Genomic DNA, 144,179 nt, shown 5'->3' on the forward strand with positions numbered 1-144,179 from the left:
GTCTGGTGGCAGCTCCAACGGCTCCTGCTGGGCCACAACACTTTATCAGTTTTTCATTTGTTCCCTATAAGTATCTTATCCAATTCTGAACTTCCCAGATTAAAACCGCACTCTCTAGCATACTTTTTTCATATCAATTGTATTTGCATTTGTTGTAAACCAGCGTAGCAATCCTTTGTTCTTCTACTACTGTTTTTTTAGTTCTCCCCTTTCTATATCTTTGTAATCTAATAGTGTTTCTCATGCTACTTAATATTTGGATATGTCAAAGCTTCCTATTGTTGAAAGCCACAGTGGTATTCCAGTGTTTTCCTTCCACTTTTCCCTATTCTGTAATAAACCATTTTCTTACATAATGGTTCTGGAAAATAACCATGCATCCTATTTTTCTCATACCATAACAAAAATGCGTCCCAGCCCAGTTGCATATTATGTCCCTCCAAAGACAATAACCTTATATTTCTCAGTAAAATCCACCCTTTATCCAAGTTAATGCTGCCACTTGGTAATATAACTTCCAATTCGGTAGTCCAACCACCGCTAATTCTTGAATCTTGTAACATTTTTAAATTAATTCTTGTTTTTTTTTTTCCTTGCCAAATAATTTTAACATTATTTTATTCAATTTTTCAAAGTACTTTTCTCAAGTTTTATTAGTATTGTTTCAAATAGAAATAAAATTATTGGTAATATATTCATCTTAATTACCGCTATCCTTCCCATTAATGATAACTGCAAGTTCTTCCATTTCTCCATTCTCTATTTTAATCTGATTTCTCAGTTTATAATAATTATCTTCCTTGATAGGTACGCATTTGGAAGTCAGCTGTATACCCAAATATTTCACTTTCTTCACTATTTGGATTTCACCCTTATTTTCCCTTTTCTGTTTTTCTGTTATATTTTTCACTAAGATTTTTGTTTTTATCTTTATTTTCAATCCTGTTACTTCTCCATATTCTTCTATTTGTTCAAGAACTCAGACTGTGCCAAAATAGACAGGTTAACGATAAAAGTTAAGGATGAAGAGGAAACAGAGTACTATTTAACTTGGGACCTATTTTAGAAATGTTAGAACATAGAAGCAGAAGTTAATGTATAATAAGGATGATTAATATAAATGTGATAAATGCAATTATATATATATGCAATAATGCCATAAGTATATTACCACTGGATATATTTGATGATAGATTATATTGGTATAGGGCATTATAAGGGAGATTATATTTTAAGTATTATGTCTATAATTAATGATGTATATAAAATTTGTGTATTCAAAGAGATTTGATACAGACAGCAATTGCCCTTGTACTGGAAACGTTATGTGTAACAAAGAAAAAATGTATAATAAAATATAATTTAAAAAAAACTCTTTTATTCAGTCACATTATTTTGATTTCAATGTGGATCCTAGAATGATGGTCATTCACTTTTATATTTCAGCAATTAATTAATATTGGATGCAATTAGATGGATTACTTCTATAGAATCATGTACTGCTATACTTTTATAAATATTATTTATTTAAACTAATTCTTATTTTTAAGGTGGCAGCCTTCTCCAAGCATCATTGTCACAGGTGCTTGTAAACTTGATACCCCTCCTCCATATTTTTTTAAAAAAATGTTTTATAAAAAAAACCTTGTCTAATGTGAAGAGCTGATTATGAGTTTGAGCATTAGAAAACTGTACTCGGGTTGGGGGAAGGATTTTCTTCTTTCTTCACAGATGTGGCCTTGTGCCTTAGGCTTGCTTTTTTTTTTTAGATCAAGGTGTTAAGAGGTGAGGTCAACACGGACCGTCTCAGTGAGCGAAGGAATGGAGGTACTTATGTCCTTTTGACAATTAGATCAATCACTAATTTAATTGGAAGCAAAAATTCTCCACTCTTTCATGATTCCCCGGACATTATGACACGAAGCAACCTGGGTAAATCCTATCAGCGGCACTATAAATGACAACTGGTCTTTTGTAACGCCCCCAACTGGTCTGTCATCTGCTTCTCTTTCTTCCCTTCCTCCCAGAAAGGCCAAGGGCCGGGCTTCCTCCACACGGCCAAGAGGTAGTAGCCCCCACCTCGCCTCAGGAACCGCCAAGTGCCCGAACTCCGGGGCTGTGCCTCGGCTGGCCTAATTAACTTCTCGCACGCACGTGGGATCTTGTTTCAGGCGCTCCCTGAAGCACCTCCGCTTCTCGGCAACCGTTTCCTCTCGGACGGTTTGAGAGGCAACCCGCATAGATAAATTAAGGTGAGAAAGCGGGGCGGCCTGAGACCATTCCATTCTCACGCCCTCCTGACATGACGAATCAGATCAACGGCGTTTCTCGGGGGGGGGGGGCGACAAGGGGAGAAACCGAGGTTCCATTCTCGTATGCTATCGCCAAGGTCCAGATGCTCGGTAAGCTGGAATACGAATGCTTGCATCCCAGAAGAGTTTTTGCACCTCAGAAAAGCGAACTCAGGGAGAACTTGTGAACTACATGACTGTACTGACGGGGAGGCCTCCACAATTCTATTTCCGCGCTCTCGTAGGAAGCCGCAGGCCGCACAGCCAACAGTTAGGGAGGAGGCGTGGCCGACAACACGTAAGGGTGTTCGCAGCCAACAGGAGCCGACTTTATACATGAGTGATCGAACACACATGGCCAGTAAGCGGAGGTTTGTTGCGGAGTGGCCGCGCGTACCCGAGAAGCCTATAAAAGGAGGCCAGGCGGGAGCGTGCTTTCGCCCCACGGATAGCTGTGCGCCGTCGTGTCCGTTTGTCTGTCAGGAACTGCGCGGGAGGGGAGGAGCCACTGGTCGCCGCTGACGACATCGGCAGAGACCGGCAGGCTCGCGACTAAGCTTTAAGGACCGGATTCCGGTTCCTCCTGGGAAAGGCGAGCCGAGCGGCGTTTTAAACGTGAGTCTCGGGAACCCGAGGCGGGGATGGGGGGGGGGGGCGGCGGCGCTTGGTTTAGCGGCTTCGCGTGGCGAGGCCGAGTGGAGCGCGCGCTCCTTCCTTCCTTCCGTGCGTCTGGAGGCGCCATCTCTCTTTTTTTCCCTCCCTTCGCAGGCCTCGCTGAGGGGAGAGAACTTCCGTTGTTGTCGCTTTACGCAGATTCGAGGCAGCGGCGCACTCTTTCTGGGCTAGGGAATCATGGCCGAGGTGGAGCACCAGTTTGGCGCCACCCAAAACGGGCACGAAGCGGCGGCGGCGGCAGCGGCGGCGGCGGCCGAGGAATCCGTGAGTGGCGGGCGACGAGGAGCTGTTGCAGCCGGAGCAGCAGCTTGAAGAGGAGGAGGAAGAAGAAGAGGTGGTGGCGGCGGCGGTGGTGGTGGCAGAGGCCGGAGAGGAGGAGGAGGAGGGGGACGGCGAAGGAGAAAGCGAGGAGGCAGGGCAATCGGTAGCTTCTGCAGAAGTTAGTGGCAGCCAGAATGGAGCCGAAGGCGATCAGATAAATGCAAGCAAGAACGAGGAGGATGCGGGGTAAGGTTGGCGGGCCTCGTTGGCTTGCCCCCGCCCACATTCTGTGGTTTCCGGCGCCATGCACGGCGACAACCTGCTCGGAGGAGTGACAGGCCCGAACCCGCTGCTTTGGCTCGGCTCCAATCCCGTCCTTAACGCTTTTTCTTGCCTTGCCTGAGATCTCTCTCTTTTTTGCCGAGGGTGATTGGCGCGCGGGTCCTTCCTTTTCTGGCCTTGCTTTTGCCGTTGAAATAGACAATGAGCCGAAACCGGGCTGCAGCAGTCGGTCCTCCTTTGTTCTTGAAGCTGCCTTTTGTTGGCGCCATGTGGTGGTGGGGGGGAAGGAGGGGCGATTAAGGCTCCTGGTTTCCTGAAATGGCAGTAGTCTAGGCCTCCCCCCCTTTTTTTTCTTTGTGTGCCATTTGAGGACAGCTTGCTGCCCTTGCTTCTGTACTAAAAGTTGAAAAGGTAAATGACCCCTTCTCCCTAAAATATTGTGCTAGTTGGAAGGGAGTCAGAAGTAGCTGCTTAAGAACTTTGAACATATGTTTCTGAAATTATTTGCTGGCAGTGTAACTTAACTAGCAATTGCAGATCGATTAGCATGTATGCAGTTTAGTTTCTTTAGGTGATTAGGTAACTCCAGCATAATCTTTATATAAGTGCTGAGTTGTTTACTATATTTTATCTCCCATTTTGTATGTTTTTTCCTGTCCCATTAATTTTTTTAGGGAAAGTCTGGACTTTTAAGTGGACTCCCACAAAAAACATCCTTTTACATAATTATGTACAGCCAAACTGAAATGCCAGGAGTCTTCAATGTATCTAAAGTTTGTAATAGAGCCAACTTATTATAATATAAAATCAAACTGGTAATCATTTAAACACAAAGTTTGAGTTTTGATGAAGGCTGTACACTCAAAACTTGAGTTAGAATCATTAATTTTTATAACTTGTGTTAGTAAAATACTTTGGTTTGCTTAGCTTTTATTGTATCTCAGGGCCTGAAATTGAAGGCAATTGAACCACAGATATAACTATGTAAACTTGTTTTATGAAATGCTATGTACATCACAAATTACAGAAGTTCAGTTATACTGAGACATGATGAAATGCAGGTGGTCTTCAACTTATGGTTGCAACTGAGCCCCACATTTCCATTAGTAAATAAGGCGATTGAGTTTTGCCCCATTTTGCAGCCTTTTTAGCTATAGTTAAATGAATCACTGCTGCTGTTAAGTGGATTCATTAAGTGAATCCAACTTTATCCTTTGATTTTGCTTATTAGAAGCTATCTGGGAAGATTATAAATGGTGATCAAAAAATGCTTGAATTTTGATCATGTAGCTGTGGGGATACTGCAATGGTCTTAAATGTGAAAAATGGTAATAAGTTACTTTTTTCAGTAACTGAACTGTCACTAAACCAGTGGTAGTAAATTGAGGACTACTTGTATTGCTATGGTAACAGTGATCATTTCTCAGTGTGTCTTACTTGCCTTGTTGCAGGAAAATGTTTGTTGGTGGTCTTAGTTGGGATACAAGCAAAAAAGACTTAAAAGACTACTTTACTAAATTTGGTGAAGTAACTGATTGCACAATAAAGATGGATCCTAATACAGGCAGATCAAGAGGTTTGGATTCATTCTCTTCAAAGAAGCAGGAAGTGTTGATAAGGTGAGTGATAGACTGAGATATATTACTTAGACTACTGTTAATGTTATAAATGTTCTGTCATCCTGATTTGTTGAACTGCTTTGTAGGTTTTGGAGCAAAAAGAACACAAATTAGATGGAAGAGTGATTGATCCTAAGAAAGCAATGGCAATGAAAAAGGATCCTGTGAAGAAAATATTTGTTGGTGGACTTAACCCAGAGGCAACAGAAGACAAAATCAGGGAATATTTTGGAGAGTTTGGAGAGGTATATAATCTGATGCAAGTTTAGATAGACAGGCTAGCTTTAACTTGAAAATAGTGAAGCAAATTGTTTCAATCCACAGTAATTGTAGGTAAAATATGGGGTATATTATCCAGATATTGATTATAATAACAGGTGTGCAATACACATACATATTCAATTAAATTAGAATTGGTTACATCATGGCATTTCTTTAAATGGTTGACAAATGTATCATAAATCTATTTTATTGCTTTCTGTACTTGTGTTTCCTTGTGGCATAGTATATAGTAAATTCTAATAGGCCTTAATTGTTTAGAGCAGCAAATTGTCATCCTTAGATGAAATCTGCAAATTATGAAAGCAATATTGCAGAGCAATAATAGTTTGCATTTGTTACATTATTTTATCAATGTAGCTTTATCTACTAAGTTCCTAGTGCTTAATAAGTTGCAGTTTTTAACACAAGACTGTTGTACTCTGAAGAAATAAGAGATAGAGATTGACCAGAATTGCTGTAATAATATAGTACATAATTTCAATAAACTTGAATATTATGTTTCTTTAGATTGAAGCGATTGAACTTCCAATGGATCCAAAGACCAATAAAAGAAGAGGGTTTGTATCATCACATTTAAGGAAGAAGAACCAGTGAAGAAAATATTAGAGAAAAAAATTCCACAATGTCAGTGGTAGTAAGGTAGGCATTCTGCTATAGTGGATTGAAATCTATTCACTCTATATCTTGCACATGGTTGGAAGGTGAAAAGAAAAAGAATTACACAAAGTTTATTTTGAATGTGAAAACTATATAGGAAACAGACTAAACGAGTACAGTATATTGTATAATATTTAGCCACGAGATCTGTTTTTTGCACTACAGAATTAGAAATATCCAGTTTAATATAATTTCCTTTGCATAATCAAAGATTTGAACAGCAATTGTAGATGGTATTACAATGTACATGTCTTTTTTCACAAGAAGTGAGGGCTAACTGTTTCTAGACAATATTAAATTTATATGCTGCCTATTTACTTTTAAAGTAATTCATAATAATTTCATTACATTATCCCAAACAAGTTTTAGTTAATAGCTAAATATTTGAGAAATATGTAGTGCCTATCATTAAATATGATTTAACATACTTTAGCAAATTACTGAAAAACAGGGATAGTTTGTATGAAAGTAGTATATTAGTTATTTACAGTTTCATGAAAACAGCCAGTGACATCTCAGACTTAGAAACTATAGATTATTATTCCCTCAAAAATAATAATATGTGGATCACATTTGTTGATGGGGCTTGGAAATAATGTAAGCCGGAAGGGTGGAATCCGTAGACACTAAGTTGTATTTATAAGCTGGTATACTACTGTTATTTGAATATCACAGCCAGGGTCAGTTAAGTAACCAACAATATAACAGGCCTTTATCACCCCTTTTACAGCTTCTAGAGCCTGTGACATGGCGCTTGATTTTTAGTTTTGCTTTCTTTTTCTTCATAAACCATAACTGCAAACTAGGTCAAAATATTGATCTTAACAATGCGATATCATTGGAAATAATCCCCATTGCCCTCAAAGTCACTCTTTAAAATGCAACCACTTTCAAAAGGAAGTATCTTTCTTTTGTTACTTTCTCTATAGTTGTTTCCCTGAACTAGGATTATAGCTAGAAGGATAAAGGTTTCTTAAACAATGGACTTAAAGAAGCATTTTGTTAATTTTTATTAATTGCTTAGATCCTGTGAATAGTAAGGAAATAAACTTTTTTGAAAATCAGTTGAATAAGAAGACATGAAAACATTAATATAACACTAGGTAACTTAGCCAAAAATAGGAAGTTGCTTGATTAGAATATTGACTGCTTGAAGCAGAAGGATATAAAGCAAAATACAAATAGTGGTAGAATGTGGAAGCATATTTTAAGAGCAGAACTTATAGTGGGGGAGCTAGAATGCTGGAACTTTGGATGTTGCCAAACTTCAACTGCCAATAATTCCAGTAATCATGAAAACGATGAGGGATAATGGATGTAATTCAACAATATTTGGAAGGCACATGTTGCCCTGTTTTGGGTTATAGTCAGTGTCTAATAGTTTAAAACTCATGTGCTTGGCATTCATAGAATTATCAGATGAAAAATATGTGTACACTGGTAATCCTTGACTTAAGACCACAATTGGGGCTAGAATTTCTATTGCTAAGCAATGTGTTTGTTAAGTGAGTTGTGCCAGATTTTATGACCTTTTTTTTCAATGATTGTTAAATGAATCAGATGTTCATTAAGTGAATGCATCTTCCTCTCATTGACTATGCTTCACATGACCCCAAGATAGTTCAGCTATCATGAATACATGTGTGTTGCCAAGTTCCTGAGTTTTGATCATGTGACTGAGGATACTGTGATTGTCATAAGTGTGAGGACTATTCCTAATTTACTTTTTTCAGTACCATTGTAACTTCAAATGGTTGCTAAATGAATGATGGTTAAGTCAAGGACTATGTGCACTTTTGGCTATATTCATGTGATATATTTAGCCATAGTTAACCATATTTTGCTTAACCTGTTTCTTGGTTTCAGACACCTTATGGAAATTTAATCATGTAAACTGGGTTTATGCAGTTTGAGAGTTTGAAAGAGTACTGAGTTTATAGATTATATCTTATAAATTCTAGTACAGTGTTAACTTCTGTGCAGCAGAAGTGTTCGCTAGAATATTTGCCCTCAGATTTCATTATTTGAAAAGTATTTTTGTAATCCAGATATTTGAACATTTATAACTTGTGGTATGTATATGTAGTATTGAATGTTAAGAACATCTGTTTTACATTACGATCTTTTCAGTGTGAAATTAAGGTAGCACAGCCAAAAGAAGTATATCAGCAGCAACAGTTTGGTTCTGGGGGCGGCCGAGGAAGAGGTGGAAGAAGAGGTACGTATTGCATTCAATACTCTAGAATGGACAGATTATAAAATACAGGGTTTTCCAGGTGATTTTCCTTCTATAGAAGAGTTTTTGAATATAGGATGTAGCTGTCAAGACTACAACTATTCAGTGTATGTATATTTTGGATGGGACCTGGCTAGATACCTGCAGGCATGACTAAATACTAATTTAATGCATTTGATTGCTTACTTATAGGTCAAGGCAGTTCAAATTATGGGAAGGCTCCAAGACGTGGTCATCAGAATAACTACAAGCCATATTGATCAAAAGTATTCAGGTATGCAGTGGCATGCTCTAATGCACAAAACTACTGCATATGTTTTGTACTTAATGCTGTAGATGGACATTACAATTATGTACCAAAATTAACTTTACAATACATTTCTATGGCCTGTTATGTGTATCTGAAGACTTCCCTGGAAATGTCTTTGTTTAATATTTACAGATAATAGTTGTCTAGAGAGTGTGGTGTGTAAATTTCAGCCTTGCTGAAGATTAATGATTTTATTGATAGGTTAAATTGAAATGATTTTGAGGGGTCTGCTTAAAGCTGCAGTTCTGCCCGTTGGAGTTAACCACGTTATTCCAGTTGTACAGAATGAGATGCATCTTAGGGAACCAGTATCACTTTCCACCTTTTTATTTTGTATTGGTTTTGTGTCATACATTTCCTGTAATGGAAGTGTTAATTTTACTGTACTTTTTGGTACCTTTTTGGAATCTAATGTATTGTAAGGTATTTTACATGTGTTCTGATTCACCATGACATGGATATTGATGCTATTCTAGCTTTTGAATAAAAAAGCATAATACAGTATCCTGTGCCATTATTCCAGCTATCCTTTTGTAGCTCAGAGAAAAGAAGCCTTAGAATTTCATTAGAAGCACTGGTGGCTGGTTGGATGCGTAAATTTAGAAGTTGGGTTTAGAGCATGTTTTAACCCTAAAATTGATGAAAGACCAGCAAAGCTTAATTGTTTAATCACAAATTCAAAGTATTGTTGAGGTAGGAAAAACCAAGAAGCAGAACAAGTATTATATTTCAGGCAAATTTTAGGATTAAGAATAGTGTATTATTGCCTTGCGTAGGAATAAAGGTCATAGGAATTTAGGAGTAAATTTATAGAATTAAATACCTAAAATACTGAAGGGCTCAAGGCTGTATTTACACACACAAGAAAATATTAGACATGCTTACACTATAGTCTGCTTTTTTGTATATGCAAGTTCAATTTAACTGCTTTCAAAATCTGAAAACATGCTCAATAACATATGTACAAAACTCCTGGATGCTTATGTAGTACACTCATTATATTTGAACCTTCCCTAGGTTAATTGATCATACTTAAATCTGTCAATCTGACTGGCTTTTGTACTCTTATGTGTTTTATTAGTATTTAGAAATTAAACATTTCATGCTAAAATTATTAAGCAAATATTAAAGCTCGTAAACATTGGATTTTCAGTACTGTTTCCAAGTTTTTTTCAACTATTCTATAGCTTCTTCCAAGCTTATTCTGAGCTATTGTAGTCATGTTACTATTTTCATTAGATAATAGGTGATAGCAGTTCTACTGTCAAATATGGGTAAAGATCTTTAATGCACTATAAGTACATTAAATTCTACATTTAAAGTTTCTAAAAATATAGCTTGCCTCAGCTGGGTATAAGCTCAGAAGAATATCATGCATTTTTATTTAGAATAATAATTTCTTGCTTAAATCAAAGATATTACAATGACAGCTCTGTGTTAATGGAAGTTTTAATTGCATGTGTAACAGCCATGGTTAAAACTAGGTTTGGAAGAGGAAGTTGTCTCTGGAGAGACAATACAGTCACTTATCCATGGGATAAATAATATGTTATGAACATAGATTTTAATTGTATAATAATAGATATTAACCCCAAATTAGAACTCATTGTTTAAGCTCATTTAACAATAGCTATGGACTGGCTCCAGTTATTTAATTTTTGACCATTTTTATATGGTAATCTGCATGGTTTGCTTGTCTCAGGGTATTTGAAACAAATTCAAACAAATAAGGTTTGAAAATGAGTTTTGATTTTGACAGTCATGCTGAACTGTGTCCTGTGAGAAATTAAAAGGCTACTGAAATATACCTAAATACTTACAAAAAAGTTGTCCACAATGATACAAGAACATTTTAAGACTTATTTGCTAGAATGTCAAATCCTATTCACTGAAAGTGAATTAAATATAGTTCTTCTGAAGGTGAAACTAATAACTACTACACTCCAGAACATATGAGCTAGAGTGGTAGAAGTAGGTAATACTATATCTGAGTTACTTCTGATCAAGAACTGCTAATTCAATTAGACATAAAATGACTATTATGCAATTTTCTGACCATCAAATCAGCTATTATAATCAATTGGATATCCAGCAGGAGTTTCCTGAAAGGACATGTATGTTCACATTTACACTAAAATTACAATTATCTGTCTTGTCTCTGGCTATGAACTTAAAAGATCGCATTCTTGTTCTCCGTAATGTATGTGACAGTGGACTTTCCAACCTTACTTCCTTTTGAATATTTTAATATTGTTTTCATCTTGTTTTTTGTGCCCCAAAGAATGGAAGTTTTATGCTGCTCCAAGTGTAGATAGTTTTAATACTAGTGCTATATTTTGCATGTTTTGATATGTAAGACTTTTTATTAATGTGCAGCATAAAGAATACTGAAGTTCTATTAAGCACATTTTACCATTTTTTAAAAAAATGTTTTCATTTGCTTTAAGTCACAGGTCTTAGGAATTGAAACATCAGAGCCTGACATAACAATGTGAACAGGATTTTACATTATAAAATGTATTTTTCTAGTGAAATCAGAAAATTAGCTGTAGCTGAAAGAGGAAAGAAACTGCTTATGGAGAAATAAGAGGTACAATTTGATACTGTTATGACTGAAAGACATAGCAGAACTATCTTTAGTGATGGAATGCCATCTCAATAGTACAGAAAAATAGGTAACATGTTTGAAGATAGTTGTTAAACACTGTCCTTAGAAAATGGGGTTGCTTTTCATGGTTACAACATTTGGTATAAATACTTTTTGATCTGTCAGCTTCTTAAAATAAGCATTCCCCCTTTATTTCTGAATTACTGTAATGGGAGAGCTATGCTTTCCAAATAAAAATAGGTTGTCAGCATTGGCAACAATACTTTTGTAATAAACACTTTCTATGGGATGCTACAAATCTTACAAAAACAATTCCCATGAGTCTAATGTTTGCATGTTTATTAAATAATGGGTGCCTACCAATTTGTTAATGTTACAAAGAAAACTGACTTATTAGATCAAGGTGCCAATTGTTGAAATATAGGTAAAATAAGAATATACATATATATTGTCCTGCAACCTGTATAACACAAGGATGACAAGCTATATTTTCTGGATAAATTATGTTTTCCTCTCTACTATATTAATAGTTGCATTAGTAGAGATAATAGCAATACAGCAATCACAAGCTGTATTGCTAAAAATAATGTCAGCAATACAATAAAACTACGTAGACTCTATTAAGAAAGCTCAAAGAAGGCAGAATTTTATTATTGTAATTTTAAGTGTAGAAAAACTGGTAGAATTCTGCACCATGTATCCTGTAAAAAAAGGGATGAAATAATTCAGTATTCACATGGAAAAGCCAGCGAGTTAAATTTTTTATAATTTATGCTTGACACGCTGTTGTTGGCAATATATTGTTGGAATATGATTTGAAATTCAGGATAATGAAATTAATGGTTTCTGCATAAAAAATATGCTTTTTGCATATAATAATAGTACATGAATGCTTACCTCTTATAGCCATGGAAATCATCATCTTTAGGTTTTTTTCCTCTCCAATTCTGCAAAATAATCAATTAGAACATGATTGTTGTCTGCCCGTTATTCATGGGCCAATATTACTATTTACATGTAATTGGGAATGAAAATCTGTCATTCCTGTGGCACAAAAATATTCCTAGTGGTTTTTTGATTCAGACTCTTTATTCTCATATCCTCCCTCCCCAAAAAGCTAAAATGAAAAATAGAATCTATTAAAGGTGACTATCATAAAGTTAAAAACTTTTTTTTCCATTTAGACCCAGGCTTGTTTTTCCATTACATGATGTCTACTTATGGAGAAAAAAATTAATTGGTGCTAATTGGTGCATTCTCATAAAGAGTTTAGTAGGAAAGTCATTCAGTAAAGAAGAGCTTCTATGTAATTTTGCATATATAAACTGTACACATAGAACAAAATAGATACAGTAATTTTAGTTCCTTAACTGCCTCTTTCTGGGGAGAAATAGCTGAGAAAGAGTACTGGCAAACTGACTGATGTTCTTAGAACAAGCTTTCAGACTGCAAAATCTTTGAACATTATTGCTTAAGTATAAAATGCTTTATTTCTTAAGACAGCTTAGCTCAATCTATAGCATGCCTGACAGGCAATGTAGCTTCAAACATGTGTTATATAAACCAATTTTAAAGAGCTTTCCTCTACTTACCTGTTAATATTGTATCAAGTTTATCAACAACTAACTCTGCATCCTTTGTATTGAAACACAGTGGTGGCTTGAACTTAAGCACATTTCTGCTGGCCCATCTGTGCTCAGCATAATGAATTCTTCCTTTAATCTAGAGAACCAGAAAAAATGGCTGATTTTAGTAGGAGCAGCATAGGTTATTTACTTGGATTAGTATAATCATATAAATCACATTTACAATGATATATGAGCTTTATTCATTGTTGGGCACAATGGGGGTTATGACTTTTGGCAGGATGTGGCATTTTTCTTAAACCTGTAGGCTTTAAGACCTGTCTGTAGCATGCACTTTATAGTGGCATTGAGACTCTGCATGACCAAGAAGCTACATGTTCCTAAATACTTTAAGCTGAGAGATGGAAAAATCATAAGGTCCCCTTTAAATTTGCCTGCCTCATTATGCAAGCATGATGGCTTTCAACATACATCATGGCTTCCAATACTGGAATGACAGAATCAATCTGAAAGGATTAATTACTCTTTACAAGAAGCTAGAGTCAAGCATTTACTTTTTGCCCTTTGGGAAGAAGCCTCCTTCAGCCTTGGCTCTGTCTCCTTGAGACAAGGTGGATCTTATTCCTTTTATCAGCTTTAATCACTGAGCTAATGATAGGGCAGTGATGTGTAGAGAGAGAAAGAAAATAGGCCAAATCTCAGAAAATTTTCATTGCTCCTCCCTCCCTCTCAAAAACCTACTAGTAAGTTGGCTGAGGAATAGGGTGCACGCTTCAATAGTCTTGGGGAAATGATTCTTATTTCAGCATAATCAGTAAATTCAAGATACTGAAGAGTGGGACCTGGACTGCAAGACCAAGTTCCATGATGTGGTCTGGTGTTAGTTAAAACACAGATGTGGATCACCTATCCAAGGTCAGGTCACATACAAGCCCTTCCTGAAATGACGATTGTTTTGTAAATTGCTCACACAAATGTTGATAAAAAAACAAGTACAAAATGTAATTGCCATAGCCCTAAGAAATACCAGATTACAGAGGAAATCCATATCCAATTGTTATAGTAAAGATTCAGCAGTACCTTTTCACCCCCTGAAAATAGCTTATTGGCCCTGCAGCTTACCATCACTATGACAAACCCTCTAAACCCACCAGCGGTGAAAAGCCCAGCGGAAAAGATACTACCTAATAAATACTTTGATATGTATACGATTCTATACATATAAGATCAAGCTGGAATATGCTGTAGGATTGAAGAAAAAAATTTCTAACATGTCCAGGTATACAAAAGGATGTTCTGAGCCACCAAGAATTGGCAAAAACATCAGAACCATAAAGTACCATCAAAGTAACTCCTGCCAGGATTTTTCCCCATTTTATTCAGTGTTCCCAAAAGGAATTGAAAATAGAGAATGGTGTTGAACTTTTAAGGGTCAGAATGAAGCCATCAGGTTATGAAGGTTTAAAAATGGAAGCAGATTACAGCACGCGGTACCCTGTAGTTGATTTGCTTAAGTGAAGCAACAGCAAAAAGGATCAATGCAAAATTCCTGCTTCCAAGGCAACACTGACACACACACAGCAGCAGGGAAGCAACTGATCTGGAAACCCTCTTCACCTGTTGAAACTAAATGAATGGACCCAGTAGTTGCCACTCTCTTTCCCTCAAGATGCCCAACTATTGTCAGAATCTACCAAATGGGCTGGAAAGCCTTCCAGAATTGATGTAAGAAACAAAATGTCATCAAGCAGCTCAGAAGGTTTCCTAGGAGGACTGAATAGGGATTGGCAGAGTCTACTGTTACAAACATATTACTTCATCCTCCTAGAGCAGGGCTGTCAACACACGGCCTGCATCATGGGCTGGCCATGCCATGTTGGGTTAGCAAAGGGGGAAAAAAAGTCCCAATATGTCACATGACGACGTGAGTTTGACACCCCTGTCCTACAGGATCGGAAAACCTTATCTTCTAGCTAGCAGAGGGGTGCAGGCCTTTAGAGCAAATGGGAAGCCCTTAAAGCATCAGCTGGGTAACACTAATAGTGAAGGGAGTGGAGTTTTCATTTGGGGAAGCATAATAACATGTTCATGGTTGATAGCTTGATTGTAATGGTTCAACACAATTTTTGAAAAATTGGTCACAATTTTTCTCACAATATGAGATCACTATGATTGAATACAGTTCTTAGATTGGAAAAAGTGGTTTCCTGAGGGATATAGGAAGACTGTTTTTATTTTCTTATCTAAAGAGATGTTAACACCTTAATTTAAGATCCATGTCCAAAGACCAAAAGACACTAAACAATAAATCCATTTTATTCAATAATTCATCTCTCCCATTCCTTTCTTATATACCTCAGATCATTATCTATTCTTTGAGAGTATATTATAGCTATCCTTAACACTTGGAAAACTATCAAAGTGTTTGTTCTTTCCATAGTAGTGGAAGGATTTAAACATGTAACAATTCTGAGTTAGTATATATATAATCAAACTAGCTGTTCTGATATTGTTAAATCTGTATGCATATCTGAAAATATACCTAGGGTGCCCAGGGAGGAAATAGGGGAATCCATTCTAGTGTTGCCTAATGTACACCAGGCCATCTGTTCCAGAGGTACCTTATAAATTGCTAGAAGCAATATAATTCTCCTTTGAGATCAGATCATGTCTTAACTAATGACCATTTTCTATTCAAGATTACAAACTACTATCGGTAGTTTGCATTAGTAACTACATTGCTATATACCAGTGATGGCTAACCTTTTTCTTAAGGTGTGCCAAACTCTGTGTTTGCGTGCTATCATGCACATGCCCATCCACCTGCGCATGCACAAGTGATCCACCATGCATGTGTGGGAGGGGGGGATTTTCGCCTTCCCCAGGCTCCAGAGGCTTTCCCAAAGCTTGGGAAGGGCAAAAAACAGGCCCAACAGCCCAACTGGAAGTTCGTGAATGAACTTCCGGTTGGGCCTCTTTTTTGCCCCCTCTAGGCTCCGGAGGCTTCCTGAAGCCAGGGGAGGGCAAAAATGGCCGCCTCCGGAAGGCCCAAAATCTGGAGCTGAGGACTGCCGTGCTGGCAAATATGGCACCGCATGCCACCTGTGGCACATAGGTTCGCCATCGGTATAATTACAATAAGTTACTATGATTCCATAGATTTTGCTTTCCTCTTGGGATGTATCAATCTGGCAGCTACTATTCGAGCAAGATTGATACATCCCAAGAGAAAAGCAGAATCTATGGAATCATAGTAATTTATTGTACATGGCATGTACAATTCTGCATACATAATGGAAAAGAGGTGTGCAAACTGCTAATTTCTCTATCTAATTCACTTGTGAAACATGGAGATACTGCTCACAGATTATTTCAGGAGATAGAAATAAGTACTGATCTCTTTTCCACTACCAATAAATTAAATTGTTCAAGCAAATAAAACATCTCAGAATACCTTTACCTTGTTATGATAAATTCTGCTTCTTTGCTAGCAGGTGATCTTTTCTCTTGGTCTTGTACTAAATCTACACCTATAAATAGTCCAACACCCCTGTAAAAAACAAAGTAAAACGTGAAGTGTACAGTTAGTTACAATAAACAAATGTGCAATTTGGGACTGCTAAAATCATGCTAACAAACTATGTGGCAAGTATATACTGCTTATATTTAAATAATTGGTAAATGTTTTAAAATTGATACCTGATATCTCCAATTAGAGGATGTTTAGCTTTTTGTTGATTGAGTAGTTCCATAAAGAAGTTTCCCACATGAAGAGCGTGGGTTTGAAGCTCTTCTTTCTCAATAATATCCAGGACTGTTAGGCCTATTGCACAGGACACAGGATTTCCTCCAAACTATGAATGGGAGGGAGAAATAAATTTTCTACACAAATTGTTTGCCAAAAGCAAGTATCATATGCCAGTAAGAATTGCATATAATGTAGTAGGAATCTAGTAAATACCTTATGCAAGTATTTGAATAAATGTAACACTCAAATTACACTGAGATGCATTTTAAATGAAAATGTGGGTGACTGCTTACTGTGTTAAAATATTCTACTCCTGTTGCTGAAAATGCCTCTGCAATTTCCTTTGTTGTTGCCACACAAGCCACAGGATGTCCATTCCCTATTGGCTTTCCCATAGTTACAATATCAGGAATAAAATCCTCTCCTTGAAGTTGAAATGCCCAAAAATGTTTGCCAACTCTTCCAAAGCCAACCTGAATTTCATCAGCAATAAATACACCTCCTGCTTTGTGTATATGCCTATTAAAAGAACAAGAAATATATTTATGCAGAAATGGAACATATCTTATTAAATCAATACTTCTGAACAATTTATTTAGGGTTAAAAAATATCTCCAACAATTCACTTTTTCCAAAATTAAGCAACAACCAAAAACAAAATCCCACCAAGAAAAAGTAAATATTTGTAAAGTTAAATCATTTCAGTTTTAATTACTGCAAATCTTTGGGAATTAAAACTGGATCTTGCAGAAGTTAAACACCTTAAAAGTCCTTAACTTGGAAGTTTACTCTAAACAGAAAATATATGAATACTGTTTAGAATAAATTGAAACAGAAGAAAAGTATTAATACTTACTCTGCAACCTTTTGGAAATAACCAGATGGTGGAATGATTTGTCCAGCAACACTGGGCAATGATTCTACAAAAAGTGCAGCAAACTGAAAGTGTATATAATGTAATTAGTAGACGCATACATAATACATCTGCATGTATCTGTCTTTTGGATATATTAAAGCTTCTAATTTAGAATCTTAGGTACTACAATTGAGTACTACTAACAACTACTACAACATATAAGAAACCTTAACTAGCTAAACAACAGTATACATTTGAAACTTTTTTCTTGCCGAGAACTATGAGTTATAGCCAACAATGTGTTTATTTTTCTCGAAGATGATGTTTCACCACTTAGATTCTTTAGGATGCAAGAACATTACTCAATTTTGCTTACACAATTATCTGGAGCAAAATGTATTATAATGAAGCTGCAGCTGAATACACCTTTTTTTCAAAATTTCTTGTACTTGCTACAAATAAGACAGAAGAAAAAATTCTTATAACTGACTAAATCCATGTTAAAAGAAATCCAAAATGATAAATACAGAAACTTCAAAGACATTTTTACCTTTCTGTTTTCTTGGTGTGCTTTGTCAATAAGTTTTTTCACTTCATCTGCATATGCTGTGGCTGGATCCTTATGATTTTCTCTATATAATCCTCTGTATGTATCTGGAAGAGGAGCCTATTCAAAAAAAGTTTAATAGTGATTAGACCTCTTGGTTTTAGGTGAATTGGAAATTAACAAGAAAAGTGTTAATATAGTCTCTTATGCCTACCACATGGACCCATTCCTTTTGGCCATCTAGATTTCTGAATTTGTATGGACTTATATCAATCAAAGATGTCAGATGTCCATGATAAGCGCTTAAAACAAAACACAATAATCCACAGAAATACATAAATTCTACCTTGGTTTAATATTAGTACCAGAAAATTGTACACATCCAGACTGCCAAACTGAAGCACCTGCTTTCTAATTTATAATATTTTCATATATCTTAGCTGATGTTCTAGAAAACAAACAGTTCTCATAAAGATACATTTTCAAAATTCTATGTATGTACATTTAAATGCAAGTTGTAATTCAAAATCCGGGCTTTGCGATCACATACACCTTGAAACTAAATGGATGTACCTAGATTAGGAATTCAGTTTGTTTGATCTTGGCTTCTTGGGAGAATAGGAAGATGTAGGTTGAAAAAAATTAGCTTAATAAACTTACAATACTGATAACTTAAATACTTCTTAGTATGAAATATAGGTTATATTTAGGTATTTAAAAATTCACTTCAGAACCACTAGAGTTTGTGACTCCAATTACTATTGAAAGAAAATAAAATTTCTTGAGCCAAACTAACTTCTGATAATTATAAAAGTATGTTTATAGTTTTCTAGGGAACAATGTGGAAATGATTAATATCCTCTTTGTCATACTTTTTAAAAGGCTTCCTACACTAACATATCCCTCAGATTCCTGGCAGCATTTTCTTGTTCAAGTTCTGGAAATGATCCCGTTCAGGTTTTTCTAAATTCAATTAAGGTTGAGTAGGTACTGCTAGTTGAATTGGACATAGTAATGTAATGGTATTTAAAACATTGTATATACTTACTGGTCAATAACAATAACGTCTTTATGCTTTGTATATTGCCGTGCTAGTCTCAGAGCAAGATCATTAGCCTCTGATCTGTAATGGAAAATTCTGAGGTTTTCTCATTGTTTATATTCAGTCATCTATAAACCTAGTAGTTTCATATGTATCAAATGGGGGCATACTGGTATGGAAATATTACCAGTGTTAGATGTATGTAATTTTTAATAAACTTTAGTTGAATGGTTAAAAGAAAAAAATACAGATACAATAAACATAATTTTAAAAGAGAATTTTACATTTATTTATATGTAGTGTTTCATTACAGTTGCTAATGAAATGTTCGATGAAAAGCCTTTTGATTATAGAAAATAAGGGAAAATATGAATGCTTTTTTCTTCTTTGTACAAATAAAAAATATATTTTCATTCATTCTGACTAAAGAAACAAATACTGAAGTACTATAAATGCCAAAGAAGCAAAGATGTGATTATCCTAACAAACAGGTCCGTGAGGTGATAACAAATTAAGTTTTCTTGTTCTGCAAAGAAGATATAAGATACCTGTATGATCTATTGATTAATAAATAAATAAATCCTACCCAGAATTCAAAAATAGAAGGCACACAACTTCTCCGGCAATGTTTTAGAAGTCTCTGTGCATAATCCACCAAATTGTCATGCAGATAACGAGAGTTTGTATTTAGCAGTAGATTCTGCTGATGAGCTGCTTTGACCACTTCAGGATGACAGTGCCCCACTAAAAAATAAGATGGGAAACTAGTAATTTCAGTGACCATGCAGTTCTATACATATAATTCTTCACTTATTTTATTTCCAGCCTAATCTTGGGAAATCAAAGGCAGAATTTCATGATGTCACTTCAGTTACCGGATATACTTGGTGGGGTGCACTTCCATAGAAAAGTAGAATGACCTATGTTGTCTTGGTCGCCCAAATTTTTAAATATCAACTATAGCCTTTATTTTTCTAAATAATTCTGAATCATTGTTAGCATATTTATTCTTATTCTGCAGGGTTTTGAATTAAGTGAATGAATGGTGCAAATACTGTCTATGAGAGCAAACACAGGCCACATAAAGCTGCCACTGCGGATGATGATATGGACAAGTTAAATCATGGAAAGGAAAGAATCAAACACAAATATTTTGACAGTTTAGAAAGGGCTGGACTTAAATTTACCTGACTACACAGGTTAGAGTTTACTAAAGAGAACATAATTTCACACTTGCCATGAGCAACATTATTGATGCAGTCAAGGTACTGCTTTCCATTTTCATCATACATATATTGGCCCTTTGCCTGGATAATCTTCACCGGATCTTCTGGGAAAAAAAGCTTGCAGGATGACCTTTAATGAAGTATTAAAAAATAAACTTAATTGGAACAGATTAATTTTTTGCAATCAATGTATTGCAGATTTGAGGTAATAAAAAAATTGGTTTAATTAGCTACAATGATACAATAATCCATTTTAATCAAATTCTAAGGAAGATGTTTTTGAACTGAGTTTAGTCATGCTGGGTTGCAAGTAATTTGAGCAGCTAAAAGTCAATTTCTTCAAGAATTTTTAGCACAATTGTATCTGAATACAATCATATATAAATCAAATTGATCTGTGGAAGTCTTAACAAAAGCGCAAAGTCGAATTTGTTGAGGTGATATTTGTAATGCATATTTGTAGGAGATATGACTGAGTAATACAAAATTTGGGGAATCAATTGTGGTTTTAAGTCGAGAACTATCTACTGAAAATATTACTTGTTCTAAGAAAATAAATATAGTTGTGCTGGATCAGGGCAAACCCTTTCTTGAAGCATTTTGTTTCTTACAGTGACTAAATGCCTCTGGGGTATTCCCAATGCATTAGAGGCATACCTCTCCCCTGCAGAATCCACAAGCAACTGGTATTTGGGGCAAGCCAACACAATATTTGTCTTTAGGACTGCTGGCCTTGATGGACTTACGTACTGGTGTGGCCTTAGGTATGGAAGTCAGCTATCTGTTTGAGCCCTCTTGATGAGTGCATTTAACATATTACATACTTCTAAACAAGATTTGTATTAACGTGAGCTGGGGTGTGTGTTGTAAGGCAGTTATAGCTACCGTATTTTTCAGAATATAAGACGCACCTTTCCTCCTCCCAAAAGAGGGTGAAAATTTGGGTGCATCTTATACATTGAATGTAGCCGCACCCACCTCCATCAGAGGCCAAAAACGTGAGGCATGGAGACAGCGATTGGGGGTATTCTGGCAGCCCAATCACCCCGCCAATCAGCTGTGCTGAATCAGGCTGCAATAAGTGCTGAAGCTGCCCTGGCTGGTCAGAGTTTGAAGCAGCAATCACATTCAGAAAGCACAGTAACTGATTCAGCAGTATTCAAAATAATAATATACAATACATTTCCAAGAGCAGGTTTTCCAAGAAAGCAGTAAATACAAGCAAAACACAAGCAGTTTCACTTTCAGTTTTTGGCTAAGCCAGGCTCCTTCCTGTCTCCTTGTTGTTCACATGGCAAATTTTAGAGTCCAAATAGCCTCATTGGCTGATTTAGTTGCTATGCCTATTCATTGGCTAATCTTGTTACCATGTGTCAGCTGAATACCATGGATTCTGGTAGGCAGAGGCAGGTTTTTTTTCTTATTTTCCTCCCCAAAAACTAAGGTGCGTCTTACAATCTGAAAAATACATTATATTGGATCCTGAGACAATGTTTCACAAGAGACTTCTCAGGAAATCAAGTCACAGGCTTGGTGGATGCAATGAGTACAATATGGGTAGATGTGGGATTCCCTGATGGGGAACCTATGGCCCTCTCTGCTGGCACACGCGCCATTGCCCCAAGTCAGATCTCTGGCATTTCTTTTGTGAGCTTGTTTCCCTGCCTTGCAAATGACAAAACAGAAGCTCACGAAAGAAAAAGATCTTACCTCTTGCTGCGTTGCCAATGTTGGGATGCTCTTTCTCCTGCCCACCAGCTGGTCCTTGGATCTCTGTTGCACATGTGCACGTTTGCGGATGTGCATAAGCATGGTTGTACAGGTGTACGCTTGCGCACATGCACACCTTTCAGTTTGGGCATGTGCTTGTGCGCAGTTTGGGCACTCGGTGTCTAAAAGGTTCGCCATCACTGCCCTATTGTGTAACCTCGGTATACAAACCTTTTGGCTTCCCTAGGGCAGTTTTAGCTTGCCTAGGCCAGTGTTTCTCAACCTTGGCCACTTGAAGATGTCCAGGACTTCAACTCCCAGAATTCCCCAGCCAGCATAGCTGGCTGGGGAATTCTGGGAGTTGAAGTCCGGACATCTTCAAGTGACCAAGGTTGAGAAACACTGGCCTAGGCCACTGTGAGTGAATTGGAATTGTCTTTTGCCGCACATCAGATAGATCAGATAGTTAATGTATGTAAATCATATACATTAATAGCTGTCCAGTGCCACATGCAGCCCGTGGGTCATGTTTTGGAGATGCCTGATCTGTAGTGGTTTTCAAGCTCCTGTGAGCATGCTTCACTGTGTCATTAGTAATGAAAGGAGTTGTGCAACTTTCAAGCGAAGCCAGCAGTGCAGGTTGGCTTTTAGTGTGCATGCTCCTACTACAAACATTCCGATTACAGTCATTATGCCTTAACAACACTTCTTGGTGCCTCCAAGAGCAAGAGATTTACAGAGATGTACCTTGAACTGTCCTTGTACATAGAAAAAGAAAACGAAGTTTACTTGTGTTAACCCACAGGTATCTAAACAAACCAACCACTGGGTTTTCAAATTAGATACACACTCAATTATACAATTATAATTATTACAAATTTAAGAAATTGTCTGTTCGTCCCCCGGGGAAGAATCACCGCCGCCTAGACGCTAGACCATTTTGTATCGCTGACTCGAGCATTCCGGAAAATCCTCGAGTCAGAGATAGAAATAAATCCGGGCAGCGCGGGGCAGTCGAGTTGATCTCACGGGTAAACATCTCGATGGGGCCAATAGGGGATCTACGTAGCTGCCACCTTTAGCTGTCGCTCTTGCGGGACGAGCCGAAACAGCAAGACCCCCCTGAGAGGAAGGCGCCGCGCCAACCGCAAGCAGCAGAAGCGCAGCGCGCGTGTATTGCAGCGGCTCCCCCTTTACTGCGGAATGAGTGGGTGGGCGTCTCGCACTTTACGACACAGGATGGTCTTTTCATCCGCTGCCGAGGCACCTACCCGATGAACTGCTTCCGTAAAGCCAGAGTCTGCTGACGGTTGCGAGGCTCGGAGCTCATGGCTGTCTGGGAGAGGCACCGTAGAGATAGAAAAGGTTAGCATAGGAGGAAATCCACGGGCAAACCCGCTCTCTTGTGCCTTTTGCCGCTCTCTCTAGGTAATCGCTTTAAAGCGACGCCAAAGCGCCGCGTTCTCTCCGCCGGTCAGCATTCGGAGCGGGGTGCGTGGGTGGGTGAGGTCGCCGCGGAGGACTCCAGATGCGTGTTTTAACGATCTACCTAGGCTGAGTTTGTAAATAGAGTGAACATTTTCTCAAAGCTTGAGCCAAACTGAATCTGCTGAAAGTTGTTCCGACTTCCTCCAAAGTGAAGAGCCTTGAACTGCCTTGAAAAGCATGTTTTTCTCTTTTAAAAAGAGGCACTTAGTCTACATTTATGTGGCCGGAAGCGAGCGGAGCGCTTCGGTCGTTTATATTTGGAGTAAACAACCACGCGGGACGAGGGGGGGAGGCGTTTTAAACTATTGACAACTCTTGCGGATAGAGGTTTCAAGGCCGTATCGATGAGAAACAGTCAAGCGGGCGAGAGTTTTCCCTTGTTAAAATTGCCGTTGAGGGCTGCATTAAAGGCGCCACATCTTTGCAAGAGGCAGCAAAGTAACCTTTTCCGGAGTTGTGCCTCTTCCCACCAGTAAAGCGGAAAATAAAGAGAAAACACGCTTGCCCAGCCCTGGCAAATGTCTGACGTGATTCCCTCGTAATCCTTGCGGCCGCCCTATATGGTTATAAGGATTGCGTTCCCTAACCGACGACTTGGAGCGCAGATCCCATAATAGTCAGACCCCATGACCAGTAGGCATTTTACATAAATTGTACGGCCATGCGTTTAGCAAGCGCCAACTTGGGCAAGTATCGAGTAATTTTTTTTTATATTGCAGGTACTAGAACTAAATAATAATAATCTGCCTCGGCAATTTGGCAGGCGTTTTGTGAATAGATAATATTGTTCTTTTTCATTAACTCAAGCTGCAATTCTCAGTGCGCTTACCTGGAAATAAATATTACAGAACGAGGCGACTTACTTTTGAGTAGATCTGTACAGAGCTGCACTGCCTGTTTCTTTGCTGGGCTGGCTGTGCAAAATGGCAGTTGCCGAAATGTTCCAGGCTGGCAAAAAGCTGACGAAGATTTTTTTTTTTTTTAAAGAAAGTAGGACGGGATTAAACAAAGTATATCTGGAGCTGTAAAACTCCCACAGTAAAACTCTTCCAGCTTTTCTGCAGGAAATATAAGATGCGGGTGTGTGAGATATACCCGGGATTGATAAAAAGTCAAGTGTAGCTCATTACAATTGTTACCACTAAGATGATTTTTTTTTTTAAAGTAGAATTTCTTTCCCATATTTGGTACTTGGAAACAACCCAGCATGTTGGTGATTTATTTTCTTTGAGATGTATCCACAAGAATGCTTGACAAATATACATAAAAACTGTGTGTATCTAAAGATAAGCGAACTGATGCCTTGTCACAATTCAGAATATGAATTTGCAGAGAGGAACATTTCATCTTTCTTGCACCACAACTCGGGATTTTTTTTCTATCAAAAATTGATTTCTCAATAATACTGCAGTCTATCCTGGTACTTGTGGCCTTACCTAACATTTGCTTGTGTTAATACTGTACTTGCTTTTGGGGGGGCAAATTTATTGATATATTTTCTTCATATAATTTTGACTTAAGTCAAGAGCAAAGCAAAACATCAAGCATTTTCTGGGCCAGTGACTTAGAAAACTGGAAAACATGAAAACCATTTATCTCTTGTTTTAGGGTCTTGTTTTATGTACAATTTAAAATAAAATGGGAGACAACATTTAAAACAGGTCCTATTTGATCCCGTCTCACCCAACTGGCCCAAAATTATAGTGTTGAAATTTGTTACTACTGTGGGATGGTTCTGGAATTTTGGGAGAGGTGAAGTTTCAGAGCAGGAGTTTGTTCCAAGGGTAGAAATGAGAGCCATTTGCCTAACAAAACTGGTCTGTTCTTGTACCCAAATATTGCATTTTTGGAAGAATCAAAAGGAAATTTCATGACCCTATTTTGACAATTTTTTCCTAGATTTGGAAGAAAGAATTTTCGAATACTGTGCCTTGCCTACCTTTGTATAAAACAGTTTAAAGTTTAGTATGTTGTAGAAATATACCCAATTGCTCCTTATTCAACATAGGAGAAACCAGTGTCATATAATTGAGGTGCGGTTACAGGACATTAAGGCTGAAGTCCATCCTTAAAACAATAAAAGATTACTAGTGAACTTTGAATCAATCAAAGTCTTTTGGTCTATCTACTTCTCAAGATTATTATGAGTAAAATTAAAAGGATAAAATATTACAGTGTCCAAGAATTATGCACGCTTTAACATAACTCCTCTGAAATTCATTAAAGCACAGATTTTTGTTTGTATGTGCAAGCTTGATAAAATATGTTTCTGCTATAATGAATCATATCAATATAACACTGTCTTTAAGGCAACTCTTAAACCATCTGCATTTGTCTTCCAGAATTCCGCAGAAAACCATTGCTGCTTCATTGAGTAAGAGACATGCTATAGGATTTATATGCCGTCCAGAGCACTTCTGGATGACTTTTGAAATGCAATTATTTTGAACCCCTGGATAAAATGGTGTAATGTACATGTAATAAATAGCAAATAAATCTAAATAAAATGTATTGTAGCATATTGTGTGAACAGTCCCATTATATATCTGCCAGGTTACTAGAGGCTGTCTATTTCACCGGTAAACTGCTCTCTAAAAATGGGAGCAGTGTATTGTGATTTTGGTTTGAATTTGTAGAACAGAAGCAGAGTTTATACTGTGTAAGAATTTTATTTAAAATCATGAATTCGTGAGTAGGGATATAGTGTGGATACAGTGACAATCCCAGCTATGCTAATGTTCTCCATTGTTTTCTGTGGGTAACAATTTTCTTTTCTGGATTAAATTAGTTTTCTTCCATGATGCTGTTGTTTGTCCTGGTTTATGTTTTTTCCCCTATGGGTAATCAAATCAGATCAAATCAAATAATCTTTATTATAGTCTTTCACCAACCTTTACAATAAAATGAGTACAATAGATGAAAGAAATACCACAATAATTCGTTTTTTGGGGAAGAGAAAAATAATAGGAAAATAAAACAATGTATCTAATTAAAAGTTTTGCAGTTGTATAAGGTGATGAAGATATTGGGCTGCTTGATGTTAGAGTGGAGGGGTTAGCATTCCTTAAAAATAATAAATATAAAATTGACTATGTTCCCCTTGTATTTGAAGTGACTGGGGTGATCAGAGTACACCTTAGGCACCATATGAGAAGATGAGTAAAAGTTCTGTTGCCCTGGATGTACAAAAGCAAACTCTCTGTAAATAAGGAGTCCTATGAAATCTTCCCGCCAGTAGAGTTAATGAGAGGGCAACAAAGCGAGATGTGGAAACAACCTAGACATAATAGTTTAGATTGTCTAGTTACCCCGCTCATGTTTAACATTTGGCGATAGAATTCAGCAGTACTGGTGATGTCATTTTAACAATCAATGCCCCTGATACTCTCTCTTACTATTGATTTGGCCTTTTCCAGGGTTAATTGACCAAATATTCAGGGGAGAGACCAAGACTGCAAAGTTCTGTTATACACATGCAGTGCCAATGATAGATTCAGATTATTAAATCTTGACAGCAGCAGAGGCCTTAGGCCTGTAACATGATCCTGAGATTAGAATCCTAGTGTAGCTTACTCGAAAGATATGAAAGAGTGGGACAATAATAGAGAGTTGATGGCAATAGATAATATCCTTTGGGGGACAAATGATAAATTGATAAAGAAGATTTACAAATTTTTATTGGAATATAAGATGGAAGAAGATCAGGTTAAGGAAACAATGGTAGCAAGGGCGATAAACTTTAGCTATAATATAAATCTGGAAAAATGGCAAGAGCTATGGGAAAGGAATAGGAAAATAACATTGGCAATACCCAATAAAGAAAACTTACGTAAAATGTTTTATAGGTGGCATCTCCCACCTGCGAGAATAGCCAAAATGTTAAGAAATTTAGCGCCAAATTGTTGGAAATGTGATTATGAATCAGGCATGTACTACCATATGCCAAAAAACAAAAGAATATTGACGGAAAATTCAAAGGTGGCTGATAAGAGATAATCAAAGAGGAAATAGAATTCAAACCAGAACTATTTCTTGGGAATCATAAATGATAAACATAACAACGGGAGAATTACTTAATAATACATATTGCGGCAGCAAGAATGGTCTTTGCCTAAAACTGGAAAAACAGAAATTCCACAAGAAGAGAAAGCAATTAGGAAAATTCTGATTTGTGCTGAAATGGATAAATTGACATGGGAATTGAAGAAAAAAGACAAATCAGAATATTATAAGATCTGGGATAAATTTTATCAATAGTTGGAACAAAAAAGGAAATATCCAAAATAAGCAATGACTAAGATTTATACAATGGAGATTAGAATTATGTATGAAATCATAACACTGAAAATGTATGACGAGCAAAACAACATGGATAGAAAAATGATATCTTTATATTTGTAAATAATAGACCAATTGTAAATAAGCACGGTGGTTATAATATTTAACTTTAGAGAGGCCTGAAAGGCCTATGAAGCGGTATATAAGTCTACTGCTATTTATATTCTAGTATGTATGACAAAGACATTGCCAGGACGGTTACACTGTGTCCAATGTTTTAATGTGTGTTTAATAAAAAAAAACTTAAAAAAAAGAATCCTAGTGTAGGATTCTGGCTCACATTGCCAAGAGTTCGATTCCTTCAATCCTGATGACTCAGCATTCCATCCTTTTGAGGTCAGTAAAATGAGGACCCAGTTCGTTGGGGGGGGCAATATACGGACTCTGTAAACCAGTGATGGGCAACCTTTTTGGCGTGGTGTGTCAAAAATCGGCAAAAAATCGAGCATAACTCGCGTTGTGTGTCACTTCGACAAAAACATAATTTTGCGCAATTTATAGTTTAAACTACTTCCCTGCTGTGGTGCGGTCGTAACCGACAGTCCCAGGAGTAGACTCTCTGTGCCGGCCTGACTGGAGAGAGGCGCGCACTGTTCCCGCGCTCCTCTCCTGCGGGTCCTCCCTCGCCACGCTGATGACGTGTGTGCGCACGGCACGCACACCTTACCAGCAGCCCCTGTGCTCAGAAAGGGGTGGCGGCGATACAGTAAGTGAGTGTGGGCGGGGGAGATCACACGTCCCGCCCCCCCCCCGTTCCTCCAGCACAGATTCTTTCATCCTCGGCGGCCGTGCAGGAGCCGAGGATGAATCGCATGAAATCCTGTGCGTGTCACCCCAAATGGCTACGCGTGTCAGCACTGACACGCGTGTCATAGGTTCGCCATCACTGCTGTAAACCATGTAGAGTGCTGTGAAGCAGTATTTAAATCTAAATGCTGTTGTTATCTGTAAGCAATGAATGTGCTGTCCCTGCTTTAGGTACTCCCCCTCCCCCACTTGCCCCATCTTTCTTATTCCCTCCCCTCTAACAATCTGTATAGCATTGGATAATATGCCCCTTAAATTGTGCTCTGCTGTACTGAAAGAGTTTTTGGTTAAATGCAAACCTCAAAGATAATCCAAGCCTCCTGTCCCTATCGTTCTCCTTGGAGAATCGTTGGTGCTGTTTGGCTGGATAACCTTAATTATTACTATATAAGATTATTATTATCTAATGTTTGTAAATGAAATAATCTTCAAGTAACTATTTCAGAAATACAGGCCTGGTTAATATAATACTCATTTTGGATTGAAAAAATTAATGTAACACTTATTTTTACTTGAAATATTTGCTTGAGATATAATCATAGTTACAAATGCTGCAGAATAGAATAATCATAGAAAACAATCGGTTCAAGAAGCAGTTTATTTTAAAACTGTTCAAGTATCAACTCTTACTACAGATTAAAACAAAACAATGGATACACTGCCAGATAATGCAGTGATTGTTGTAAAATTTACAAAACAAGCAGTACAATTAATTATTAACGAGTATTACTGTATTAATGCCTTCATTTATTGTTCCCCTATATTACAGCTAAATATACTGCTTCTTTTGGCATGTACACATTAGAAATTATACAAGGAAATCAGTAACAGTGAGATTTGACTGTTGTATAAAATATTACCCTCTTTGTTTTGAAACAAAGCTTTACATTTGATTGAATCTCAGAAGAGGGTTTCCAATATAAACATGAACTACATTCACAGTTATGTTTGCCTTGTATCTGTGTCTAATTTATTTAATGTCTTGAGATTATGCACGACAATAAAATGTAGATGGTCAGTTTAAACAATTAGATACCACGTTTATATTATACCTATTCAGGTTAAGCTGAAATGAAGGAAGTTTGAATTAATGCATCTTACCCTGACACAGTTTAGATATTGTATCCACCAGCCATGACCGAATTTATCTTCCTGCAATTCTCAAATCTACTTGAGAGATTTAGGAAGTGAAGGAAAGAGACACTCCAGATTATATTTGGAGAATGTGGTGGAGGAGGACAGAGGTAACTTCCCTTGCATGCATTGCTGGTAATGAGTTAGATATAGCCAACACATTCTCAAATCTGTACTAGAAGCCAGTCCTCTGACTGTTACTACCTGAAAATCTGGGTCAGCCAACAGAGAGGAATAGACAATGGCATCTGGAAGAGCATGATTCAGTAACAAGTAACAGATGCTATCCATCTATCCATCCATTCACCCTTCTTATTTTCAAGAGAGTCACCAGATCCTCAGGTGATTCAAGTAACTCTTGTTGGATCTGCATGCCAGGACAAGACCTGATTCACCAAGTCGGTCTTAATTCCTATTAGTTTTAGCTAGTTATGGATGCTGTAGACAGAAGTTATAGTCCAACAGCCTCTGCTTTTAGGCAGTGCATAGTGCTGATGAGTTAATAACACCAGTAAATTCTCACACCTGCCGGGCTAAGCTATCATTTTATATTGAGGTTTCCTTAGAAATCTAAAGGGCAAATAAGTGGGATTTAAATCTAACTTCAGCTGAACTATAAAAGGGACAAAAGGCAGAACAATTATTTTTGTAATTGCAACAATGTACGTGTGGAATAAATGCAAAAGGCTTGCAAAACATCACGAATAAATTGATTGTGAAACATTCCCTCTCCATGTTAGTCCTACATTTATTAATAAGTACTGTAGTTGAAGTTTAGATCAAATTTAGAATTGGTTCAAAAGATTTTTAACACATCATTTTGGGTTAAAGCTAATCATGGCTTAATACTGTATTGAGAAAATAGACATGATAGAACCCAAATTAAATGCTATCAAGTCAGTAGACTCTTCAGTGTAGAATCTCAATGATATATATTATGCTTCACCAATTCTATTTCTTCAATAATAAGGCTTCATTGGGGATTCATTTGCACTAGTTATGAATAGATAATATACTTAATTCATTCAGAGCTACAGTACAGTCAAGCTTGACGTAGTAACAGAGCCCACAATTTTGGTCGTAAAGGTCATAAAGCAGATCACCACATAACTTGACCAAATTTTATAATTTTTTTGTGACGGTTGTTAATTATATTGTTCACTTTAAGGTGTTTTTGTTGAAAATTGGAAATAAATACCAATTTCTGGCAAAAACATAATAAATTACAGTCATATAACCACATAGCTTGAAATATAAGCCAGCTGCTAAGCGTCCAGCATGCAGCATGGGGGAGGGACATTGGACCTTCAAACCTGGGTTGTAAGTCCTGTTTTCAGATCCATCATAACTTTGACTGGTTGCAAGTCAAGGACTTCCATCTGTATATGTTTTACAACTCACTTGTGTAGTAAAGAAAGATCAAGAGTTATATGTGGGTAAGTTTTTATTTATATAGCTGCATACCATTCCAAATTAATTTAGTCAATAAATGTCAGTTACTGAGTGTGTTCTGTACTACCAGAAGATAATAATGAATAAGTATATAATTATTCTATTACAATATTAATAACTCCACAGGACATTAAAATTGAAGACTTTTGAGTGACTAATTCAATATCATTTTTAGATGAGAGTTACTACACTATAATGTGTATATTATATAAAGGATAGTTGGATTAAGCTGATACGTTCAAAGATTACAAACGATAAATATTTTGTCTGGGTGTTAGTTAACATTTCTTATTCTCCAAGATAATGCTACTTGTTCATCATCTTCAATTCTGCCAACATCTAGTGGTGATTTGCCAACTTAACTATCCTTACATAGAATAGATAGGATTTCTATTCATCTTATTATTTTCAAGACTAAAGATCATTTCACTTCCATAATTATCTGCAATAAAACATATAGTACTGCTAAATAAATGTGTACTCAGGAAGGAGCTAAAAAATGTCAAGATGATAGTCACAATGAACCAATCAAAATCCCTTTTTATATGTCTCTTGTATATTCATTATTTTAATCATTTTGATTCCCCAAGCCAGACACTCATCCTGATAAATATTTTTAAAAGAATATCCAAAGAATCATTTTTTCCATAACATTTTTGCTTGTGCTTTATTGGTAGTCTTCTTTACTTTGTTTTTTTTGTATCTTTACTCTGATGCAATTTCCTTAAAAAATATTAAATGCTAAACCAAAAACTAATCTCATTAACTGAAATGAGAGTATTCTAGGAGAAAAATGCCTGCTAACGTTTTATTATTTTCAGCACTTTAGTTTCCCCACAATTATCCATACCACAAAATGTGACACGAATAAATATTTTGAAAAGAATATGCAAAGAATCTCACTAGCTACAATGAAATTAAACTAATTTCAGAATTATCCAGCAAAAAATAATAATAATCCACATATTTTCTTTCATAAATCTTTTGCTTAGGATGAAATTTAAAACTGATACTGTGATACATTTTGTTAAATTATTAACATATTACTACAATTTCTATGTAATAGGTGCAAGATATGAATCTGTGAGAAAATATTCTGGAAGATATAGGACACTATGGACTTTCATACCATAAATGTTGAGGGAGGGCCATCTGGCAAAGTTTTTTTGTACCAGAACTTTCTAATAGCAATAAGTAGGGTGTGTTGTTCAAGGACATGTGAGAAGTGGCTTTGTTTTCTGTCAAATTAGTCTGCAACTGCCAGTTTCTTCCCGCTTATCCTAGTTGGAGTTCTTGGCTAGAATAAGCCTCAGGACCTCTCAACCAGTACTATTTAAGATTATTTAAAATAAATACATTTTTTTTCCAAATCCTGACATTGGTATAGAAAGAAAAGATTTCTTTTAACTGGGAAAATATCAAAGAGGCATTGAGTTTTTAACGACATATTTTTCTGAGAGTTGGAAAATTACAATTAATGAATGATATCCCCATCTTGACAATTCCCTAGTTCTATGCTGAAAACATGGGCCTGAAGTTAATTCCCTCATACCTTCTGTGTACTTTCCCTAGATTATTATGTGCTCTATTTTTGTTAAGAAGGATAGCAGATATACAGTATTAAAATAAGAATGAATGAAATATCTTGCCACATGGTAAGAGAGGAAGAGAAAGACTAGGAAGTCATAATATTTAACTTCTCTTTCTTAATTCAGTTATATCTTCATTTAATTAAACTGATGTTTAATGCTATACAAAACTAAAACTGAAGGCCTCAAAAAACCCATAAACTTTGACAATCAAATGAATTAACACAGTGAAGCAATGTTAATTTTAATCTCAAATTTTAAAAAACTTATGCATCTTCTCCCGTGAAGACTTGTACAGTAAAGTATTGATTGAAGTTTGTCTAGAGTACTTTAAAAACATTTACAACAGAAAGAACAGACATTCCTGCCAAAGATTCAAAGAATAGGGCCCTGTCTATACAAATGGGGAGCCATTGCGTCATCCTTACTGAAATAAATTTGAATCAGTAATGCCAACCAGTATTTTTGAACATCCTTAAATTTATTTTTGGGAATGTGGGCTAAAGCTGAGAATTAGTATAAAACCAATTAGTACTAAGATAAAATGAAAAGGGAAGTACATGCTTTCTAAGTATGGTTAAAACCATACATTATGATGCCTCTTCATTTCTATATCATGTGAATGCTAATTGTAGCATTGTAATTAAACTGATTTTTGCTGGTGCTTGAGGATTTCAAACAATATTCTAATCTTTCTAGGCAAAAAATATGTAATTATTCCTCAAATTCATTTTGGAGTTTATGAAACTTTGTGTTAAAGTGACCTTGGAAAACAAGCATCTTTTAAGATTGTTGGCTCTTCAGCATTTATACTATGAATAAAATATTGAATAATCAAAACTTGTAATTTGAAACCTATGCCAGGTTACATTATTTGGTTGGATCCCAGAAGTTTTTTTATGAAAGGGAGAGTTACTGTCTGTGAAAGACTACTGATATAACTATTCAATATTTTATTTGAAATTCTGGTTTAATGGGCTAATTCTGGTGAAAGGAAGAGGCAACACTTGCTATTTCTCCAAAAGCTTAAGGTGCCCTCTGGGTCTTGAGGATACAGAAAGGTCAAATGCCAAAAATCCCTGCTCCCTTTGTAAAAGTAAGATGACCGTTTTGCAGGCTGCCAGTCAAAGAACAGTGCTGGCTAATGCTTTGTCTGATAGAGAGAACACTGACCATGTAGATGTTCTCCTAAGCAAGAACACTACTTTCTTCCAATGATATTAGACTGTGGGAAACTAGAAATCTCTGCTTGTTATAAGCAGAATCTCCAGACCATTGTGAACAAGGTGAATTTTTTTTGAATGAGTAACTGAATTATATGAGAATGGATCTCATATTGAACAATGTCATCATCCATGTGCACAATTACATAGATGCAGTCTCAAGACTGAAATAATACAATGTTGTATATAGAGATATTTGGCTTTTGGGGCAATATAATTTGCATAAAATGTGGAGCTCAGCTTTTTTCCTTCTAAAAAGAGCCATTTCTATCACCAGGTTAATTACAAATGCTTTAACAATAGGTTATTTCACGTTGCTCTTATAATCTTATATATTACAATAGAAACATTCATATTAAATGGGTGTGATGAAACACTGGTGGATTGGTAGGAATACTATTTTTTGTATTTATTGAGTTCTGTGATTCCAGAAGAATAAGCAGCATAATGAGTATCTTGTCCAAGTTTGCAAAAGAGAGCAATCATGATGGGATTTTGGTTTTTAAAGCAAAAATTATTATTTTTCAAATCTGTACATTGAGATGAATATTATAGAGTATCCTTCATTTCATTAAAATAAAAAAAGATGTGACAGTTGAGATGTTCCATGTTTTTGAATTTCTGCACTAAAATAAAGTTCCGCAGAGGAATCTTTCAAACTTTAGTCACAGACTGAAGATGTGGAGTGGGTTTTTTCCCAGAGATGATGCTTTCTTCTGGAGGAGAAGCAGCCACGGCTCATGAAACGGATCAGAGTGACCCAGGATGAAACTAGTTTCTTCAAGGTTGAAGCAAGTAGCAACAAGTGTGGTTATAGTTGTGTTACCTTTCCAGATTGGAAATTCTTCCTACGTTCATCCACAAGGTTTGTTCAATTTCTAGGGCTGAATCTTTTTTTTCTTTTTCGTTTTCTCTCCCTTTTCTGCCTGTGTCTATGTGCAACAGAGTTAGAAAGTTGAAAGCTAAAAAGGTTGTCCAGGGATGTTCTTTCTCCATGCAATAAAACAAGTATTTCAGTATGGTTAATCCACACATCAGCATTAGCAGCAAGTGACATCCATTCCTGACTGTTTTAGAATGTTGACTCCTTCTGTGTTTCTGCATGTGTGTATGTGTGTGTGGTCTGTCTTGTGGCTCTCAGGAATGTTCATATTTTTAAAAATCCATATATGACAAATCCAGTATTAAAAAGATCAATATATTACTGTTGAAAACATTGTTTTTGTGACTTTTTCCTCTTTTTGTATAAAAAAATAATAAAAATAAACATTTATCTCACTATTATTTACATAGTCCATGCGTGTAGAATCACTGCAAAACAAAAGAAAGCAATGCATGTTTTAAAACAGGCAGGCAGGCATTTGCGTCACAGACAGTTTCATTAAAATTCAGTTTTTAAAAATATGTCCTTAAAGAGCAGTAAACAAGGCATTTTTGAAGTGCTGTTAGGAGACACGTAGACAAACCTTGAAACATAAAGAATCTGTATTTTCAGTGTTCACAGCAGATGTATGAAGACATAAAGAGAAAAGCATATTTCCTATTTCTCTTTCAAAGACAAATTGCAAAGTATATTTTAGAAGTAAGAATATGTCATTTACATATGTTTGATAAGAGTTGGGGGAGATAGCAAAGAAACAAAGGAGTTCATGAAAGTCATCCTATTATCTGTGTTTTGCTGCTGGATACTAAAACTAATGCAAAGTAGCAAAATGGCTCTTGTTATTTTGACAGTGAACAATTGTGCTTTTCAACCTCAAGGCAATTAGAAGGCCTCTTTTACTTATGAAGATCAATGTATGTGAATTAAAATGTGGGTAAAGAAAGTTTTTATGTTAAAGAGGAAAGTTGTTGCTTCTCTGCCAGAAACACTCCTTCCAGTCACCTGAGCCAAGTTCATGGGCTTGCTTAAAACAAATGGTTAAAAGCACATTAAAAATAAATATAAAAGCAACTGAAAAGGAAGATGCAAAATCATATTGAAACTGAAGTAAAGCCAGATTTTTATGCATTCCATATATTTGCTATTGTTAACTATGATTTGAAATTTGACATACATAGGAAGTATTTGCTTGTCTCTGACTTAGTCATTTTTTATATTGGTATTATAATACACAGCCATAAGACCTGTTCAGCTGTTATGAAAATGAGAAATTCAACTTGTGTTCAAGGCTTGAGTGTATTAGCCTTACTTTCTCTATGAGGAAGGTAAACACCTGCAGTGGAGAGACTCTTCCATCCAATGAATAGCTCCTCCTTAGAGGTTTCTGAAAATCAGAATAATCACATGAAGAGCCTCTCCATTCTACACATGGGACGCAATACAAATGGGTCATCCCAGGGCAAATCAACCGGGCTATGAAAGCATAAAGATCCAGATTTACTTCAGCTTATTTAGTTGCTTACAACTGAATATACTATGCTGTTGTTCTTGCTTAACAACAATCCAAATTCAGGACAAGAAAAATGTAAAATATATTTATAATACCTTGTGCCAACATCCTGGTACCGGTAATCCATCTGGACCCTGTAACGAAATGAAGAATCATTTTGTATTATTGGTAAACAGCTAAGAAACAAATGCCACTTCGTTCATGATGACTCTGGAAAGTCTACAGCAGCTACTATGAAGAGCAGCTAATGTGAAGACCCATGCAGAAATCATGTGTCGGTTTGAAAAAAAAGCAGTATATCGGAACAATGTTCCATTAGTTAATAACCATTAAAACAATCAAATATCTGGGTTCTCCCACACATTAATCTTCTCAAGGTTTTTTGATTTATGGAATAACATGAATCTTTGAGGTAGGAAAAGCTATAGTGTAGCTAAATCCACCTGTGCAGTCTGTAGGAAGTACCATTGAATTTAACTCCACAGCAGGTTCTGACAGAAGTTTACAAAGGCTATATCCTTAAAATGAGAGTGGGAGCAATGATTAGAAAAGTCCTAGCATTTTTTTTTATTCTTCATGTCCATGTTTTCAGTTTACAACTATCAATTGGAGGGACATACTTGATACACTAGCTATATAAACATTAGAACAGCTATGTACAACATGCTCAAAAGCCCCTCAACCAATTTTGCACAAACAAGATGTACTTCATAAAGCTTGTGGCATCTAGATAAAAAAAGTCTGGAATAAAATACAATGTGAAACTATTCATGGAATTTGACATCAGATTTTAGAGTTTGCAATTTTCTCCTAAGCATCTGATGGAGTAATTTAATGGCAACCACTAAAGCTGATGCATCACTGATTACAAAATCTGACTGATGAATCGGAGCAGACCCAAGTTTAAAAAAAGAACAACTAAAGTCAACCATGATATTCATAGATGGTGGAGACTAGAAGACGACCCACAAAGCATATCCTCCCAAACCATAATTTTGTTGAGATTTTCAGAGTTTATCCTGAGCATCTGCATGTAGCATTAGCTGTTTTATATAGTTCAACCAATACAACCTTAATAATTCAATGAACTAAGTAAGATATGTATTGTTCAAAGGGACAATGGTGGGATCAAACAAAATTTAAAAATATCTTATGAAACAAATAGGAAGTAAAAGAATGATTTGAAATGGTCCAGTTTTAGGTTTAAAAAGAAATGTCATGGTGCTTTGAATCATCTCCATTTCCCACTAATTATTAAGATGTTGTGACAGCTCCTTTCTCAGGGGCAAAGCATAGATAGAGAAGAAAGGAAAAGCAACTACCACAGAAATCAAGGAACCCTTAATATTAACACAAAAATAGCCATACATTATGAACATTTGGCTGGATATTATTGCTAAAACACAGATCTGTATACTTGTATCACTGCAGCAACATATAATATGTCAATTAAATGTCTTTGACAACATCCTGTGTGAAATCACAAGTGAACTTGTTCAGATGTTCTTTATGGTCTAGCAGATTCTGCTTTTAAAACATTTTAAACTCACTCACACAGAACAAATAACTTGCCTTTGTGACTGGCTGTGTTACAGAATTTTGTTTCCTATACTCAAAGTAGTAGGATGCTGAGCCAAACATTGACTTTTAAGACGGAGTACAGAAATCCCAAATGGAAGATTTTGAGAAAGGTGGGGAGCAAAAATTATACACAATGGCTAGATCTTGGGAATGTATGGAATCTGTGTGAGGCTCCTAATTTGGCATAGTTTTCTAAATTCTATGATTCAGATTTCTGCTTCTTGGTACTTTTTTAAATGGAGAAACCACAGACTCAAACTGAACCCTGTACCATACCTAGCTTTTGTATGGAATGCCAGGGAAGCTGGGTCAAGCTGCTTCCAGAGCATGCATTGGGAGAAATGTTGCTTGAGAACCTACATTTATCCCTTTAATCCTATGTCTTTCAGTGGTACCAGATGCTACAAAATATATACTCAGGCTGGGAGGAAGGGAGAAAATGGGAATATGCAAGCAGAAAAAATCATGCAGGAGGAGGAAGGAAGAGAAAGATACTGTACCAAAGGACAGAGCATTTCCACACCATCCAGTTCTGGTAAACCTGGTTCCCCTTTAAAAATGAACTGTTAATTGAAAATGGAGAGAAGGTTAATAGGAAAGGAAGAAGGAACAGAAATGAAGAAAAATTCAGAGGTTGACTGAAACCTTATAGCTGAAGTGGTCAACCTCCCAAGAAGAAGCCGCCTAGTGATAGTGCTGTGACCTAGTGGAGCTGCCCAATTTCTTTCAAACCTAACCTTGTTTTGTTTTGTTTTAAAGGGAGGGAACAGGAGCAGAAGGAAGGCCAATAATCAGAAGTATTAGCATTCACATAGACACTTCGTTCCAAACAGCCTCTCTCTCCAAAATGTTTTGAAATAGTTTGCTTCTTATACTAAAGTTTTCAAACACATCAAGAATATCCCTCCCCGTCCCCAATAATAAAATCATACCACTGGGCAAGGCTGATCTAATCCAGGAGGGCCTGGTTCTCCTTTTTGTCCCTTTGCTCCTTTTCTGCCCGGCAATCCTCTTTCTCCCTATTGACATTAAAATAAAAAGATAAACAAACAATAATGGCCAAATGCCCAAAATTTCACAAAATCAGCATACACATATTCTTGACTGTAGTCTTATAGTAGAATTGGTAATTCTAGGAGATTATGACTTCTGAAAACATTTTATTTAAATCTGGGTACCGTAGGTAGCTTAGATGCTGTTCTGCCAAGCCTAAATTTGATCTATAACTTGCAATGAAGTGTTTACAATGTGGTAAAATAAAAATGTTGGCTTAACAGAACTATGAATTACATTATGACTTATATTCATTCTTAAACATTTTCCTATACAAAATTAACATATCAAGGAAGAGGATTTAACTTTATACTGTATGTTTTTGGTAAGACAAATTCCTAGAACCAAGATGTTTTATGAAGGTATGGGAATAAAATAAAAAAGCACTAACATGTGTATATGTGTATTAAAAATATAAATTTTCCAGTACAAAATGTGCAACCACATATGGTTTTAATTATGTGAATTGTTTGAATTTAATATGTTGAGTTGGTCATTAAGGTAAAGGGTAATATTTGTACAAAATACTGTGCTAATAGATTCTGCCTTGTTAGAATATAATATGATAAATTATTTATCTATGCTTAATCCCATTTAGATTATATGGGAGAAGAAAGGTGCAGAGATAGCTTTTTTGAAGAACTGAAAACAAGATAAGAACTTATTCAGAGAATTAGAAATGATAACTACCTTTTCTCCTCTTTCACTTTTTTCTCCTTTTTCTCCTCGGAGGCCAGGGAAACCCTAGAAAAATAGGATGGCAACATTTAGAGTCAAATACATAAGAATAGTATTAATCATAAAGCAAAAGACAACACATTGCTTTCTTTCAAATAAGTATAGCCAAGAATCACTCAGAGGAAAGAATAAACATTTTTTGTGTTGATGTGTGTATGCATAAGGTTGCACACCCACAGAGACATGCATACGTGCACACATACACAACAAACACAGTCATACAGAATTATACACTTAATAGGGGTTCTGAAGTGTATAATATCCAAATCTGTTAAGAAACCACTAGATGGCACAGAACTCAAACTCAATAAACAAAACAAGAGCACTGTATTATGACATGGTAGGGGCCATATGAGGAAGGCTGATATCTATGATTCAAAACAATGTGTAGTTTAGAGTTCAGTTTTTAATTTACCCAGAAATTATGACTGATAGCCACTGTAATCTAGCAAACAGAAAACCTGGAAGACTTAATCCCAGGCATCCTGCTATCTTTCCGTTTATGTCTTTTATTTATAAAACAGAAGTGAATGAGCTACTTTAGGACTGCTCTTTTTTTTTTCAAATATTCAGCTGAAGGAAAAAGTTTATTGTAAATACTACAGATATCTTGCCTAACAACTTTAATTGGGACCAGCAACGTTGTTGCTAATCTAAGTGGTTGCTAAAATGGGAAATTAGGTAACCTTAATTGTGCTTTCTGGCTGGAAAGAGACAAGACCACTCAGTTTCACACTTCACTTTTGTTCGCTTCCTAAACACTGTCCTGCCTTGGCAGTGCTCGAGTGCCTGCTTACTATCTTATACACACTGAAAGCAAAGCAAATGTGCCAGAGCCTAGGCTGGGAGCCATGGGTGCACTACCAAAACAGCTTGCAATAGTTTCTTCCTCTCCATTCTCTTTGTTCTACGGGGAAGGAGAAAGCAAGCAATTTCTGTAGAAAAATTGTTTTGCTTGACCCTTCCTCCCATCCCCACTCACAAAGTGGAGAGATTGTAGAGGGATTTCAAGAGAGCAAGATGCACATCAACAGCAATGTGATTAGAGTTGTGGATGCACTACGAGGGAGGGTGGGGGAGAGAAAGCAGTTTCTGTAGACAATCTCCTTTGACTGACTCCTTCCCGGTGTTGGTGGCATCATCACATTGCTTTTGGGGTATAGAACAGCAAACAGCTTGCTCTTTTGTAATTCCTTCCTCTACAATCTGCTTTGCAGATTGGTGAAAAATTCAGCTAAGGCACACGATAGTGTTTACTGACTATAATGGTAATCATGTGCGTAGGAAAGGCTGTGAAAATCAGAAATGATTGGAAATTGGTTGTAAACTATTTCTTTTAGCACTGTCATAATATATTCCCAATGAATTCCCAAGGAGGCATAAAATTATATATATAATTTTATATATTTTATTATAAACAAAGCTACATGAGACAAAAGGACAAAAAGCAGAAGAGGATAATTAGAACTAAATTAGCAGAATTAAAACTCTAACCTTTTTGCATGTTATTAAAAAGTATATAGGAGAGTCATAAGTGACTCATTCTTCATGAACATTTCTACAACTCCACAAGTGGTAGGCCCATATTAAAATGCCTATGTAGTAATCACAATCCAAATTTCTTGATAAACCAAAGCAGGATTAAACAAGGTTGAAATATTGGGCAGAACATGGGTTCTGGAATTATTTTTAATCTCTTAATAGTAGCTTCATTTTGGGTTGCATGGCCAGAAAGGAAGCTCAGAATAGAGCCATCAAGACTTCTGAACCACCATCCACTTTCCTTCCATTGGAGCAGAACAGGGTATTAAATGGGTGTTGGCCAGATCCAATCTATGTTTGAATGTGATCACCTTCCACAAGAGTCAGTATCATCCTCCAGGGATTCTTGGGACTATCCATTATTGCTATTATATCCATAACAATGTGAAATCACAGCTGCCAATTTAGCTGTCATTGGCCTTCATACTCATCAAATTCTTCCCAATAATTTAGGAAGTTGTAATGTATTGGCGTAGTTAGTATAGTTGCAGATCCAAGCAATATGACCTTTTGTAATTGTTAGATGAAAATTTTGTCAATGTACAGGTTTTCTAAGTGCTGTCCAAGATTTTTTTGGTATGGCACCCAGCGTGCTGATAACCACCACAGCTGGATTATGCCATAATCTTTCAATTTCAATTTTCAAATCTTGATATTTTGTGATCTCCAATTCTTTGTCTTCCTCTACTATTCCCTAATATTACCATATCAATTGACCATACTTTTTCCTTTTCAACTTCAGTTCAATCTGGTGTGTTATGAGCCAAAATTATATCAGTTTGTATTAAGAAATCCCACAATATTATAACCTGCTCATTTTTGATCACTTTTTAAAATACCAGTTTTTCATTACAGGCAGATAGTATTTTACAGATGTTCCAGTGAATCATTTTGACAAGTATATTACATCATTGTTTCTAATCAGTTTGCGTGATCTTGCATGAGCTGAGTATATGATGTACTGTTTCTTCCGCTTCTTTGCACAATCTGTACTTTGAATCATTTATAATATAAAATACAAAAGAAAATACTAGAAAAGATAGGGGAGAGAAAAGGGAAAGGAGAGCTGTAGAAAGTGAGGGGAAAAAGAAAGAAAAGGCATTGACTTCTACTCCCTGTGGTGCAATAGAACAAACTAGTAACATCAAACCTCAACTTTTTACTTTTACATAGTAGCATAAACTAGTCATTTCTATAATAACATGATTCTGGTCTTGACTGCATTATAGGAATTCCTCAACTTACGACCATAATGACGCCTGCCCATTATTGTCATATGTTACAATGGCCATAAAACAGGTCAGTCATGTGACCAACCCAATTTTACGAGCTTTTTTGCAGTGGTCCTTAAGCAAATCTGCAATCATTAAGCAAACACCACAGTTGTTAACCAAACCAATGGTTATGTAAATCAGGGGTCCCTAACTTCTGGGCTATTTGCAACCGGGCCACAGAAACAGTGGGCCAGCATAATGCATCCTCATTTGCACAAACAGTGGGCACGTTGTGCATGCGCACTCCATTTGCATGAATGGTGTATGCGTGTGTGTACACCATTGCGTAAATGGAGCTGCACACATGTGCACTTGTTAGCCACTCATGCATAATCATACCCTCTCCACCCTCCCCACTGGTCCATACTAAAGACACTGTGTAGGTAAATTACTGATTACTTACATCTAATCCTGGTTCCCCTGGCTTTCCCTGCATTATTAAAAAGGAGAAATAGAGAACATTGATAAGATGACAGTGGAATGGAACATTAACTGGGTTACGTTAAGCCTATCATTTATATTTTAAAAAATAACAAATCCAGGGGTATTAGTAGATTTAGCTTCAATGAGAGAATTAAGCAATATTCTATCTATCTCCTACTAATATTCATGTACTGTATTAGGACAATGCAAACCCTTATTCAGAATAAGTTTAGGTTCATCGGTCATTTTGGCAGGGCAAAAACAAAGCAAACATAATAAAAGGTTTTTAATTATTTTTGTAGATTCTTTTTTAAAATTATAAACCCAGATAGCAGATTTCCTCTTATATTTGATTTAGGCAACCTGGCTAAAATGCATCCCTGAATTTAAACTTAAGAAAATCGGTGTTGTCCCTTCTACAACTGTTTGCTTCCCTGAGAGAGAGAGAGCAGCCTTCTTTCTAAAAATGTAGATCCTGCTGGTATATACAAGAATTTGGACAGAATCAAATGCCCAATGCTCTTTCATGACCGAAGGATTTAATCTGTTATGGTATGCTAAATATATCCAAAATTTAAGTGACTTTATAGTACATTAAAAACGAGCAATGCGTTTTAATGATCTTTTTTTTAAAAAAATGTTCAGTTCTTACCTTCTCTCCTTTGGTACCTGGTAAACCAATAAGTCCAGGAGTGCCAGGAGGGCCCTAGAGAAAATGAAAATTATCAGGAAGGTTTGGGAATATCTCCTCTGCTCTACTGGGCGGGTTTCATAAGGCTCTCTTACTCACATGTGGTCCAGGGGGTCCTTTTTCACCTTTGTGGCCACTTTCACCTTTTGCACCCTTTGAGCCATCTGAGCCCTTAAAGGAAAACAAGTATTTTGATTAGACTTTCAAATAATCACACGCTATTTAATAACCTGTTTTACGTCTGCTTCATAAATCAGTTGCGTTTGCACAGAGTTCCATGGCACCCACTTTTCTCAAGGGAAATGTAAGATAGTATAGTCTTTAAGAAACATGTTTCATGTTATAACAATGTACCTTGAAAAAATTACTATTGAAACTAATTCATGCCAATTAATATTTTGTCCTCACTTAAACTAAAAACACCTCCCCCCAATAAAAAAGCAACAAAAATAATCTCCATATAGTCAGTAGAGAAAGTCCTGTATAAATCAATGTGTTTCTGTTCAACCGACACCTGAGAAAGTCATTCCACAATGTTTGTTAGCATTTCCAACATTTAGTACATTTCAAGATTGTTTAGTAGGAAATAAGCAAATGTAAGGTGTGCTCCCTAGCAGTGTAGAACTGAAAGCCTTCTTTAGAGAAAAACATTAGAATTTGCTGACCAAAGACTCCTTTGTAAATATGTACAATGAGATGTGCCTAATGCTTGCTTTCAAAACAGTAGGCTAAATATACAGTGATTTTGAGGTATCTGCATCGGAACAGGTTGAAATTAGATTTTTATGGGATGTATTTCCCCCAGTTTGATTCCTCCTGATTCAGGTGAATGTTTCCATAGACTTCTTGAACAATGTCTTTGAAAACTTATTGCAAAAGTTGTTTTATCAAAGAAATAAACTGCTATAGATTCCACTTTCTAAATCCATAACCAGAATTGATCATCTGAATAAAATATTTTATACTTGTATAGCCTGCCTACTTTTTCTTCAAATCAATGTTCTGTTGTCAATTAACTTCTCAATGCCTATCGTTTTCTTTCATCCAAGATCTACTTTACAATTATAAAATATATAAGACAACATATGATCTGTTATGTCTTTGTTTGTCAATATAGAGGTAGAAAGATTGACTATGAGCAGGCAAAAAAGGAGTGAGAATGACTTCCAACTTCTTGCTGTCTTCTCCAGTGACTTTGCTGATGGGAAGCTGCCAGGGAGTATAAAAAATAAATAAATCACAATTTCGTGATTGAAGCTGCTGGTGGCACTGCTGCGATGGAGGCAAAGTATTTGCTCTGTGATGCACTGTTTCAACTCATTGAAGGTTACAAACAGAAAAAACAGAACAGTTTTTAGCAATAACAGATTAAAACTTTTTATGACACACCTTTTGTCCTTGACTTCCTTGAGGGCCCTGTAAGATAACAATAGAACGTTTCAAAATAAGGCCTTTTTAAAGCTATAGGTTTATAGCTAATAAAAATCTTCAGATTTTTATATTAGTAATCCACTTGTGTCCCCTCTTATTGAAGGCGATTCAGTGCAGTAGAAGATTACGTGGAATGAAAAGATGTTTTTTCATTGTTCTTTGGAACAGCCTCACTGTTGAGATAATACTTTCCCACACTTTGATTCATTTTCAGAAGAGACTAAAAATTGAACTATTCCAAATAGGTTTTGTAGACCATCTGGGTTTGAAAGCTAGAAATGAGTTTTGAAGTCATGTTATTAGATAATCTATAACACTGCTCCAGGATAGGATGCAGAGCTTGGTCATAAAAACTGGATCCCTAGGTGGCCTGCAGAGTTTAGCGCCATGTACTGCTATTGATACATACATATACAGGGTCTCCAAGTAGCAACTTTAAAGGGTGTTCTTGATGGAGAGAATGGAGTGTGACCTATGTGCAGAAATTATAGACTCATAGAAAGGATGATGAAAGGAAAATATCTCAGCAAGTTATATTCCTTTGGGAATTTTATAAATAAATAAAATGAAGTAATAATGGCTATTAACGTGACACATATTAGTGGAAATATATGTACTATTGTCCCAGGTTTAACAATTAAGGACTCACCTTATGTCCTTGTATTCCTTGAGGACCCTAGAGACAACAAGTATTCATTTGTAAAACATTCTAAAATAATATTGGAGGTTTGAAACATTTGTACTCAAAATGTCAGCATTACAAAGCCGAATTTCCCCAACCAATTCCAGACATTTTCAAGATAACCTATACTCGCTGGGAACAGAGTAGTTGTATATCAACATTTGTGGGGCCCTATTACTCATTCCTGTTAATATTAATGTTATTATCAATACCGAATATGAAAAACGCAGTTCTAAATGTTTGTTACTTTGGTATGCAGGAATATGTTACCTTGTAATCAAAACTATTCCATTTTATTTATTTATTTATTTATTTATTTATTTATTTATTTATTTATTTATTTATTTATTTATTTATTTATTTATTTATTTATAACTTTTGTATGCCGCCCAATCCCAAAGGACTCTGGGCGGCTTACAAACAAAATATAAAAAAAACCATAAAAACAATACAATTTAAAACAACAATCATCCATCAAATTCATTCTAGTCGGGGCCGGACCTCAATAATGAGGTCAACAGCCCCAGGCCTGCCGGAACAGCCAAGTTTTTATGGCTTTCCTGAAGGCCATCAGAGTGGGTATGGTCCGGATTTAATCTCTCCCTTAATTTTATCTCTCAGATACATGGAAAACTGCTAATAAATATTTAGTTATATTTCTAAGCCAAGGCATGAGTCTATGGTTTAGCTTCATAATCACACAAACAAACAAACAAACAAGCACATGTTAAAGGTGGGTTTGGGTCCCAAATGTTGAGGGTATCATTCTACATTTGCCCAATAGTCAAGAAAATAAATAGGCATTTTATTCAGGAAAGTCTTTAAACACTACATAAGTAATCCTTGGGTTATGACTTTAATTGGGACTAGAATTTCCATTAGTAAGTGAAGCAGTAGTTAAGCTCATGTCAGAAGTTGCAAGGCCTTGCAGGAAGAAGGCTGGGCTGAGCAAACAGAGGGTCTGTGTGTATGCTCTGTTGACACTGAGATTGCCATCACCCCTTCCTGAAGTCTACAGGCCAGTTTCCTAAGAAGGATCTGAGGAGTGCGTGCTGTGCCTCTGTGAAGCCCTCATCCCACTACTTCTTTCAGTTCCATCATCACACAAAAAGCATCTCCTGAACAACTGCCATCTTTGCCCAGGGAACTGCTGCTGCCTCTTTGGCCCATTGCACTGTCCTCTTCATGGTCTATGGGTAATTGCTCCTTGAAGCAGAAGACGGGGCAGCTCTGCCCGCTGTCATGCTCTGCCAGTTATGTCTTGCTGCATCCTCCCTGGCTGGACCTGGTGAGCTCTCTTTGACAGATGAAGCACCACTGTGGCACTCACTGTGTGTATCCTGAGGATGCATCCTTGTCCAGCCCCTGGAACTTAGATCAGCAGTGGGGGAAGAAGATGACGAAGGTCAGCAGGAGGCAGCGACAGAGGAGGAGGGTGGCAAAGGTAGCCAAGCCAAGCAGGGTGGCCTAAAAGTCAGATATGGCGAGAGATAGGCAGGTGGGGGGACTTGAAGTAGAAGCAGTTCACACAGGGCAGGAGAAAGTGACCATGGGATCCTGCAACCTGCTGTAAATGTGGGCTGGTTGCTAAGTGCTCCAAAATTGATCACATGACCGCATTGCACTGGCCAGAATTTGAGGGCCAGTTGTAACTATCATTCATCTAGCAATGTCATAACTTTGAAGGGTTGCTGAATGAATGGACGTAACTCGAGTACTATCTGTAAATGTTTGCAATGCTCATCAAAGATTTTTTCCCCCCAAAATTCAAAGAGATCTGCATGATTGGTGTGTGTGTGTGTGTGTGTGTGTGTGTCACATAAACTGCAGAGTTGCAATAGCCCAGCCAAGCTACTTCTGCATGAAAAGGATTCTGGTAACACTTACCATAGGACCTGGTAGACCCGGTAGACCTGGCACACCAGGAGGCCCTGGTTCAGGTATGATCTGCACATGTAAATGACATTACAAATCTGAACTGTAAAACCACACATGAAGAAATTCAAAATGAAAAGTGGGATGTCATTATTGGAAAAAGCACAGCAATTAATAGATGGGGAAAATATTTTAAAATTATTCTTCTAAAGAGTGAGTCTGGCTACAGTATAGTGTTTTCTGCAAACCATGTATCCCCGTGATGCATCACATTTTTACAGGTTTAAGGGTATCCGTCTCTTCTCCTAGAATTGCAATTTTACTATAATATCATGCACTGTTTCTGGGTACATTTTTCCTGAAATACTCAATAGGTGCAAGTTCTACTACTCAGCAATAAAGGCTTCCAGAAAACAGCAGAAATGTAGGATCATTGCAAACAGCAATCCAGACAGGAGTTTCATATATGTGAAGCAATTGTGCATCAGAGATGGGCAACTTCTGGTGTTTTACCTTCATGTGGGTCTTGAAGTACTTTCTAACCAAGACTGTTGAAGATTTATCACATGCAATCACTTGCTATTTGGGAGTAAGTAACATATACTGCTTCCTACCTTAAAGCTATATTGCAGTTTAAAACATCTACCACCTTGTGGAAAATACCGGAATATATGGCTCCTTAGCCTCTCTGTATCTGGTAACTACAGCCATAAGGATTGTAATCGTACAAGCTCTGGAGAGGTGGTTATCTTCAGCTTTATGTTATGATCTTAAACTATTTTTCAAATGTAAGCAGCCTTGCCATCCAACTTAAATGAACAATTTCCATATAAATGACTTGATTCCAGATATGAAAATACCCTTAAATGCCCTGAAGACTCAGTGAATAGCAATAGCAGTTAGACTTATATACCGCTTCATAGGGCTTTCAGCCCTCTCTAAGCGGTTTACAGAGTCACCATATTGCCCCCACAGTCTGGGTCCTCATTTTACCCACCTCGGAAGGATGGAAGGCTGAGTCAACCCTGAGCGGGTGAGATTTGAACCGCCGAGCTGCAGTTAGCAGTCAGCTGAAGTGGCCTGCAGTGCTGCACTCTAACCACTGTGCCACCTCGGCTCTTGTGAAACCAATGAGTGATCATTTTAATAATTCTACATGAATTTTAATTACATTTTAACTGTATATTTTACTTTTTTAGAGCTACCTTATTGATCACATGCTCAGAAAAAGCATAAAAATTATGTTTATTATAGAAAATTAGATTACTGCTTTTATAACAAGACACTAATTTTGCATCTTGGCATATTTTGGTAGTAACTTGATATTTGGCAAGTATATAGTCAGTTGCTGACAACTTACAAGGTTTTGCTCGCAGGGTGTCCCAGGTTCTCCTTTAGGGCCATCAATTCCCTAAACAGTAATAAGAAATAATAATGTTATCTGAGAATAGTTCTAGATAAAGATAAAGGTAAAGATAAAGCTTCCCCCTGTCTGACTCTAGGGGGCAGTTCTCATCTCTGTTTCTTAGCCGAGGGAGCCAATGTTGACATTTCTATAGTCATATGACACCTGGAATGCTGTTAGCTTCCTACCGAAGTGTACCTATTTATCTATTCGCATTTGCATTCTTTCAAACTGCTAGTTGGGCAGGAGCTAAAACAAGTAATAGGAGCTCACCCTGTTGTATGGTGCTCAGGTTTTAAACCTGGGCTGACAGCTTTCCTGCTGACAAGCTCAGTTTCTTTAACTGCTGAGCCATTTCCCTCTAATTCTAGATAAAGGAAGACAAGTCACTTTGCTTTCGCTGGAAGTGTTATTTGAGCTGATTTTCCAATTAGACTTAGCAGAAGTTTTTTTTTGAAAGATTGCTTTCCTCTTGACTCTCATATCCATAACCAGATAATTATATAGTTTGAGAAAACCTCTCTAACATATACTGTTATCAGCAAGGGAGTCATGTCTCCACAGTGAATGGCAAAGATGGTCTGATGATAAGGAGTAATCAAATGGTTTCTTTGGCCAACTAGAACCAACACTGGGGTGGGCCAAACCCCATAGCTGCATAGCTATTTCACTCATCTTAAGGCATATGGCTCTCTAGGGTAGAAGATTTATTATCATTTACAAATACATTGACATATTTATATAAACTTTAACATAGTTCCTCTTTGTAGTGGCTTTTATCAAAACATTAACATATGAAGAGTGGAAAACTGAAGTAGTCAGTATAAAATGTACTGACGTAATATCTAACAAGAGGTTTCACTGAAAACTGATTTATTAGAAAGAAAATACTATATGTGATGCCAATACAGTTAGTATTACCTACATCCCAGTGGTGGGATTCAATTTTTTTTTACTATCAGTTCTGTAGACATGGCTTGGTGGGCGTGGCATGACTTGGTGGGCGTGGCAGGGGAAGGATCCTGTAAAATCTCCATTCCCTCCCCACTCCAGGGGAAGGTTACTGCAAAATCTCCATTCTTTCCCAATCAGCTGAGACTCAGGAGGCAGCGAATAGATGGGGGTGGGGCCAGTCAGAGGTGGTATTTATCAGTTCTCCGAACTATTCAAAATTCCCGCTACCGGTTCTCCAGAACTGGTCAGAACCTGCTGAATACCACCTCTGGTACATCCAAATCCAATATGCATGTGTATTTCCATAACGTTTTCAAGTAAAAAAAATATTAAATATAAATATAAATGGATGTGAGTGAATCCATTTCTTGTTTGTGCAAACTGGGAGGATTGTTGGTGTTCATGTAATATGTAGGTTACTTGCTTGACTGCTATATATGTTATTTATAATTTTATTTATTGTTTTAATGGTTAGCTGCCTTGGTTCACGTACTTGTGATGGGCAGTCACATACAGTACATTAAACAAATAAATGAAGTAAACAAATATATGTCTGACATTTATACATTTTTAAGCCACAAAAATTTCAAAACATCTCCTGTATTGAGGAATGTTCCTTTTATGGTTGTGGCTTGATTCCAAATTTTACATTGATCACTTCTACTACCAAATCTGGCCTTATTTTATAATTGGAACAGAAAAGAGAAAGAAAACGTGGATTCTAATTCAATTGTGTGCCAAGATCAATTTATAAGAAATATAGATGACTTAAAACAAAAAAAAAGAATGGCATTAAAGGGAGGATTGTATAAATTCTGGAAGTTTCATCATAATAGTAGAACAGAATTATTGTTGTGTATTAAGTAGTTCATCTGAAAAGCTTCAAACTAAAGCCTCAGTTATAAATGGACAACCTATGTGTTTCAGATGATATTTAGCCTTAGGATTACTACCTATGTTTTTTACCTAATCCAAAGTTATGTTTAGGATTTTGTGCCACTAATGTCAGTGAGAAATACACCATACAGTATTTATGGCCTCATCCTTCCTCCAATCAAGCTTTGAGAAGTATAGTGTAGGCGATGACCAGACTGAGCTTGAGGAAGGGTCAAACACATCATCAGTTTAGTCCAGTGGTGGGTTGTGGGTGGTACACCCCAGTACAGGCATACCGGAGCTTGCCCGGAGCACCGGATACCTTTCCACCTGCCCACCCGAGCTCCTTACCTGTCTTTTAAGGCTTCCGCACTTCCGCGCACGTGTATGGTGCGTACAGTGTCTGTGCGGCGCTCTGCAGAGCAGTTGGAGTGCCGCGGAAGCTTGCAGAGGTGCTAAGACGCATGCACACGCTGTGCGCATGCGCTGCATGCATCCACGTAGATGCCGCCGGGCCCGTTCCAACCGTATTGGTTGGAACAGGATCTGGAACCCACCACTGGTTCAGTCCCTTTGCGCCCACAAGAGATCTAAGTCCAGCCCACCTTGAATTCCATTGACTCTTATCTACTGCCAAATTGCTTGGTCCATTAGTAGTTCAGATTCTTCTAGAGAGCTAAAGTTTGCAATAAATGTTTGTACCCATTGAAATGCCTGGATCTTCTGACTTCCCAGGCACTTGTCATATAGCTAGGAGGAAAGGGAAATATGGTAAGCTTCCCTTAGTCCAAAAAGCAAAAATTGTTCAGGGGGAGTCTCACATATTTCCCCTTCTTCTACAACCCTTCTTAAAATGGCTGGCAAGGGGGGGGGGAGCTGATTGGATAGTGCCTGAATATGTTGAATATGTGAGTCAGAAAAAGAAACAGAGAGAGGTGTAATATAATTAAGAGGAACATCTTGAAAAGATGGCTGTCCTAGCAGTCTGTATAACTATGGTAATAGTTTCTCAGGGTGGTTTCCTTAGCAAAAGTTCAAAAGCTCCTGATCTATAGAATTCATCAGTAAAAAAAAAGGCTTGTTCTACTACAGATTACTATAATAAGCAGCCATATATTAGCTACTCTTTGACAAAAAACCCAAGTTGTTATTGAAGTCAGACCATACCGATGGACCAGATAATCCCATTTCTCCTCTCTCTCCTTTCTGTCCCATTACTCCAGGGTTTCCTTGCTCTCCTTTCAATCCTTTGGGGCCCTGTAAGTTATGAAACAAAAGTATGACACACTATTAATTGACCAAACAGTTTATCTCACCACCATTCATTTCCCTCTGAGATGTTCTAAGTCCCTCCCTGAAAAAGACTGGGGGGATTAGCTGGAGAGATTTTGAAGAGGAAATATCAAGCAATATATTACATACATATATCTGGAAGATAACCTTTAAAAAGTTCCTTTAAACTGGAATAAATTACTAATGCAGCCTAATACAAAGTATTCTCCAGCTATTCAAAAAAGAACCTGTATCTACCACTGCCATTTTTTTCCAGAATCCCATTATATATATACATATATTTGATGGGCCACAGGGATACAATAGTGTGCTCAAATTATATTGCAGATTTGCAAAAAGAAAAGTTTTTGTATCAAATCAATCAATCAATCTCAGGAATTTGGATTGAGAAAGGGGAAAATGAGAGGGGGAAATGAGACTGTAATGTATGCTTCTTACAAAATAATTTTTGGAACTCCTCCAGATGGTATTGACTTTATTAGGAGTGGAATAAAAAAAAACCTGAGTACCAAAACAGAGCCTTAAGAATAAAATACATGAAATGCAAAAATTCCTGCTCTTAAACTGAGAATAGCAGCAGCTGCTGTCTCTCTATAAGAGAAAAATACTGAAAACTGAAGGAGCCTTGGTCACTCAAAATCCCTGCCTCTGTTGTCTAAAAACTTCAATGAGGAGATTCTACCACTTGGTGCTAAACAAAAAGCCCCTCCCCCCAAAAAAGAGAGGCAAAAATCTGCCATTGCAATAATTTATCAAAATCACAGTATAGGTAATTCTCATTTACTGACCACAATAAGGCCCAGCATTGTTAAGCAGCATGATTGTTCAGCATGGTGTCATGTGTCTACAGTGACTTTACAACATCAGTTCTGTCAGTACCAGCTATAGTTATTAAACAAATCATCATGGGTGATTAAACGCAACCTCAGATGACCGTGACTTGCCACTTCCTGCTGGCTTCCCCTCTGACTTTGCTTGTTGGACTATGAAGCTTGCAAATGGCAATCTCATGTATACAGAATGTTGTGAGATCGAAAATGTGGTCCAGTTGCCAACACCCAAATCATAAACATGACTCTGGGGGTGCTAGGTCAACTGCAACTTTGAGGAACAGTTGTGAATTTCTTTTTTCAGTGCTGTTGTAACTTCAAACAGTCACTGAAGGAATGATCAGTGAGTGAGGAATATCCATACTTTAGTGGCACAATTGTGGGCTAACATTGGATTTTAGGATTGTTTTAATGATGAGAATGAGATCACTTTGCTTCCATGCATATTTCCCGCCCTAAAATCCCAAATCCGACAGAGATAGAAATTCTTTGTCCCATCCCCCTCTAGGGATGTCCCTCAATGATATGGAGTGATTAGAGAAGTGTTTCTCAACCTTAGCAACTTTGAGATGCTGGACTTCAGCTTCCGGATTTCCCCAGCCAGTATCCTGGCTGGAGAATTCCGGAAGTTGAAGTCCAGGCATCTTAAAGTTGTCAAAGTTGAAAAATGCTGTGTTAGAGGTTGTCAACTAAGTTGAATGAAAAAAATTAGATACAGACGTACAGGTAAACCAATCATGCCCACTTCGCCAATCTCTCCCTTCGGTCCTTCTAGTCCAGCGCTTCCTTGATCTCCTTTTGACCCTTTCAATCCCTATCATAAAAAGCAAAAGTAGACAGGGTTTAGTTCAAAGGATTTGTTTTCAGAACTTCTCAGAGAGACATTAAATCCTGCTTACAGAAGAAAGCCCTGTTTACGATCAAATGCTAATGATAAAGAGTAGAACAAAATTTCTCAGAGTGGAAAATATTTCTTCAAGATTCTGTTATCACACACTTTCCTACACAAAATTAATTATCAAATTTGTAATCTGAGACCATAACTGTGGAATGGCTTAATAAAGAGCCAGATAGGCAGCTAAACCAGATGTTGTTACTACATTGTTGTGCTGAGCAATAATGGTTGGGGAGGGGATATTAATTTTCAGTGGATTACTTACTCTGGGAGAAGATGAACTGCACTTCTCAGCAAGGTTGCAGAGAAATATTTGCTTTGCTATTTGTCCTTTGCTCTGTAGGGTTCTTGTTTCTCTACTACAAGCCTACAGCATATAAGCCACTTTTTCCCATGAGACCAATGAATGATATAACCTGTTGGTAGAACTTTCAGTATTTACTTCTTGGATGATATAGCCAGTTAGTGAAACTCCCATTATTTACTTCTGCAAGATGTCTTCAAAGACATCTTAATGGCATGGTGATACATTCAATTCTGCAATGGTTTAACTCTATGGTAGCTTACTGTATATATCAAACCTCTAAATAGCTCAGGAAATGTAAGGGCTCTGCATTCTGAAGTGCTATGCAAATCCTTTGCTTCTGCACAATATAAAGTGTCTCTCTTCAAATTACCAAAACAACCACATCTGTTTTTCACAGCTTGCTGCTTTGTAAAGAGCACCAAGCTGTCTCCAGAAAGCCTTCTTTTGGAGACTTTGCACAACTCTATTAAAATGATTTTGAATATCTGATTCTAATAGGATAAATGTGTATACAGATAAAGCTTGCCTGATTCAGTCAGCCCCAAATATGTGTAGGGATAATAATGACACCTTCTATTTAAGAAGGCTTGTCTTTTGATTTCTACCTTTAACTTCCAGTGTTTCTTCCTTTGTTTTATTTTCTTTTAAAAAAAATGTAAATTACATCTGATTGCTGGGCCTCACAAAATGAGAGAGAAGTTTGACAAGTAAAAATGTTGCTCCTTTTGTTTATTTCTGTCAGTAGTGTTTGTTCAAAATAGAAATAAACAGGCCTATATTAATAAAGTTTATTTCCTAATAAACCCTTGAAGATTCTGACTGTTTCAATAGCTTTGACAATTACAGTGCAATCTCTTAGCTAACTACTTAATTCACTGCACTTACAGCTAATCAACTATAGAACTGTAGCCATAATAATAATAATTTTCTATTTCAAAATAAATTCAGCCAAACACTTTCATAGTGAACGTATTAATCCTGAAACATACCCTCTCTCCATCAATTCCAGGTGGACCAGGCAAGCCAAGCTCCCCCTAAAGTATTAAAGAAAAGGAATAAATTAGGACAAAGGGGATATTCTAAATAAAATATCAGTTCAAATTAAGTTCTACAAAATAACTTTTATTTTCCTGGACTAAGTATAATAGCGATTCTTAAAGCCTGAAGAGCTGTCAATAAAGCTGGATATTATAGTTAAAGCACCGAGTTTCTTCAGATTGCAATTCCATGTCCTTTCCCATCCCTCTGGAAACAGACAATTGATCACAAGCTGGGCTCCTACGGGCTCTCACCATTATTCTTAATGTCCCTAGGCTTTGAGCAAGCAAAGCAAGTAGTAATTAATAGAATGAGGGACATGGAGTTCCCCGAAGAACTAAATAGGTTGCCTCTCCACAGTAGGGACAGAATTAAACAGGGTGAATCGGCAAGATATCTAAATGACCTGATCTCCCCAAAACAAAGAATAGCTTTCTTCAGAGCCAGATTTAACATTCTTCCTTCAGCACTCCTCCAGGGCAGGTATAAGAGAACACCTATAGCAGAACACATTTGTATATGTGGTAAAGGAGAAGTGGAAGATAATTCACATGTTCTATTACCCTGCGAGCTATACAGAGCTTGTAGGTCTACACATATTCTCCCCTTATTAGAGAGATTGCCAGGGAGGGCAGACCATTTTTATCTAGGCTTTCTCCTCCAGGACACTAACCCGGTTACCACGTATGCAGTGGCGAAGTTCTGTGCTGCTGCAATGTCCATAAGAAAAAAATTGGCTACAGAAGTATAGTACCATCTTGTACCAATTATCTGGACATATCTCTAGCAATCTTTGGACCATTATGTTATTATCCACTTTTAATGTCAATACTTTTTAATTATATTTTAATGTTAGTATTTTTTTAATATAGTGTAAAAACTAATGTGTATTGCTGGTCTTTGACCGTAATAAAGATTTTACTTACTTACTTACAATTCCATGTCCACTTACCTGAATTTATGACTTTGTATTTCAGAATTAAATTTAGTTCAATTTAAATATCTTCCATCTCTAACTTCTAAACAAAGGTAATCTTTCAAGGTCCAAGGGAGCAAAAAAACACCCCCAAACTACAAAGATCTTGGTGGGCATAAAGTAACATTTGCTAGACTTCGGTTATGTTGTTGTTGCTATCTTTCAGGTAAGTTGTTAGATCTTCAATAAACAGCTATTAAGAGCCTCTATCAGCAACTGTTGTTAAAATCCAAGTAACATATAGAGAAACCTAATGCATATTACCTTATAAATTAAAATATATAAATGAACCCAAAAGTTTCTGATGCCTGCTACATGTTAATCTTCAAAACTCATCACTGAACTGATCTCAAAGGAATTATGTCATTAATAGAATAACCCATATGAATCAATAATGTGCTGCTGAATGGCCATTAGGTAGAAGAGGGGTGTCCAACCTTGGCAACTTTAAGACTTGTGGACTTCAACTCCCAGAATTCCCCAGTTAGCAAAGTTAGCACCCTTGCTGTAGACCAACATATTTTGTTTTAAAGGAACTGAGACCCAACCTTTGGTCCTGGAGCGCCTTGAGGCCCTGGTTCCCCTTGAGGCCCCGGTGGCCCCTAAAACAAAGAATAAGAAGGATTCAGTTGCTGTTGCTAATGGTTAATATTTAAGAAATAAAGCATTTATACATAATCATGTACTGAATAACTTTTAGAAAACAAGCAACAGTTATTTTAAGCAACAATGATAATACACAGAAATGTCTTTGGAGTAGGCTATCAAATATTTAACTGAAAGGAATTTATTCCACAATGCAAGGAAGCTTACACATAATTTCTGTTCACTGAGTCTTGCATTACGTGTATTATGAGGTGATAAGAGCCCATTTATCTTATAACAATAATGACACATCTCCAAGTTGTCATTTCATGGAAATCTTGTTTTCCTTCTTTTTTCAATCTCTTCAACTAGCAACAGATACAAATATATAAACTCAACTAGGACACTGCTGACTTAAGCCAGTCTTTGCACTTATGTGTTCCAGGGGTATGTGATTACCATTTGTGACCTTCCCAGCTGGACATTCAACAGACAAGCTCATTGGAAGTGAGAACTGTGATGATTTGCTTAATGATTACAACAAAAGAGGCTCATATGATTGGGCACAATTTGCTTAGTGATGCAAGTATTTATTTATTAATTAATTTTAAGCCTGCCCATCTATCTTCCACAGGAACTTTGGGTGTTGTATAAATAAAATATTAAAATTTGAAATATATAAAAATAAAAATTTAAAAGAGACAAGTGACAGTCCCAATTTTCATCATAAGTTAAGGATTACCTGTAGTTCCCAAAATGAATTGTTTCCGTGTACTAAATATGATTATTGTCTTTTACTTTTTAATATAAAATATCTATTTTCAGAAAAACTAAATGCTATCCTTTCAAAATAAAATTCCCTAATTTTAATTTATCATATATTGTGGCTGAAGTGTTGGGAATTGAATTTATCAATTCAGTAACATATATGCAACATTTGTGTAGGAAGCACTGAATAAAAGCACTAAGTATGAACAGATTTCATTTTGTTCACTATGAATATACATGCAGGTGACAAGTTCTTGTAGTTTATTAAGAAATGTGAATTAGCTTTCCTCATGAAGAATTCACTCTGAAGACTGCCCTCTATTGGATAAATACACCTTCCATTGATAAAAGGAAACTTTTGGATTTAATCCAAACAATTATACACCTTTTGACATATTACACTGAATATGCAATGCCTGAAAACTTCCAGTACAAATTAATTCAGGGAACAAATTAAGTATGGGAGTAATGTGCATTTTAAAAAGTCTTGTATAAAACCAAATCAATGTATCACGCTTGCATGATCAGGACTGAAGTGGCACCGGAGTCTCTGCTGCCTCATAACTCAAACGCACAGAAGTCTACCTATGAACTAATGGTGGGTTCCTACTGGTTTGGATCAGTTCGGCCGAACCGGTAGTGGTTTGGCAGCCTGGGTTGCTGGAACCAACAGCGACCCAGGCCTGTCACGCTCCAAACTGGTTCTCGTGGCGGGCACTGTAGGCACCACCATCTTGTTTTTGGCTTCTGCGTATACGGAGAAGCATTTTTATAGTACTGTGCATGCACGCGCAAACATGAGCAAACTAGCAGTAGCGGCTGCTGGAACCCACCCCTGTTATGAACAGTTGTTTGCCCAAAGGCTTTCACACAACTGGATTTCCATCATATGGAAGCCCATGTGTGAGTAATTGCTGGCATGTAGGTTTTGCCACTACAGAAAAAAATTACAAGGCCATTGCAGTCTCATTCCTGATAACAGCTGTGAATGTGTGATTCATGCATGAAATAGGCTATAGATGTGCAAACTAATAATCACATGATAATCTGATTATTCATGTAAAATACAGTAGAACCTTTGGTCACGACCATAGTTCATTCCATAACTTTGGAACTTCCACAATTTGGTCATGACCTGAACCTAATTTTGGAAATTTGGCACTTTTAAAAAAAAGTTGTAAAAGGAAAAATTGGCCACAGGAAAAAAAAATTGTAAATTGTTTGGTCGGAACCCGATTTGGTCATGGTCAGAAGCGTTCATGACTAGCAGTTCTACTGTTGTCTGAAACTAGGTTACCTAAATCATAATGCCTTTTGTCTCTGAGGTCTGGTCATGGGAAATTCTTGGATTTTTTGGTGAGAAGGATAGTGGAAAACAGAATTTAGTTATTCAAGCATTTATTTTTTTTCCGCACAGTAAGGGTAACACATAGTTACCCTTATTGAAAACAAAAATACAAGTCAGAGTGAGTATGTTCTAATAATCAGATTTTCACTATCAACTGAAATGTAAATTGGGAATATTTTATCTAATTGCCATCTTTGGTATGGTGGAATCTAAAGTCGTTTTGGGCCTTTGACTAAAACAAAGTCAAGTTTCCTGATCTAAAATGATAAAAACTAAGCAGTGTTAACTGGTGTTTTAGCTTTCCCCAATATGATGCCTCCAAGTGTTTAGTACTTGAATTATGTTGGTGGCTGTTAATGGGAGTTGACTGTATCAAGAGATCAGAATGCTGTACTGGATTAATGTAATGGCAGGCGTTGGTCAAGCCAAAACTAAGTAGTAATATTAATTTCATGAGTAATGAGTAAAAAGCTTTCTCATATTAAGCACTGCCAATTACTTGAGTATCAAAATGACTGTAGGATCAGTCACTAAACTTCAGTAAGCTAGAGAAATACAAACCAAAGTAAACAATCCCTTCAGATTTGGATCTGTTTTATTAACCAAATGTTTAGCAGAAGTTTTGTTAATGATCACAATCCAGAAATCCAAGGCAAAAAAGCCACATGCTGGGCCATTCCAACAAACCAATCCAAGTGAACATCTGGCACGCCACAATTACCGTCAATTTGGGTTTCCCCACAGCCTGTTATAAAAGAATTAGGATGGTTTTCAAATGTATTCGACACAGCTAAAACAGTAGTTTCAAAGGCTGGCCTTCTCCCAATAGAAAATAGTATAATCTGTGCAAACTTGTTATCAGAAATGTTACTGCATTGCTTTTATCTATTGATCTGAAAGGGAAAAAATGTAAACTCTATTCCTGTAACTACTAAACTGCAATCTATTATGTAAACAAACACCTGTTAATATTACTTGTGTATTCGTCATCCTGAGGAAATGTAGGTTCCTCACTCCCAGAACAGAACTGAATTTTTCTGTAATTGTGCTTAGGAACAACTATATTCTATCTGGGAAGCAATGCAGCTGCTATTCCAAATTCAGAAACAACAATGAGACAGCAAGCAGCACAACACTAGAAGGAAAGTATTAAGATTTTTATCAGACTGGTACAAGCTGTGAATACGTAGTAGAGAAGGGCCTGGTGTGCCCCAACTCATCAGACTAGAGAACCAATGTGTATTACATTAGCATAGGTAATGGTCTATGGATGCAACTAAAAATATATGCTTGAAGATGTGCAAGTGCAGATGTGAGACAATTGGGATCTAGTTCTCTTTGGTACGATGAGGTTTCACTTCCATTACATGTAGCCCTCGGGAGGAGGGGATATTGTTACCTTTGTTGTAAGCATTGATTAATGGAATATTTGTGCACTTTCAGAGTTATCTTACTAAATCTTATACAGAATATAGCTTGTGTTCATATTTTGATTACAGTTTTTCTAAAGATGCCTGACTAGTCAATGAGAGAAGCAGGGCACAACATTATATGGGTTTATGATCTTACACGCATACGATGTATCTGACAACATTGCTACAGTTTTTAACTTATTTCATCCAGTGTGACTATCAATCATGGAATATCTGGAAAGCACCAATTGTGGAACATCTGTCTGTCTGCCTGTCTATTCATCTATCTATCTATCTATCTATCTATCTATCTATCTATCTATCTATCTATCTATCTATCTATCTATCTATCTATCTAATCTTTTATCTATCCATCTATCTGGGTATCATCTAGCAATAGCAATACCACTTAGACTTATATACCACTTCACAGTGTTTTACAGCCCTCTCTAAACAGTTTACAAAGTCAACATATTGCCCCTAATAATCTGGGTCCTCATTTTACCAACCTCAGAAGGATGGAAGGCTGAGTCAAACCTGAGCTACTCAGAATTGACTTGCCGAACTGCTGGCAGTCAGCAGTCAGCAAACTTAGCATGCAATACTGCATTCTAACCACTGCACCACCTATGTCCACCTACCCACTGTCCCACCCACCCATCCATCCACTTATATATAATACTCCTTTATTTACACAAAGAATTCATTAGTTCAGAGAATAGTATGATCATATCACACATGTTACCTTGAGAGCTTCCAAGATCCTACCATCATAGTCAATTACTACTGTATCACCCTGTTCTCCTTTATGGCCTGGAGGTCCCTAAAAAGATAAAATTATTGCAATGTTCACGCTAACAGATATAACACTCTACTATTCACATACTATTAGCATGCCTTAGTAAATTATTATCCACTGTAAGGAAGAATCAAATATCACCTACACTGCTAAAGTCCCAAGAAAGGCCTAGCTGTTGACTGCCCTGACCCCAATCTTGCTATTTTTAAAGACAATTAATTATCAAGCCCAGCTCCTTTTCAACAGTGCTGATACAGCTGTAGAAGTCCTTTCCATAATAAAATGTTAAAGTCCTTCTTAAAACATTTTGTTAAAACTGTTTTGTTAGTCAGAACTTTTTATCATCACGTGAACTTTGAACCATCAAAGATGAAATTGAGATTTCTTCTGGGAAAGAAACTTAATTATGTTCTTTCATTGTTTTGTTCTTTTTGTTATATACTACCTTGGGGGATTTCTATTTTGAAAGTTAATCAACAAATATGCAAGTTCAAGGATGTGAACTCTCAGAAAGGTACTAATAATAGTTTCTAACTGCACTTTTCCATTCAGGGAGAATTCTTTAATCCAGGAGAAGCATCTGTAAATGGAGAAAAAGAGGGGGATTTTATTGATACCCCCTTCCCCAATCTATTACAATTGTCCTCCCTGAGGATTTAGTAAGTATTTGAATGCTATGAGAAATAAAAGGAGTGTCTTTTCCAATCAGTTTCAGATGAACTAAAACTGTAGAACTGGAAGAATCCCAATTTACTCTTTGTAAAGTTGGAAAACTTTGCTGTAGGAGAAAGTAATATGTTCTTCAAATTATTTATCTTATTTTTCTGTAAGGCTCTAATCAATCTATAACAGTGGAAATGATTTTAGTATTGTACTTGTTTGAAAGCATAGTGTATTTGAAAGTACATGTATTTACAAAACAGATTATACCGGTACTTGTTGTAATCCTTTATATTTATATGTCCCACACAATTTCCTGAAAACATAACTCTAAAACATTTATATTAATTATAACTTTTAGTTGAATTAGGGTGCAGGTCCAAACACAGGTTTGTGCAATAATGTTCATAATTACCATATTGTATGTTTGCCCCAGTTCCATTTAAACTATTGGGAAATGGTAAATTGTGACATTTTAGGGCACTAACTCCACCCCCCCCCCCAGGAAATTCATACCCTTGGCCCGATATATCCATCTGCTCCCTTCTCACCAGGCTCACCCTGAAAATTGAACAAAAACAATAAAGATTAATTTAGAGAAAAGATAGAGAAATTGACCGTGTTGATTTGAGCCATTAAGAGATTTAATTTAGTGAAAATTTGGAGAGTAACTTTCCCCACCTAGTTTAAAGAAAAAATAGATTTATATGACTTCTGGAGGAACACAATATTAGCAGCAACAGCAGCTTTAAAAGCTTTCAACATAATCTAACTATAAAATAAACCAGACAGATCAGATTCAAGACACACAAGCCTCCTGCCAACACTGAATCCTCTGAATATGTAAGATTATGTATATCACAGGACTGGAAATCCAAGCAGTTTGAAATAACCCTGAAATTAAATGTCAAAACAGCAAAACGATAACATGACAGTAATCTCAATGTTACAGATTAGGAATGTTGCCACATTTAAAAGGACAGTACCTTCAGGCATTTTGAAGTACTATTTCCTTCCACTTAAAAGCATAAAGCAAGCAATAATCAACTTTAGTATTCAATTTACAAGTACTAATTCAAGTCACAAGGATGACTTAAATTGACTCTGTATAAACAAATACTTAAAGAATAAACACATACATAAATTTAACATCTATACGAGATTGCTGGGAGAGGTCATCCAGTGGAATTGGATTTGTTATCATCCGTACGTTGATGATACCCACAGCTATATATCGACACCCCCAGCTGACCAAGAATTGCTGTCCTGTGCTGGCTATAGAGGGTATAAGAGTTTGGATGGGGAGGAATTGGCTTCAACTCAACCACAGCAAGGCAGAGGAGATACGACGAGGCATCATCTTTGACTCCAGCTGTGAATAACTTGGGGTTCCTCCTAGATTCATGGCTTCTGCTCAACAGGTAGCAATTGTGGCTGGGGCTGGGATGTGTGTGTGTGGAGCTTTGTATGGATTGATTTATGTATCAGTGGAACTCATTCCTGGACTGGGAGGCCTTGATCATGGTTGGACCTTCATGCTCTGGTCACTTCCTGGTTGGATTACTACAATGTGCTCTATTTGAGGCTGTCTTTGAAGACCAGATGGAAATTACAATTGATCCAATAATATGATGGCATGGAGAGTTCTGGGCATCCCATTGCTTGTCGTTACACTGCTGCTGTGTGAACTGCAATGGCTCCCAGTTTCTTTCTGGGTGTGATTCAAGGTTATCATCTTTAAAGAATGAATGGCACAAGCTTATTTGTGGGGCCACCTTCTGCTGAGAAAATCTGCGATTCTTCTAGGCCTGAAAAGGTAAGTGCACGCCAGGTCCCTCTCTTAAATGTTTATTTATTAAATTAAGACGAGTATTCATCCATGGGTTGATGGGTTCTTCTTGTCCACAGAAGTGAATGGCACCTCAGAGATCTCTATTTTGGGTATTGCCAGCTTCCTTTTTCTAGTCTCTTCTTTCAGCAAGAGAAAGTTAAAGAAATACCTGCTGGCTGAATAGTTGAGAAAGGATAATGTCAATGCCAGAGGTAGTCTTACTGTTCTGCTATTTCCAGAATGAAAATCAATGGATGTGCTAATCATACCATGCTTTTCTCATGCTCCCCTTACCTTCAGCCCTGGTAGCCCATCTATGCCTTTTTCTCCCATTTCGCCAATGCTTCCTGGTTCTCCCTGCAACATTTGAAAGATGCACAATGGAAAACAGATGTCAAACAAGTCAATATTCAGCTATGGTAGCCTTTCCCTTTCTTCACTTTTGGTTCTGTAGCTTGTTTGCATTTTTTTAGACCACTGGGCATAACCTGCCTTACAGACTTCATGTGTCTTCAAGAAGAGCAATTGAAATGGAAAATTTGTTTTCAAGCATCAATTAACTAATTTAATCCTAGGCATCCTATACCTGTGAGCTCGGGTGGCCTGTTTACACCTATTCTTCAATAGTGGCCAATGTTTCTTGCTCTTCTAAACACCTTGGAAAGAGATGTTGTATAAAAGTGCAAAAGAGAGCCAGTTGGCCTAGTGGTTAAGGTACCAGGCTAGAAAGTGGGAGACTGTGATTTCTAGCTGGGTGACTTTGGGCCAATCACTCTGTCTCAACCCAGCCCACCTCACAGGTTTGTTGTTGTGCGGAAAACAGGAGGAGGAAAACATGTTTGCCACCTTGAGTTATTTGTAAAAATAATAAAGGCAGGATACAAACAAATAAACAAATAAAGGAGGAGCGAAAGAGAGAGAAAGAAAGAACTCTCTGTTCTTTAGCAGAATACATTAATCTGTTTTCCTCTTTCATTTGAAGTGGTTTAACATCATCTTGTATTCGAAAGGAATTCAAGGGAATCAACAAAATGTACAAAGTAAAAGCTAAAGTAAGAACCTGAGGTTTATAAAAAATAAACACTATAATCTTATAATTTTTTTAAAATGATTAAATTAGCTTGCCCCATTAGAAACTCTTTTTTAACAAAAGGGTAGCTGCTGCTATTTCAAAACATTCTCTAACTTCAGTCTGAAGAAGCAACTTGAAACAAGATCTTTTCCCCATTTGGGCTAATACATCCTGGTTGTTTAAAAGAAATCCAGGAAAAAATTAATTTTTAAGCAAAGCACATGCTAGTCTTATTCTCTTTGAGCTCCAGAAGTCCATTTGTGCCTCTGTCCTTCCCTAGGGTAATGTTTGCTTGCTTGCAATATCTAAAAGTGGTGGTCAGACAATTCCTGAGCTGAATGCAGGACGTTCACAAATCACATGATGCTATTTAATTAGATGCTCACCTTTGACCCTGGCAGCCCCTGAAACCCATTGTCTCCTTTTGGCCCAGAAGTTCCTGTCTCTCCCTAAATTTAAAAAGAATCATGTATCAATTAATACTTGAATAATAATAATAATCATATTAAAATAACTGATTTTATTTGCATTGCATCTGAATTCTAAATGCAGTTCAAACTTGTTTGTTCAAACTGTTATATTTGCTTAACTATTAATAAAGTCCAATTATCACTTAGCCAAATAAATATAAATTTTTAGTGATATACAGGTAGCCGTTGCTTACTGATTGCCTGTTTAGCAACTATTTGAAATTAGGACAGTATAAAAACAAATAGCTTTGTGACCAATCCTCGTATTTATGACTGTTGCAGTGTCCCATGATTGCCTATGGGACATTCGTGACCAGTTTGCAACAAGCAGAGTTAATGGAGAATGTGGAAGTGAAGTTGTATGTCGCAGCCCAAGGTGTTTCACTTAATGACCTAAGGGTAAGTGAGAAGATAAATCCATTGTGGTCAAGTGATTTTCTACTTAGTGACCATGGAATTGCCAATTGCAATTGTAGTCACTAAGGTAGATTCATATACTTTGCCTGAAATACCAGTAGTTGTAAATTATCTTGTATACTTGTATCTCAATCAATACAAGTATTAAGAATCAAATATTATGGACAAGTCAACAGATATTCATGAAATTGAAATTAGCTACAAAAATAAAGATTCTTTTTCTCAAAGAGCAATTGCAAGCTCAGCTGTTCATTCCTATAGATGTTCAATGCTGTTTATAGCCATTCATCCCTAACCACAATGATATGAAAAATGATGAAATGTACATTGCAACCTTATAATCTCCTTCCCCAACCTTTTTTACTTACATCACAATGTTATCTGCAAATATTCGTCATTGTGCACATTTCATTGCCCACTTGCTTTGTGTCCCCATATTCCAATAGTGCTTTTTGTTTTAAAGCAGGCGTCACTAACCTTTCGGACCTCAGGGACCACTAATTCATAATTTTAAATCCCGCTGATCACTAATATGCCTAATGACCAGCTGGGTAGGTGTGGCTAGGTGGCCATGTGACTGGATGGGCATGGCCAATTGTGACTCATGTCAAGGGGCACATCGCCAGCCTCTACTCAACCCTCCTCTCCCAGTCACTCCTGGCCTCACTCTAACCCTAACCCTAACCCAGGCCCTGATGCAGTCCCACTAAAACAAGGCCTCCGGCTCTTTGCCACTAGCAGCACTTCCCTCCAGTCTTCGCCCAAAGCCCCACACCAGAAGGTTGAAGCAGACTCCAAGTCAGAATATCTCTTCCCCTCCAACCCGCACAAGAAGACCCCGAAGGGAGAGATTCTCTGCAGCAACACAGATGTTCATAGCAAATATCTGGCCCATGGGCCGTAGTTTGAGAACCCCTGATTTAATGCAATATAAAAAATGCAAATAATTTTTCTGCTGACCACCAACATTGTCTTGTGGATCACCATTTGGTGACAACTGTTTAAAAGCATAGTTCTATGCTCAAGCTTATACGCAGCCAGAAAGAGTGAGATGTAGAAATGAGATTTACCTTTGGTCCTTGAACTCCTGGTTCTCCTGAAGTCCCAGTATCACCCTGATAAATAGAATATGTATAGGTGAGATTGAAATGTAGATGTGTGTTATATTTGCCAGTATCACAAAATAATTACTAACTGTATTTAATTTAAAAATGAGAATAAATATCTTTTTAAAAGGTTGTTTGCATTTATATTAGAAACCTCACCGTTGGAATCCACTGAATTTTAATCCTTAAATATAGTTATAAAATCTAGTAGCCATATCTTATTGTAGTTCTGATTGCTATGCATCAATCATCTCTATATTTTACATGGGCAGAACATTTTAGTATGGTATAATTAAGCTTGGGATTTGGCATATAAACTGATTCTCGAAATTCATGTGATCCATCTGTTTCACACTGCAGGATTCAAATATCACTGGTATTATTTCTACCAAATTGACCATTTTTGCTTTCTATAAATGTGTGATTATAATGTGTGGTTTCGGGCTTAAGCCACTAATGTAAGCCTATAAGGACTGTATTAAAACCAACTCATTCTTGACAAATAAAAATCACCATAAAAGAAATTTGTAAAATTAAAAAGCACCTACTTTAATGAATGATGAAAAAATATTAAGCATTCAAAAATCATTTTTTTAAAAAAAGAATACAAGCTAAAATTTGCAAGGATAGAAGCCAGAGTATAAAATTGTATCATTGTACAAATCACAGTGTAAGTACTTCTACTTTTTCTTTTAATTTACACTTTATTAGGTTTGACCAACAGCCATTATGACATTGAAAACAACAGAGAATACATTTTACAATGGTTCATCTCCTTTATTAGATGAACAGATATCTAATAAAGGAGAATATTTGTAGCTCAGGGTTGAAACGAGGGGTCCTTGGTGGTCTCTGAGCTTGGTTTTCTTGCAGATGTTTCATTATCCAAGCTAGGTAACATCATCAGTGCTAGGACTGATGATGTTACCTAGCACTGAATGATGTTACCTAGTTTGGGTAATGAAATGTCCGCAAGAAAATAATCAAGCTCAAAGACCACCAAGGACCTTGAACAAATATCTTGTTTTCAAACTTCTGAAGTCATTTTGCTGACTCCCCACTCTTCTCTGAATTTAAGACAACTAGTGTGGGAATCCAATCCAATCCATTTCCAAAACTGCCAATGAGTCAGAGGGATTAAGGCCAACTCAGAAAGTGCAGGCTTATAACTCTTTCATTTATTTTACATTCATCAATTTATTTTCTTTTTTTAAAATGTGACCCTTGACTTCATTTCAAAGAATCTCAGCAAGTAATTGCTTAACATCTGTAACAAGAACAATCTGTCCCAGTCTCCTATACATGGGGAAGAGGTTGATGAGAGAAAGACAGGGAAGAAAGAGGGAATAAGGGAGTGGATAGCCCCATCCTCTTTTAGTTCTGCTCATTGCTTGGTGACACACAACATTAATGGTTAAGGCACCAAGCTAGAAAGTGGGAGACTGTGAGTTCTGTCTTAGTCCTGCCCTATCCATGGAATCTGGATGAGTAATCTTGGGTCAGTCACCCTCTCTCAACCCAACCAACCTCAAAAGGTGGAGGTTGTGGAAAAATAGGAGAAAGGTGTGTTGTATATCTTCACTGCCTTGAATTATTTGTAAAAATAATAAAGGCAGGGTAAAGAAAGAAAGAAAGAAGGAAGGAAGGAAGGAAGGAAGGAAGGAAGGAAGGAAGGAAGGAAGGAAGGAAGGAAGCAAGCAAGCAAGCAAGCAAGCAAGCAAGCAAGCAAGCAAGCAAGCAAGCAAGCAAGCAAGCAAGCAAGCAAGCAAGCAAGCAAGCAAGCAAGCAAGCATATAACTTTTACCCTCCAGTAATACAACTCATAATAATACTCATAATAAAAATGCTTATCTTTTATTCAATAACATACAGCTGCTCTTTCATTGCTGTTCCTGGCATCTATTTGCTACATGTTCAGTTCTATACATAGAGCTGGTTCAATGTGTATTGCATAAACACACATATCCAAAAGAGAAACAGGTTTAAGCTGGTTGCTTCTGTATCTGCTCATTTGGTGAGGAACCATTTTCAGGAGCATTGCCTATGACACACTGGGATGGCCTTAGTCAAGTGTCAAGCAAGCATTAGTGTTGAGGTACCAGCTTTGGAGGATAGGAACTATTGGAGATGTAAATAGATGAAATGTCAAAATTCCTGGCTCCACATCTCTCCAGCGTTTGCTACTCTGATGGCCATCACACCCTACCAAATCTTAGGGCTTGTTTTCACAATTAGTTACATGGTATCTAAATGCAGGTAGTTTTGGAGAAAAAGGAGAAACCGCAATAACTTACCTTTGTTCCTGGAATACCAGGTTCACCCTTCAAAATAAATAAATAAATAATTTTAGATGACAGATGCAAATAATAATAATAATTAAATAAACAGGCATGAGAAAATAAAACTAATAAAAATGAAAATACTAGTTCAAATTGATCTTAAAACTATCTTTTCCAGTAAAATTCAATTCTTTCACCAACAACTGATGCAATTTCTCTTAAATAACCTGGGGTTATTGCATTTTATGGATAACAGATTTCAAGCACTTATTTCAAAAGGTTTATGTTTAAATTCCATGATAAGTAAGAAGTAACTTTAGACTGCAGAAATGCCCCTTTTAATTGACTGGGAGGCTTCATGAAAAGTTTACTTTTCATTACTTCAATGTTAAAATTAAGGAGTCAAAATGTAAACATGGGGATGTTCCTGATTTGTACCTTCATGCTACTCAAAAGGAAGATCACCAGAAAGGTAAATGGGAGTTCCATTTCCCTTCCTGACATGTGCATGGGTCCTCAGACATTTGCCCTCAGAACTTTAGGACAAGCATTTTTTCCTCACCAACCTCTTTCTTCACTACTTCATGCAAAGAGAAAAAGGCATGAATCTAATTAACTGATACACTGATTGGAGATAGAAGTAATTGGATGTTTCTGACTATTTGCATACTCAGAATTAGATTGTTACAAGCTGTTTTTAAAAGACAACTGTGTGGGAAACTATATTTTATGGTGCTTATCTCATTTATTCTCTTTTAGCTCGACCTCTTAGATTTGTTTGATATTCTACAACTAAACTGAAAACATTTTTAATAGTTATGACCTTTTACAATAACACACTAATACAACAAGCTGCACTGGAACAATAAAGTCATATAAAAAGTGTGGAAGAAAATACAGCGTATACTTCTACAAGACTGTAGCCATTTCCCCCCTAAAATATAAAACATTAGCAGATAGCAGTGGTGATATTAAGTTGGTGAGCTTTCAATATTCTTGTTCTGGGATCTGGAATTTCAGCCAATGAAAATACCACTTAAAAGAAATATTATTCTAAAGAAATAAAAGATAAAAATATTATCTTTATTAAAAGATAATAAAATGTGTGAAGTGACACAGAACTACTTAAAAAGGAGGCTCATGATGGCACACAGTTTAGTTCGGAAAGTTACTCATCAATGCAGACTGTTTGTTTCCTTCCTGTATACTACTTTAAATCTAGCTACTGTTATTTTCTGTTAGGTCAGGAGAGATGGAGAAACGATTAGATTAGGAACCCCAAAAGTGGATGGAAGTAAACAATAGTGATTACTGTCGATGAAAGGAAGTCAACCATTAAAGTTATTAGACACAGGACACAGAGACTAAGAGAACAGGCAAAAACCTTGAGTTATACTTACCTATCGCATATTTAATATGGGAACAATTCATTATATATGGCTTTAATATATATATATTGCATACTAACCGTGACACCAGCTTCTCCTTTCTCACCCTAAAAAAGACATAAATGTACATTTTTCAAATTAGACCAACAATATATTTCACTTCAAAATCTGTTTTCTAAAATCCTTTCTACCAGCACAACAGTGAGGGAGAGAAACGTGGAGATGCAAATATCACATTGCATTTTGTTTTGAGAAAAAAAATTCTTCAGGTATTCCATTGACTTAGAAATCACCGTTTTACCAGGTCACTCAAGCGACATGCAGATAACACCACACGATCAATAATCAGACTTAATAATGAGCACAATAGATTCCATCTCATTTAATAGTTTTTGGTAAATAAAACTCTACCATTCCTCAGATTCAAGGATAGGATGCTAACAATTAGTTATTAAAGAAAAGATTAAGAATGGCTAATGCATAAAAAAAAACCTATCCTGAGAATAGATTTTTCTAATAGATCTGCCATTGCTCAATGGAATAATCACACCGAATTACTTCACATTATTCAGATAATTGCTGTTCTAGCAAAGAAAATAAAATGTTGTCAAACCCTGAAGCTTAGTACATAATTACTATTTACAAATAATAAATCCTGATAAGGTTATCCAATGTATTTTATTGCAAAATTATATTGGACAAGCTAATATACATATAAAAAACCCCATTGACTCTAAATAAAATAAAACTTGATGGCAAAGTTCAGTCAAGATATTGCCTCTTTCACTTATTCTCTATTATAACAATACTATCCTTTTCCTTCCACTAAGCTCTTCAGACATTTATGATCAAGCTGGGTATATGACTTAAAGATCTCTTAGCTTACATGCATCACGAGGAGAATCTCCCTCAAACCATGCATGTTAGTTAGCTTTGTTATTATTTATATCTTACAGGAAGACCTTGTGGTCCCTTTGGGCCATCTTTTCCTGTGTCTCCAGGGGGCCCTCTTGAACCTGGCTGTCCAGGAGGCCCAGGTGGGCCAGCAGCACCATCTTTACCTTGGTCTCCCTATAAGAAGTTTAGACAAAGCATTATAACATGGAGGGGGCAGAGCGCCTTCCTAATAAATGGATTGTATTATCAAATACTAGGAGCATAGTGGTTGCTGGCTTGACAAGTAGCAAGCTCGCGTTTGAGACCCAAGTGCCGCTGTGAGGAGGGATGAGCTTCCGTCCTTTGCGCCAACTCCTACCATGGACATGAAAGGTATTCCCAATTATTCCCCTGAATAATGGTGATGTCACAAGCTAATCCTTTCAACCCAGAAGGATGTTGGTTCTCTGACATGAGTAAAAAAAAATACTGTGTAGAAAGATGGAAAGCACCAGGAGACTATATATGGGTCTTTGTTATGTTTTAAAGTCCTGCAGTGAACCTTTAGACTGCAAGTTAATCAAACTTTATGGCGTATAAATTTTAAAGACTTCTTTTGGGTGTATTTGATAACAAATATTGGTGGCTATAATGTTTTATTCACCAATGTCAAATTTATATGTATGGATGCTATGCAATGATGGGTATATCTTCTGTCTGTCTTCAAATGCTGCGTTTTCATAAGCAAAGCTATGGAGCTCAGTTATGGTTTTAAGGCAAACAGTTATGCTTATCTCTTATTTTTAACATCATCATTAGGTCCTGTGCAGAGCACATTGGGCAGCATATTTTTCCAGTGTTTCCAATCTTATTTATCTTATTTTATCATGGAGCAAATGTCAAAAATCTCATTTTTAGCTCATTTGAACATGTAAAGTTACAATGGAAAATCTAGATGTATATTATATTAATATATTCATTTCCTGACTGCCCACCCCAGATCTTCATATTACACATAAAGGTTACCCAGGCAGACTCCTCTCTTAAGACATTGACGTGGCCAACCAATGTGGGATTGCTTATCTTCAACTGATGTATCATATACTTTTAAACAACCCATACTGTGGTGCTTTTTCTTGGAGAAAATATCTAGTGATTCACTGAAATATTTACAAAAATGCAGTATTTGTAGAAGACATAAAACCATGATGGCGAACCTATGGTATGCATGCCACAAGTGGCACACGGCACTCTCTCTTCAGACACATGAGCCATTGCCCTATGTCAGCTGTAGCACCCAAGTGCGCACCGGCCAGCTGGTTTTCTGCCTCTCTGGAGGGCCAGGGGAGGCCCTCCGGAAGCCAGAAACAATCCGTTTCTGAACTTCTGGTAAGCCCGTAGGCCCATTTTTCGCCCTCCCCAGGCTCTGAACGCTTTCCTGGAGCCTGGGGAGGATGAAAACGGCCTCCCCTGGAGGAAATACCAAGCTCAGTTTGGGAACGAGTAGTGCACCAGCAGCGCGGCGCACATGGGGGGAGTGTGTGGGGGAATTGTGCACACATGCACATGTGAGGGTGCGCTTTGCATTATGGGTGCCAACATGCACACACAATATCACACATGCGCGCTAGCATTTTTGGCACCCAACAACAAAAAGGTTAGCCATTACTGACATAAAACATTACCTTTAAATTGGAGACCACAAAGCAAGAATACACCCAAAATTAAACTATCGGTATATAGTACTCCGGAGGACAAAAAACAACCCTATGCGCAAACTGGAAGTCACTTCCAGTTTGTTCATAGGGGCTTTTTTCATCCTCTGGAGCCTTCAGGGAAGTCTCCGGAAGCCGCTGAAGTCTCCGGAGGGCTTAAACCGGCCATATGAGCAAACCAGAAGTCAATTTCATAACTTCTGGTTTGCTCATAGGGCCGTTTTTTTGCACCCCGGAGGCTTCAGGGAAGCTCCTGAAGCCTCCAAAGGGCCTCCGGTGGGTGGGGGAGGCTGTTTTCGCCCTCCCCAGGCTCCTATAAAGCCTCTGGAGTCTGGGGAGGGCAAAAAATAGTTTTAAAAAAGACTGAACTCAGCTTGCCAGCTCGCACATGCGCACTGGCCAGCTGACAGGGCAACACCTCACGTGCCCTGACAAATGGCTCCACATGCCATATGTGGCACGCGTGCCATAGGTTCACCATCCTGGGCATAGGGTTTACCAATTTTTAAAAACTTTCTTCAAATATAAGATGATGCTTCTTAAACAGCAAATTACTTTTGCATTTTAAGATCGTTTCATAATTGGTTTTCAGCAAAGCAGAAAGAAATCACTTCATCTTTGAAAATGTCTATATTTAAATCATATTACAAAAGTATTGTAATCGCACTCATGCAGAATATTATTATTTTTTATTTCACAAATTAGGAAACTGACAAATAGCTTTTCCAGTACATTCTGGTCTAAGTAGATAATTAAAACCAGGTCCCACAAGATTTATTATTTGAATGAACAAGAGTGGCAGCTATCATTGTTATAACCTGGATTATGATCTATTTTGGAAAATAACAAATAATCCTGCCAGAACATATGGAGCAATCACTGAATCCTTAAGAAAATTTATATCTAAGCAGGTTGTCCTAGTGTCAGAGTTAATTTAATGCCAACCTACTGTAACTCAGAAATTTAATGATAAAAGACATTTAAGGTCTTTTCAATTTTGAATGATTCACCACTGAGTAATACCATAAAACCAAACTAAATAGATCCATCTCAATCATTTAATTTTTAAATTTAAAATTATTATTTCATATATATATCATTCTTACTATTCATTAAAATTGACAGTTGTACTAAGGCCATAATTCTGGAAACAGGACATATCATCAAAGTCAAGAACAGCTTCTTGACAAGATTTGCCAAGCTTTCAATTCTTGGATAAAGACAGCCTTAAAAAAGTGGGGACATATTATTGGCTTATCTGTTTTGATATTGACATCAGGGGTGGGTTTCAATCGGTTCGCGGCAGTCCCTGCGAACCGGTTGGTCGGCGAACCCGGAAGTAAGTAACTTCCGGGAATGGCGAAGGGCGCACCCGCCCGCCCGCGCTCCTTACCCGGTTTTGAAGAGTTCTGCGCTTCCACACATGCGCAGGACGCATACAGCACCTGCGCGATCCTCCAGGAGCAGCTGGAGCATCGCACAGATGCTAGTACGCATGTGTGCTCTGTGTGCAAGCATGCGCACGTTGCGTGTGTGCACGAGGACGCCGCCGGCCCCGTTCCAACCGAACCGGTTGGAACGGGGCAAGAAACCCACCCTTGATTGACATGTACTATGTACTATTGTACATATACTATTCTCACTGTACATGGCATGCAGTGCATGCAAAAACACAGTAATGAACCTAGACAGATCTTGGGGATTGGAGCATATTATTGTAATGTTTTTCTTAGCTTTGTATGAATAGCTGATGAAGCGCAAGTGATGCTAACATCACAGATCACGAATAAAATGAAAAACACAAGAAAGGTAAACATATTTGATTTATGTAACAAGCAGGAGGATGGATTGCAAAAAATCTTACGATTGCTTAAATTTATGAGTTGTTGATAGTAGCAGTTCTTGTAGACTGGATATATGGACACTTAAGAATGAACATTGTGGCCTAATGCTCACAGGATGGAGTAGAAATGAATCCTGTATTAGGATGTAACACTGCAAACCAGTGGTGGGTTCCTAACTGGTTTACTACCAGTTTGCTACATGTGTGTGCGCAATTGAATGAAAATTACTCAGAAAAAAAGGAAAACAGCTGAGGAGCCCCATTTCAATCTGTCGCCGCAGATCAACTGGGCTTCAGAAGCTGGAATAAAGGTAAGTATAAAACAGGGGCGGTTGGGCGGACCCACCTTTTTAAAAAAACAGAGAACTGGTTCTCTCTTTGTTTGAAGGCAGCACAACTGCTTCGGGAGAACCGGTCCAAACCAGTAGGAACCCACCACTGTTGCAAACTGCAAGCAGTACAGTGTATTAATTTATCTGCTGTTTCTGAAAATTAGTTCTATGGTCTTTAAATATGAAATTCATATGAGCGGAGATAATTTCCATGCATACAACATATTCTTTGTATAAGATGCTTGGCAGTTTGCTTACTTTCTTGCTGACATTTGCAATTCTTGTAAAGCCACAGTAGATTTCACGTTTTAATCTATGGAAAATCTGAGTAGTCATGACATATATTCACCATGACTTTCCCTTAGTGGGGGAGAGGAAGAATTAAATCTGTTTTCATGAAGGCAACCCCTGTATTCTGTCAAATGGTAAAGTAACGGAATGATAATTGAAATGTTTATTATGATTAAAAAGTAAGTAATTTTTTAAAATATTATTTTGATGCTTTTACAGTGAAACACAGGGAGACAGACATAGGGGCCTAGCATGCTGTGGTCCATGGGGGTAAGAAAGAATTGGACGCGACTGAACTACAACAGTGAAATACAATTCTGATTCTAATTGCCACAACACTCAAGTATATTCAATTTAGTTTATGACACAAAACAGTAAGATATCGTGTCAGTGCGTGAAAAACAGAAGAATAATACAGTAGAACAGAAGAGCTTAAATTAAGAAAAGCCAACAACCTCTCAAGAAAACACAGCAAGCCAGAAGATTAAAAGTGATTCTACCTTAAGGATACGTCGGCTAAAAATATGCTGGTCAGAGAGAAATCCATGACTGAGGCGAGGAAAAGCCATCTAGTCAATGTATGTCAGCAAAGAAAAAGAATCAAGACAAAGAAGATAGAGAAAATGGTAAAGGCATTTTATACAAGAACTCCAATAGGAAGCAAACAATTGAAATAATCAGAAACAGCATTAATTGATTCAAAACCAAGCCGTTAATGGGTGACAGCAGAATAAACTACTCTATTACAGTAGGTCACATGAAACAATTTGTGACACCGCTCCCCCCGCCCCCCCCCCGACCACCTACAGTCTCCTGAGATATGGGTTTGTTTACATAGGTTTGCATACAGATGATGTACTTGTTCCACAAAGCTAAAACTTTGACTAACAAAAACAAAACAAAGGAAGTATACTTAACTCTTGTCTCCGTAGATCAAAATGTAAGATGTTTTACAGGAATTTTAAAGGGATAACGTACATTGTTTTAGAGCACTCATACTCTGATAACACTTGTTCCTAAGGAACTGAAGTAGCTTCATTGACAAACTAGCCAAACTGTTAGAGTAGTTTAAAGCTGGGGATATTCAATTTTAATTCAATTTATTGAGTTTGTATGCCGCCCTATTCCCGAGAGACTCAGGGCGGCTCACAATAAAAAAGGGAGGGGATACAAAAAATAAAATAAAAACAACAATTTAAAATTCTACAACAGCCATAACCTTGGATGGGGCTGGATAGTTCAACAGCCCCAGGCCTGCCGGAAGAGCCAGGTCTTAACCGCTTTGCGGAAGGCCGGAAGGGTAGTAAGGGTCCGGATCTCCACGGGGAGATCGTTCCAGAGGGCCGGAGCAGCCACAGAGAAGGCCCTCCCCCGAGGAGTCGCCATATATATATAATCTGGCATCAAGCTTTTGTTATCAAGTCACTATGGTATCTTAGACAATGTTAACTTTCTAGGTTTGGATGGGTGTTTTAAGTATATGCCAGAGGAAAACATACTTTCAATATCTATATATGTGTTTATGTGTGTAGGTATAGTATGTGTACACACCCCCCCCACACACACACAGAGAGAGAGAGAGAGAGAGAGAGAGAGAGAGAGAGAGAGAGAGAGAGAGAGAGAGAGAATCTAAAACTAAAAGAAAATCATATTTAGATGAGCCCTCCTCTTTTTTAAAATCAGTATTGACTCAATATTGACTTCTAATGACTTTTTGACCTAGTCCCTGTACTTTTCTGGGACAAAATCTATGGAAGTGGTTTGTCACTACCTGCTTGGTAAGGTTGAGAGAGTGTGACCATCCCAAAGTAACCCACCTGGTTTCATTCCCAAGGTGCAACTGGAACTTGTGGTCTATCAGTTTCACGAAGTGCCTTAGCCACTACAGCACTTACAAATGATTTTAATATAGAAATGCATGAGCAAGGTTGATTTGCCAGTCAGTCCTATTAGATAAGGATAGATCTAATTGTCAGGTGAACCTATGCCATATTTAACACTTTGGAAAGGAAATAATTTATGTATATTTATTTGTATATGAACTGATTTCTGTATAAGCATTTCAGGAAAATTCTTATATAAAATGAAAGGGGTGGAAAAAATACCTAATCATCTTGTATATACCTATCTGGAAATAAATTTCACTTAATCCCATATGATATAGCAACATATTTAAATAATGTAACATCTTAACACAATTTGAATGAAGAATGTTGATTGGAAGCAAAGAATCTGATTAAAAGCACTGCTATGCTGTTTTGATATAGAGATGGGATATTGTTTTTTCCTGCCAATTACTTCCATGGACTTTGGCTGAAAACACGTGCTATAAATTACACATCATACTGTTTAGATGATCATTATCATTATCAAAATGCTGTTTCGAGTTAGATGTCTTGGACTGAATGTACTGTAGATATGATTCAAACCTTAGTTGAAGCGGAAGTAAATATTCCAGTTTTCTGTTATTTTGGGCCACAGGAGTAGCAAAATCAAGCAACCAAAGCCATATTTTATTTATATTGATGTATAGAGATAAAGGGATGTGTAGATATAGGGATGTGGTGGCTCAGTGGCTAAGATGCTGAGCTTGTCGATCAGAAAGATCAGCAGTTCAGAGGTTTGAATCCCTAGTGCCGTGTAATGGAGTGAGCTCCCACTACTTTTTCCAGCTTCTGCCAACTTAGCATGTAAAAATGCAAGAAGAAAAATAGGAACCAGTTTTGGTGGGAAGATAACAGCGTTCTGTGCGCCTTCGGCATTTTAGTCATGCTGGCCACATGACCACGAAGACATCTTCAGACAGCGCTGGCGCTTCAGCTTTGAAATGGAGATAAGCATTGCCCCCTAGAGTCGGGAGCAACTAGCACATATGTGCGAGGAGAACCTTTACCTTTTTATAATATTTATTTGCCCTTACTGTTTCTCTCTTCAGGGCACAATCAGCAATTCAGTTGGAAAACAAATAATAACAATCTCTACTGTTGTAGTTGATTAATTTAATATATAGAGGATCTTATCACATTCTATTTCAGCCATTATAACAAAAGAGAGAACTAATATAGTCAGCTAGCTGTAAAATATCATATTCCATTTGATTTTATTCTTTTTTGAGCAATATTAAGTCAGTGGGACAACATATACTTTAGTACGGAGAATGAATTCTGAATTTAGTGCTTTGCACATGTGTTTGACTTCAATTCCATAATCTTGACAGCATTCCAGGCTTGGGAGACAAAATTCACAAAATTCCATGAAGTAAAACTTTTTTTCTTGGAATTCTAAATTTTTCACTAAGAATTCTGTTTCATAACATTATATCTCCAATTTTCACAAAAGACTCTAATCAATACCATTCAAGGCAAGATTCCTCTCAATGCCTATTTACTAAGAGAGAAACATGGGATTATGTGCATCTTCAGAAAAATCTGTTTGGTGAAGATCAATTAGATGGACGAAAAGACTGATGTAATCGTTTTTATTTTGTGCTTCATTTTTGGTTAACTATAACACTAGTCTCCTGCTAATAATTTACATACGCAGCACAGATATTTCTATAATGAACTTATTAACAAAAATTCTTTCAGGTGTAAATTAAAAAAGGGAAAGGCCTAGATAGATAGGATTGGGAAAACAGGGAACTAAAATGCTGGAAATATATTCCATAACAATTGTCTCGTCAAACACAACAATGGGTCCAATTGGGTACCAAATGTCTGGCCAATTAATGTAGGCTTTGATCATGATGCACTCATAGAAAATTAAGACTTTCAAATATTAAGTAAATGATGCTTTATCTGAAAATGTGAGGTATTTACAGTTATAAATGTATGTACTATGTACTGTGAAGCATGTAGTATGTAATAATGCACCCTCCCTTTAAGCCAGGAAATAAAATTTGCTGCTGAGTCCAAAGCAAAATAAACCTGTCCAATTTAAAGAAATAAAAATAATTTAGGCCAGATGCTGTCACAGAAAAATGTCTCTGGGAATGGAAAAGAGAACAAGAGGACTTAGGGGCCAAAGAAGTAAAGAAATGTCCTAAAATTTCAAAAGAATCTGATTGGTGTTTTGCATTTGTGAAAGAAAATGGATGATTACATACTGTTGGAACTACAATCTGATTACTGGTCTGTCCTGCTGAGAGGTCTCAATTTTCCCAAAAGACGCAACACATTTGAGAAAACGGGGCATACATACATTTCGTAACACGAAGATTGCTAAATGCAGACCTCTTTTATGCATAATTGATAACATCTGGGAATGGCTTGCAATGTTTTCTTTCCTTCCTTTAAAATGTAAAGACCCCTTCTGAATCATTTCCATTTTATGGTTTATGTTAAATTCAGTGACAACAATCCTTCTTTGAAAAAGAGATTAAACACCATTGCTAAATATCTTTTTTTAAGTCACTCAATTGCTAAATATGCATTGCTTCCTGTTCTATGAATAATACTAACAGAAGATTTCCTAAGTGTTTGTGTATTATGTTTAAAATTATTAAATTCTTTAAAAATAAAAATAAGGTTTTTCCCATTACAATGTAGCAATGCAATGGAATCAAGGCATTATCTAAAGCAAGCTGTCCTCTTCTGATAAAACTGAAGTAATATATTCTAGCTTCAACTAAATCAAGAGGATTGAATAATTAGAGAAATTAATTTCCTGTTTGGCTTAACATTTTGTTACACAGTTCTTGGAAAGCTCACACTGTTTTCATGTAGTAACATTTTGCATTACAAAAGAGAAAACTGTTGAATCCAATTAGTTAATTATTAAACAGAGTTCAGTTAGATCAAAAGAGAATATATGTAGAATCCAATTTGGATTGGTTACCGGGACCAGAGGTTTTGTCACCCAAGCTTTCCGACTCATGCTGGAGCCGATCTTCAGCTTCCCGTTAACTGACCCAGATTGGATATCCTGGGACATGTATATTTGCCTTCATTTGTTAAAATATAGGTAGCTCATAGTTGAACTGTGGAGTCCTTTGGTGTTTTTTGAGCTTGGATGTTTGCTTGCAAACATTTCATTACCTGACTAAGTGACATCATCAGTGTTCATGAGTGTGGGGTTTGCTCCTTGTTTATATACAATAGCTTGCAATGCCAATTTTGGAGGGAGCATGATTTTCTCCTTGATAGTTCCTTGTTTTGTTTTGTTTTTTTGCTTGTTTGTTTGATGTTAATCACTGCTTATCTGGATGTAGGATTCTGGAGAGAATATGTTCTGGGTTTTTTAAATTTCCTTTTTAGCTTTTTTATTGTCTCTTTTGAATGGTGTGTAAATCTTGTTTATCTCCATGTACCAATTGATAGCTGACTTGTGTGAGTACTAAACTTACAGAAATACTCTGTTTTTGGATTTAGCTTGGTCTGGGATGCTCACAGTTTTACATTTGAAATCTGTCTAAGTGTTGTAAGATTAATGAGGTTTTATTGTGTTTTCTGACCACTAGTTGGTGTTCATGGATATGCTCTGCCAGTCTTTTGTGTGTCTGTCCTACACAACAGTTGTTCAAATCCTTACACTATATGTTGTAGATGATTTTTTTTTCTGATTCTTTGAAACAGCCTTCACCTGGACATCTGTTTGGTCCAGATTTGCCTTCTAAACAGAGCACTTCTGGAGAGCCTTTGAAGCTTCACCCAATCGTTGTTTAATGATAGTTTGGTTTACTTTAATAGTATTCTGTTTTTCATTAGCATCAGTAACCTTTTTGTTATTGTATATTGTATATTGATATTGTTTATTGTTTCTTATGCGTCTTATCTGTATACCACCATCGGAATACCACCTGTATACCTTCTTAGCTCCTTTTATAGGTTTCCACTTCAACCTGGACTCTATCACTGTCCTTAGACCATGTTGCTGTCCTATTATAACTTTCCTTTATCTAGACAATACCTTGCTTTTACCAATGGGATGTTAATTTAATAAATTATATATAACATTACTGTTATGAAATTGTATTACTGAACTACAAAGCTTACATATTTGAAAAAATAATTAGGACTGCTCTTTCTATTGGCTTTGATGGGGCTTTTGTTTAAAGTCCAATCTTCTATCTGAGTTATTATTACACAAACTGCAAGGTACATCAACAGAGAGCCATGAAAAGAAACGTACAGTCTGGTGCTGTGAAATGATCATGAGTGCAAGAAGAGAGAAGGTACCCATATAAATCTGGAAAAAATATGATTGTATGCAATTAAATTGAATTAAAGTTAAATATTGCTTTCTACTAGGAAAGGGAATTAAAAAATTAATAGCTGATGTTTATGTAGAAGATGACATCAAAAGGATTTACTCGCAAGTAAATATATGTAAAAATGCAGCCTGGAATAAAACTTGTTTTCTTTTGAAAAGTTTCCTTAAAACTCAAGCTTTGAGAGAAAGAAAGATAAGGATAAGTTATACAGCTCTGTTTTTTACATATTTTCATCTTTATGTTTATATTAAGATATTTTGATCTTTCTATGCTTATTTCAGCCAAACTCTCATGTACAGGTAAATATGTTCATAATTACTAGTGATACTTACCCTTGGGCCAACGTCTCCTTGTTCACCCTACAAAACAGAAAAGTTCCTATCACTGGCTGCTCAGTGTTGCTTTTGGCCAAAATACTTCTTCCTTATAAATAGGACTAGTGGCCAAATATAGGAAATTAGAAGTTTCAAAAACTAATGTTGACCTAAGCCAACATTATTTCATTCCTAGAAGTCCTTCACATTGTATACTTAGATTTAGTGAATTATTTAGGACTCACACACAGCAAGTAAAAACAGTGTATGGGTAGAATGGAAGGACCTGTTGAATGTATTATCAGGACAGGTATGGACAAAGTATTTAAACAATTCTTAAATGAACATTTTCCAATGGAAAGAAAAAGGAGTATATCTTTGTGGTTTAGAAACTAGCCAATTGCAATCCTGCTTCAGGACTCCAACTTTGCTGCAGAAGTCAAAACACCAAATTCATGCAAGATACAACATCAGTTTATAGTTCACCAGATTTCTTCCCTTAGCATTAAAAAGGAGGTTATAAAAACATGCTATTCCAATTGTTCTTGCCAGTGAGTACACTTAACAATTCAAAGATGATTCTCTTTGTTCTTGACTTCTTTCTCAGTTTGTTCTCTTGGATATGCATGGTGTGCTACCTTAATCTGCTCATGAAGAGCCTGTGAGGACATCAGAGCAATACGCACCAACATATTCATTGATAATTCTGCCTTGCTGGGTCAGCTCAATGAGGTCATTATAGAACAAAGGCCACAAGAATAAGACTATGCTTACTGGCCTAATTAGCACCTCTCCTAATAAAGTCAAGGCACTTTTCAACTGACTCACCTTATCTCCTTTTGCTCCTGGAGGTCCCTGGAGAAATTAAAAAAGAGAACAATTAGCATAGAGAAGCACTATTTTCATTTGGAACCCTTCTTGGTATGTAAACTACCATAAAAATAGTTATTCTCCTATGCAAGTATTTCAACATGTGACAGCTAGCACCATAGAGTGAAAAGTGGCTGATAAGTTGATCCCCAAAGGAGAGTCTAAACTAGATATTTTTGCTGTATTAAGAGACAACCAGTTATGTAGGGGAAGTGTTGGAGTAAGGGTGATGGAATTAGAAAATCACGATGAAAGCTATTTTTTTCTATTTTGTCCCCAAGGTCCATTTGTTTTGTTGTTTATTTTTGAAAAAGAATCAATGAGGGGAACTAGAATAAATATTAAATGATTAACATGTGAAATAATTTGTTCTGCATTTGGGTATCCATTAAATTGCAAAATACACTAGTGTGAAATGCTAGAGGCAAATCTAAGTTTTAGAAATCACTCAAAACTAAAAAAAAAAGAATTAGAAGAATTAAAAACGTCTGTTAGAGATAGCTTGCTTCAGAAAATGAGGCAGTTCAACAAAATATTTAACATTGAAGCTTTTTTCTCACAATCAGTTGTTTCCGTATCTGTTCATTAGAGGGAAGCTAAAATCAATATGTAACTTCCTTTCTTTTGCAACAATCTTGACAGTTTCTTCTGTTTTTAATATAAACATTTTGCCTGCCTGTTTCTCATAAACAGGCAAGAATTAAAAGATGATATTTTTAGGAGTTGAGCAGCCTGCAACTCCATGTGTATCAAAAATTAAAAACATGTTGAAATCAATCAAAAATGTTTAATTATGGTTTAAATACACAAAACAATTGTATGCACTAAGCACACTTGAGTGAGCCAAGATAAACTTAGCAAAACATATCTGTAAAGGATGTTGAAAACTAACATTTTCACTCCTCCTACCCCAATTTTTAACTGCTAAAAACGACTCCAGGGACATGTTTTCCTTATTGCTTCAAAATATCCAAATGTTTACATTTCTACTTTTGTTGCAGGTAGACCTTGTTTAGTGACTACAACTGGAAATTGCAACTCAGTTGTTAAGCAAAGCAGTTGCTAATTGAAACCTTGACTGTTTACGATCTTACTTCAGTTTTTCTTGACCTGCGAAAGTTGTAAATGCAAGGATTGGTTGCAAAGTTACTTTTTCAGTACAGTTACGAGTGCAAATGGTTGTAACAGTGACTGCGCATAAGGGCTACTTGTATCAATTAAATACTCGATCTGTGAGTCAATTTGGAGGATCAGTGAGCAGAGAGTGATAGAAAGATGCTTCACTGAAGGCAAAGATTAATTTTTCTAGTCGCCTGTTGAACTGCTGTGCCCAAGCTTTGGTGCTGTTCTCTGAGTAGCAGAGTTCTCATACTCCAACTACAGGTAGTCCTTGACTTACAACCATTTGTAAGTTACAATTTAGCATTTTTCACACAACTGTTGCAGCATCCCCAGGGTCGCCTGATCAAAATTTGGGTGGTTGGCAACTGACATGTATTTATGATGGCTGCAGGGTCCTAGAGTCATGTGATCACTTCTGATAAACAAAATGAATGGGGAAGCCTGATTCATCTAACAACTGTCTCACTAACTCAGTAACTGCAGTGATTCACTTAACTGGCAAGAAAGGTCCTAAAAAGGGATAAAACTCATTTAACAACTGTCTTGCTTAGCAGTGGAAATTTGGGGCTCAATTGTGGTTGTAAGTTGAAGATTACCGGAACTAAACAAAGCTGCTTATGAAACCTGCCTGAGTTCACCTTTTTCTCTTGTCCAAGCTGAGGTTTTTTTCCTACAGTCAAAGACAATGCCTGCATTCCATGCAAAACAGTCTATAAACAACTGTCAGACAAATAATGGATGCACTGGGTGAATTTCAACATCAGTACTATACTTAAAAGGAAAATAATACTAGATTCTCTTATGAACATGAGGAGAAAGGCCTTTTGAAAGTAGAGTTAGTCCTTAACTTATGACCACAATGGAACCCAAAATTTCAGTTGTTAAGTGAAACACCAATGAAGTGAGTTTTGCCTTATCTTATGACCTTTCGTGCCACAGTTGTTAAGTGAATCACTGAAGTTGTTAATTTAGTAACACAGTTGTTAAGTGAATCTGGCTTCCCTATTGACTTGGCTTGTCAGAAGGTCACAAAAGGAGATCATGTGAGTCAATTGCCAAGCATCCACATTTTGATCAACGACCACTGCCATGGTCGTAAGTGTGAAAAAAGGGCACAAGTCACTTTTTCCTCTTGTAACTAAACTAAAAGTTATAAGTTGAGGACTATCTGTAGTGTCAAATTCACAGCAGACCCAGTAAAAAGGGTTTCTTTTGAGAAATTATCGTTACAAGTATGATCTGCAAACAAACAAACAAAAAATATGCAGCCACGCAGGAAGCCTCCGGTTTTCCATTTCACACATACGTGTGAGCAGGTACTATACATTAAGATTGAGTTGGGACTGGCCTAAGGTGCTATGGCTGGCTCGGGAAACAAAGGCAATTCTAAAATAGCAAATCTTTGCATGGGTGTATATGGTACCATAGACAATGAGGCCTAGGGATGCCATATAAGCTTGAGGTAGATTTGAGACCTGCAACCCAGAATGCTTTCAGGTTTAGGATTCAGAAATTCCTTTACCTCTCTTCCTTACTGTTTTTGATTCTTTGAATCTCTAGAATCAACCAGCTTTCTGAATCGATTTAGTGTCTTATTGGTTGGTTTCTTTGACTCTCTTTTTCACCCAGATATATCTGTAGGCTTTTTATTTGCTCATCTAACTTGCTATGCTAGCATCTCTCCAGGGGCGGGTTACAGCAGTCACTACTACCGGTTCGCTCGTGGGCACTTCATGTGTGTGTGTGCTTGATACGTGCTGCACACGCATCCGCAGGGCAATCAAAATTGCACTGCGCAAAAAATAACAAGAAAACTGGTTCGGGAGCATGGCAGGCCTGGGTCATTGCCGGTTCCAGTGACCCAGGTCGCCAAACCACTATCAGTTCGGCCAAACCAGTCCAAACTGGTAGGAACCCACTACTGCATCTCTCTTTCTTTTCAAAAGCAATAGCAGTTAGCAATAGCAATTAGACTTATATACCGCTTCATAGGGCTTTCAGCCCTCTCTAAGCGGTTTACAGAGTCAGCATATCACCCCCACAGTCTGGGTCCTCATTTCACCCACCTCGGAAGGATGGAAGGCTGAGTCAACCTTGAGCCGGTGAGATTAGAACCGCTGAACTGCAGATAACAGTCAGCTGAAGTGGCCTGCAGTACTGCACCCTAACCACTGAGCCACCTCGGCTCTTAGGTAAGAAGATCTGATTAATAGCATTAGCAATAGCGCTTAGACTTATATATTATTTCACAGTGCTTTATAGCCCTCTCTAAGCAGTTTATAGAGTCAGCATATGGCTCCTAACAATCTGGGTCCTCATTTTACCAACTTCAGAAGGATGGAAGGCTGAGTCAACCACAGGTGCCTCAGGAGAGACTCCATCTAGTTTAACATACAGCTGTTTACACAAGTAGCAAATAACTGGAACAGATTCCCCTTGCTTGCATTGCCTGGCAAGTGGTCAGGGAATTGATATAAAGCCATTGTTGACTGCTTGCCACTCAATTTATCCTTCACACTTCTATTCAATCTACTTGAGTATAGATGGCAATTCTGTAATAGTCACAAATGTTCTTACGCTTCAGTGGAGTTTCATGTGTGTTCAATCCAGAGTGTTCAAAACCAAGGGAAAACTAAGAGCCAGGTTTTCAAACTATTTTTAGAACAGCATGCCTCTTAGTAAAAACTATTTATTTGGCTTTTATTGACTAAATAAATGATTTTCTGAAATTATTCTGAAACACGGCAGCAGCGTCCCATTATTATTCTTTTACTTATACCTGAGTTATGGCACTTTTAATTTGTTTTGTTTTATTTATATTTATTTTATTATTTTTATTTATTATTTTATTATTTTATTTCATATTATTGTATTATTTTATTTTATATTTTTTATTTTATTTTATATTATTGTATTATTTTATTTTATATCAGCCAGTACCTAACTCACATTCATGACTCTTGTGAAATAACAAAAGTTAAAAAACCCCATACACACATAATCATCATCAAATGAACCAGAAACAGTATAAATACTATTTATACTTGTGGGGGATCAAGGAATGTTGCGGGTCCCATCCCCTAAGGAGATACACCTGGCAGGACCAGAAGAATAGCCTTCTCCATGGTGGCTCCCTCTCTCTGGAACATCATTCCCTCAGAGATAAAACTGGCCCCGACTCTAACATTCTTTAGGAAGGTGCTGAAGACTTGGGATGGAGGGGTTCAGGGGACTATTATTATTTATTTTTTATTTGATTATTTTTTTCTATTAGTTTAATTTTTTATATATGATGTTTTTATTTTTGTGTAAGCCTCCTTGAGTCACCATGTGCAAATAGGTGGCAATATAATTTTTCTAAATATTAAATAAATAAGTAAAATAAAAATAACAGGTACATTTGGGTCCCATAACGAAACTTCACCAACATAAAAAAACACCGAAAATGGGTGCACCTGATATTGCAGGCCTGATGACATGGAAGACATATTCCTTGGGTCCCACCATAAGTTGAATGGATGGAGGCTACAACATGGCTACTTTGTCAGATTTGTTAGAACAGGAAAAAACAATTGGAAACAACAAACAATTAATGTGAAGCATGAGGGCACTGTCAGCCCTACTAGGTAGATGAATATAGGTAATAAACTCCATAGGAACAGTAGGATCATCTTAGTTAGTAAATGGGAGAATAACAGAATCTTGAAAGTCTAATTGTGCTGTACTTCCTCCTCTTTCTTAAAGTTCAGAGAATTACGGAGGTCTCTGCCTGGGGCATTTCTGAATGTTATCTTGTAGTTCTTGACTTAAAAAAAATATTTAGCCCCTTTTGCCTTGGCAACAGCTCCTTCCTACCTCTTTAGGGCATCTTCCATACTCTCTATAGTATATACTTGTAAATGTATTATTTAGATCATTACTTACTGGCTTTCCATCCAATCCAAGAGGTCCCTAAAAAAAGCAGAGAAGTGTTTTAACAGAAAGATATGAATTTGTTGTTCATGTAATTCTGTCTCTTAAAGTCCCCCCGCTATATTTTGGGAATTTATAATAGTTCCGGAAGTGCCATCTAAAGCCAATAATGTAAGATCAATGGGAAGAAATATCCTGTTGCAGCCTAGAGTGGGTCTGCTTGCCCTCACAAAACTTTTCTAATGCTGCAACAAAGGTAGATGGCTGAGGGAGTTATGACATTAAAAAACTGAACAAACTAACAGAATTGGTTTTAAAAATGAATGCTTGCCTATAATTATAAAATTAAGAGAATCCATAGGGAATATTTTTCTATACACCCATTACTTGCTCTGATGTATGCGGAGAAGGGGGGGACTGTTACTTATTACTAATCAAGTCACAATTAACTATCTGTGACATATCAAAACCCACCTTTTCCATAATGATCATACTATTGATGTATTTGCTTCCTGACAAAATACAGCCCCCCCCCCCCCTAAAATAAATTTTAAAAGTCACCTTTGAGGGCTGGGAAAATATGATATTCTCCCAGCAGAACTGAAGATGTAATAGAAGAACTACAGATTTTGTTCATTAAATCAAAAACAAATGTTCATTCCATGATCATGTGGGACAACTCTCTGTGAATTTTGTTTAGTAAGGTGTTTAATTACCGAGCAATACTTTTTGATTGTTTTCAAACCGCAACCCACATCCTTTTTAATACTTTCTCAAATGGAAACCAGTTGGCGCTGTCTTGCAATAATTGCCATCAATATTTTAATAAGTTATTTAATTTAAGACTGTCCCTCATTATATCCGCTAAGTCAATGATGAATCATTCACTGCAAGAATCATTCACTGCTATATTTCCCCTAAAACCAAACATTATCCAGACTGAAGAAACAGCAGATGATGTTGGTTAATGCATCATCACTGGCATAGATCCAAGCCTTTTATTGTGAAAAAAAAAATGTAATTAAGGAAAAACTGGAAAATGATACTTGGTTTTTTAAAAAAAGGCATTTATCTCTTTTTCCACTAATTTATTAATGCCTGTAAAATTTAAACACCCTTTGATCTATAAGTAAAAAAAGAGTAGTTAGAGTGTACAAATGGATAATTATTCTGTACTGTATAAACACCAAAGGGATACAACTTAAATGTTTGCAAAATATCTCTCTGTAATCTATTTCCAACTATAAAGGTATTTCTTTTCCTTTGCATTCTAGATGATAGGGATATTCACTATATGCTCTTCTAACCTCTGCTGAAGATGTTACCTAGTCTGGTAGCTTGTAAACCAACCCACAAGCTCGGAGAATGAACCTTTACCTTCATATTCACTATATGGCTACCTTCTGCTTATGCAAGAAACAGGGAAGGTGAACACAATATGAATCCATAGGCATTTATCAACTGGCCATAATTATGGATAGTAAAGAAAGCTGGGAAAACACTAGATTTGGGAGTGTTGGGGTATCAGACTAAAGCCACAACCTTTTAATTTAAGCGAAAGATGCTGCTTACCAGGGAAGAGCTAGCTACAGTTCCAATGTATTTGAAATACATGATATGTACGTCCTTCTCTGTTTACATGTTCTGATAAAAGTAAAGATAATTTCTCCTCTGAATCAAACTAGACTCCTGGTGGCTTTTTGGGGAGAATATGAAAGTAATTTGCCATGGCTTTGCCATTGCTTTGCCCTGTTAGGTTTTTCCATATTCCCAGTCTAGACTATTGCTCTGACATTTCTCATTCATGTATTAACCAACGTGACTCTGCTTGAGTTATTTGAGCTGATGCTGGCACCTAAGAGAGCCATATGTTCTAGTTGAACAGAGTAAATAAAGGTAGACTTGTTTGGGGAAGGAAAGTAGTTAGCTAAGAAAAAGAAACGAGAAATCTCTAAACTGGCCATGGGGGTCCTCAAGTCCTTGGCTAGGCCTCATGTCTTGGGAGTTCAGATATATATCATTGAGAGGCTTCTTCTGACCTCAACTTTCAGAGAAAGCAGTAGGCTTCCCAGATTTTTTGGATAAACTTTAAAACTTTCAGTATTTAGTCCTAATATTACAAATGAAGAAATGGTAGACTATTTAACATATGTATAGAGCATTTAAGAATCTAAGTAATACCATCATAACTATACCATAGTCTTCTCTAGATGTATGATCTTCAGAGAATGATTATTTAGTGGGCTTACTCAGCAGAATTTAGCTAGCTAATCTGTATTCTTTAGTCTTGTATGATATCCAGATATCCCCTAGGTAACCCTTTGTTGGATGGATAACAGGCAACAGAAATGTAGTAAATTGGAGCCCACATTTATATGGGTGAAATATGCAATCCTACGAAATTGATATTGAAAGGGTTAATCTAATTGGAACAAAAATAGCTACAGCATATAATTAATTGATTGATTATTTTCAATTATTTTTAATTTAGGTACTGCCTAACTCCTCATTACTCACAATAAACAATAAAATACAAAACAATACAAAATAAGATAAGATATAGTTGCTCTGCACAAAAACATAGACCAAAATACATCCAACAAGGTGTTCCGCTCATCTTATTAACCTAACTACTGGGAGAATAATTGGGTCTTCAAGGCCTTCCAGAACTCCAACAGGGTGGGAGTCACACTGATTTCAGTGTGGGATTCTTCTTTAGAGAGCAAGAACCACAACAGAGAAGGGATACTTCCTAGGTCCCATTAGAAGGCATTGTTTCTGGCCAAGCAGAAACCATGGAAAATAGGTGGTTTCTCAAAATATCCAAAAACTATGCTGAAGAGGTATATATGTAATATATTTTAATATATTTTTAAATATATTTTATGAACTGTAAGCCACCCAGAGGCATTGACTTTTTGAATCAAATTTTGATTGCACCTGGAAGCATATTGGCAACCAATATAAATGTCAAAAATAGTACAAATACAAATACAATATTCAAACTGTTGTAGTCCTTGACTGTTCAAAGTTACAATGACAGTGAAAAAGTGACTTATGACCCTTTTTTACAGTTACAACTATTGCAGCATACCTGTGGTCATATGATCACAATTTGGACACTCTGGAATTGGCATATATTTATGACGGTTGCAGGTTCCTGGGGGTCATGTGATCACTTGACCTTCTGATAAGCAAAGTCAATGGGGAAGCCAGATTCACTTAGCAGACATATTACTAATTTAGAAACTGGAATGATTCACTTAACAACTGTGTCAAGTAAGTTTGTAAAATGGGGCAAAACTCACTTAACAAATGTTTTACCCAACAATAGAAATTTTGGGCTCAGTTATGGTTGTAAGTCAAGAGCTACCTGTATATAGATGACACACTCAATGCCCATTACTGTTTATGCCATTACATTCTGGACCAGTTGAAACTTCCAAGTGGTTTCCAAGTCCCATGTAGAGAATTCAAGTGGGGAGGTAACTATGCAATCCTCCTGGACTGTCTAAGACACAGGACGAGAGAGATACTGTTTTACAGTGGTTCCCTGTCTTCCTGAAAGGGCAGTTTTAGTTAGTGGTAGTAGGGAAGGACAGCTCTAGTGTACATCAATGGCAGCTAAAAAACTATTACTCAGAGGAGTTCTCAGCATCTCACAAGGCAGCTATATAATAGCTTTGAATGTAAATAATGATCATATCCATAGAAAACAGCTCCTTTGTTTGCCTGCTTTAAAATTTGTTCTGCATAAAAAAATGACAATGCTTTGACAATTCTTTTTCATGAGTGCTGAAAAGTTCAAGGGATATTTTCAAATGTTGTGCATGTAATACGCTCCTATTTTATGTCTCCCTGAAACTTGTTTACAAATTCAAATCGTGCTCAAATGCATGCAATTGGATGGAACATGTTTTGGTACAAAATTACATTTATAATTTATTTATTTATTTATTTAAATGACTTATAGGCTTCCTCAATCACAATTGCAACTCCATATAGCTTTTTGCTTTGTGCTTTTGAGCCACTTTTCACTCCTGGTGACTGCCTAAACAAGTCCCTAAACAAGGCAAGGTTTTTCAAAAGGGGTTTGCCATTGCCTCCTTCTTAGGGCTAAGAGATCAGGACTGGCCCAAGGTCACCCACCTGGCTTTGTGCCTAATATGGGGTTAGAACTCATGGGCTCCTGATGATTTAACCACCAACTAATTTCTAGATATCTTACAAATTACAAATCTAAATACTAAAATAACAAGAAAAGTAATTTGAATGAGTAATATACTAAGATTACTAAGACCCATTGTCAGGAAACCAGCTGCATATAAAACATAGGTTATAAAATAGGTCACAAACCAGCCTGTTGAACACACATGAGGATTGCATGGATTTGGGAATACTACTCCAGAGTATAAGAACAAATATAGAGAAATCCAATTTTTCAAGTCCCACAAGATGGCAGTGCTTTACTGATTAGTCCTGGAGCCTTCTGATTCTGTCAAAGTCAGCATGTAAAGAATTTTACTAGATGTTACTACTCTTCCAAAGGACTTCAAAATTATTTGTGGGTGCCATTTAAAAAGTAAAGCCAATCAAAGTAATGCCACCAATCAGAATTCTCAAATAACCTGGAAGCTTCCCTTGTACTGCCATTTCAAACAGTGAAGCCGAATTCAGAGAAACTTTAAGTAGAACAATGTGGTAACAGCATCAGCTCATTTGCTGCATCACTTTGGCTGAGATCAGCTCTTCTCAACCATCCAGATGTGAATTCTGCCCTCCCAAAATTCCCAGCCAGATAAAATTCCCCCAACTGAGAGAAGACTGACTGAGGCACAGACCCTTTTCACAATGTCAGACCAAAAACATCCATCTGGGATACAGATGCAAGCCGACCTTTTTCTGAGTACTAATATGGACAGTAGGTCAGATATACCTTGGATTTGATCCAGTGAAGATCCCATTTCGGGATAAGCATTTTTTTGAATGAGTTTAGATCCATGGCAGATATGTACTAGCTGTATTTAAAAGGCTTAAAAGGGGAGGCCTGTTCTAAGGGTAGAACAATCACTCAGTAGTCTTTATATAAAGAGTAGCTCCTTTATAGCATTTTGGTTAACTGAGCAACAGAGTGGCAACACTAGATTTGAATATGTAGTCCGAAGTTAAAACTACGGCTGCCCTATGAATGTTGTTGTGAAGCTCCCAAAGTTGTGCTCTAAGATAAGTGGCCACACAAATCTTTTAAATTAATAAACTCAAATCCATATAATAAGCTTTTAGTGACATCATGCTTATTTTAAGGCAGTTTTCACTAACATGGTGCCTTCCAAACATGGGAGACTTCAGTTCTCAGAGCACCCAGCTAACACCCAAAGCCATATATGTTGAGGAGGAGAATGTTTGAAATCTGCATATCTGAATAATAGGGTTCTACATGCCAACTACATTGTCTCCTGGTGATGCCCTTGATATATATATATATATATATATATATATATATATATATATATATGTGTGTGTGTGTGTGTGTGTGTGTGTGTGTGTGTGTGTGTGTGTGTGTGTGTGTGTGTATGTGTATGTGTATGTGTATGTGTTTGTGTGTGTGTGTGTGTGTGTATGTATATGTATATGTATATGTATATACACACATACATATACACATACACACTTACGTACGTACATACATACATATATTTCTATTAAGGGTAAGCAGATTAAAATGTTGCTCAAAGAAACTTTGCACCTGGAAGGAGGTAGACAAACACACAAGGCAGATGATAAATGGATAGCTATGCTGGCTAGGAATTCTGATATGTGGTCCAACACATTAGGGAGAACAGATTGCCTTCTTGTGTGGTAAAGATGGTGATTCTATTACCTTTTACTGGCTATCCAACTAAGGCTGTTGGAAATTATATTTCAACAGATCTACTTGGCCGTTATTCTCCATCTCTTGTTACCTATTTAACATGTTGATCAGAAGATTCTGGTATAGGAGAAACCAGGCTTTCATTCCCTTATTTGCTAGGACTCCACCACAGTTCATTCTAATATTTTGCTAAACCTCACTGTACTTTGCAAATCTCTGATTTAGCCTCTGCAAATATTAGCATTATTTACTGTCTCTCATAATCTGCATGCAAAGAGATCTTCCTAAATATTACATTTTTCAATCGAATAACAGTTTCTATGTCTGTTCATCCAGTATGAAAAAAGATCCCAGAAAGGACAAAAGAGAACTAATCTGTAGGTCATGGCACTAGACCTCTGTTTAGAATTTAGAAATGTTGGCAAAGAGAAGAAAACCTGTTGCTAAATGAAAAATCTACGGGTTGTCTGGTTGCCACATGGAGTGGGAGATCATAGTCTGGAAATTATTCTCTTAATTTTTATGAGTGCCCATAAGCAATAAACACTCCAGGGAGTATATTTTTGCAGAAACTCTTGGTGACTGAATTCACATTGTTTTTGTGGGCAGTGTGGATTTTTTTTCCATTGCCACTGTTGGGACACTTTTGTCACTCTAGACCAGACAATCTCAAGGCTGTCCTCTATTACTGTCCAAGTATTAACCAGGTTGACCCTGTTTAGCTTCTCTGAGATCAGCCAATGACAGCTAGATACTGACACCAACTGTGGTGTCCTTCTTGCATAAGCTGTCCTAATACCACAATGGTTACAATTACCAATTAGGTCTTCAGTGTTCTTTTTAATCCACGCAATCCCTTGAATTATATAAGGATGTTTTTGGTTTTGTTTTGTTCTCAGGGATTAAAGTAGCCAAACCAAAATATTTGAAGAAGAGAGTGGGTCTCTCTGAGTTTGAAACTACTATCAATGAAGTGTCACTTTTAGTTCTTTATTGTTAAAGACAACTGGGAAACCGACTTTTGCCAGGCTTCATGCAGCCTTTGATTGCTTGGTCAATGTCTTCTAACCCCCTCCCCCCTCAGCCCTATAAATTTTCCTGCTATCCTATCCTAAATCTAATGGCATGCAAACTGGAACAAGGTCACAGAGAAGGAGGGGGAATTACAAACTGGAAGACAAAAAGCTTTCAAGACCATGTGGTAATCCAGTTCAACCTGGCGCTTTCTTTCTTCAGTAAGAATATAACAACAGAGTAAACTACACATTACATATGGTAGTAAATGTATATTCATGATATTTGACCTGCAGGTCACCTCCTTTGCTGGTGGAGAGGGCCAGCAGTCTCCAAACCTCACGAACAGAATCTCATTTATCTTTTTCATTCCCATAGGATATAAAAAGACCTGATGCGCAGGTATGCAACTGTATGTTTTTCAATCTTCATTTTCCACAAGTCATTGTTGACTAACATTAAAATATAACCAAAGGATCCTAATTTCTTGCTTTTCCTATTTTGAAGGGCCATACCTTAGTTACAACTGATACAGGGAGATCTGGAAATTTGAGACTTGGTAATTTCAAAATCACTAATGGGAGAAGCTGCATTTGTTTATACATACCAGGCACCAGGCAAGTAATAAAACTGTGAACTGGCCAAGAGGTAAAAGAGAACTGATTGGTTCTCAGAGAGGGCCTTTAAAAAGATGAGTAGATGGGATTCAGAGATAGAGGTGAAACAGGTTGATGGTGGTTTTGAGTTTCAAAGTAATCTGTGAGATCTCTAAATCATCCACAATGCAAGAGGCAGCAGGAAGTGTTTGAGGCAGAGAAAAGCTGCAGAATAGCATCTGTTCCTAGTTGTGAGGGATTGGCTCGAGGGAGTGGGGAAATCTGGCTTGAATAGAAAGCAATTTAGAGATCATTTAGACAAAAGATATAAAGAAACATGTTGCCTATTCTCTTAGGAAATATACACATCTTATCCTACTACTCTAAAGCAATGGTTTATTCTCAAATTAAGTGCCATTTTAAGTTCATAAAAGCTTTTTTAGGACTTTATTTTCTGTTTTTCACCTAACAAGGTAGCTAAATGACTTGCCTATGCATTCTAGTATATTTAAGTGAATCCTGCGCTAAAATGGACAATTTTCTGCTGCAACCAGAGTATTTACTAGATGCTCATTTGAATGGCTACTACTATCTCCACGTTCCATCTTAATATTCCAACTAAATGTATATTATATATGCTTCTACCAAGTTATCACATTGGATTTACACAATGCAGCAAGCCATGGTTTATTTCAATGTTGTTTATTGAATTACCTCAGTTGGCTGGATTTACACATTGGGCTAAGATATCAATCTTGCCTTAGTAACTGCAATGACTACATTCACAAGACACACTAAGCCAAAACCAAGCAAGCCACATTATGACTTACTATGATGTTTCATCCCAGATGCTGTCTGCTTGAAGTAGGGTTAGCAGAGTTAGCAACCACAATTAAGGCAACCACAAGTCTTGTATGCCCAATACAACATACTGAAGCCATAGAATACAAAACAAACAAATAAAATACAGCCTTATTTTATATCCTCCAAGTCAACTCACCCACAACTCTTAATAATCTGTTTTTCTTGGGTACATTAAAGGAGGTGTTGATATGTTGTTGGAAAGATCATCCCATTTGCACTGTATGGTTTCCCAGCCACTCTAACCTCATTCTATCCCTTTATTTCATAGTTGATCATTCACATTTTGAGCAACTTTAGAATCAGTTAACTTTCCAAGTTGGCACAAATACCGGCTAACTCTGAAAGCACTACACCAATGAGATGATCATGAAGTGAATACTTTTTTTGTTTATACATGGCTTCTGATCAAAACTTACAATTTGTAATACAAAGCAATATTAGAGGCAGCTAATTAAGTCTACTTATTTGATTTTTCAGTACAGATAAAGTTTCCAGTTTTATTTCTTAAAATTACAAGGACTGTCTGACATTTGCCCAGAGTTTGGTAAAAAAAAAATCTCTTTCTAGGATCTCAAAGTTGCACTTAGGACCTAATAACAAAAAGTCAAGGACAAGAATTCAAGAGACTCATAGCTTGTCTTGAAAATTCAAGAGATTTCCTTATGAGGCTCAGCTGCTTCATAATCAAGCAATCAAGTCCACCTATATTAATAGCCCAGGGTTTAAGTCTTTTATCACTTTCTCATGCCCTTGTATGGTAATGGAAATCTTGTTGCTGACTTCTTGGCACCGGTGGTGTAAGGCACTTTCATCATGTTTTGATAATGGCATTAGATAGTCTTAATATCTATGGCATTAGATAGTCTTTTGATAATGGCATTAGATAGTCTTTATTCTTGCCTTGCCTTCATTTCACCCCTCTTAAGGACACATTTTCATGCCAGATCAAAGAATTATTTTCTAAAATTTAATTTATTTACACTGATAAATGAAAGTTGACTTTTTTTGGTATCTAGCATGGAATATGCATTTGTCAATATAGAACAAGTTAACTCTACATCAGGGCTGTCAAACTCCCGGCCTTTAGGACAGATGTGTCAACTGGCCATGCCTACGCCTGGTTTAGCAAAAGGGAAAAAAGTCCCGATATGTCATGTGATGCCGCCATGATGACATGGGTTTGACACCCCTGGTCTACATATACTGGTTCTGAATAAGTTTCTTATTGGCATTGATTGGATTAAACAGGTTTCTGTTTAAAATATGCTTTTTATCAAGTTTCACACCACTGTGTAGTTAGAATTGTGTAACAGTTCCCAAATAGTAGCAAATAACATTTCTAAAGACTGGCTGATTTTATGAAACAAGCACACTCTGGAGAGATGTTATGGTGCTTTAAAATCACATCATTAAAAGCTACATTATTGTTAATGTCTTGAATTGGTTGTTTTGAATGGTGTTACTGTTTTTATTGTTTTAAAATGTTTTTTTTAAACTTTTAACTGTAATATATTTTATGAACTGTAAGCCACCCAGAGGCATTGACTGAGATGGGTGGCCACAGAAATTGAACAAATAATGCAGTTGCCAAGAATGTAATATAAAAAAATATCTCTATTTTAAGAGCTATATACATTATGAATAAAAAAAGCAACAAGATTTACAGTACAGGATAAACTTGACAGTTTGCTGTAAGGTACCAATATTTTTGAGTTAACCGTACCCAGCAGGCAAAAAATGCATGCAACTTAACTAAAGTTTGTTATATATAACTATTGCATTCTATAGGAAGTGTGGCTAAAGCCCATAGAAATATTTCATGAAATGAAAATAAGAAATTTGAGTGCCCTCGCTGGAGCCAGCCATATTACTAAAAGTCAGCATGTTTGACATATGCTTGTATTTCCATTCTATACTATATGGTTTTAGATATCACACTAGATTTATTCCGTTCTGACTTAATATATATTTAGCTATGTGATTACATTTAACACAGAGAACAATTTTTCCATGATGGTTTAGAGAAATTCTGCAATGAAAAATATGTTTAAAGTTGGTAACCCATTTCAATTACTAGCTGTGTCCAAGGGAAAAACAAGGGCAGACAGATAGTCTGCTTGATAAGATATCAGTGCTCTTAATAAGAAAAGACCAAAATACAATTTCTAAATTAAGAATTACCAAGATACAAGTGTGAAATACTTACACCACTTATTTTGCTGTATAAGAACTTATATATACTATAATTAACTGATTTACATTTTCTTTTATTATGAGCTTCATATACATGTATACACATACACATATACATATACAACAAGACCAGCCATACAGTCTACACATATAGATGTACACAAAATCATATTTTGCAATTATTAGTGGTTTACATGGCTTTTCGGCTTATTTGCAATTTGGAAATATATTTGGTACAATAAAATCATGGATTAACTTTCTTGTATTTAAGACTGTTCATAGATTAGAATATAAAATACTTGAAAACATTTAGATATTTGGGATGGTCTTGTTTATGACAAGTCAGAGAGACATGTATTTTGCATTAATTATGGGTGGATCCCACATATCCAGCATAAACCACATATATAAATAAATAGTTTTATGGCTCTCTTTTATATTATCCTATGATCTGACTACACTGGTAGAAAAAGGAGCATCTTTAGAATATTTTCCAGACTTGGAGTTGGCTGTCCCCAAGTATTGTCAAAAACATATGGTTTGAGAACTGCAGAAAATTTGGCAATCTCTTTGATCTTTCCAAAGAGGGAGGTGTTTGTAAGATTCATGTTTAAGTAGAAAAAAGATCCCCCCCAAAATAAAATAATAAATGAATAAATATAATGAAAATTGGGTTACAAAGCAATGTGTTGGCTGAGTAAAACCTTTTGACAAAGTGCTCATCTGAAGCCACTCTTGTTTTGTATTAGGATCCTGCTGCAGAAGAAATATAAAAATGCTCACAATTAGTGGCTCATAATTTTTATCACTTCTCCTCATTGTTCCACTTCTCTTTCTGCCATTCTGGAAAACCTTTCACTGAGGAGGATTCTGTTTAGATAATTGGAACACACCTCAGGATTTTTAATGGGACTTCTTCCTCTCTAAACACTATAAAGGTAGTTCTCGTCCTATGACCACAATTGAGCCCAAAATTACTGTTGCTAAGTGAGACAGTTGTTAGATGAATTTTGACCCATTTTACAACTTTTCTTGCCACAGTTAAATGAATCACTGCAATTGTTAAGTTACTAACACAATTATTAAGTGAATCTGGCTTCCCCATTGACTTTGGTTTTCAGAAGGTCACAAAATGTAATCTCATGACCCCAAGGCACTGCAACCATCATAAATATCAGTCAGTTGCCAAGCATCTGAATTTTGATCACATGACCATGGGGATGCTGCAATGATCATAAGTGTGAACAACGGTCATAAGACAACTTTTTTCAGCGATGTTATAACTTTGAAGGATCATTAAATGAACTTCTATAAGTTGAGAACTACCTGTAAAATTCTGTGAATAGATGAAGACAAATATATTGAAGTGAAACATAATACATTTCATATTCATAATAAAGGAGTTCATGACTGAGGAGACCCAAGCTGGAAACTTGGACACTATGAATTCTAGTTTGGTTTGAGTACAAAAGTGCTTGGGTGACTTGGGCCAGTCACTCTTTCTCAACCACAGAAAGAAGGCAATGAAAAACCATCCCCCAATGTTGCCAAGAAAACTGCAGAACTAATCTGGGCAGTTGTCAAAGGAATACTAATGCTAATATAAATCTGTGTGTCCCGGGTTGTTGGAAAGGACTCAATAGATGGATTTAAAAGATGTCAAATCCAGTCAAACCATTTGGCTGGCTGTACAACAATAGCAATACAGCTAAAGAGCTGGCAGCTGTGATTTTATGTTGTATACAGTAATAAAAGAAAGTAACATAACTGCTTCAGGTTGGGGAATTTTTTTTTCCTCAGGTTAAATTATTCTGGTTCTGTTCGCCATTATTTTCTCTTAAACGCCAGTCAGAAGCTGGAACAGTGGTTGTCTATCAGCTCAACAGCTGGCTGATACACTCTCCTTATGGATTGTTTTCCATCTGTTAAAGGCATTGCCTGTTGATATATATTTATATCATTGCAAAGAACAGCTAATTTATAGGAACACTAAAACAGATGAGCTCTCCCTTGAAAGGAGTCCAAATATTCACTTTTGATACAAAATAATGTTTGAACATCAATCTAAAAACTGGAGAGGAGTCTATAGTACCCTAAGAGAATTCATTGCTGCTAAAGATTTTTTTTCAAAAGGCAATCAATCTCTTCATTCACGTGGAAGGGGAAAAATATTTCAAATAAACTACCTTGAATGTTTATAAAACAAATAATGAGTTTCTCAATAACAGGATCTATGTGTTGAGAGCTACCACAGGAGAGCATCCTGCGGTGCTGGAGAGAACATGCAAGTTTTGAACTGATGCCTGGACATAGAATGGAGGAATGCCAACAAACTGAGATGAAACATGGTAAGAGGGAGAGTGAAAGTGTGGATAAAGGAATTGTTACATTTCTGTAGATGGATTGGGTGAAGTGTGCAGGCTTTGTTTGGATTCAGTGTTTTCATTGGAGGCCCAATTGTCTTAAAACTGCAAGGATAAATGCCCTCACATGGAAAAGATGTACTTAAATGCAAAACTACCCAAAGAAGGGGGTGGGGTGGGGAGAACAGATGCTAAGCAAGTCAATCAAAAAAAGTGGCCCTTGGCAGTTGAATTCTTTAAATCAGCAAAGAAATGAATTCCTTAATTATGCATCAGTCGAAGCATGTAAAACATACAGCTGTTCCAAGCATTAATATATTTTATTTGTGAAACCTGAATAGTAAAGCAGATGCTTTTGCTTCTTATTTGTAGCAAATGACCTCTGCCACTGCTGGACAACCAGTCCTTTATAATTGTCTACCTTAATGCTCTCCAGGAATTCTCCTGAATTAAAAGGGAATGATTCTATTCATATTGACAATGCATTATTTTTTTGGAACATGTTTTCCTGCCAATTTCCCGCCTCCTGCCAATTACCTCCCATAGACCGATCAGATCGCACATACTAGGCCTCCTCCGGATTCCATCTGCCAGCCAATATCGGCTGGCAACTCCCTGGGGGAGAGCCTTCTCTGTTGCAGCTCCAGCCCTCTGGAACGAGCTCCCCGTGGAGATCCGGACCCTTACTACCCTCCCGGTCTTCCGCAAAGCCACTAAGATCTGCCTGCTCCGGCAGGCTGGGGGGCTGTTGAAATAGCCAGCCCCACGGTAACTATGAATGTTGTGTATTTTAAATTGTTGTTTGTCTACTGTCTATTTATCCCTTTCCTTGTTTATTGTAAGCCGCCCGGAGTCCTTCGGGAGTGGGCGGCATACAAGACCAATAAAATACAAATACAAATAAAATTTTCGGAGTCTTCCCTTAAGAACAGATGATTATAGTGTTATTGCAGAAATGTGTGAGGCAAAACCTTGAAAAATGTCAAGGAGAGATGCCTCTTTGCAGGATGAGGAAATAGGTGACCACCCCAGATGTTGCTGAACAAATATAAGCATATTGGGGGATGTAATTTAACATGCTCTGGAGGGACATAAATCTTTTATTTCTGCCTATTATTTAAAAACATCAGTGTACAGCTTCTCCTGGGTCTGAAGTTCCACTAGGCTGAATCTCAAAATCATATCTTATGGGCTTCATGAGACTCTCCAGGTCATTGCATGCAGCCTGAGCCTAGATGACACACACAGGAGAGCATTGATCAGAAGCATGATGGCAGTTTACCAATCTCAGTACTCCTCCACACAAGATAGCACAGCTCAATTATTACTAGGGCAGATGCCCTCCTATCTCCACATTAAAGAACAAGGCAATCCTGTTCCTGCTTCTGGGCAGGGGCAGATTTTCACCCTCCTCCCTGTCTGGATCCTAGTTCACCAGGGTTTGTAGAGATTCAACCATCACTACTGCTTCCTGCTTCTTCCCTTCTTTTCCTAAAGACCCTTTTCTTACATCCCAACTAATGGTTGAAAAGTGCAGGGAGACCCTAAATGGCACCAGCCTCACCTCTGTTGCTTCGATATCACTACCAACCATAATGGGGAGGGGGCGATTATAAAAGTCCTAGCAGTTCCTCCATTCACTCAAATCAGCAGGACTTATTGAGCTTAGTGTTGCTGTCAGCAGGAGGACAGAATTGGGCAGGGGCTTTGTCTCAGTCTCAGAACAAACCCTGGCAATCTTGGCCAGGAGAAGAGTAAGGGCAGAATGGTGGCCCTCCCAAGTGCAGAAACCCTGAACTCCTGGCAGGGCTTCTGCCAGCTGCCTTGAAGTCAAGGCGAGAAAGCTGCCATGTTCTGTGCAAAATTCTCTTTCCGGGGATCTTCCACATCTTTTGCCTAGGAACCCCACCCTAAAGGGAGCCCATATCATATAGTCCTGGTTTATTTTCTTCTTGGCACTGTTGATTCCCTCAAACATTCCAAAGGACTAATCCCAGTTTGTATCCTAACTACTACCTTCCATGGTAAGTACCCTATGAGTTTGAGGAGAATTAGGCTTAAGTCTTAAATTGATTTTGAAACCTCAAACCCTTATGCCCCTCCTAATAATTAGCAATATTTTTCTGTATTGTGACAGGATGTGTTTATTTAATCAATTTTTAAGCCCACTTTCCATTTGGATATTATCTATAAATCTCTTCTGAGTGGATGACACATACCAAATGGAAGAGAAAGCAAGATTTTTCTTCTTTTGAGAACTATGACTTTGGGGAGCAGAATTGGAAATTATTTTCAAGCATACTTGCTTCTCCTGGAAGGATTAAATCCTGGCAATTTTCAAATGATCAATTAAGAGTTTTATATTTCCTGTGAAGGAGCCGGCAGGATTGCTTTCAGATCGCACAATTTTGTTAATATATCTTTACAATAAAATAGAATTAGTTCATCTATTTGTGTTTCCTGTCTGGTTCACCTAGTAAGACTGATAGGTTCAACTCATCTGTAATATAGCTTAATTTTGTTTTTGTGGTTGTATAAACTGAGCTACCATGATTTAGATAGAATAGTTTAGGTTTACTGTATTCTGTTTATCTAGCCAACCATGATTAATTCAATTGACCAGTTAAATAAACCAAGGTTTAGACTACAAGTGTCAAACTCACGATGTCATGTTGTCATATGATGTACCGTGACTCCCCCCCCTTCACTAAACCAGGGGTGGCCGTGGCTAGCGCGTGATGCATCCAGCCCATGAGCCATGAGTTTGACACCCATAGTTTTCTAATGCCTTTATTAAATAAACCTCAAACAAAAACTGAAAAAATACACCAAATTAAAAACTGAAAACAATTCTCCTGAAAGTATATCTCATGATGCTTCCATTGCATATGTGATAAAATTAAGACTATAGTGCCCAGTTTAGGTAGAGCCGTAGTCAGAAAACGGTATCAAATTAGATCATGTAGACAAGAGTATTATAGGGCACTAATGAACTTTTGTCTCTCCAGTGTTCATACGGCCTGATTTATACCCGAAGAGGGGGCTAACTGGGACAATTAATGTTCATGCCCAGCCAAAAGTTAAATAAAACAAACAAGGGTGGAAGATGGAGCACAGCTTCTGGAAGTCTCTGCAATTATTTTACTCTGCTTCAGGTGGTGGGGGCGCTTATGAATGGCACAGTTGACAACATTTCAAGCTACTACCAGCTACCTCCTCCCAAGTAATGGACTCAGGGAAATTGTGATGATATTTTAAAAAGGTGTCCACTGCCTTCAACATAGCAATAGGCTACATGTGGTTTACAGGGATTGCAAAACAACTGCTCCTTGCAATCCCCACAACACTGCTAACGATGAGAGATAGTTGAACAGCATCCATTCAAGGTTTTAGGCCAACGTTTATGTTTCCTAGTGATTAATATATAGGAATTCTTTTAACTGAAAATGTAGTGATTGAATCTGGGGCCTTCTGCAAGGTCAACGGGCATTTTGAAATAATTTATTGCCTATTTCTTCCACTCCTTCAGTTCCACCTTAAAAATGCAGCAAATTTATTACAAACTTCATTTCTTGCCAATCTACTTGCTTCTCAAAAATGCTCCTGGATATTGGAAATGGGACCCCACCGACCAAAAGTTCAGGTATCTTGCCTCTTCTTTTGCTCACAGTATGTTTTATAGCTACTATTAAAAGCTTTTTGCTTTCATTGCTTTTATGGTGGTTTTGTTTTGTACCTCACTGCTGTGAGCCACCCAGAGTTCTGTCTCTTAAGCTAAGCGGCCATGTAAGTCTTTTAAATAAATAAAGGGTAATCTAGATGTTACTATTCTATTTTTTCTATAAATAATTTGAACCATTAAATGCAACATTATGGAAACATCCTGCTGACTTTATAGATTAGCTGAAAAAGTCTACTTCAACAATCTGTTTTTCATTTTATTCTTTTTTCTACCAGATGCAGCTCTAGCATAAGCATCAGAAACTATCCCTGTTTTAATTTTTCTGTGCTCCTTTTCTTAGTATTAAGTTCTAATTTTATGAGATTTAATGCCTTCAAAAAAGTTGATCCAAAACTGGGCAGCATGCAAAATTAAAATTAACAAGCCAGTGTCTCCCAAGAAGCCATAAATCAAGGTCAACATAGGCATGTAAGGAATGAAACACAGTGCAGCTTGTACTCCAGACCTCAGTAATTGATTACTCTTTATTGCCCTATTAACTTAAATAGCCTTCTTGCAGAGTAAATATGCCATCTTCTATAAAAGCAAGGCTAACTGAACCTACATTAGTGAACCCAAAATAGAGCCTGATAATGCTGGTTCCCCTCTCTACTCTTCTGCAACAGATGCTGTTGAGAAGAAGCAAAAAAATAAATATTGAGGGCAGGGAGGCAGACTTATATAAGACCTATTAACATATCTTTTTCATATTGGAAATTTGCTTGTCACATCTAACTTCTTCATTTTCCCCATCCCAGATGCTTTTACAGCAAGATTCTGCAAACCTTACACCTAATTACAATTGTGCCACAAGAGGTCAGGCAAAAATGCTCTACAGATAATGATGTTCAGCTCAAAGGAGACAACTATCAACATTCCTCACCTGGTGTCATCCAGGCTGTTGGATTTCAATTCCCTAAACAAAGTAACATTCCCACTACATAAGAAGGATGGAGGGGAAGGAATTGAGGTTAGACAAATTGCTGGGACAAAATATATTTCTCTTATTGGCAACTATAGGGTTGGCATTATACAAAGGAAGCACAAGGCATCTGGGGTGAAACAACAGGATACAAAACTTCCAGCTTGCTGGTCTCTTGCCTGCCACATGCAATGTTTTTTTCCAGAGGTTTTGAAATCGGAAGGAGATTTTATTGCCCTGTTAAATACTCTTTACCTTCTAGCTCTTCTGTAACTATAACCAGTAATTGGGCATAAGGGGTCTGTAACCACAATGAACCAGCAGGCTGTGGTCTAGTGGAATATCTGTGATTCATCCCTTCATTCTGCTGTATTTACAGCTGAAGTATCTTCTACTTCCAAAAGTTGAAGGAAGTACTAATGAGATGCCGATTTTCTCTATGTTTAGGATTCAAAGAAAGCTAGAGACACTGCCACAATATCAATTTCCATTATCATAACAGTGTCAATTGTCATTTGACGCCTAGAAGCAGAATATTCTAACTCATTCACACAATTATACTTTATAATGGATAGCGTACACCCTATGAAAACTTCCATAAAGAGAATGGAGTGAGAAATAATATTTGGCAACTCCCTCTTTCTCTGTAACTTTGCCACTCTTTAACAAAATATTTCTATATAACATTAAGGGAAATGGCTTTGGAACAATATAGGAGGGGAAAATCTCTTAAAATGATACCACTCCCTGCTCTACAGACATGCCCTTTTAAGTGAAGACATACCATCCAGCATTTTAAAGGAGGAATTGTTAGAATTTACATCCAAAAACCTCCAAATATATCCGGCAGGCTCTCAATGAATTCACTATCCTTCAGTTGTATTTAATGAGTGCAGCAATAACTATTAAACTTATTACAGCAGGTACTTATTAAAATGATTTATTATGATTTTATTTAAATAACTATTGCTTAATCCTAAAGTATTAGACTGGTTAGTTAATGGTTTATTTGATTTTACCTCAATAAAAAAGACTTTTTACAGGTTACTTTTTGTGTCTAGAATACAGATAGAAAATAGATGGCAGTAAATAGTAGAGAATATCTTATTTAAATTTGAAATCAATTACAAGATTAATTAACATAAGGCAGAAAGACAAGAGATGTAAATACTCCCCTAAAATCTAGGGGGGAAAGGGAAATAAGATTATACATTTTTCTGCTAGAAAAACTGACACCTCATTCTGCAATAATTTAGACTCTGTGCACATTTGTGTGCAGTCAATGATCTGGGATGTTATGGGCCAATTATAAGTAAAACAGGAGAGAAATAGATTGATGAATGTATTGTACCAAAATTAATGAGCTAAAAACTTTCATAAAGAAATATTAAAGAAAAAATAGCAAAAGTATAAATAGGAAGAAACTGCTAGATTCTAATATAATTTTATCTAAAACGAAAGCAATATAAGCAATATTATTCTGAAATAATAGGACAGGACAATTATTAAATGTTCATTTGAAAAGGTTGTAGATAACCTTATAATATGAAAAAATTCAGATTACCTGTTCAGTGTACTGCTATAATAAGTATTATATTTATATAAATCAGGGAATGCTATTAATGACTTAAAGAGCTATTAAATCTCCTACTAACATACTGTAAATTCTACACTGGTTCCATGAGACCTAAAGGAATTTATAAAGCAAAGCAAAAATGAGAATAAAACTGATTACTGATAGCCATTTTCCAGGTAACAACAAGATGTGCAATTTTCACCAATTTTCTGTCCTCTTTTAATTGCCACAATAATTTCCCACTATGTATAGAAGCTTCCTCAACTATCTGAGAGATTTCCATAAGGGGTAGAGATTATAAATGTCAGAGGAAAACATAAATGTTGCTTTTCTTCCTATGCTCCGGGGGGAAAACTTCTCGATTAATCTATGATAAGAACATTCTGCATTTAATTTGTAATATTACTCTGTTATAAAGAAAGAACTAGTGGAGGCAAGGTGTAAGAATGCATTAGAGAAATAGTTATTCCACAGGAATAGATACTGGGTTTTATTAAAGTCCAGTACCAATTAAATATTTGAATGTTAAAGAAAACATTAATAGATTTTTTATCAGCAGTTATATTAACCAGATACATTTTAATAGTGTCACTGAGTTATTCATTCTTTTATCATATTGAATCTATTCTATGGTAAATGCTTCTCAAGTTAATGTTTTAAGATACTACTTAATTCAATTTTTATAGTGTAAGGTTTTAAGGTTTAAGGTTTTATTGGAATTTATATGCCGCCCTTTTCCCTGAGGGGACTCAGGGCGGCTTACAACCACAGGGGAGGGGAAGTGCAAGGTCAAAACAAACAATAAGTGAACAAAAGAAAAGAAAAATAATAAAACACAACTTTCATTCAGCAATCAAACACTCGGGCGGGTGATTAGAAACCTATTCCCAGGCCTGCTGGGAGAGCCAGATCTTGAGGGCTGCGCGGAAGGTCTGGATCGTGGTGAGGGTGCGGATCTCCATGGGGAGCTCGTTCCATAGGGTCGGGGCAGCAGCAGAGAAGGCTCTCCTCCGTGTGGTCGCCAGTCGGCATTGACTGGCTGATGGAATTCGGAGGAGGCCTAGTCTGTGCGATCTAATTGGTCGGTTTAGGGAGGTAATCGGCAGAAGGCGGTCTCTCAAGTATAAGGTACATAAAACAATGCATTTAGACAGAACATCAGGAGTTAATTTGGAATGTAAAGATTTTGATAGCTTGTTATAACTTTTATAATATTTTTATTGGATTGATAAATAAGTTATATATTTTTAGAATGAGTTGAGTAAAAGGTATTTTTTAAAAAAAATATTATTACTGGATTAGTGTCTATTATTCAATGTTAAATTCACTTAGTGCACTTTATGAAATGGTTGTCCTTTCCAGATGTCCTTTCCAGATTTTATGGTGTTTATGAAGTTAGTCAATTTTTAGGGATGCTGGGAACTATAGCCTGGCAGTCTATGGATGAGTTCCCAATTCCTGACATGAATAATAACAAGGTAGTTATGTGACTGTGAGTGTGTTTTTTATTCTGTATTAAAATATATATCTACTAAGAAATAATTAACACAGTTAATTAAAGAGGCAGCTATCATTGATCTGATGACTAGCATATTAATTGCCCAAGCATGGTGTCTATTATGATACTCTTGTGCTCCACTAAATAGACGACATGCATTTCTTGGGTAAGAAAGCCTATATATATAAGGCTTTTAAGGTTCTTGACAACATTATGGTTATAAAGGTAGGATTTTAAATCTATTTTGTATCTATTTTTAAGGATATGTTTTTTTCTTTTTTAAATGTTTCCTCTAATGATTTTGGCAGAGAACCAGTTTGAGGGTGTGGTTAAGGCTAGGAAGTGGAAGGTCATGAGTTCTACTCCTACCTTAGGCATGAAGCCAGCTGGATAATCTTGGGCCAATCACTCTCCCTCATCTCAGGAAGGAGGAAACGGTGAAAAAAACCTTGTCAAGAAAGGTTTTCTCTCATCTAGAAAGTCAAAACTGACTTAAAGGCAACAACAACACACATCCAAACTGAACAAAAAAGAAAAAAAGATTCTGGCAACACATGGTATAGTTCTCTAGAACTGTGCTAGAAACAAATGAAAAGGGACAAAGTCCTCATCATCTCTCTAAAGAAGTTTGTATCTGCACCTACTTCCATCCCATTCTCTCTTTGCCTTCAGGAACTTAGCAGAATGGAACTACAGTGCTGCCTGCAGATCTGGGTGTTGCCATCCTTCTGTGCAATACACTGGTGTCCCAAAGTTGCTCTTTCAAGAGGCAACTGGACTTTGTTTTTTGCTTGAAGACGTTTCGCTTCTCATTCAAGAAGCTTCTTCAATTCTTCAGCTGAAGAAACCAAAGAAGCTTCTTGGATGAGAAACAAAACATCTTCAAGCAAAAAACAAAGTTTAGTTGCCTATTGAAAAAGCACCTTTGGGACAATCAAGACCTGGATGAATGAGCATCTCCATTAAAGGTTTCTACCTCTGCTTTACAGATCTATGGTTGGTATTCTGAATGTAGAGACAGATCAGTATACAAACCATAACCCTAAAAAATGCAACAGAGAAAGATGATTATTTACATAGCCTACAAAAACACTAGAGGGTGCCTCTGAGCTTAGGAAAAAAGTCTAATGGATAAAATTTGAAACAGAAAAGAAGGAAATAAATATAGTACTATAAATGACCCCCCCCAAAAGACCATTACTTAAAATGTGCATATGGCTGTGTATATACATACATATCTCAGTAGGATTTTCATGTTGGAAACAAAGTAAGCCTCTAAACATTAATTCAATGCTAGGTCCTGCAGATGTCTTCCAAATATAGAGTTTAATTCTGTCAGTCTTATTCTTGCTGACTGGTACTTCATTACTCAAATAACTGAATCCAGATCATCGAGGTTGCTTCAAGATGGTAAAAGGTTAAGGTTAAATGAGGCTATCAAGTGTTAGTCTCATCTAACCCCTTCTGCCCTTACAGCAGTTCAAAGGAAGAAAATAGCATTCGAAGTGCAAAAATAAAAATAAAACTGTACTAACATCTCATGACTCTTGATACATTAATAAAATAAAATTTTAGTGGGGAAAAAAATCCATCATATGGATTCTTAGAATGAGGAACTTCATGAGGAACTTTCCCCTTTTCAACATAGCATGGGAACAATCCATTTTCAGTAGGTAAATATAAATATATATTAGCTTAGTGTAGCTTTGTGATTTCCAAGCTAGAAGAGATGGATTGAAATAAGGGAAGTGCAGAGAGATCCTATGACTGACTAGAGCTCTGTCTGCATCCACTAACATAACTCGGCCCATTACTTCATGTGTATTATATTACATGGTTAAATAATTAGGAATGAAGCAAAGGTGGCAACTTCAAAATATTTTTATGAATAGAATATAATGTCTGTTAAGACAACCTTTTTGCTATGTCTACACTGCAAATTTCACCAGGAAATTTGAGAGAGTATACAAATTGTTCTGTGTTTCCCAGGAGAAAGCACATTTTATCATTTCCTAAGTTGACCATAATCGGCTTACAATCGCATTTGCTAAAGTTTTGTTTCTGTACAAGCCATTAAAACTTTATATTGGTCCAGAAATGGGGCATTAGTTTTTTAAATTAAAAGCTGGGGTGGGAGGGTGGGGGGCATATTTTAGTGAACTATTCTAAATGTTGAATCTTTTAGTAGGTACAGAAATAATACACTGGTTAAGTATCATTTTACCTATAGGAACACTTCTGGAAAATGATGTGGATGATTGGCAGCAGTCCTTCTGCCTGAATTACAAAGTTGTTTTTAGTACTACCTAGGTTCAGAAGTTTTCTTCAGAAGAGAAGAAATCCTGCCTAGCAGTGGTGGGTTATTCCCGGTACGCCCCGGTATGGGCATACCGATGCCTGCCGGGAGCACCGGGTATCGTTTCGGTATGATGCTCTGGAGGTCCCACTTGTGGTATTTGAGCTCTTTGGGGCTTCCGCGCACACGCACAGAGCGTACGGTGCCTGTGCAATGCTCCACAGAGCAGCTGGAGTGTCATGGAGCATTGTGTAGCATCGCAGGCGGTAAGTACGCATGGGCACGCTGCGCGCATTCATGTGGTGGATGCCGGGCCCCGTTGCACCGTACCAGTTGCAACAGGATCTGAAACCCACCACTGCTGCCTAGTCTTTAGAGCAGTGTTTCTCAATATTCAGCACTTGAAATATGTATGGACTTCAATTCCCAGAATTCCTGAACCAACCAGGAAGTTGAAGTTCACATATCTTCAGGTGCCCAAAGTTGAGAAACACTCCATTAGAACAATAGGAGGAAAAAGAAATAACAATCTAGGATACTATATCACTGGCTGTCCTTCACACCATCCCCAGTAATAGCATTTCAAGATTCCTGATGTTCCTCTTAAATTTTCTCTATTCACTAGAAGAAAGTAAAAACAATGTTAGTTATAACTGAACCTCTGAAACATCAACATTTCCCAAACTCAAAAGTATCTTTAAAACCATAGTTCTAAGATAAATCTTAACAATGACCTAATTTTTCAAAATATCAAGATTTTGTGAGAGGAACAAACTTTTAAGGCATCGAAATAAGTCCTAATCTGGAACAAAAAAAAAAGATATGCCCTTGCTGCTCCTGTTTTTGCTTTTTCAAATACTTCCATTTTGCCTTCCCAAAATAGCTGGCTATTGAGTTGTAGCAGCCAAGAAAGTAGTTACTGTAGGTGCTTGCCAGGGGACAAGGTCAAGTCTGTCCACACATAACTACCCAGGTATTATTAGTACAGGTCAGAAGGGCCATTCCTTGTAGATCAGAGAATACCAGAGTTGACAGATGCCACAGTAATTATCTAATTCACCCCCCTTCTCAGTGCAGGGTCCACTAGCGCATCTCTGACAGCCCAGCCTTTATTGGAAGACTTCAACAGTTCATGAACTTGCCACTTCAGGGGACAACCTGTACCATTGCCTGACAGTTCGTAAACTCAGGAAATTCCTCTGATGTTTAACCTGAACTTCTTTCCTTGTACCATTAACTCACTGGTTCATGTCAGTAGTAATGAGCAATCTCTCTACTGAGTGACAACTTTTCAGATATTTGAATACAGCTATCATATCTTCCCTCAGCCTTACCTTTTATAAGCTAAACATGCCTAGATCCTTCAACTGTTTCTCATCAAACTTTAATCATCTTGATATCTGTCTTCCGAATTTCCTAGAATTTTTGAACTAAGCTACCCTGAATCGATACAGTATTCTAAGCAGGGTCTGTTCTAGGTAGAGCAGAGTCAAACAATTACTGTACTTCCCATGATCTAATTGAATGGGATTTTCTACTGTTTTGCTTTTCTTGTCAAACGTAAATCTATTTGTCATGATTCTTATGACAATGATACCATGATTCCCAATATTTCTAGGTTTTGCCCATCTGAAGCACAGATCTTGAAGGACTGGACAAATTTTTAGACACAGAGTCACTGTGTAAGATAGTCATAAAACCTGCATGAGTGCCAAAACCCAGTAAAATTAAACTCAAATGTTTTTTTTCTTCCAGGGACAAAGAGGAGCAAGCAAGGTCACGAACCTTCTAACCTAATTCTTTATAATTAAAATCCAATCAGACAATCAGATTAATTAAAAGTGTTTCTACAGGATTCAGAAACAGACGGAAAACATTTTAAACTGCTCAATGTTTTGTGTGTACATTGGGAAACAAAATACTTAGTATATTTGACAATAAGCAATGAGGATGGAATAGAGAATGACTTTAACTCTACTTGACAAAAGCTGTGCTCATAAATGTAGTTATAAAAGGAAGCACAGTTGGTTTCTCTTTTCTCTTCCAAGTTTGTTGCTTTTTTTTCATTTTCAGCTTTAGATCAAAATGAAACAAAGGTTCCTCTATAAAGGAACCAAAATAAAATTAAAAAAGAAACACTAATTAAGAAGAAAGTTCAATGCAATTAGGAATGGCATTGTTTTTGATGGCAAAAAATGCCCTGAATAACAACATGTTGTTGTGTATGACACACCCAACCTAACTGAACTCAAGGACAAAAGTGGGATTGTGCTCTAGCTAGGGAGAGAGTTGGGAGTTCTGCAGTGGAAAATGAAAAGAAAAATCCTAGGCTGCACATGTCTGTTCATTCCATATGGAGCTGTTTAATTTTTCTGGCCTTCAAGCAACAGGATAGTCTAGAATTATTTCCACATATCATTTAAGATGGATAGTGTCAAACATGTTTCTAAAAAAATTAAACCTTCCATGCAAAAAGAAAATATATTCTAAAACATTTCTCTACAAGAAAACAAATCCATGAATTGAATTCTCAGTTCATTCTTACAAGGAAGCAAGAAATTAATGCCGGGAAAAATGTTAATTTTTTTAAAACTGTTATTATGATGTCTTATATTATAGAATACAACATATATCTTGTTTAAGAATCAAAATGATTTAAGAATCAAAATTTTACTTCAGCAGCATCCTAGGTTCTCTGTGCGTCACAGGATGTAACTTTAATTAACCAATATTTTATTCTCTGGCAAAAAATAATAATAATGGGAAGAATAAGGATATAAGAGTAGCTCTTTTATTATTATCAAACAGCAATTTCTGGTTAGCATTGGTTTCCAATATCTTGAATCATTTTCAGAGCATTGCTGTGAAACTAAGGGCTTAAGCTAGCTAGAGAGGATAATGTTCAGATTAGACAGAAGTGTTATATAAACATGGAACAGGTGTCTCTGAGGCTCAAAGCCTGGAAAAGAACAGTCAAAAGTCCACTGAGTTGAAAGAGTAAAAGGACAAGACCAACTCTGAAATTGGCATAAATATCTTTACACATACACATGCACAAACACACAAACTCTGCAGTTGCCCAAGATAGATATAGATATAGATGCTATAGATATATAACTGTTTATGAAGTTTCTGTTATTAGCTACGGTAGTTATTGAAACTGCAGTTGAATTCCTGGTACAGTCTGGCATACAGCAATGGGAAGTTCCACTTTAGATGGCCAACTCCAGGAAAAATGAACTCATAATAGTTTCTTTTTGATTATTACTTTGGGAAGAAAGATTAGTGGTAAAGGATAAAGGATTACATTTGTCATGGAATTCCCTAAAGTGTTTTTTTTTTAAACTCATGCTTTGAACTGACTTCTGGTTCTAATTGGAGAAAACATATTCCAAAAATGGATAAAGAACCTAGTTGATGCTCCAAAATAAATTGAGGAACAAAGTGATTTAGAATAACAATAAGGATTCTGGATTTCTGAAGCCCCTTGTGTTGGAGACAATAAAGCAAATGCATACTGTGATAGGTTAGATTGAATTAAAAAAAATACCGCATGTAGTGTGAATGTGAGTAAAGATGATAATCTAATCTACAACTTCTCTATTTATTAAAAAAAATGTTAGGAGATGGATTTGATTAACAAAATCATGATGAGCAACAGAGGTCGGAATCTATTGTTTCATTGGTGATAACCATTGGTGATAACCACTGCATATGGAAGGCTGAGACTTGGAACATAAAGTATGTGGATAAATGAAATGAAATGAAGATGTATGTCTATGAAATCAAGAGACTGGATAAGGAGATTGTAGATCCAAATAAACTGAACAAACTTCTTCAGTGTGTTCAGGTGCCCTTTGAAAAACACTTTTGGGACAACCATGACCTGGCTTATTGAAAATCTCCATGGACACTAAGATCTGAATGAAGGTGGCCTGATCTTGTGTGAAGTGGCACGCAGAACCATCTCTGTGGGCACACAGTTTCCAGCTGCTCTTTTAGTTTCCAATGTGATGACCAGCTGGTCTTCACAGGTCCTGGAGCACCGGAAAATGACCAAAAAATGGCCAGAAATGGTGTGAAGATGGCCCAAAACAACCAAAAAGCAGACATGCACGCGCCAGCTAGCTGGTCTTAGAGTTTCTGGCACTCCGGCATGCACACGCACATTCTGGTTTGGGCACTCGGTACCCAAAAGGTTCTCCATCACTGATTTAGGTTGTTGTGGGGGCATATGGAAGTAGAAATTTCACCCTTTCTGAGAAACATATACAACCACGCAGTTAGTCACTAGGGGGCAGGAGTTATAAACTGGAAACTGGGAGATTGAAAGATTTAATATATTTTCCCTTTTCTTTCTGGCTCCTGATCTGGCTCCCTCCATCAACATTTTCCACCTAAGTGTTTTAATACACAAATGCATATATAATTATTAGCTTCATTTAAGGTCACATTTAATCTGGCCCTCAATTACAGGATTCTTTTTATACTTTAAAAATAGTATTTAGGATTCTATACTCACTGCCATTAGAGAAAATGACTTGAATGCCATGTATACTAAATGAGAAGTTCTGCAGTCACCCATTTGAAGGCACAGATGGACATAATTATTTTCCAAAATATTCTTCTGTCAGGCAATCTAGTATCTCCAAGAAATTTTGGACTACAGTCCCATCTATGGCTTTTGGCCATGCTGCCTGGGCATACAGGGTTTACAATTCAATGCATCTGGAGACATCAAGTTGATTATCTTAGCTCATGTTATTGAACTGCTGAAGCCTTAAGCAATGTGAATTGTAAAACGGGTGGAGAACCAGCAATCTGCCAGGATGTTGTTCAACTGTAATCCCCTATAATCCTCAATTGGCTGGCAAGGATGCGATGAGCTATAATTCAATATTCTTTTGAGGGCTACATGTTCTCCATGTACATGTTTTAAAAATACGTACACACCTTGTTCATTTCAGCTTGAAGCAGGCAGCTAACCTGATTGGATCCAACTGATGACATCCTTTTATATGGAATCAGTTCTTTAGAGGATTCCTAATGCAGTCACTACAGTCATTGAGACATATTGCTCACAAATACATTTCTTTATATCATCAAACTGTTTTCCTAAGCCTTAAAAGAGGCTTAGGAGCCGAGGTGGCGCAGTGGTTAAATGCAGCACTGCAGGCTACTGCTAGATCAGCAGTTCAGCGGTTCAAATCTCACCGCTCAGGGTTGACTCAGCCTTCCATCCTTCCGAGGTGGGTAAAATGAGGACCCAGATTGTTGGGGGCAATATGCTGACTCTCTGTAAACCGCTTAGAGAGGGCTGAAAGCCCTATGAAGCGGTATATAAGTCTACTGCTATGCTATTGCTAATTAATATGCTCCATTTTTAAAACAATCAATATGCAAATTTAAATGGCAAAGCAAAGCAATAAAATCTCAGAGATCTAAGAACACTAGCTTGATCAAATACAAGATCATGGCATGCTTTATTAACAGTTTTCTTACATTATAGGGGAGCATATCCTACGGTACTACTTTGTGCGACCTTCCTTAGAAGAAACAAATGAAATAATGGAATTGGGAAGGGACATTTAGAATACTGAGCCCAATTTCCTGTTCATTCAGGAATCTAAACTAAAGAATCCTCTAATGGCACACTGGAATATCCCTGAACATATTCAGTGAAGGGGAACCTACATTCTTTTTTGTTCAATGATTTCCAAAACATGCCCTCAATGCTTATTATTTTTCACTTAACATTCAATTGGCATTATCTTCTTGTAACTTAATTTTACTGTTTTGTATTTTGTACTTTGCAACAACAGGGAACATGTCTTGATGTCTTCTGTATGACACCATTCCAAATACTTGAGGAGTGCTATCATATCTTCCCTCAGACTTTGTTCCTAAGGTAAAGACTCCGAATTCCTTCAAACTTACACTTACATTAGTTTATTAAGCAAAATGTCACAAAATGCATTGTCAAATGCTTTCCTGAAATGAAAATATTTACCTGAATATTATAAGACTCGTTAAAGCCTGTTCTGAAAAATCAGTGCTGATTTCTAGTAATTACTACTTGTGGGAGTCTTTGATTCTATCTGAGGCCTGGTTGTTTGCTTGCAGATGTTTTTGTTACCTAACTAGGTAACATCTTCAGTTCTAGCTCACAACATCATTTTCAAGGAGTCTGATCTCCTTATGATCTCCTCAGGAATTTAGCTACATGTCAAGTCTGGTTGAGTGGTCTGGATTTTGTCTTTTCATGGGTTTGAACATAAAGTCATTTGCTCTCCTCAAACATATGGCAGTTTACCCATTACCCTCAATTTCTCAAAAAAATTTCAGTCAGCCAGTTCATCACCAGCTTTGTGCAGTATCCTAGGAAGCATAGCGCTGGGAAAGAGTAAGGAAAGAGTAAGAGGGAGGAAGAGACATTCTATTTAAAAGTCTGATTAACTGCTATACTGCATAACTCTTTAATAGGTGTTCTTACTTATTGTTTCCAATAAGTTTCAAATTGGTACAGACCAGAGGTGGGATGCTCCTGTTCAGCCCGGATCGGGTGAACCACTAGTAATGGTGGCAGGAGGCTCCGCCCATCCACTCAGATGCTTCTGCACATGTGCAGAAGTGCTGCACGCCCGCATGAGTACATGCGTGCGCATGAGCAAACCGGTAGTAAAAAAAATGGAAACCTACCACTGGTACATACTTGGTTTCAAACTCCAGTGTTCACACTCACCAGAGATCCATGTGGGCCCCATCCTGATGATGTTCTGAAAATCCTTGAAAACCTGGCTGCTCTCCCAGATCACGGGTTACATTGGAGGTTATTTTCCTTATTGCTATATGTTATTTTCTTTTCTGGATAAGTGCAATTTGCTTGTCAATCTTTATTGACAATCTGACTAGGTGGCTCAATGGCTAAGACACTGAGCTTGTCGATTAGAAAGGTCAGCAGTTTGGCGGTTCGAATGCCTAGTACCGGTCTCCTGCATGAGCAGGGGGTTGGACCTAGATGACCTCCAAGATCCCTTCCAGTTCTGTTACTGTTTACTGTTTGTTGTCTTCTATTTTTAAAATGTAAGCTGTCTAGAATCTTTTGGAATTGGGAGGCCTCTATAATGTATAAATAATAAGATTTGTTGGCTGAACTAATTTTTTTCTAGTCATAATGAGGTGTTCATTCTGTGGCAGTAGTCTACTGTACATAAAACACAGGCTACAATCCTAGAAACAAAATCTCTCCAGTTGGCACCATCTATTTTATCCACCACTTTGATCCTCCAACTGGAGATTGAAAGGAAAATAAGAACCCTAGCTTAGCCATCACATTCTTTAGTGTTCTTTCTTGATCCTCAAAAAAGCATGGATCTCTTTGGTTTGCAGTAACATTTGTCCAAACATGGATTAGTAGGAAGGAATAACTATCAATGCTTTAGATAAATCTTGGTTGTTGGTTTCCTGATCTATGTTCATAGCAGTCAGACAACTATTTACCAACTACCAGAAATTGTCCTTTAATCTTGTTGCCGATCACAGCCACATCCCCTGCGTAGGGATTACCATCCTATTTCTGAGCCTGTTCTTCTCCTGAAGACTTACAACTTGTTTCCTCAAAAATAGTCAGAAAGAAGTTTCAAAGTTTCAACAGTGCAGAGTATCTTCTATATCAGTTGCTTCTGATCATTGTTTCCATCACTGGGCTTGCTCCTTTGTTTGACCTTCTGTAGTACCCTCTTTTTGTGATCTGTTAAGTCTTCATCCCCACTCATCAGAGAAGTGTGGCTACTTGTTACTTTAATTTTGTGACATTTTAGCAGATACATGCCAGATTGTTTTCAGGTAGAAATATTTTAAAATATTTTAAATTTGCCTTTTATTTTTTATGCAAAAATTTCATTGAGGATGGCCGTATTTCATTATAATTGTCCATATATGTGTTACATCTGTAAGTAATTTATTCTGATGCTATTTGCAACTTATGAATGAGATAGGAATTCAATTACGCCACAAGTATTGTAGGTCAGAACCGCGGGCTAATTTCATTTTCATTCATTTGGTTTCTTAAGCTTTCTTTCTTTTTGACCCATTCACTTTAAGTTGTGAATCACCAGGGCTGTCAAACTTGATTTCATTGAGAGCTGCATCAGAGTTGTGTTTTACCTCGGAGGGCTGGGGGGGGGAGTGTGGGGCACGGCCAGGGCATGGCCGTGTGTAGGCATGGGTGTGGGCACGGCTATGGTGGGTGTGACACAGAACTCATGTCGGGGCACCTGTAGTGGCCAAGTGCTAAAGCAGGACTTGCCTGAGAGCCTCCCTCACTTTCATTATAATCTCCTTCCTTCCTTCCTCCTTCCTTCCTTCCTTCCTTCCTTCCTTCCTTTTATTCTTTTTTTTTTCCTTTCCTCTCATTCTCTTTTCTTCTTCCTTCCCCTCTTTCTTTCTTTTTCCTTCCTTGCTCTCTCCCTTTCCTTCTTTTTCTTTCCTCTTTCCCTTTCTCATTTCCTGTCCCTTCTTGGATGCTCAAATGCAAAACGGAAACATTTCTCCTCTTGTTTTGTTTGTTTGTTTTGATAGCCCTCTACCAGTAAAATGCGCCCCCTGCTCCATCTTCACTAGCAGAGGCACCACAGGCCTGTCCCTTGCTGTTTCCAGGCTGGCCTCGCAGACCAGATCTAAGCACCCCATGGGCCGTATCTGGCCCCCGGGCCTTCAGTTTGACATCCCTGACTTAGACTCCTTTGTAAATTCCTTTTGCTCTCTAAATTCTCCTGCTCAGCCTTATTTCTCTATGGATACTAGCCTATATGCATTATGCATTTTTTACTTCATTATCATTAGAATAGAGAAAGAAAAGACTATAATGCTGCTGCTGGACTTCCATTCTGTTATCCAAGTGGGTCAGTCACAATAACTGAGTTTAAACGTGCTTGGAATAAACACATATCAATCATCCAACAAAATTAAAAAAAAAACTTCAAAAGGCTGACTCAATGGACCACCATGTCTTTTTCTGCCATTAGTTTTCTATGTTTCTATCCAATGTGAAATAATCAAAGGGATTGGTTGGCATTAGGAATTCATCAGAGGGTCTCAGGCCTATTTTTCATCCCAGCATGCCCAAATATCTGTCTGTATAACCATACATCCATGTAAACTCATCTTTTTGAAAATATTTTACCCATTTTGTTCTATACTTGCCACTTTGGCTGTAATCTTTCTTGATTCATCCAAAGCACAATTAATATTTTGGGTAGATCATTGTAACATATATAATGAATTGTTTAAGTGATTAACTGCAGACTTTTGGGATCCATACCAAATGCGGTGTTTGATGCTTTATAAATGTCTGTTTTGTGTAATATTCCTATATTCAGATAGCTAAATGCGATTGGACTTATTTGCTGGAACAATCCCTTTAACAAATATTTGTAAGAGTTTCCAAGGGAGATGATTTAAATGGGCAAGTTGCATTACAAGCTTCCTTGCCTTTTCTTCCCCTTATTCTGAATATGATCAAATATTACTTCCACTAAGGGTAACTTTTATTTAATTGGAATTGTCTTCTCTGAAAATACAACTGGAGTAACTATATGAAAGTGAAGACAATATTACATGTCCCTATAAATATAAGGACTTCTTTTTGATATGCACTTACTTACATGATCAATGTTAGTTGATATATAAGCAGATTCTAATGATATGACTAAATTGGGAGCAAGAGTATAAGATAAGAAATGGAATAGAATGATGATCCACTCTCTGTACTATCTCGTTAGCAGTGACAAGTAAAGGGCTAAATGTTTTTTGTGTTACCAAAACTGAATAATTATTCCAATATTACTGATGGGCCTCTGCAAGTTACAGAAAATCTACCAAGCATTAAAAACAATGTAGTCATCTTAGAAAATACCACAATTATTAAATAATTGCCATCACTTACAAGAAATGTATTAAAGGACTTTTGTCTTTTTGTACAAAAGAAAAAAGACAGTCAAACCTTGCAGCCAGGCTGAAAGTTAAAGACTTATGTTGAGAATTTTTCAGTTCTGCTTCTAGGCTCCAGTCCAAAACATCTAATTTGATATTTGCCAAGAACAATACTTTATTATTTGCTTTCATGCCAAAGAGTAAGCTTATGAATGAATGTAATGTACTGTATCAGTAGGCATAAATATGCATTGCTTTCTTACCAAGGTCAGATTATAAACTTATTATCAAGCAATTTACAGATCAAATTTGGTGCATTCTAGTACTTTTAATTCTGAATTTTATGGAATCAGGACTAAAAATAGGCCTTTCCAAAAAGTTGAATCTGAAGTTCTTCTTGTATTAAGCATACAATTCAATATATTTGTGTATTTCTATATTTAAGTCTTTTTACATTAAGAAATTCTCAGTGTTGGTCAACTGATTTGTTACATTCATTGCACCTTTTTTTTGCCTTTCATAGTAGCAAAACTAAGAGACATCAATAAATCCCTGCCACTTTCATAGCACTAACTGCTTTTTAGTTGTGTTGGACTAAAAGATATCAAAGGAGGGGGATATAGACCAGCCACAATGGCTCAATTATATTGTTGCTTGTAATACAAAGATTTAAAGAAATATTATCAGAAGTTTGTTTAATCTTATGATTTCCCCACACTCATAATGCTATGCTATAGGAGGAGGAGAAAGTGCAAAGTAAGCCATTGTGAATCCTTTAAAACAACAACAAAATAATGACTGTATGCATGAAGAAATATAATGCTATGAAGAAAAGAACTTTGTCAGCATGGAAACCCTCTCTCTTTGAAGTATTATGATGGTACTTATAATGGATTTAAGTAGATCTACTCAGAACTAGGTTCTTTGGAATTCATGGGTTTTATTCCTAATTTGAACTTAAAGCTAAAGATTTGAAAAATCATCCAGTAAAAAATTAAAAAGTCCACAACATGATGCAGCTGGTGGAGATTCCTATTCTTTTTCATTTATGCCATAGCAACATTAAATAAGTGTTCATAGAGAATGTTCAATACATTCCATAAATTGAATACATTGCAACATATGTGCTATCTGAGGAACAAATACATATTACAAATGGGAGACTTTAAGGACTAGATCTGTATGGTAGTCAATAAATAGGGTTCATATTCTACTGTAAAGATAACTTTCATATGCTAACACTAACATGTATTTATTAGACAACTTTACTAGGAATACTATGCATATGGGAACTTTATAAAGTGTAGTGTAAGTACAGTGCTTTGAATAATAATTAAATATCTTGAACTGATATTAATAAAGTCAGCTAGATCTAAAGGTAGTAAACAGATGTTCAAATGGGTGAAATTAAATTAGTTTGAAGCTTTTGAAGGGGCAAATAAAATATAGAGAATGAAAATGGATTAAGCAGAATAAACAGTATGCAGGAAAGATTACAAAATAAAGTTACCGGGTAACCATCTCGTCCTGACTGTCCCTGTGATATTAAATAAGGAAAACAATAAGATCAGTCAGTGGCACTTAACAGCAGCAAGAGTTCACAGTCAATAACAAAATTTAGGAGTTGATCTGGAAGACAATGAATCTAGAAGTTTTTACCCAGGGGAAAATCTATATCAGAATATCAGAAAATAGGAATTTATGGCAGGGGTATCTCCCTTTTAAATTTCTTGTAACAATCCTATGATATAGTTGAAATAGAGAAAAAGACATCTGCACAAGACCACAATTTAAGCCTTATGCCTCAGCAAACTTCACTCATCCTTTATACATGACTTTTTAAAGTAAATATTGTTCCTACTAAAAGGAAAACAGATATATTTAAAATTTTAAACAGAAATCTAAATTTCAAACGTTTTTAGTTAATGGAACCTTTATCTTCCCCATAACTCTACTCACAGTCCCGTTTCATCCTGCAGTACATCATGTATTGCTGTGTGAAGCTGACTCTGATTCAATATGATTGATTTTAATATGGAAACATGCAGGATTATATTTCAGTATAAATGGCTTTGCTCTATGGTCAAGTTGTTCAACTACAGTGGAGTACTCATTTACTTTACTGAGCTTTGTTCTGGTTTCTCGCCTGGCTGGCAGAAGCATCTGTGATCAGTAGGAACTAAATACACTTCCTTCCCTTTTTCTTTCCTTCCATGATAGGTGGCCAATTTGAAACAACAAATGGGTTGACAACAAATGAAAATCAAGATTTAAAAACATATTGGATAAAAATATTAGTGTGAACAACCATGTAATTGGAACCTTGACTATTCAATTACATTGGTTTATGAACCACTGTTGTTGCTCCCTTTAAGGCAAGAACTAGACTTTTGTGTCACTGCAACACATGCATCTGTGGTTTGGAGTGGATTGCATAGCTGTTGTCAGTTGGTAGCCATCTGCGACCTATGCTTACCTATCAAGCCCTTCACAGTGTAGGTATATGTCGACCCCTACATGCAGCTGCAGACAAGTCTAGATCAAACTGAACAAGGATCAACAACATTGTCTCAATAAACTAATTTCAGTGAATAGTCAAGGTGTTTTACTTATCTGGGTATTCTCAATTGAGAAGTGAACGCCTTCTCAGAGGGAATAACCCTTCTTTGTCTGCCTAGCGAGAGAACCACAAGAGAGTTTAAAGGAACTTTCTCAGACCCTACATATAACCCTTAGAAAGAAAATGTGTTTTATAAGGGAAAATAAGCTAATTTTTTATACCCTTTCTGGGAGGAAAAAGCTCTTTTGCAATTCTAATATTGTATAGCTACTTCAAGTAGAATTCATGGGGCAAAAATAGAAAAACAAATCTTACCTAAATAGCCAAATATAGAAAGTTAAAAGCTGAAATCATTGAAGAAATATAATTGCCTCACAATTGAGATATGATTGAAATCTATTATAGCCAAACATAAGATTTTTAATATGCAGCTCCATGAAAAAATAATGGTATTTTAATCCAAAGTATTTCTACTTGTTAAACTTAATTCAGTAATGATATTTTAAAATTTACTTGCTTATTGATTATTGATATTTTAATTTTACTATAACAATCAGTTAATGGGGCAAATTACAAACAACTTAAAATTATACCATTCAGAATTAGTTGACTGCTGTATTCAAATACTCCTTAAATAACTGATTCATAAACTCCATTGTCAATTTAGATGAAAATGTGGTATCAACAAATATATTAGCCTGTATCATTTTTTCTTCTTTTGATCCATACATTTCATGAAAGTTTCTTTCTATTAGTATTATTTGGTATGATTAAGATTCAAGATAAAGTAGCAAATGGCTTTCCAAAGTGAGTCCTTTGACAATCCAATACAGGAAATAAGGAAACCCAATAAATCTTAACACATACAAAATCTTTATTGGTCCAAAAGGGCCTGAGAAGAATATTAAAATATCACATTTTGTACAGTGTCTACATCATTTCACAAGTTTTTAGAGTTTCTACACCATTTAAAACTGGATGTCTCATTTAAATTTTAAAATTGAATTTTAAAGCATCATATTTTGTAATTAAATTTCCAATAGATTTTATATTTGAATCTATACAATTTATCAGAAAAACAGTTTTCAAAGATCTATGATAGCAGTTTGCTGTCTTTACTGATGTTAAATTTTCTTTTCATTATTACCCCTAGAGGAAATTTGAGATACCACTTGAGAACCACTTATTTCACATTCAGTTCTGTGAAAATCCTACTTATGGGTAAGGTGACTGGCATATGCCAACAGCCTCTGCATTAACTTGATGGCGGTACAGCTAGTTCTCAATTATAAGAGTTTGCTTGGTGATCGTTTGAAGTTACAACAGCAGTGAAAAAGTGACTTATGACTATTTTTACACTTACAACCATTGCAGCATCCCCATGGTTACATGATCAAAATTCAGACACTTGGCAAGTGAGTCATATTTATAATGACTGCAGTGTCCCAGGGTCCTGTGATGACTTTTTGTGACCTTCAAAGTCCATGGGGAAGCCAGATTTGCTTAACAATCATGTTACTAATTTAACAATTGCAATGATTCACTTAACAACTGTGGTAAGAAAGGTCATAAAATGGGGCAAAACTCACTTAACAACCATCTTACTTCCCAGTGGAAATTTTGGGCTGAATTGTGGTCATAAGTCTGTCTGTCTCTATTGTTACCTGCCTAGATTGGCTAACACACTTGGATGGTAAAGTGATCTTGATTTATTATACCAATAGGATTGAAGCAAGTTCTCCAGATTCTCATTCCCTTTGTATTGCAACCTGAGCATCTTTCTGCAACCTGAAAAGACTAAGGATATGATGTTTGCAAAGTGAGGAAGATAAAATAGGTGGCAAGTTTTTTTTTAAATAGCTCAAGAACTGGCTTAAGGAAAGCGGGTTCTACATCTGAGAATACTCAGAAGTATCATTGCCTTCTACTCTTCATCACACAACTGGCAGACAAACAATATTCCACTGTACTTAAAAACATTTAAAGCAAAAAGTGCAGTTCAGTTACCACCAACCTATCAGAACTATAACCCACTAGAAAAGGTTTGATCTAAATTTTTGAAAACCATTTTACTTTTTTTTTTTTTGCAGATCTAGTCTTGTTTTGCCCTCAAATCTCCAGGATAGTTCTTAACTAATCTAGAAGAGGACCATGAGCAGAAAGCTTTGTTTGTATTGTTGTACCCAGAATTTGTAGCTGCAATGTCATTTCACTACACCAAGTGTTATTTCACTACACCAAGACAACAATTTAGCAATAGATTAAAACCACAGTAAAAAGGCACTGAATCTAATGTCCAGCACCCACCAGAAACGTTTCATTGTCAACTGATTACATCTGGAATTTGAATGTGGCAACTGCCATGATCCTGGGGAAGGAGTGGTGGAATAGCTGTAGTAATCTGGTGATTCCTACCCCCCCCCCCCAAGTTAATTGGATATGAGATCCTACTGGTGAAACTGGGCTCTAGGGATTAGATACTAATATTGAGTTTGTGGATTAAAAGTCAGTTTAAGTCAAATCAATTGGTTAATCAAATATGTTTCCCTGTATCTTTGGATAACCTTATAAGGTAAAAAAAATGAAATATTAAACTTGCTATGAAGTAGAACAAGGGCTTCTTTCCATGCGAGACAGATGGATATTTAAGCTACACCTATGTATAGAGCCCTATCTCGGACAATGAAGAATTGTTTTCAGGCTGTCTGATGAGATACAGATTGCCATCTTCTGTGACACTGGGAATCTTCCTGTTTTCTTTTTCAGTGTCCAAAGACATTGCTACGTGAATCAAGACACAATGATCTAGTGTATTGTTATGGTGATTTTCAATTTCCCTCCATATTTCTTTCTTTTGTTCATGCAAAAAAGTAGCAAATTTAAAGAGAAATAACAGATGTATTAGAGAAAGTGGAGTAAGGATTAGATAATTATCTGCCGGAACTGTATTAACAAAGTGCATTCAAAGTGACAAAAGTTGTTCATCCTCTGGACAATCACAGGATGCATGTAATCTGAATTTATAGTAATTATTTCTCAAAGATTTGGAGACTGAAAGGCAACAAGGCAATTTAACATTTATGAAAATAATAACAGCAGAAAAAGGATACTTTTTTTAAAAAAGTTGAGATCAACAGCAAAAAAGCTCATTCTTAAAAGAAAAAAAAAGGCTTTTACTAAGTTCAAAATGGCACAAAACCCTTTAGGCAAAGAAACAAATAGCCAGTTTTTCCTTGTTTATTATTTCCCTACATCTGAGAGAGAGAGGGGGAGAGGGAGGGAGAGAGGGGGAGGGAAAAAGAGAAAGAGACATCATCTGGTACCAATTTCTGGACCAGGCACACCTCTACTGAAAGGCCTGTTCTTGTGAAATGAGACAGAAAGGAAAATAAATGCCTTAACTTTGTTGATTCGTGACCAAAAGTAATGTCAATGTTACTTACTGGAGGACCTGAAAAACAAAACATAATACATTGGTTATTAATTACATGGGACAAACAAGCTAAAATTATTATAATACAAAGAATTAATTTTGAAGAACAGTTTTAGTATAGCAACTATTAAATGGTAATGTGATGTCATGCTATTATATATGGAATTTTAACAAATCTGGAATTAGAAAAGAAACATTGCCTTTTTTAAAAGAAAAAATAAACCAAACCAAATTGCAGTGCAACTTTATTTAATTGGAATAATATCAAAGTTAAAATAATATTTGCCTATTGTCTAAGATTTACGATTTCATTAAAATAGGAGTAGTTATTGAAGTAATTATACCACCCTTGATAGCTGAATATTATTTCTTTTTTTTAAAAAAGTTTTTATTTATAAGAATAACTATACTAAAAGATAATGCAAACTAAAGTCAGAAAAAGAAATACTAAGTGCAGAAAGAAAATAAAAAAGAAATAGAAAGAAAAAAGAATATGCAAAGAATATGTAAATTATTTATATATCTTACGGCTATGTAAAGAACTCCCAATCTTCCTTGAAACAAGTACAGGAGAATGTAATATCTCCGCCCTCCATTAGATTATGTTATTTCTCCCATAACTCCAACCCCCTTATCTATTTCACAAGTCCAAAATATATACACTGTATTTATTTATCATATTTTAAAACTGCATATCTCTATCATAGAGTAACGTCACTTATTGCTGAACAAATACCTAAAACATTAACTGTTAGGTAACAATTGTGGAAGAGGGCTATCATTATTCTGATCATGTTTGTGAGTTTTGTGGATGTGCTTAGTTGGCTGCTGCATGACAAAGAATACTGGACCAGATGGGCCCTTTTCTTGGAGGAACAGCCAAACAATACTACAATTTAAAACAAAAGAAGACAATTCACATCAAGATAATCACATCTAGAAGCACATTCAACATAACCATTGGGTTGGCTCCAATGCATTCCTGGATCCCCCCCCCCCAATCCTATTGGCAAAACCATATCTCAAGATCATTTGAAAACCAGCAGGGTCAGTGCCAATCTACTCTCTGGAAAGATGATGTTCTTATGTCCTTACTTCAGGGGTGACCAGCACTGGATAAGGCTGTTTACAGAACAGAACTCTGAACACATTAGGTGGCCTTCCTAAAGCCCTAATTGGAAATACATGGGATCTATTGGTATCCTTTGGAACTACCTTGAAACAAAGGATTCTTGCTCTAAGTAATTAAACTCCCATTCTGTATACCATAGAAGCAATGTATAGTTTAATGTACTCTCTTATGTTTTTTCTATTGTACCAAGAGAAAGCTAAAGCTGAACCAGAATCCATTCCTGTTCAGATACTGTAGTAATGAGAAAGAACAGTACAACTAATGGCCTGTGATGTTGTCAAGGAAAAGGGTCCTTACATAGGATGCCTTATATTTACAGAATAGAGGAACTCCGTCCTTTTCTCTTTCCTGTTTCTTTCATCTCAGTTCTTATTGTAGAATTTCTAGGAGGACCTTGGAACACGGGGAAAGAACAAACCCATCATAAAAGAGATACGTCAGCTCAGGGGAATGGGAAAGTGTGAGAAAGAGACTCAGAATCATTCCCCTTAACCACACTATGGTGATCTGGAGAACTGCTTCAGCAGGCCTTCAAGAGTCTGTTACTTTTGCAAAAAGAAAAAAGAAAAGATTTTCCCAGGAATCCAAATGCCAGCTTCCTAAATCTTGGCATTTTTCCCCTTACAGAGGGAAGAACAAGAGCATGGGAGAAAAGAGAGTGTGCTTGTAGGAGAGAGACAGACCTTAAATAAGAAACCAGTGTAGTTGGTGACAATCACTGTATTTTGAGACGTGAATTGCACAGATTAATTAGGCATAGTCATTTGAAATACTTTTTTAACTAATGAATTTTATGGACTGATATAGGGAGAAAAGAGGATTGTTTTTCTTTCTATCTTCTTTCTACATAATGCATATAATTGTATTCATCTCCCAATGTTTTTAACTAAAATTTCCCAAATACTATGATCTTTCCTTCAAAGGAAGTTATTCCACTCTTTAATAAAACCGATTGCCTTTTTATGTACCTCGTTCAGCAGTAAGACAAACTTTGGAATCATTGTGATCAGGACTATACATGTGTAGCTGCCCATAAAAACATTAAAACTGTTTTATTATTTTTTTTTTCTTTATTAAGGATCTCCAATACTGAACTTGTCTTTATTTTAATATAATAAACTACATAAAATACATCAATAACTCCTGATAGGTCAAATACCTTCAGCACTCATGTAAAATTAGCGATTTGATTATTCAAAGTGCATTGTTTAACACGTGGTTACATTTAATTGACTTTCAGGATTTATATTTATATCCTACTTTTCCTCTAAGATTTTAAGGTGGCATACTCTACTTCCATTTTTGCACAGCCTGTGATGGGCCGAGAGTGGCCCAAAGTCACTCAGGAGCTTTTGTGGCTAAAGATAGTTTTGACTTTTGGGCTTCCCCAGTCTTAATCCAATTATTACACCAGGGTTGACTCTTCCTGACTGTCATTTACCAAGTTAATACTACTATGGGGAGATTTAAAAAATACTGTTGTTCTTTGCCCTAAATAGTTAGATATCAACATCAATTCATTGACAAATTACTTCTACCTCCCAAGAATATAGAAATAATTCAGAAAATCCCAATTTGGATTGATGGGCAAACTCATTATCCATGCTCAAACAAACTTGGTTCTACCACAAATGCGCGAATGACAAAAGCGCGCCTGACTAAACCACGGTGACAAAAGCGCGCCGACAAAAGCGCGCCAACAAAAGCGCGCCGACAAAAGCGCGCCGACGAATGAGCTCTGAAGCGTGCCAACAACAGCGTGCCGACAGAAGCGCACTGTAACCCTAACCCTAAACTAACCCTAAACCTAACCCTAAACCTAACCCTAAACCTAACCCTAAACCTAACCCTAAACCTAACCCTAACCCTAACCAACCCTAACCCTAACCCTAACCCTAACCCTAACCCTAACCCTAACCCTTACCTTAATTTAAATCGCACTTCTGTCGGCACGCTTTTGTCGGTGCGCTGTTGTCAGCACGCTTTTGACATCGCGTTTTTAGCGCCGCGGTTTTGTCGGTGCGCTTTTGTCGTTCGCGCATTTGTCGAGTCACGACAAACTTGACATTTACTCTGATTCTCTGCTTTCTGTACTTTGTTCAGTTACTGATACATAAATGGACCCATCAGTTCCACATTACTGCTTTCAACAATCCCTGAACATGAACTGCTGCTGGGGCTTTTGTGTGGCGTTTAAAGGCAATGATATTAATTTTCATTATAGTGTTACCATCTTAGAATGCTTCATCAGAAATAGATACCACGGTGTTCAATTGCTCTCACTATTTGCTAAGTTTATAAATGCAGTGGCACCCACAGGAACTTGCTGCTTTCATCGAAGTGATAAAAGCATCACTGTGCCATCATATTGAAAGGCTGGCGCCTTTCAGACAAGCTTACAATATCATGACATACATAGAAAAGGGGAGGGGCTTGTGCTGTGACACTCTTTTTGCCCTTTGCATAGAGAACTGCAGCCAGAATCTATTCTGGACCATCATGTGAAAGATCAAACATTTGGATCATGCAGAAACAAATGTATTGAGACTTTGAACTGAACAGAAATCCACAGTATGATATGTTTGCAAGAAAAGCAGATGTTGGGTTCCATCAACTGAATAAAGTTGTCCAAATAGCAGGAACTAATTCTTTGTTTTTCCCATACTGTGTCGAGCTCTTCTTGAGTATTGTGGTCTGTTCTAGTCACCACGATGCTTTAAGGAGGATTTGGACTAAGTGAAACTGGTTCAGCGAAGAACACTTGAGACTAAATTGGTGAACCGAAATGATATTTTGAAAAAGACAATAAAGGGGTTGAGAAAAGATGAGCACGGTAGCACTTATCTCAAATATCTGAAAGGTGGCGAAGAATGATGTTTTCCATCATTCTAGAATACAAGGCAAGAAATTATGAATTCAGATTATGGGAAGAAAGATTCAAACTAGACATCAGAGGAAAACTTTCTAACTGCAAGAGCCATCTGGCTGTGGAATCAATTGCCTAGAATGGTGCAAGTTCTTTTTTCTAAATATGTGCAGGGTCTTAGCCAATCATCTGCCGGATACGCTGTCATTTGGATTCTTATATTGAGCAAGAGGTTGTATTCAGTGGTCTTAATTACCTTTCTGATCCTATGATGTCTACAGTTTTAGGATTACAGGTTAGACCTCTCCCTGATGCACAATCATGCTGCTTCCTATGGCTCTGTACTTGGAGTTTCAAGTAGTAGAGTTATAGATTTAACATAATTTTTTAAAAATGTACCTAAACTGGCTCTCTGTCGTGCAAAATAGATGGTATATTTAGTGTTCCGACATTTCCCCTTTCATAATGTTTCCAGAGAGTCTAGTCATATTAATTTCTTACAGAAAAATTCTCTTTAAACATTGCTGTTCGCAAACATCATAGTTTGTAAACAGTCCACTTTGTTACAATGGTTTTTGATCTCTCCAAATCTTTGGGAAGACTATGCAAACAACAGAGGTGAGCATTTGGTCTGAAGAGACTAACAAATCCATGTTTTACTCCTATTTAAAAAGGCATTTTACACTCTCTTAAATCTTCTTCATGCTTCATTTCCTAAATGATTAATACCAGAAGGATTAAATATGGGAAAATGTGGGAAAAATTAAGGAAAAACTAAACTCCCTGGAAAACAATATGAAATGAAAAGCATGTTGTTTTGTTCTTGAACTATCTTGAAACACAAATCTGTTTTAAAGCTGTTTTAACTTTTGAAAAACAACTGAAAACAATATATTACCAACATGGAAATATAAATAATGATAGTAGTAATAGATTATGAAATCCCTTGATTTCATAGTATGATCATGTTCTGATAATGCAAGGCCACAACTCAATGGTGTGTAAATCCTTGTTTAAGAAGTTAGCCCCTGTCTTGCTTCAGGTTTCAATTACCGTATTTTTCAGAGTACAAGACGCTCCAAAATATAAGACACAGCTAGATTTTGGGAGGAAAACAAGGGAAAAATATTTCTCTGCCTCCCAGCAATTTTCCTCCTTGCAACAAACAGTACTGACAATATACACTGTTTGTAGTGTTACATGTCTAAGGTGACCAGACGTCCCGATTTTGGCAGGACAGTCACGATTTATAACAATTTGTCCCGTGTCCCGGGGCGTTTTAAAAAAATCCAGATTTTCTGGCTTTCATGTTGAAAGCCCAGTGGATTTGCTTAAGAAATCCTAACCGGGGCAAGACAAAAGACACTCTGTCTAAACCCTCTCTATGTCTCAGTACTTTCATTGAAAATATTAAAATGTTAAAGCAAGAAAACGGACCCCCCCCCCGCCCTTTTACCTCCTTTTATAAGAAAAAAAAGACCCAGTACTATAGAGCTCCAGGAAATACTTGGCTAGAGAAATTGCAGTGTTTCTTCCTGGATTTTCTGGAGGGGAGGGGCTCATGTGGAAAAAATGATGGCAAAGTTTCTTTGAAAAATATTTCCCTGACTAATTTCACCATTTTAATTTGCTCAGTTCTTTGCATTAAGATCTACATCATTCTGGATTGACTTGGAGTTCCTGCCTGCTGGTAAGTGAGCTGGATTTTTTTCTTTTATTTTTTTAATGTATTTTAAAATAAATTTTATTTATTGTGCAAAGGATTTTTAAAATAGTTTTATTCTGTGTGGATTCTTTTTTTAAATTGTCTTAGACTATTTAAAAAAGATTCTATCCAAAATAAACTGAAGTGAAACTATTTTTAAAAATTCTATGCACAATACTTTGAAATATATTGTGCATAGAATTTTTAAAAATAGTTTTACTTCCATTTATTCTGTGTGGAATAGTTTGAAATGTTTTACTTCAATTTATTCTGTGTGGATTCTTTTTTTAAATTGTCTTAGACTATTTAAAAAAGATTCTATCCAAAATACAAAATACCAGCTGCAGTTATTCACTTAAGAACTGTGGCAAGAAAGGTGGTATAATGGGCTTAGTGACCAAAGTTACAATGGCATTGAAAAAAGTGACTGATGACCATTTTTCACACTTAGCACCATTTTCACACTTAGCAACTGTTGCAGCATCCTCATGGTCACGCGATCAAAATTTTGATGTTTGGCAACAGATTCATATTTATGGTTTCAGTGTTCTGGGGTCATATAATCATCTTTTGACAAAGTCAAATGGGGAAACCAGATTCACTTATGTTACTAACTTATCAGCTGCAGTTTTTCACTTAAGAACTGTGGCAAGAAAGGTGGTATAATGGGCTTAGTGACCAAAGTTACAATGGCATTGAAAAAAGTGACTGATGACAATTTTTCACACACTTAGACCATTTTCACACTTAGCGACCATTGCAGCATCCTCATGGTCACGTGATCAAAATTTTTATGTTTGGCAACAGTTAAAATTTATATTTGTAAATTGTAGTTATGTTGAAATAAAAAAAATTACAATACTATTTTGCGTTGTATGAAAATTTTGTTGCTCCGTATAAAATTTTTAATTAAGCCCTCTCCCCTACCCCCGGTCAAAGGTGTCCCTCTTTACCAATCTGAAAATCTGGTCACTTATACATGTCAGACTATACTTGTACTGATGTTGTTAAAATTGATGTGCTTTCTGGAAGTATAATTATCTGCTATTTAAAGAATAGCACTTTTTAAAACAATAGCACTGAGCTTCTTCAGATCAAGCATTTATTTTAAAAAGCTTCATTTTGTTAAGTTGTCTAGAATAATGATAAAGCAGTCTTAAAAAAATAAGCCTAATAATTTGAACATTCTATAGGTATTTATAGTTGTTGACTTACCTCCTTGCAGCAAACAGCCTGATTAGCACAAGAAAAAAAAATCTGCCTCCCAGCAATTTGCCAAACAGCAAGTTTCACTTTCAATTTGTCCCGATCATCAGCTGTTACAGGCTGCAAGATTGCTATAGCTTATTGAAGCCCCTGTTTACGGCAAAGAGGTAAATTTCTGGGAGGCAGAGGCCAAAGGGTTGGAACTGGTGGGTGGGGCTACATTCAGTGTATAAGACCACCCAAATTTTCACCCTCTTTTGCGGAGGGGGGAAGGTACATACTCAAATTCAGTTCCTATGGGGATCAGCAATTTTCTCAAGGCTGAAGAGATAACCACAGACAAGGAAGGGAGGGGGGGACAGAGTCTCTGAAAAAATGGATACTTGCCTGAATGGTTTTACTTTTAAAAAGAGCATATAGAAGAATTGTCAAAATCAAGTCCAAAGTTCAGAGGCTCAAGTCAGATTTGCCAGCCAGTCCAAAGGTCAGGATTTCGGGAATATAAGCAGAATTACAGGAAGGGCACATTAAAGCAGGAGATCAGCCAGTTGCTTCCAATGAGGGATCATGGTCAGGGCTGCCTCTTAAATCAGGCTGCAGGGAGCTGTCTCTAACCAATACGTTTACTCTGTCTCACTGGTTAGAGACAAGTTCCCTGAAGATGGGATCCAGCATGAGTCCAAAAGCTTGGAAGACAAAACCTCTGGTCCCAGTAACTGATCCAGATTGGATCCTGTAACATTATCCTGGAACATGTATATTTGTAATTCGTAATAATTACATTGCTCTATGAAATCTTAATTTCTATTAAAAAATGGACTAAGTCAAATATAGAGTTCTGAAAACATGAATTTGGGCAGGATTGGGACTGATGGAGTGAAAAGTCAAACTCAACTTAGATTCAGAGAATCTAGATGGGGGCAAGGGTCATTCTATCTAGAGTTATGGAAAAGACACTATTGAATACATTTATTAGGAAGCTTCCAGCAGCATTTGTTCAATAAATGCAAAATTGAAAAAGAAATAATACATTTATTTAACTATGTCAAGAGAACTTTTTTTAAATACGGAGACATTGTTAGCCTATTTTGAGTTATCAGGAAAAGCAGGCATCAAGGAAGTGTCTCTAACTCTCTGTACAGATTATAACACTAGATACTCAACTTTCAACTATTGTTCTTTACTTCAATTTGGTTTCCAGAAAATATCTTTTTCCCAGTAGAATTTAGTTTTGCAAACAGTATTATTAACTTGGAACTCACCATCTTGTCTTCTTGCAGCTAGCCAGCACCATCCTGTCATGTGCCCAAAGCACTTAATTTTCTTTTATTTACGTAAATTGCCATGTGTTATTTCTTTGAGCTAGACAGCTCTGCAATTAATCATTATCAACAATAAATATTTGCAAATTAATAGTTAAATACTGGAAAGTGTCAAAAGGAACTTCAAGACTTTATGTTGGAAGGTGTTTGATTCCTATCAGATCTTTCCTCACAAAATGAAAGGGTATCTACCTGGCATAAATATGCAGGAGTCAAACACCATCAAAGACAGCAAAGGCTGAATAGATGATGCAATTTTATGATCAAGTCTTCCTAATAAGACCATAGAGACAGCATGAAAGATAGGTCAACAGTTGGAAAATTTCACACCCCAGAAGATGGTGGAACCCTACCAACATGATCACCCTAAGATATTCTTGAGGTAGGTGGAAACACAGCCAATCAAAGCTAAGCTGGAGCTGAATGGCATCCACATTCATATATTAAGCACCATTTAACCTACTAGTAAGGCAAGCTTTCTTTCAAAAATGGAGAAACCAAATATATCAGGAAAGTCTGCCCCAAAGCAGGGGTGGGGTTTCAAAACTTTTTATTACCTATTCTGTGGGCGTGGCCCATTTTGTATTCATGGCTTGGCAGTCATGTGACTGGGTGGGTGTGGACAACTTGATGTCACTCACCAGGAGATGTCATGGATTGGGTAAAATGTGCTGGAGCTCACTTAATAACACTCTTGCTTAGCAACCAAAATGTTGGGCTCAATTGTAGTCATAAATCAAGGACTATCTCTGCCTTCTTCTTCATGGCAGCCTTGTCCTAGTAAAGTCCTTCTCCTTTCTGGCCATTTTCCTCTCTGTTAGAGGCACCAAAATAATCCAGACAATTTAAGGTTTCCAGAAGGGGATTGGACTAGATGCCATCCGAGTAGACTTCTAGCGCTAAATTGCTGTGCTATCTTTCTTTCTTTCTTTCTTTCTTCTTTCTTTTCTTCTTCTTTTTCTTTTTCTTTCTTCTTCTTTTTCTTTTCTTTTCTTTCTTTCTTTCTTCTTTCTTTCTTTCTTTCTTCTTTCTTTCTTTCTTTCTTCTTCTTTCTTTCCTTCTTCATCTCTTCCTTGCTTTCTCCTGGGAAAGCAACCCCCCCAAATAACTCTGAATGTCACTTTGCAAACCTCCTTCTGAGCAGCTTTTCAATTTAAAGCAGGACTCCAAAGCTGCAAACTCAACTTAAGACTTGTGGGACTTCAACTCCCAGAATTCCATAGCCAGGCATGCTCAGTTCTGATTTAAAGCGACAGCATTTGTTTTTCTCCTTTGCTGAATCGCCCGGCTGAAAAGTGAGTTTCCTTCTTTCTTTTTTATTTCTCTTTCTTTCTCCCTTCCCTTCCTTCCTCCATCCATCCCCACCCTCTTTTACTACCTCTTCTGGCATACCGGACTTCCCCCGAAGCAGAAATTCAAGCAAACCAGTTTGAAGCTAAAAGTAGTGACCCAGAAAAAACTATTTCTTTGAAATAGTTGATTACTGTCATTATTATAGAATGAAACTATTTCATTCTGAATCTTCAGGATCTAAAGCTGAAGTGCCAAAACAGAGCAAGCTTCAAATTGTGCTGCAGGAATTATGAAGAGACCACTTTTGAGGGATGCAGATCCAAGCTAGGCACCATCCTGAGCTAGGACATAGTATCACAGAACATGAGCTCAGTAATAAAGATAAATTAAAAGAGTAGAGCAAAGAAAGTTAAGCCATCTACTTGAAAGAAAGAGGTGTGACTCCATTTGTGAAACAATCAAACAATACAATTAAAAAGAGATGGCTTCGGTGACTAAGCCTTTATGGCAAATACTATCTGATTTCCCATCTGTGATTCATGCTATATGCTTCCATTCGATTAATGTGAATCCTATTCTTGAATCTTCCTAAATTTGAGCTTTGCCTCTCTAGACTCTTTTGCAAAAGTACTGTTATGCCTGTTTTTTATGCAGAATTTTGAGATTATAGCATGCTTCCTGTTATTTTGGTAAAGATTTACAACTGCATCAATGTTTTGAGTTTGTTGGTCATATGACACCAGAGAACAGATATGTAAATTCAGTGTGGATATGATTCCACCCATGGGTCAATGGATGCAGTAATGAATTTTATCATGGACCAAATGCTGACTAGTTTTAATTAAACTACCTTCGCAATGGAAAGATTGGAAAAGAGAGTGGAAGACTGAAATAACATTATTTACACTAATTTACCTTCCTCTCTTTAAATAGTACCAGTAAGTCAATCTATTCACTTGGTTGTTTTAGATAAGATACCTATTATTTTTATTTACTTAGTTGCAATGGTTTTGGAACAATGGAACAATTATAGATATTTGCATTATTCTGTTTTATGCCAAATATATCTTGATTCAAGAAGAAATTATTTGAAAATAGAATAGATTTAGAAAATTATAGCATTGCAGTTAATTATGAAGGGGATTAACTTGTTCATAGTTTTATTTAAAAAACCATAGAAAAAATGGTTACTACTATTTTCAATGTCTTTTTTTGTGGCATTTTTTTAGTATATTTGTACTTTAATGTCCTTGGTTATAAGGAAATTAATGATACCAATGAGTGTATTTTATAGCTTGTTTTGGCACTATTATTTGCTGTTTTAGCATGTGGAGATATTTATAGATTCTTTATCTGTAAAAACGTCAATGTACCCCTAGATCAACTGTGAACAACAGTTTATATATACTATTTTACTAATTATGTATTTAAACTTATTTTTATCTTATTAATAATGAAAGGGAGAAACATAAATCTGTATTAATCCAATTTTAAAAGAAGAAAATGTCCACTAAGAAATAGCAACTTTTTGCAAAAGATTAATATATGATGACAGTCATGCTGCAGCTTCATGGTTATTTCCCATGAAGATTTAAAATGCTGAATTGATCATGCAATATCACATAAGAAGTTTTTATTTTATTTTTCTCCCTTTGAATGCTATTTGCCATGGATTCTTGAGAAAAGATGTCTAAAAGAACTATCTCATTCTTTAACTTATTTATTTATATGCATCCGGCATGTATATCCTCATTAATATAATTAATCAAAATCCTCAACTTAGAAAATTATTAAAGGAAACCACAGTTTAATCATCATTACAAAATATGCTTCTGAAATATGTATGTAAGTCAGAAGAAGGAGAAAGAAGAGAAGTGGAAAGAGAAGAAAAAAAATGTGTGCAGCCATGAAATTTTGAATCCTATTACTGAACTGTTTTTTAATTTTTCATAGAAGTGGATGAATGACAAACTGGGACTGAACATTTACATTAATTTCCATTCAATTTTCTTTTTAAAAATTACAATCATGAACCCATCCTGTTCTATGTCCTGCAGATATGAAAGAGACCAAAAATGAAAATTCTTTCCACATAATTTGTAGCCTGGGAATACAGTTCTGCCAGCATTTTTTTTTTAAAAAAAATCAAATTTGCATTTGCTGGAATAAAGTAACTAAATAAAGATCTACAGTGCAAGGAAATATGAAAAAGACTGAATGGTAGTAGTGAGAAAAACAGATGTGTGCTGATTTGCTATCATACAATTATTTGACTAGACATCCTTTAACTTTACTTAAAATTAGTTACAAGAAAATAAAATTCACCATTTCTATTCCTCTGTTTTTACATGAAGATGAAAGAAAAATAGTCTGACCTTCTTGAGAAAAATCTGAGATGGAACTGGCATGTTCCATATTGAAGAAGGCTAAGAGAAATTGAATCTCAAACATCTGTTTTCAGGCCAGACAGAACAAAATCCTATGAAGTTGATCCTCCCCACTTAAGCCTGTTTAACTAATTACTTTTTGTCAAAGTCCATATTATGCACCTTCAAAATTGCACTATGCACAGAGGCTACTTAGTTTTTGTTCATTTTCAAAAAATACAGCTATATTTGGTCTTTATAAGAAAACATGTGTTCTGCATGAAACTGGAACATGTGGCTATGGCTTGGAAATAGACAATTTGAAGTGCCGCCTTCACCAGTATCAAGTGCCAATATTTTAGGATTAGTTTCAGAGGATTATAATTACGTTTGTAGAGACAAAGACCTTCACATGATAGCACTGTTCAAACCTCGGTGCAAACTGAAAGTTGTATACCACTAGAGCTATTTAATCAGGTTCAAAAGATCCACCTGTTTTAAATAGTTTTCTCATAAAGAATTGATTGTTTTGCAATTTGATTTTGTGCTACATACTGGTAATGCAGTATAATTCTAAGCATAAAGTTGGCTTTATTATTGATACTGTTATTTGTAATTATGATGTTGAATATTAGATGCTGATGTAATGGATTTGACTACAAAGGAATTCTTAACATTATATCTGTCTATCTATCCATTTATCATCTGCCTGCTGCCTGCCTGCCTGCCTGCCTGCCTGCCTGCCTGCCTACCTACCTACCTACCTACCTACCTATGCTACACTCCAAAACAACTCTATAATGTAAATTATGTTTATATAAGATGGTAATTTTCTGATTCACATATCTTTCTGTGTTTGGGTAATGATGAACAACTACTTCAATGGGCAGATACAACATACCATGAACTTATGTTAAATAACAAAGAAAGTTAAATAGTGTGGGTGAATGATACAAGGCAATTTAAATTAAGCAGCAACCAGTTTCTAAGAGTGGAGCAAGCCAGGCAGATGGACATAGGGCTAGTAGGACCAAAGCATTCAAAAATGGATTTGCCTATGTGAAGTATATGAAAGTCACATCTGCTTCTCCTTGTCTTTATGGCTGGTGGAACAGTGGTGCCCTGCCTGATGCTTAGTGTCCAGTCCTTCTGGGTTGATGGTACTGTTGTCTCCTTGCCCTTCACATGCCAAGCAAGTGGATTGCTTGGCATGTCCCACGTAAGGCCAAAGTGAAGACACTACAATAGTTAAAAGCTGTTTCCAATGTGCCCAGTTGTTAATATGCTTACATTTGAAGCAATCTGGGAAGAGTTGTGTTTCTATAACTTTATGATTATGAGAATGGTGTGAATCATGCCCCACATAGACATATTCCTTTTCATGGCCCAGGAGATGGGTTCAGGCTAAAAAAATACAAGTTTAGCGTAACATTTTCTTCTCTTTGATACTGTTGTTTCCAACACAAACCTATTTGAGAGATGTGTATTATTTATGGACTCTACGTATAAACTAGAATATTATGCTATTATTCTGGCTTGCATTTACTATCTGAACTTTTGCAGTTTTAACTGTGCATAGGATTAAGCACTTTAAGATTTGTTAGATAATGTCGAACAGATATTTTGTATTTGTATTTTGTTTTTAGAAATCTTCTATTTCCAGTAACATTGCTGGAAATAATCAACATGTTGGAACAGTTCTGGTTTATCTTCCCAAGTTTCTGCATGCTAGAAGTATAATGACATATACACAATCAAACATCTATTATGAAGTGCACCCAACTAGTCAATGAAGTGAAAGTTATATATAGCAATTGAAAGATAATCACATTACACTCAGCAACATAGCGTAAGATTTAAAAAAAGAACTAACAATCTTAAATTGATCATAAATCCAAAAGCAGAGATGAAATAGAAACTCCTTTCTTTTCTAGCAGAGTCTGCAGATTACTGGCTTTTAACTTGCTGCCAAACATTGGAACAAATTAACTAGCAACAACTACAGGCATAGAGAGCTGTCAATTGGCTCTCTATAGACTGAAGTACGTCATACGTCATATTAGCTTCACATAGTATAACACAATTATACTTTTCTCTTCTTTGATGGGCAAATCACATCCCCACCCACTACCTAATAGTGTTTAATTTTCTGGATCTTCTACTTCTGCTATAACTTGTCATCATTTATACCTTTAGGCCTCTAATGGACATTTATGCTCAAGGAAAGTACTTAAAAATTACAATGTCAAATATAATGACAGATTTGACAAAGCTCAGATAGCAAAATATTCCATGCATGTGGAGCCACTACAGGAAAGGCCCTGTATTTTGTCAGCACTGTTAAAGCTTGGCTTAGTCAAACCCCAAAAAACTTCTTTAATATATTGGAACAGAAACAGATCTGATAATCGTAAAGGGATCATTTATAAATCTTGATTTTGAAGAGGTGTCTCATGCAGAAGAGGCTGGTTCATTATACTTTGTGTACTGTGATTTTATCTCCTCATTCCATAAAGCACATTGGCAATGCTTATTCTTTTCTGATACATGGACTCAATTATATGAAGCAATCAAATTAATGCCAGAATACACAGAAGGGATACGTGTGAAATCATATGAAATTAAGTGATAATATATTTGGTGTGGAAAAAGCACCCTTAAAATAAGTGATCTTTCCTATTAAAAATGATAAAAGATTAATTGAGCAATTATGAGATACAAAAATGAGTCCAATTTCTCCCCCCACAAAAAAGTTAAATAAGAGAGACTCAATAGATTGGCACTAGAACCGATTAGAAGTAACCAGTCCAATTGAGAGGCTTTAGATGACATCAAATGTCACGCTGGATTGTTGCACACAAAGCCTTGAAAACGAAGAAAAACTGACTGTTATAAAGGATCCAGACAAAAGAGTAAGATAAGTTCTGTTTTAAGTTAAATGTTCCTTAAAGACAGGAATAAAATCATGTGGTGATATCTTGGCTTTGTTTGAAGGGACTAGCCACAAGAATATAAAGGAAACCTCTATCTCTTTCCCAAATAATGTTTTGCCTAAATTGGAGTTCTGTTGATTTAGTTATTTGTTTACTGTCTTTGTAGCATAATTCTGAAGGGTTGCTTGTTCATATGGAATAGGAAAGCACTCAGGCCAACTATGAGAATTGCAGAAATACTTTCCCCCCCATTACTCCTGCATTCCTAGTTAGGTATGCAACCTATTTTTATTGTATAAAAATCCAAATTCAATACAGAACCTAGCCTTGGAAAAGTATAATTCCTGCTACCAGAAAAAACAAAAAAACTGTAGCTATAGTTTCATCTTTCTTTAATTCTTCCTTGTTGCTCATTTCTCTTGGCTACAGGAGATTCCGTACAGATCTACAAACTGATGCCAAATGAATCTACCTATCAGCATTGCTCCAAAGCCATATCTGGTAGATCTTTATTTATTGACCTAATTGAAAGGCAACTGGACATTCATATGGGCAAGAATTTACCTGGTCAAGACTATTCAAGAAGGGAACAGCTTTAGCAAGACTATCACCTCTTTCTGTCTCTGAAAGCAGCTGTGCTAAGGGCTGTTCATTCTTTTCATGTTACAAGAAATCCTTCTTACCTCTCTGAATTTCAGAGGAGAACATTTGGGGATGTGTAAGGGAATAGAAGAGGGGAGGTAATATTCCATTCAAAATGCAAAATTATTTGATAGATACAAATTGCTTCATACTAAGAAGATTAAGGCTATTTTCCACTCTTAATTATTATTTTTAGTTAGCCTATACCTCACAGGGGCTTTGTGACCTGCCAGTGGCCAGCAGAGCTGGCAGCAGATTTGGACAGTGAGGAGGTTGGGGAGGAACATGGGCCAGTCCTGGAGTCTGGGGAAGGCTCTGATGAGGGCTCTGTGTCAGAGGCAGAGAGGGGGCCGGAGCCGTATGCCAGTTATCATCTGCCTTCAGAGTCAGACATCAGTGAGGCAGATGAACAGCTGGCGCCTGTTCCCATCGTGCACATGCACAGAATTGCCAGATGAAGAGAACAGCTAAAGAACAGGATTTGACTTGGGAGTAAGACCACAGGTGGATGATGAATGGCCGCTCCCAGAGGAAATAAAAGAGGAATGGAAGGGAAGTGGAGTTTGCAGGAGACAATTAGTTCGCGTAATTGCTTCGTGACTCTCAGAGATGCCTTGCCAAATTTTGCAGATATCGGCCTGGCAGCTCTCTAAGTTAGATAAGGTCTATGATTGTAAATCTTCCCTTGAAAGACACTGCTGGATGTGAATGAGCAGAATTCACAGTAAATTAATAAAAGGGGTTTTTGTCAGGACAAAGAGTTTGCTTCATGCTCTAGGTCAGAACAGGGGCTTCAGAATTTAAGAATAAAAACATACGGTAATAAAATCTTCAAAAATATTTAATCATTTGTTTAACAGTAATTTTAAAAAGTATAGTTTTTTTAAAAAAAATCCAAGACACTATTATGAATCATATCAGCAATGTATAACTGTTCTCCTGTTTAGAACAAGCAAAATGACAGACAGACAGTCAGACAGACAGAAAGAAAGAAAGAAAGAAAAACATATTTTCAATAGCTGCCAGAGCAAAGATACTGCCAAGCAAAACAACTGCTGAATATTTGGCTCTAACTCAACCTTTTTCTGGAAGTTGTGAAGTTATAGCCACACAAGAACCACTAGGGAAGATGCAATCATATAAAAAAATAAAAAATTGCTCCCATTTATCATTTATCAACTGTAGTGAAAGAGTAAGAGCCTGGTTTCCTGTGTGGTAAGGTTATTGGATGGATGGATGGATGGATGGATGGATGGATGGATGGATGGATGGATGGATGGATGGATGGATGGATGGATAGATAGATAGATAGATAGATAGATAGATAGATAGATAGATATAGATAGATAGATAGATCAGATGTTGGGGATCATGTTGAGTTTTGTTCAAACCAGTCCCTTAAGTTGTGAAACCAAGATGTTCTTCTTCTGCCTGGACCTCGTTTGCCTTCAATCATTCCCTGGAGGATTAGATAGATAGAAGATAGATAGATAGATAGATAGATATAGATAGGTAGATAGATAGCTAGACAGCTAGATAGCTAGATAGATAATAGATAGATAGATAGATAGATGCATGCAGTGGTGGGATTCAGCCAGTTTACACACCACTTTGGGAGAACCACTTGTTAACTTTCTGAGCAGTTTGCTGAACTGATTGTTGGAAGAAATCATTAGGGCAGAGAACCAGTTGTTAAATTATTTGAATACCACCACTGGATAGATGCATGCACACATACATAAAGGTAAAGGTTCCCCTCACATATGTGGTAGTCGTTCCCGACTCTAGGGGGCACTGCTCATTATTTCAAAGAAGAGCCTGCAATGTCCAAAGACATCTCCGTGGTCATGTGGCTGGCACGACTAAACATTGAATGGTGCACGGAACCTTCCCACCACTGGTCTCTATTTTTCTACTTGCATTTTACGTGCTTTTGAACTGCTAGGTTGGCTATACATACATAAATACATGATAATTATGATTAAAAAAACATACTCAGCAGCTGGGTGAATATATGCAATATAACTA

The 144,179-nt window shown here is 36.8% G+C and overlaps 3 protein-coding genes and 1 long non-coding RNA gene across 4 annotated transcripts; 2 read left to right on the top strand and 2 right to left on the bottom strand.

Moving 5' to 3' along the window:
• The first annotated feature begins 3,060 nt into the window (after positions 1 to 3,060).
• On the top strand, positions 3,061 to 9,425 carry LOC116504711 (heterogeneous nuclear ribonucleoprotein A/B-like). The gene is given in 10 exon segments (XM_032211913.1): positions 3,061 to 3,239; positions 3,241 to 3,473; positions 4,961 to 5,082; positions 5,085 to 5,128; positions 5,215 to 5,373; positions 5,918 to 5,972; positions 5,975 to 6,018; positions 6,020 to 6,049; positions 8,198 to 8,285; positions 8,496 to 9,425. Coding segments are annotated over 10 exon segments (939 nt in total). The 5' UTR covers positions 3,061 to 3,143; the 3' UTR covers positions 8,564 to 9,425.
• LOC116504710 (5-phosphohydroxy-L-lysine phospho-lyase-like) lies at positions 9,389 to 24,365 on the bottom strand. The gene is given in 17 exon segments (XM_032211912.1): positions 9,389 to 11,922; positions 12,119 to 12,168; positions 12,814 to 12,903; positions 12,906 to 12,943; positions 16,268 to 16,357; positions 16,507 to 16,661; positions 16,849 to 17,074; positions 17,412 to 17,494; positions 17,962 to 18,078; positions 18,173 to 18,260; positions 19,007 to 19,081; positions 19,587 to 19,596; positions 19,599 to 19,637; positions 19,640 to 19,744; positions 20,238 to 20,356; positions 23,208 to 23,272; positions 24,288 to 24,365. Coding segments are annotated over 15 exon segments (1,317 nt in total). The 5' UTR covers positions 23,267 to 23,272; positions 24,288 to 24,365; the 3' UTR covers positions 9,389 to 11,922; positions 12,119 to 12,145.
• On the top strand, positions 23,218 to 25,943 carry LOC116504712. The gene is made up of 2 exons (XR_004254841.1): positions 23,218 to 23,301; positions 25,767 to 25,943. It is a non-coding gene; the product is annotated as an uncharacterized LOC116504712 (long non-coding RNA).
• A 9,105-nt stretch (positions 25,944 to 35,048) lies between these two features.
• On the bottom strand, positions 35,049 to 89,228 carry LOC116523961 (collagen alpha-1(XXIII) chain-like). The gene is made up of 26 exons (XM_032239054.1): positions 89,223 to 89,228; positions 87,789 to 87,884; positions 82,770 to 82,796; positions 71,314 to 71,430; positions 70,440 to 70,466; positions 68,987 to 69,013; positions 66,657 to 66,701; positions 65,086 to 65,148; positions 63,922 to 63,984; positions 62,313 to 62,357; positions 61,083 to 61,160; positions 56,773 to 56,826; positions 55,200 to 55,244; positions 53,733 to 53,822; positions 52,053 to 52,142; positions 49,011 to 49,061; positions 47,663 to 47,722; positions 45,743 to 45,769; positions 45,052 to 45,078; positions 43,762 to 43,833; positions 43,624 to 43,677; positions 42,952 to 42,978; positions 39,685 to 39,738; positions 38,874 to 38,960; positions 36,456 to 36,494; positions 35,049 to 35,278 (listed from the first exon to the last, which is right to left on the bottom strand). The coding sequence occupies exons 1-26, from the start codon at positions 89,226 to 89,228 to the stop codon at positions 35,276 to 35,278; spliced, it is 1,374 nt and encodes a 457-aa protein (XP_032094945.1). The 3' UTR covers positions 35,049 to 35,275.
• Positions 89,229 to 144,179: the final 54,951 nt, after the last annotated feature.

This window comes from Thamnophis elegans, chromosome 2 (genome assembly GCF_009769535.1).
Source record: "Thamnophis elegans isolate rThaEle1 chromosome 2, rThaEle1.pri, whole genome shotgun sequence".
NCBI classification, from domain to species: domain Eukaryota; kingdom Metazoa; phylum Chordata; class Lepidosauria; order Squamata; family Colubridae; genus Thamnophis; species Thamnophis elegans.

Excerpts from the sequence above, each read along its gene's own strand:
- LOC116523961 (XM_032239054.1), bottom strand. Across the intron at positions 70,467-71,313 it reads AGGGACCACAAGGTCTTCCT|GGTGAGAAAGGAGAAGCTGG; the intron begins GTAAGATATAAA and ends TGTCTTTTTTAG. Across the intron at positions 53,823-55,199 it reads CTGGAATTGATGGAGAGAGG|GGATTGAAAGGGTCAAAAGG; the intron begins GTATGTTTCAGG and ends TTTTTATGATAG.